Source organism: Martes martes, assembly GCF_963455335.1.
Source record: "Martes martes genome assembly, chromosome: 5".
In the NCBI taxonomy this organism is placed as follows: Eukaryota; Metazoa; Chordata; class Mammalia; order Carnivora; family Mustelidae; genus Martes; species Martes martes.
This window is the reverse complement of record NC_137892.1, coordinates 165,176,230-165,300,177: the sequence shown is the minus strand read 5'-3', so window position 1 is coordinate 165,300,177 and position 123,948 is coordinate 165,176,230. Positions and strand designations below refer to the sequence as shown.

At 60.9% G+C, this 123,948-nt stretch overlaps 2 protein-coding genes across 13 annotated transcripts; one reads left to right on the top strand and one right to left on the bottom strand.

The window, feature by feature from the left end:
- Positions 1-66,717: 66,717 nt before the first annotated feature.
- Positions 66,718-88,851, bottom strand: BRD9 (bromodomain containing 9). 12 transcript variants are annotated; one of them, XM_080803683.1, is made up of 17 exons: positions 88,682-88,851; positions 87,273-87,487; positions 86,887-87,019; positions 85,394-85,454; positions 84,867-85,011; positions 83,083-83,193; positions 82,244-82,419; positions 81,919-82,035; positions 81,066-81,198; positions 79,467-79,542; positions 78,502-78,597; positions 77,608-77,737; positions 75,295-75,406; positions 72,404-72,442; positions 69,326-69,425; positions 68,375-68,548; positions 66,718-67,560 (listed from the first exon to the last, which is right to left on the bottom strand). In XM_080803683.1, exons 1-17 carry the CDS (start codon positions 88,731-88,733, stop codon positions 67,460-67,462), a joined length of 1,971 nt encoding a protein of 656 aa, XP_080659809.1. In that variant the 5' UTR covers positions 88,734-88,851; the 3' UTR covers positions 66,718-67,459. The 12 variants fall into 12 exon arrangements, with proteins under 12 accessions (XP_080659809.1, XP_080659813.1, XP_080659816.1 ...); XM_080803687.1 differs by having other exon boundaries at positions 81,093-81,198; XM_080803690.1 differs by having other exon boundaries at positions 81,919-81,957.
- Positions 88,852-89,001: 150 nt separating this feature from the next.
- Positions 89,002-106,077, top strand: TRIP13 (thyroid hormone receptor interactor 13). Its single transcript, XM_080804460.1, has 13 exons — positions 89,002-89,142; positions 89,709-89,874; positions 91,309-91,438; positions 92,678-92,733; positions 93,466-93,556; positions 94,672-94,744; positions 97,446-97,509; positions 98,299-98,385; positions 98,627-98,733; positions 100,709-100,862; positions 103,553-103,665; positions 104,701-104,770; positions 105,144-106,077. Exons 1-13 carry the CDS (start codon positions 89,051-89,053, stop codon positions 105,237-105,239), a joined length of 1,299 nt encoding a protein of 432 aa, XP_080660586.1. The 5' UTR covers positions 89,002-89,050; the 3' UTR covers positions 105,240-106,077.
- Positions 106,078-123,948: the final 17,871 nt, after the last annotated feature.

Below are 123,948 nucleotides of genomic sequence, written 5' to 3'. Positions count from 1 at the left end.
AGCTTCAACCACCGGTGAGAAAAGCAGACGGGGCACCACCAGGAGGAGAGTCGTGCCCGCACACGTGCCTGTCCGTGTGGGGGCAGGGAGCACCAGCCCTCCCAGGGACCCAGGACAAAGGCGGTGACACCCAGCCGTCTCCAGTGTTATCGCTGACACCATTTCTCTGTCGGAAACAGGAGCTTCTTGGGGCTGAGGTGGGAGGGCTCACACCCTATGTGTTCTTTTCTACCCTTTGAAAAATCCATGTGCTATTTCGGAAACGAGGTAATGATGATAAAATTTGTTTTTAAAAAACCCGGGGGCTTCCGCAGAGGCGAGCTGGAATACGGAGCTGTCCAGAGAGGCCCTGCGGAACCCAGGACGGCAGCTTGTCCCCACGGGAAGGCCTTCCCTGCAGGCACGGACCTCCCCGCCAGCCCGGAGCCCGGGAGACCCGAATCGACCCACAGTGGGAGTGGAGGCCCATCCGCTGTGACCAGGGGTGACCAGGGACCATTCCGGCTGGCCGCAGACTGGGCAGTCCGAACGTCCTGCCCTCTCCCTCAGTGTAGTGAGTGCAGCAGCTCTAGAACACCCCGGGAGCTCCTGTGCCCACAACACCCCCTCCCTGTGGATTTCTGGAGTCTCTCTCTTTCCTGGGATGGGTATGAATTTGGGGGGATGGAGAAGGAGGAGGGAGTCAGCACAGAGCTGGGGTCCATAGTGCATAGACGCCAAGGGATGCGCCTGGAAAGCGCCCCAAGCATCGTCGGCATCAGGCCCGCAACAGGCCAGCTGAGCTCCCTTGGGCCCCCTCTGCTACTGGGCTCAGGGGTCCCAGGCAGCAGGGCAGGGGTAGCGGTAGGGGGTGAAGGGGGCCCTGCAGAAGAGCGGGAGCGGGGGCAGGAGGGGGAGGAAACCAGGGCGGCGCACTGTGGCTCCAGTGCGAGCAGCAGGGAGCTGAGGGAGCGCGCGCGAGGTGTGGGGACGGACTGTGTTACTGGATTTGCATTTTCGGAGAGGCCCTGCCAAGGTGGGGTTACAGAGCCGGCTGGGAGGAGGGCCGCCCCTGCCCACAGCCCCACACAGACCTCAACACGCCTGACCCCCGTGCCCACCAGACTTCAGGGTTATGCCCCGCCAGGAAAGGTTGTCTCTCAGACACCGTGTGTTCTCCCCAGCCCAAAACCCCTCCGGAGCCGTCTAGGCTCCCGAGAAGCCATGGGCCCCATGCCGAGGGCCCTACTTCCAAAATGAACTGGGTTCCATTTCAGAATGACTCTCCCTGGCAAGCTCCTTAAGACTGCACCACCACGTGATGCTGAACTTACAGAAAAGGTTATATAGAACAGACCCTGAAAAGCCACTATCAGCCACCACATGGACATCAGCACACAGAGCCCCAACCAGGAGCATTGGAAACCCCTGTTAGTGATATGCCTGCAACAGGGCCAGGTGTGCGTGTGAGCGGGGCCAGGTGTGCCTGTGAGCGGAGATCAGGTGTGCATGTGAGCGGGGCCAAGTGTGCGTGTGAGCGGGGCCAGGAGGTGTGCCTGTGAGCGGAGATCAGGTGTGCATGTGAGCGGGGCCAGGTGTGCGTGTGAGCGGGACCAGGTGTGCCTGTGAGCGGGGCCAGGGGTGCGTGTGAGCGGGACCAGGTGTGCCTGTGAGCGGAGATCAGGTGTGCATGTGAGCGGGGCCAAGTGTGCGTGTGAGCGGGGCCAGGAGGTGTGCCTGTGAGCGGAGATCAGGTGTGCATGTGAGCGGGGCCAGGTGTGCGTGTGAGCGGGACCAGGTGTGCCTGTGAGCGGGGCCAGGGGTGCGTGTGAGCGGGACCAGGTGTGCCTGTGAGCGGGGCCAGGTGTGCATGTGAGCGGGGCCAAGTGTGCGTGTGAGCGGGGCCAGGAGGTGTGCCTGTGAGCGGAGATCAGGTGTGCATGTGAGTGGGGCCAGGTGTGTGTGTAGCGGGGCCAGGTGTGCGTGTGAGCGGGACCAGGTGTGCCTGTGAGCAGCGACAAGTGTTTCTGTGAGCGGGGCCAGGTGTGCGTGTGAGCGGGGCCAGGTGTGCGTGTGAGCGGAGATCAGGTGTGCCTGTGAGCGGGACCAGGTGTGCATGTGAGCGGGGCCAGGTGTGTGTGTAGCGGGGCCAGGTGTGCGTGTGAGCGGGACCAGGTGTGCCTGTGAGCAGCGACAAGTGTTTCTGTGAGCGGGGCCAGGTGTGTGTGTGAGCGGAGATCAGGTGTGCCTGTGAGCGGGGCCAGGGGTGCGTGTGAGCGGGGCCAGGGGTGCCTGTGAGCGGGACCAGGGGTGCGTGTGAGCCGGGTCAGGGGTGCGTGTGAGCGGGCCCTGCAGGTAACCTGCACTTACCCTGGGAATGGGGCCCAGGGATGGCAGCAGACTGGGGCAAGGTGGAGGCCCGCAGGATGCACGTGTCCGGGAAGCTGGACAGGCCTCAGGGAGGCACAGAGCTCACCCAGGACCCCCGTCCCCTGCCCCCGACATAGCGCTGGCCCTGTCACCCTCCCTGGGCACTGCAGGAGCCCTCCTCTGACCCCTTCTCGCTGGGAACCTCTGGTGGTGGGTACAGTGGTACCAACCAGCCTCCCAGGGACCCTCTGGGGAAATGCCGGCCCCTCCTCCCTGCCCACCCTCCCCTGGCGCTGCTCTGAGGCCCCGGAGGCCCTGGGCACATTCCCGGCCCCACCCCCAGCCTGCACCTCCAGACCTCCGGAAACTCAGTACCCACTGAAGGGGCCACCGCTGCCCCCGTCACAGCCACGCAGCCTGTGATGTCTGCTGGCAGGACGAGCCCAGGTGGCAGAGACGGTGGGCGAGGGACAAGAACCAGTGTCCTTGGGAAATGCCCTGCGGTCACAGCACCTGGGTTCCACCAGGAACCCCAAAGAGGCCAAACGTTGTTTGCTCACTGGGCTGGGGTGTCCCTGGGACCTGTGCAGTTCCCGGGCGAATTCCCGACCAGCGTGGGGCACGGCAATCCAGAGGCCTGTGGGCCTGGGTGGGAGCTGCTCCCCCGAAAGCTCCCTGGTCGCGACCCGGCCCCCGCCCCGCCCCGGCAGCTGGACGGTTAACCTCTTCCACTCGAGGCAAAGCGCCAACCCCTCTGGGCGCCCGGGAGTCCGTGTGGGACGCGGTCTGCTGCAAGCTGAGTTGAGAAACAGGCTCCGGCTCCAGCAGACACCACAGGCCCTGCGCGGGGAGAGGACTCCCGGGGGTGGGAGCATCAGAAGGAAGCTTCCGGAAGCCACTCGGGCTCTCCCTGAGCTCCTGCTCAGGGGCCCTGATCTTCAGGCCCCCGGGGTCCATCCCCTCCATGACGCCCCAATCTTTACACCTGGGCCTGGCCCAGGGGAAGCAGTGGGTGCAGAAGCCCCAGACTATCACTGGGCCCGCTGACGGGACCCCGAGGCCCAGGGTCCTCACCGAGATCCCGTTTCTGTGCGAGAAACCTCGAAGGCCCCGGACACGCGCCATCCCGCGGACCGGAGAAAGCTGCCTCAGAGCGGCACAGGCGAGCGCCTGGGGACGGGCGGAGCGGAGGGCGCCCGTAGGAGGCTCTGGCTGCTGGAGGCCCCTTACTGGACGCCGCCAGATGCCCCGCGTTGCCTCCGAGGCCGTGAACAAAGTGGACAGACGGAAAGGAATGAGACCTGGAGGGGAGGAGTGTGTCCTCCCTGCTCCTGGAAGCTTCCCCGGCAGGCCGTGCGCGATGCCGGCGGGCGGGCCGCCAAGGCTCCGGGGACCGCGCGCTCCGGAACGTCCCACGGGGCTCGCCTCCCCGGTCCACCGCCTTCCACCGGCGCCCGGGCCCCAGCGTCGGGGTCTCGAGCTCTGTCTCCCCCAGTGCTGCCCTGAGGGGAATGGAGGCCAGCAGGGCCGCGGACCCGGCGGGAGGCCTGGTCCCGTCCCGGCGCCTGCGTCCGCGGCCCCACCTCTGAGCGTGCTTGGCACAACACGGCCCTTTGGCACCTGAGCACGCTTTCTTTCCTAAGGCGGCTGCCTGCTCCGTGGCTGCCTCGGACACTCGATGTGAATGACCACTCGTCCCAGCTGAGGGCCGTTCCAGGCGGTGAGAGCCTTCCCGGGGCCGACAAAGCAGCCTTTCTGAGCCGCACGCCCCCGCCGGCCGCCCCCGCCGGCCGCCCGGGACAGACAGGAATCCCACTGTGCACAGAGCGCGGCCCTGACACCCCGGCACGGCCCCTCTCAGCCCCAGTGCGGGAGCTGACCCCACCGGGGCTGTGCGAGCAGGACATACGCAGGCCCCAGGGCCCGTTGCCTCAGGCCACTGGTCCACAGAGGCCCCGAAGCCAGGCATCCCCGAGAGCCCCAGGCCGTGGCTGCCCTGAGGAGCAAAGCCCACGCCCTGCTGCTCCCCGTCCAGAGACCAGGAGTTGGGCGCCACGAGCCCAACATCTGAGGCCGTCCTGCAGCGGGGTCACTGGGGGACCCCCATCTTGGACCTGTGGAGCTGCTGTCCAGCTGGGGCGGCGGGGACCAGCTTAGGACGACCAGCACAAGGGGCCAGGCGACCGGGACAGGGGGCCAGGACCGGAGGTGCACTCTCCAAAAGACAGCCTTGGGGGGCAGGTACCTTTCCAGTAGGGGAAACTGAGGAAGGCCAGAGCTGCTGTGAGGCAAGGGCATTTCACCCCCACCCGCCCAGCCACAAGGGCCCCTGGGCCGCCTTTCCCTTCCCCATGATAGCAGGACATTCTCTGGCCACCGTCAAGTCAGGGGTTTGGGGGGGACCTGCTCAGGCAGAGCCCCCGTTTCCCTCAACAAGTTTTCCAGGGGATCCGAGAACACCAGTACTAGGGAGTGTGCACGTCCAGACAACGAAGCATGTGGGGGCGAAGAGAGAGCCCCCAGGGGAGACGCGGTTGGAGGGGCGCCGCAGCACACCCCGCTCCCGAGAGAGGGCCTCAGAGCCAGAGACAGCGAGCGGCAGGCTGGGCCCACCGCCCACCGGTTCGCGGCAGTGAGGTCCCCAGAGCTACCCCAGACCACTGCCCAGACCCGGATGAGAACTGACCCGATTCCCACGGCTCACCATCTGGGCTGTGCTTCCTCGAAAAGCTCTCCTACGATGCTCCCACAACAGGGCGCCCGGCACAAGGCCACGCCAGAACCGAGGACACGGGCCATGCTTCACACGCTGGCCTCAGTGCTTGGACTGAACCACTAGACAGGGGACTACCTGGCAGGAGGGAGGGCACTTCTGGCCGCTGAGGCCTCCGTCCATCCCCCAGCATGCCACCCGGCCAGCGCCTGTGGGACCCGGACGCCAGGTACGTTCCTGATGCAGAGGGCAAGCGTGGTGGGGTGAGTGGTGAGCCCCTGAAAGGCATGTCCACACCCCAGAGCCTGTGAGGGTGACCCTGTTTGCAGGGGTCAGGAGGCCAGAGACCTCCAGTTGGGGTCTGGACTCCCTGGGGGGTCCTGAGTCCAGCAACACATGTTCTTGGAGGAGGAGAGACAGACATGAGTCCACGTGATGGCTGAGCCACAGGCCCAGGGACGGACCTCTGCGCCCGGGGGGGCCAGAAGAGGAGGGAAGGACCCTCCCCTGGACCCCCTGGACGGAGCATAGCCCTGCCCACCTGGATCTCAGGCTTCTGGCCCCAGAACTGAGCCAGGATACGTGTCTGTGTCACAGCCGCCCCAGGGCCCTCACGCGGCCCAGCGGAGCAGAAGTGGCCCTCGCAGACAGCCGCCCTGGAGGAGAGGGGCCAGCGCTGGCGGCCTGCCCCAGGGCCCCCGGAGGCTGGGCCCCCAGTGGGGAACGGCCGTGGGACGCCGGCCCGCTGAGAGGCCCATCCCGGCCCCAAGCTGGAGGCCCCTGGGCAGAGGGGGGAGGTGGCAGCCCCCAAGCCTGTGGGTTTAGGGGAGGCTAACAGCGCGGCAGGGCCAGCCTGCACAGCCCTCCTGCAGGGGTGAGGCCGCCGCGGCCGGAGGGGCTGGGGGCCCGGAGTCCGCTCACACCCAGAGGCACACCCACAAAGCCGCAGATATAAAAACTTCTCTTCAAGATCCTGAACAAAACAGTAGCCAAATTAGCCAACGGATGCGCTCATCCAGCAGAAGGGTCCGCGCTCCACGGTCCAGCCGGGCCGGCGACCAGCTCCGGGGAGGACCCGCTTATCACGGGGCGAGGGTCGCCGCAGCGGCTCGGTGAGTGCAGGCGGGGCGGCCGGAGGCCTCAGCGTGGGCTTGCGGCGCAGGTCCCCGGCCAGAGGCAGCCGCGTGCGTCTGCGGTAAGGGGCGCCTGCGGGCGGCTGGACTCACGGCTGTCGGAGGAGCGCCCGAGAGCGTCCCTCGGGTCGGAGCCGGGCCGCATCCGCCAGGAAAACGCCAGGAGGAAAGGAAGCGGCCGCCCCGAGCCGGGACAGGACAGGCCGGGCCACCGCGGCTTCGGGACGCGCGGGGGGCGCACGGGGTCCGCTGCCCTCCACGTGGCCGCAGACGGGCCGTACAGCGCGTTGGGAAACGAGCCGGTTAAAATACGGCGAAGGAGTACCGGGTCCTAAAGGACGCGCAGGACGTGGCGGGACACGTTGCGGCGGGGCAGAGCGGAGGATCCGAGCGGCGGCTTCGAAAGGGGGCCCGGAACCCATCGCTAAGCTCGGCCACCATTTTCACTCAACCCAGATGCAAGATCCCACGATGCTCCCGCCAGGGCCTCCAGGCAAAGGGCCGGGGACACACGGGATCATGACACAAGAACGAGACGGCTCCGTGGGCGGCGAGACAGGAGGGAAAGCTCCGGGAATGAGGCCGGCGTCCTCCGGGGCGGGGCGGGGACTCGCCGACGGGACGGGGCCTGCGCACACGGGCCGGACCAGGTGGCCGAGCGGGACCCCAGGCTGGCGCCGGGTCAGTGAGGGGCGTGAAGGAAGGGCTGACGCGCTCGGAGACCACGCGCCAGGGCATTGGGTGGCCTCGGGGCGTGGGAAGGTCCGTCAGGGGCCACTCGGAGGTCCCTGCCCTTAGCAGAGAGGCTTGCGAACGCCACCAGCTTGAGACCAAGAACTGCGCTCATCCGCAAACATCACGGAGGGGGAGAAATAACGCGGGGCCGGAGCGGAGGCCGCAGCGGAGGCCGGCCAGGCGTAGCCAGCGCGGGCCTGTCTCCCGAAACTGTGAAGGACCCCCCAGCTCAGTAAGGAAAAGAAACGGGCCAGGCCCCGGACAGGCCCTTCCCGCGGGGGTGCTGCCAAGGAGGGAAAGTCCTGGGAAGAGCTGGCCAGCCAGGGACCAGTGGGCACCAACCACAGGGGCCTGCGGGCCGCAGCAACACCCAAGGCCGAGAGGCACAGGGTCAGAAGCAGGGACGGCACAGCTGGTCTCAGAAGCACCAAGAAATCATCTCCCACCCCCGAGCTCCCCGCCTCGAGCCAGGGGCACGTCCCTAGCTGCCAGCCCCACAGCACACAGCCACACGATGGAGATTTGGCTTTCCTGCTTCTCTCTTGGGGCAGGTGAACCTTCTGGAAAGATCCCACACAGAGACAGGCAGCCTGGCACTGGTGGTCCTGCCCGGCCAGCAGACCCCCAGCCACCATCGGGGAACGGAGGCCACCGTCCACGCCAAGTCCTGCAGGGTGGCAGATCTGGAGGCAAAGCGAACATGGTCCCTGTCTTAGCCCCCTGGTTTGGGGACAGTCCGTTGTCCGGCATTAAATGCCTATAGCGGGGTTGAGGGTCAGTGTGAGCCTCGAAGCACACACAGTCAGCAGCATGTACACCTGGACCGAGAAGTGGGCGTGAACGGGCTTTGCACAGACAGCTCGGATCCAGGGCCATAGGGTCAGCCTGGAGGGGTGCCCACGGTCATACCGACTCAGGGGCCACACCCACACCCCACGCCCCACAACCTGCCCGCCCGACTGACCCGTCCCAGATGCAGACGGGACAGTGGGGCGCATGAGGCCGCCGCGGGGTCATCGGAGGGCGCTGGAGGCTGTGTGGCCTCCCCGCTGCAGACGGTTTCCCAAGCGGAGGCAGCGTCTGCTCCCCTGACACCTGCCAGGTGCTCGGCAGCCATGCAGTCACGTGGGTGTGACAGGACGGGGTCTGGGGAAACGTGGCCCAGGGCAGGAAGTCACTCAGAGCCTGCAGGGAGCACTGCACTTATGCCAAAAAAATCAGAGACACAGGCACGCTGGGGACACGCTGGGGACATGCACAGACACATAGGACATACTGGGCACATGATAGGGACATGCTGGGGACACACGAGGACACATGGGGACCCACTATGGACATGCCAGGGACACATGGGAGACATGACGGGACATGCTGGGGACATACAAGAGACACATGGGGGACATGTGGGAATGTACAGAAACATGCTGGGGACATGCAGAGAGAGCTGGGGACAGACGGGGACACGTGAGAGTGCCGCAGCGCAGGAGCAGGAGGAGGAGAGGAAACGGCTCCAAGTGGTTTTAATGTCTAGGCTTGAAAAAAGCTAAAAACTTGTCTTTCCTCGCCATAAACCTAATTTAAAAAAAGAGAAAGTCGGTGGCAGGAGAGTGCTCCTGGGAGGACAGGCGCAGGCTCTGGGCGAGGGCAGGGAAGGCGAGTCAGAGCCTGTCACTTTTCACACTCTGTGGAAGGCCCTCCACTCTCCGGGGAAGAGGCTCCTGTTCGGACGGCAACTTCCAACCCACAGGAGCCGCCGTAGGGCCCCTCGCTCGGGGGGCAATGGGCACCTGCAACCAGACCAGCTTGGGTCGGGTGAGTCCTGGAGACAGCAGCCCGGCTCCCATGGGGAGCTGCCCTTCCCCATTCTGCCGGCCCCCGGGTAGGTGGCTCCGGTGGACGGTGGACGCGGCACTCAGTGCCAGACCCACTCAGCGCCAGACCGGGGCGCCAGGCCGGGCCAAGGAGGACCTGACGCTTCAAGGTGCAGCAGGGCCCCTTGCCCCACGGCCCCAAGATCCCCAGATGGCACCTCCCGCATGCTCCTCCTGCCTCCCTGGCCACATCACCGGCTATAAATAGGCCTGGCTCCCAGGCGGCACTGCCTCTCCCAGAGGAAGCTTTTAATTCTCAGCCTCTCCTGCCCGCAGCGCTCCGCTGCCCCGAGGACAGTCTGGCTGCTAAAAGCCTTCTCTTACACCTCAGCAGTGACGAATGATTTCAATTTCTGAAGAAACTCTCCCGTGATTTGCCCATTATCCACCCTGAGAATTATAACCTTGTAGACAGCCACACGTTATTTACTGCACGTTCGCGGCATCCAGGAGGATGAGAACAGGCCAGCGCCCCTTCCCCTGATGTCCGTCGCTCCGTTCTCCGGCCACGCAGAGCCCCGCCACGCAGTGGTACCCGAGTCACGCAGGCCCCTGGCCATCACCAGAGCCACAGGGCCTTTCCCCAGGAGCGCGCCCAGACCCTCGGCTTTCTGCAGACACGCCCAGGAAATTCGGCAGCAGCCCTGCCCCCCACCCGTCACCCCCCAGGGAGCCGTGTGATTTGGACCATGTGATGGGAGCAGCGGCTGGTACCAGAGCGGGGGTCATGGGATCCAGTTTAACGCCCCCCCCCCCCGTCAAGGCTGCTCACCGCCCGGCCCCACCCCGCTTCCGGCCGTTCCAAGCTCCCCCCACCCCATCAACCCACACCCTGTGGTCCCCGCTCTCGGGATTCGGTCAGCCTTTACCAATCACCTCCCAGGAGCCGGCGCTGGCCTGGCTGGTGCAGCCCCCCCCCCCGCCCCGCCGCCCCGCCGGGGGTCCGCCCTGAGAGCCTGGCCGAGGGGCGCGCGGGGAGGCTGCACAGTGTGACCTCGAGCTGGGTCCGGCCCCCGCCAGGTGAACGAGCCCGTGAGCGACGGCAGGGCCAGCGGGCCCAGAAAGGTGTCCGACGGCGCAGACGCAACGCGCCTGTCAAAATGCGCACGACCGGGGTGGGGGGCACGGATTTCCCTGCGCCCCCCCATTTCGGGGCTACGTTGCGTCGGTGAAGCCGCAGGATCAAGGGCTTCTCCGCCTGCCCCGGAGGCCGGCCCCGCTGCCCAGCGCCGCGGAGGCCTCGGTCGGTCGTGCCCGCGCCGGGAGCCCCTCCGCGAAGCGTCCGCGTTTGCGCAGCGCAGGCCCGACGCGCTCACCTGCGGCGCGGACCCCGCGGACCCCGCGGACGCGGGCGCCGACCCAACGACGGGCCCGGGTCTCCCCAGCTCGCGCCGCAGGACGGTGGCCCCTCCCGCCTCTCAGCCCCGAGTCCCCGCCCTGTCGCGGCCGGCAGACCCCGGGCCTGGGCAGCGGCCGACGCGGTCCCCGAAGCCGGGCGCGGAGGGCGCGGGCGGCGGCGGGGGGAAGGGGCTGCGAGGGGCGTCTTCGCCGCGCGAGCCGGACGCCGGGGGAGGCCGCGGCACCTGCGCCCGCCGCGCCGCCGCCCGCGCCCTCCGCGCCCCGGACCCACGCCCCCGCCGCAGCCCCGGGCGCACGCGCACCGCCGGGAAGCCCAGGGCCCGGGTCGCACGGACGCGCGGGGGCCGCAGCCGGGAGGGCGCGCGGCGGGCGCAGGTGGCAGGCGCGGCGGGGCGGCGGCCGGGGGGGGGGGGGTCCTGCGTCCGGCGCCCCGGACCGAGCCCTGCGGACCCTTACCTCGGAGACGCGGCCACTGCAGCGGGCGCCTCGCGACTCGGCCGCGCGCGACCGGGTGTCCGGCGTGTGCCCGCGCCCCCACCGCCCCCGCCGCCCCGCCCCGCGCGCCCATCGGCCCGCCCCCAGCCCGGCCCGCCCCGCGCGCTCATTGGCCCGCCCCGGCCCCTCGGGCTCCCGCCCCGCCCCGCCCCGCCCCGCCCCGCCCCTCCCGCCCCGGGGAGCGCGCGGAGGCCGGTTCGCGCGCCGCCTCTGCCTTACAAGGCCCGCGCGGCGCAGGGGCGTGGGAACCCCGGGGGGAGGCGGGCTGGGGGCGGGGGCGGGGGGCCGGGGGTGGCCGCCCCTGCCCCTCCCGGGAGCCCGGAGCCGGCCCTCCCTCCCGCGGCCCGCGGCGCGCGCGTGGACCGGCCTGCGGGTGGGGCTGCGGGCGCTGGCGCCTCCGCGGGGACTCTCGGCCGGGGGGCGGGGCGGGACCTCCCCGACCGCGCTCAGGTCGGGGCGCGCCGTGGGCCACGCCCTGGGGCTGGGGGGCAGCGGGAACGTGCGGCCCGCGCCTGGGTGGGGTCGCGCGGTGCCGAGCAGCCGGCGCCGGACACCGGGCGCCACCGAGCCGCCTTCCCCGCGCACGAGTCGCGGCCGCGTCCCCAGCCCGGCCTTGAGGCCTCGTGCTTCTCGGCTCGCGGTGGGCCCCGGCGGGTGAGCTCGGGGGCGGGGGCCGCCCTGAAACCCTCTTCCAGTTCCTCTTTCGCTTTCCCGGCCGACCCCTGCGCTCCTTCGCGGCCAGGCAGGCTCCGTCCAGTGGTCCAGTGACGGCAGGGGTGTCCCTGTCTGTGCCCCAGGGGACCCCCTCCAGCGCAGAAGCCCAGCCTGGGCGTGGGGGGTGACTTTTTTTTTTTTTTTAAGATTTTATTTATTTATTTGACAGACAGATCACAAGTAGGCAGAGAGGCAGGCAGAGAGAGAGGAGGAAGCAGGCTCCCCGCTGAGCAGAGAGCCCGATGCCGGGCTCGATCCCAAGACCCTGAGATCATGACCCGAGCCGAAGGCAGAGGCTTAACCCACTGAGCCACCCAGGTGACCCGTGGGGGGTGACTTTAAGGTCACTTCCAGCTTCATTGCTGAGCTACCCTCGGACCAGTCCAAGGGACCACTGCCCCAGCGTCTGCCCCCTCCTCCTGACGGCAGACCCCACCCTCGCTGGCACCCATTCCGGCTAGGCCCTCCCTCTCGCAGCTACAGAGACCCCCGCCCCGCCCCACAGGCTCTGCCTGACTCTCAAATGGGGGTTCAGAGCCCGTAGGAGTGCAGTTCTGGGTTTCAGCTCCCGTTCCGGCCAGGTCACAGCGCCTGCCAAGACAGCAGAGCAGACTGCTGCGCGGCACCGGAGAAGGGGTCCCATGGCTGCAGAGAAGGGGTGCTGGGGCTGGCTCTCCAGCAGACCACTAGCCCGTCGGGCAGGGGGGCACTTTGAGAGCTAGGGACGGGCAGTCCTTGGTGGCCCAGCCCCTTCCCAACCCCACAAATGTCCTGAGTCCCACATGCCTCCTCTCAACCCCTCTGGTTTCTACCGCTCCAAACTGCTGGAAGACAGGTCTGTCCAGGGGTCTGCTCCCCAAGACTCAGGGCTCTGTCCGTGCAGGCTGGGCTGGCCACACATCCGTGTCCCACTCAGCCCTCAGCACTGCCTTCCCCCGGCTGTCGTAACTCAAAGTGCAAGGGAAGGAGGGAAAAGCGGCACGGCCCCACGATCGTCATGTTAGCTACGGGCGCCTGCTGAGTCCACTGTGCGAGCCCAGCGCCCGCACCGACACAAACACAGTGCAGCTGGCCAGCGGAGGTGAGCTTCAGGCTTTAGGAGCAAAAATGCTGAAGGTTCATGTTCTTTGGGATGGAGAGGCGAAGTGTGGGGTGATGGGCAGGGCACTGGGGAACCCCCAGGAGCAGCCGGGCAGAGCCACAGCCCTGCCCCTATGTCCCAGGCTGGCCTGGCACCCTGCTTCTGGACCAGTCCGTGGCTGGAGCTGGGCTTGCAGTCTGTCCCATTCCCGGACTTTCGCTGGCGTCCGCAAATGGGACTTTTTTGAGCTCACAGGTGTGCTGCTCTCTGGAACCCGTGCAGCGCACCCTGACAAAATCACTGACAGGAGTGGCAGAGAAGGTCTTCACGAGCCGGGAGTTGCCCACCGCATAGAATTACACCCTGATCCAGGGGTCACCAGGTCCCTCCTCCAGCCGTGGCTGCTGGGCCAGTGCGCCCTTTGTCGGGGATGCTGCTGCCCTGGGCTCTGGCACACCAGTGACTCGGGCGGCCTCCGTCTGCCCTCCAGTTGTTAAAACCCGACTCACAGTCGGCAGGAAAGCGTTCGCGCCCCTGTGTGGTGGCCGCAGAGGCATAGCCCGCAGCCTGGAGTCATCTGCATTCGTGGGGTACTGTGCTTGTGCCCAGGGCTGCTGGAACAAAGGGCCATACACTGGCAGCCGAAATCCTCTCCATTCTGGGGCCAGAAGTCTAAAGTCCAGGTGTGGGCAGAGCCGTACCGCCCGCAGAAAGGGGCAAGGCCGTCCTGCTTCCTGCAGCTGCTGGAGCTCCTGGCCTCCCATCTCGGCCTCTGTCTTCACGTGGCCTCCTCCCTAATGGCTCATTGGCTTAGGGCCCGCCTGGATAACCCAGCGTGGTCTCGTGTCCAGGTCTCTAAATATATCTTCACGGGCCCTTCCTTTCTCTGGGGGAGATATGAGTTTCAAGGGGCTGTGATTTGCAGGGGCGACCTCCCCCCAGCACAGGGGTTCTTTCTGGCTCTCCTAGGGGTGGCCCAGCAGCCACAGCAGGTCCTCGGAGACTGGTTGTTCTGGATCCTCGGGGAGGTTTCGTGGCATGCGGTCAGGAGAACGAAGGACGGGACCGCGGCCCCCACGTGGGCAGGCTGGCCTGACACGGGCTCTGCTGGGCTGGTGTCCCCGCGCCTCAGCCACTGCAGTCCCTGTCTGGCTGTCATGGGCTCTGGGTCCTTGGTCTCTGCCCCTGAAGGAGGTCGAGGGCCGCTGTGTGCAGGGAGAGGGACATCACAGTGTTCCTTATTTCTGGAACCCGAGCACATCCTCTTGGTGGAAACGTACCCTCGGCTGCAGGCTTTCCGGGTCCCATCACTGCAGTCTCCCTGCTGTGGGGAGTTCGTGCGTGGAGTGCAGGCCGCACTCAGGTAGCAACGGGGGGAACTCATGGACCCCCAAACCACGGCGGGGATGCCGTGCGGCTCCCCCGCCCCGCAGGCCGCCGAGCGCTGTGGGAGCTCTCCCTCCCCGCCGGCTTCCCGGACCCGCTCGGAGCGCGCGCTCTCCCTGCACGAGCTTTGCCGGGCCTTCCCGGCCACGCCGCTCAATCGTCGGGGGCGGCCCTTAACCCAAATGAGACCAGATGGAGCCAAAATGACCCTGCATGGCCGAGGCAGCTGGCACCCAGGGGCTGGGGGACGACCCCTGGCCAGTTCTGGGCGTCTCGGGGCTGCCCACTGGGCCCCGCTCGGGCGGGGAGTCTTCCTCGCAGCCCCTCCGGCCCCGGCTGCGTCAGGCTCTGCTCCACATCCTGGGGACGGGCGTCCCGGTCAGGGCTGGCTGCACGTATGGGACCCTGTCAAAATTCAAATTCGGGCCCTCGTACAAAAATTAGTAAGGCTCTCAGGAGGGCAGCAGTGCAGTGTCCAGTAGGGCTCGGGGCCTTCCCGCTGTCAGCCGCTCCTGGGACTCAGAGAGGTTGAGGAGCTCACCCAGGGGTGCCCAGTGACACCGGGCAGGTACCCACAGCCGGTGTGTGACGCTTACCTCAGAAACTTGTTTTGGTTTAGGAATTTATCCTTACGATCATACAACTGGGGATAAAGTCTTATTTATCCCCTAATTTTTATTCAAATAAGATTTTATTTAAATATGATTTTCAGGACTTGAGGTCTGTCACCGATTTTGCTTGTAAGAAAACTCCAGAGGCGCCAGCCCGCCAAGCAGGGGTGAAGGCCCGCCGCGCCGCCTCGGGCTGGGGTTGCTTGAGTCTGAACTCCCCACCCCCACCCCTGCACTAGCCTGCAGAGCTAACCCGGCGATGGGGCCACGTGGGCGGTGACAGATGCTGAGGTCTTCCTGGGGGCGTGTGGTCACTGAGACTGGCCACATGTGGCCGCGTGCTGTGCCCTGTGTGTCCACCTGTGGCTGCCTTCTCTTCTCTCTCCCAGTCCTGCGGGCGGACGTTCCGGCCCCGAATGTGCCCAGCTCAAGCGCGGGCAGCCCCCGCAGGACAGTCCCGCCCCCCAGGTCACCGTGAGAGGCGGCTATAACGGGCGCGCCGAGGTGGCCGTGTGAAGGCGGCGGCTTTCTGTCAGGCCCCCCTGGGAGGTCGTGGGGTGCAGGAGCAAGGGGTGGAAACAGCCCGTTCACCCCCGTGGAGGCCCGAGCCCGCCGGGGGCTCCTCCATGCGCGTGTGAAAACCCGCGAGAAGGCGCCGGTGGCGGTGGCTGTGGCTCCCACCGACTCCAGGACCAAGAGGGGCCACAGGCTCCGGGATGCTGGCACCGGGGGCAGCTCCCACTTGGTCATCAAGTCCGTCCCCTAGTACAGCCCAGATCTTCCCCAAATTAATCTAAGCGAGCGTTCCGTGGACACGGCGATCCCCGTGCGGGCCCCTGGTCTGCGCAGGACCGTGGCTGCTGCGCCCCCAGTTCCGAACGCAGCTGTCCCCTCAGGAATGGTCATCACCTCCCCGCCGCTCGCAGGGCGGCGTTCCTCACGTGCTCCTCCACCATCTGGTGACTCAGCGGCTGAACCTCCGCAGGCCCAGTCCGCTCTGCTCCCGCAACTGCATTTCCAACCTTGGGCAGCAGCATGAACATGTCAGATTGTCACAGAACACATTTTTGTGTTGAGGTGAAGTGACAGGAGTTAGGGGCACCCTCTCACACGGAGCAAGGTTCGCACAACACTGGGCGTCAGGCAGCAAAGCCCAGGACCCTGAGGGGCAGGATCCCCACCAATCTCCTGGGTAGTGACCGAGCGCTGTGCGGGGAGGGGACCCAGGCGGAGCCTGGCAGTCGCCCCGGCTGAGCAGCAGAGTTGAGAGACTCTCTTTGTCTCTCCGGGAGAGAGAACTCACGGAACAGGGTCCAAAAGAGGACAGAACCCAGAGGTCTGTAGAAGCCCCACAGCCCCGCGAGGGTACAGCTGGGTCCAGTCAGTGCGCAGGTGGGGAGAGCCGTGAGGCTGGACGGGAGCCACACCCCTGCCCGGGGATGCGCCCGCGGTTACAGGGCATGCCTGTGGCCGCTGAGCAGAAGGCTCCGCCTCCGGGGGCCCTGGGTGAGGCCACAGGGGAAGGAGGTGGGCTCAAGGCCGGTCATTAGCCCCAGCCAAGGCGCAGAGATCAAACTTCTAAAATAGTTGCATCTCTGAATACATTTCAAGAGCACTGATGAGAAGGGAGAAAACTTCAGCGTCCCCAAAGGTGACTGTAACGATTCCTGGCACCCACCGAGAGCTATCAGGGCGCCAAGAAACAGGAAAATAAGACGCATGTGACAAGCGATCGGTCGTCTGGAACTGAGCCAGGCCTGCCCCAGGGCATTAGCACGACATCATAACTGCCTCCCACAGGGCCTGAAAGTTACACGGAGACATGGGAGTCGCAGCAGCACCCCAGACGGAGTCTGTAAGGTTGTGAACTCCAGCGTGTGAGATGGAAAATGCGCCAGTGGGCCAATGAACGGGAGGAAACAGCAGAGATTGTCCGGAGAGCAACAGGGAACAGAGACTGAACAATCCAGCCGTCAGTGTCTGTGGGAACAGCTTCCAGCAGCCCAACGTATGTTTAATGGGAGCCCCCAAAAGAGGAGAAGATACGGGGGGCAGGGCTCAGAAAAAGTGTTAGAAAAATAGTGGCTAAGACGTTTCCAAATTTGATGTAAACTCTAACCCACAGAGGCAGGAGGCTCGAGGAGCCTCAAGCACCAGGACCCCCGTGCAGACGGCAGCGGTAACGAGCGGGAAGACCGCAGCATCTGGGGGCCAGGCGCCATGTGCGAGGGATGGGGACGGGGCGCCGTGGGCGAGGGATGGGGACTGGGCGCAGTGGCAGGCCCGTGGGTGGCCGGGAGGTGGGATCTGCTGAGGCAGCATGGGGTGGCACACACAGTGTTACGGGAATAGGTCCACGTAACCGAGGACACCATGCATGTCCTAGAAGTGAGCCCAGGGCCCTGCAGACGTCCCACGAATCAGGCTTATTACTCGTCCAAATCTGTTTTCCCTCCGTGTAACCCGGCGGCCTCCTAGGAAGCGGGTGGGGGCAAGGGTGCGTTTTGCACTTCCTCCCCGTGGCTCCCGACCAGACGCTGCACGCACTTCCCTCCTCTCTTGCCCGGAGTCGCGGTGCCGCAGGCTTGTCGTCTGCAAACGCGGTTCTCGCTCTCGCGGGGCGCGGAGGTCCGGGAGGGCAGCTGCCGATTTCCCGCCCTTCCGTCCTTACCGCTGGGGAGTCCGCCGGCCGGCCGCCGTCCCCGCCGGGTGTCTTTCCTTCTGGTTGTATTTCAGGGCAAACCGCCGCAGGGGCGCTGCCTCCCCTACAGGACGGCGAGGTGGGTCTCTTACTCTGAGCTTCTGCTCCCTCGCATCCATGTCTCTGTGCGCTCTGGGCGGTCCTGGTACCAGAGTGTGTCCCTTCTCACGTTCCTCGTCCCCCGGACTCCAGCTGGACGCATCTGAGGTCGGTCCGTCGTGACGGGGACATGGGGGCAGAGGGCTTCCCGTGGGTCAGCTGCAGGGCACGTGGCCGTCTGGAGAGAGACCTCACAGGTGGGCGGTCCTGGGGAGCAGGTCGAGTTAGCACGGGGCACCTGTTGGAGGAACCGAGGTGTGGAAGGTGAAGGAGCGTGAGCCCGAGCACACCTCCTCCAGGAAGCCTGCCTGGGGTGGTGTGGCATGGGGCCCGCGGGTTCAGACTGGAGCCACAGCAAACTGCTCAGCGAAACAGGCGGCCGCCACGGGGCCCGCAGAGGGTCACCGCCATGGCGGACCTGGTTCTGCAGGCCCAGACCAGGCCTCATGCACACGGGCCTCGAGGGGCCAGCACCAGCCTGCTCAGGTTGGGGTGGGGGTTGCCACAAATCCTCCCCGTCCCCCCAAAAGGCCACCTGAAGCCCAAGAATGTAAAATTTACCAGGACTGACTTAAAGTTGATTGCCAATAAAATTAATTTCTATTATTTCCTATAATATAACTCCTAAATTCTGAAGAATATTCTTAAAAACTGCTTAAGTTCCTGACAGTCAAGTTTGCTCGTCAACCCAAGAGAAAACAGCACCCCAGGCCTGTTTCGAGTCCCGGCACAACCCGGGGGCTCGTTGGGGAAACCGTCACGGCCCTCGCCACGGGGCCGCCCCGCGCAGCCCGACGCAGGTCTCTGGGAAAGCTGCCCGGGGGCTCTGCTCCCCCTCCCTGCCCTCACTCCCTTCGCGCCCTCTGCGGGCAGCCGGGCCACGGGCTCCCCTGGGGTCTGCGTGGGCAGAGGATGTGCTGCTCTCTGAGTGCAGCAGTGAGCCCCTGCCAGGTCGCCAGGTGTCATGATCTCGGGCTTCCCCAGGGGGAGGCAGGGGGGACCCCAGCCTCTCCCTGAGCCACGGACAGGCCCTCAGCCGGACTGGATGGCGCGGTGTGGCCTCTGCCACCTCCGGTGTCCCCTCCAGAGACTGGCGATCCTGGAGATGGCATGGGCCCGCTCCCAGCTCGTCAGTGGACGTGGCAGCCATGCCACCCTGGGCCTGGGGGCTCCCTGGGCAGGCGTCCGCCCAGGACAGCAGGGTTTGGCCGCCGCACGGCAGCGAGTACGAGAGTATGGGGTTTTGCAGGTCTGACTCCCAGGCTAGGGTCTCGAACGAGGGGGGCTGCTGGGTAGAGCCGTCGGCCAGTGTGGGCCCTGTGTGGGCTCCTGCGTGGGCTCCAGGGTTCCTGCAGAGCAAAGGAAGCCAAGTGAACGCCAGGGGCAGGTGCGCAGAGGGCCCGCCCGGCCGGTGCAGCAGGGAGCAGGCAGCCCTTCGCCAGGACGGCCAAGGTGGGGCAGCCGGTGCAGCGAGTCCTGACCTCTCGCCGGGCGGGGCGGGGGGTGTTTGGGCTGCACGGGACCCCTGCACACAGAGCTCATGAGCACCCTCCTCCCCAGCGAGGCTCCCTCCTGCTTGCCCCCACCGCACGGTGAGGGGCTGCCGGGGCTGGGCAGGACTGCAGATGCCCACACAGGGCATCTTCCATGAGAAACATCCCACCTGTGGGACCGTGCGGAGCGCACAGATGCACATCCACGAGAATCCAAGACAAGGACCTCGTAGGCCAGGGGCCCCTGTGTGTCCCACAGACGAACATGCGGGCGGCTTTCTCTCCGTTCCCACAGGAGCCGGGTGCTCCCCTCCCCCAAGCCTGCCCTCGTCCCGTTGCTGCCTCGTGGGGGCGTCCCCAGAGGGCCTCCCGTGGGGGACATCTCGGCGGCGCGCACCAGCACCATCCCAGGCCGGGCCTCTGCATTCCTGGCAGGACCGACTCCCGCGCCCCTGACGGGACATCAGGCCACCAGGCGCGGTTGCAGCCGAAGTCCCCCGACGACGGGACAGCTGCACACCCTTCCTGTTTGCGGCTGCCGGGCCCTGTTCCGTGCGCTGCCCGTTCAGCGTTGGTCATTTGTTTTTCTCATGGGGTCGTTCTGGACACTAGTCCTGTGTCAGTTACGGACGCGACTTACGATCATGTCTCTGGCTTTGGGCCGACCCTTCACTTCCCGACGGCACCTGACTACCCAGAAGTCCCTCATTTCCACATGAACTTACGTCTTCCTGTGGGGTTGGTGCCTTCCAGAGTATCTCACGTAACAAACCCTCAGACACCAGGAGGACATCGAGCTACTCCCTGATACCATCTTCGTTTTCACAGCTGTCCCTCCCCACACACGTCTTCAGGTCACGTGAGATCCATTTGTGTCAACAGTATAGGAAGGGCTCCAACGCCGTCCCCACGTGGCACCAAACCTTCCAGCAGCATCTATCAGCGCCCCCGCCCCCCGCTCCTCCGGCCGCCTCTGCCAGGAGCTGAGCGTCCGCGCGGATGAGCTCGGAGGCCTCCACGCCGGCCCCGTGGGGCTCCCGGGACAGCGGTCAGGCCGGCTTTCATCAACAAGCTTCCCAGAAGCGGCGCAGCTCGCCGACCCGAACGGCCCTTCTTCTCGGGGCTCCTGGCGATGCTCGACCCCCGGCAATTCCGTACACACTCCGGCAGTGGCGTCTCCAGCGGGCGTCCGGCCCCGCCGCGTCCGCCTGCCTTCGGGCTCCTCCGAGGGTCCTAAGTCGTGCCCGTCTCTCTGCAAGCTTGCGTGTCTCCTGCTCGATCTAGTCCTGGGGACCTCCCTTCTGAAACACCGCTGAAAATGGCCCGTTCTCATCCCCTCGCACTCCTTCCTGATGTAGAAACGCCTACTCCCCCTTCGCCCCAAGATGCGCACCAGCTGGGAGGACAGCACCCCCCGCGGAGGCTTCCCTCTCCCCTGGAAGGGGCTCGGTCTTGAGTCACCGGAGGTTCGAAAACCCACCTTCTCTCTGCCTCTGGTGCTTGCTGGTTGACGGACGACCTACCTAGAAGATGACCTGCCGCCCCCGGGCTCGCCAGACTCCGAGAGCCGCACCTCCGGAAACACCTCCCCCCGCCCCGGACCCCAGTCACCGCGTGGACCCCAGCCCCGCCTTGCTCACGGTCGTCCGCGTTCTGCTCCTGCCTTGGTGTGCTGGGTGACCCCCAGCTGCGGGCTGAAGGTCACAGGTCCCGGCTGACGGACGCCGCGCCGCAGACCCTTGGCGAACGGGTGAGCCTCGGTGGCCTTCGGTGGCCCTCGGTGGCCCTGTTTACTTCCACTTGTTCTCAGATGTGCTCATCACTTAGATGACACTTTTCTCTTCTCTTCACGTGTTTCACTTTGCCTTTTGTCCCCAAAACAATGACCACGGTTACTTTGCGATTGGCCCCATGAGCCGGGCACCCTCATGTGTCTGGCTCTGCCGTGGCCTTGGCTTTCCCGAGGACACTGCCGTGTGCGGGGAGAAGGGCTCCGTTCTTCCTCGCTCCGGGCACTGGCAATGACAGGCCCAGAATCGCCCCAAGTGAACCCACAGCCTGAGGAGTCTGGGGGGAGTCTGTCCTTCTAAGCCATTGGCAGAGGATTTTCTCGGCTCCTCTCACCCCGAGGTCTGAGGTGGCTGATTACCCTGGCATCCCGCGGGGACGGAGAACGGGCTTCCTTCTGGCTCGCCGCCATGACGAGGCTGTAGCCATCGTCACGGCTAAGTTCTAGGCCTCCCGTTCTGGCTGTGCTCTGAGCGTGGTCATCTCTGTCCCTCCTGGAAAGCTGTGAAAATCAAGCCCCCCGGGGAAGTGGTGCCCACGGGGTGGTCTCTGGGTTTCTCTTTGCCTTTGTCCCTGGCCTGAGGACCCCTGGCCTGAGGACCCCCGGCCTCTCCGCTGTCCCCGAGCCCCCACACCCCGCCGTGCGGAGTGCACACCCCTCACAGTGTAGTCCGACCAGGAGCGGGACCTGCGGCCCAGGCCCCCGTCACACACAACACCTGTTTGTAATTCATGATCCTCAAGTCCAACTTGAGTCCCTCCGGAATCACATCGAGATCAAGCCTCTCGGCCTCCTGCTCTGGAAACAGGAGCTGCTGACCCGCCGCCACGGGCGTGGTGAAGGGCGGGTGGACCAAGCGTGGGGCTCGGAAGGGAGGCTCTGCCTGGGCGCGGGTTTCTTGGACGAGGAGACGCCATTTCGGGAGCACCGTGCAAGGATCCCACGTGTGAACGACGACACCCCCGGCAGACAGCGCGGGCGGCCGGGCTGGAGGCCTCCGCAGGTCGCGCCGGCCCTTCGGCTCCGACTGGCCGTGGGCCTCGCTCCGCGTGCCTGTTAGCAGACGGGCGGCCGCCGCTCCTCCGGGCCGCGGCTCAGACTGGCGGCCACATGTCCGCTGGGGCTCCGGCCCCATGGCGCGGCCTGCGGCCTTGCGGCACGCACGGCAGGTGGCAGGCGAGCGTGGGGCCCTGTCTGCAGACCCCCTCCGCGAGCTCAGGCTTGTCCTCTGTGTCGCTGACAACACAGCGTCCTGGCTCGTGACCCCGCCTCCCCCATTGCTGATTTCTCCCTTTTTTTCTTCCCGTGGGAAATCTTTAACTCTAGAGCATCGAACTGAGTAGATCCCAACACCCAGGCTGCGAGGTGTCTCACCTTCCTCTCGCTCAGGCGGCCTCGGGTCTCGCTGCAGACCCCTTGAGACCTGCGGAGAGAGGAGTGACAGGGCATAAGGATGCAGCTTTTGTCGCGCTGCCAGAGCTCTGCCCCAACGGACTCCGGGATGCGGCCCGTCGCCTCACCACCTGGGTCCGGAGCACTCGCTTCGGTGGGGGCTCCTGACCAGACCCTGTTGGGGGGGTCGGCTTCTCCCTCCACACGCACATCACAATGGAGACAAGTGGCGTCTGATGAGTGGGAAGGTCTCATGGGGGCTGAGGGGGCCCACCTGGACCCCCAGCATGAGGAAGGGGCGACAAGGACACAGCCCAGGCCACCCCTTGCCTGGCACCTTCCCCTCACAACTCTGATTGCTGGCGGCAAGTCCTGGTGGCCCAGGAGCCCCGAGCGTCTTCACATCACCTCCTGAAAACAGGAGGCAGATTTCTCGTCCTGGTGCCGCCAGGCTGGGCAAGAGGTGACTTATCACCCCATTCAGTGGACTGGCCTATAGGACGGGGGGAGCACGGGTCTCGCCAAGGGGCCAGGGACGGCGCTCATCCTAATGCTCGGGGCTGCATGTGGCAGGGACCAGGCACTGGGGCTCTGCACAATCTCCCCTTGGAAGTGTTGAAAGACCCCCAAGGACAGATGTTTCTGGGACACTTCTAAATTGGGAGTGTGCCTCCCCGAGCCAGCACTTGAGATTTACAGTCAAGATACAAACTGATGCTTGGATGAGTAAAGACACAGCTTTATAGGAAACAGAAGGGAAGCCCTTATAGATGAAGACCGACCATCCCTGAAGAGGAGGAAGCGAACGGGAACAGACTGCGGAACGCCGAGGTTTGAGGAGCTGTCAGGGAAGAGAGGCCCCCGGGATCCACCTAGAGGCAGTGATGAGGGCTGAGTGGGGGCAGGGCTCTGACGGGTCACTGGGGGCCCCACAGGCTAAGCAGCCAGGTGGGTGGCTGCTGCCATCAAACTTCCCAGTGCACAGGTGACAAGAGGGCATCCACCAAAGATGGCTGCAGAATGGGCAGCAACCCCGGTAGAGGAGGGGACAGGGATCAGGAAGCCAAGGTGATTGAGGTATTACCGAAAAATATAGGGATTGCACTATTGGTTTAAAATGAAAGCAAAACCAACACAGAGCTGGGCAGTGGGATGTCAAAGGGCTACAGGGTAGAGATTTGTGGGGAGCGTGGTGATGACTGTGTCGGTGCAAACATCGGCAGCCTTCACCTGAGAACACAGTGCTGGTGCAGGAAGCACAAGGGATCCAACCTCCTCGGAAGGAACCACGATGCTCAGGGGAGCCATCGGGGTCAACTCTTCCAGACTCTGGAACTGGACCAGAACTGTGACAACATGCAGCACCAGGGAAGGGATGCTACCCGTGCCTCCTAAGTGAGCGGTGTGTGCAAGCCATCAACCACCCACCCTCAGTCCTCCCGTGGCTGCTGGAGGACAGCCCTTGTTCCTGGAGCAGCTAATGTCTGGGGAGCCAGCAGGAACTCCATACTCCAAAACTTGGGCGTGGTGCCTTTTGGTTGGTCTCTTCATGTCCTTGGGGGCCAGCACAGGTGTTCTCTTGTCCTGGCCACCTTGGCAGCAGCAGCTCGCTTCAGGAGCATCTACTGGAACATTTATTCCCCCTATTTGCAGCCTGACATTTAAGGAAATTACTGGCTGACCACACAGATAATCAGAGAAACTTCACAACAGGCAATACAGACTTAGTAACATCACAATCTGATAATTCAAACACCTATAATCCCCAAGCAGTGGGAGAATCTGGTGTCTAGATTTGCCACATTATAATACTCAGGATATCTAGTTCTCAACAAAAAAATAATAAAACAGACAAAGAAATAGGAAAATATGGCTCATTCAAAGGACAAAAAGAATTTGACAGAATTTGCCAGACATTTAATAGTCAAGAATATTATATCATCTGTCTTAAACATGCTCAATGAGCCAAGGCAAAGAATGAAAGGAAATTGGGAAAATATTGAATAAACAAAAAGTATATCAATAAAGAGATAGGAACTACAAAAAGGAACCAAACAGAAATTCTACCACTGATAAGTGTGAAATTAAAAATTCACTAGTGGAGGGCGCCTAGGTGGCTCAGTGGGTTAAGCCTCTGCCTTCGACTCAGGTCATGATCCCAGAGTCCTGGGATGGAGCCCCGCATCGGGCTCTCTGCTCATCGGGGAGCCTGTTTCCCCCTCTCTCTCTGCCTGCCTCTCTGCCTACTTCTGATCTCTGTCTTTAAAATAAATAAATAAAATCTTAAAAAAAAATTCACTAGTGGAGATCACCACATTTAAGCAGAAGAAAGGATCAGTGAGCTCAAAGACAACTGTCTGGGGACCAGGGAGAGAATGGAATGAAGGAACATGAACAGTGCCTAGTTGATTTAAGGTCCCGAAGGAGAAGAGAAGGGGCAGACGGAAAAATATCTGAAGAAATGCTTGCTACACGCTTCCCAAATGTGATGGAAGGTATGGATCTACACATCCAAGATGCTCAACTAAGTCCAAGCAGGAAAAACTCATAAGGGTTTGTCCAGAGGAGGTGCAGCACTGCCAGACTCTCAGAAACCCAAGAGAGGACTCTGAAAGCAGAGAGAGAGAAATGGTTTGTCTTGTACAAGGAGCCTCGGTAAGGTCAATGGCTGTGTTCCCACCAGAAATCAGGGAAGCCAGAGGGCACATTTAAAGTCCTGTAAGGAAAATAAAATCTGCCAACCAAGAATTCTAAATATAACAAAATGATCTTTTGAGGATAAAGGAGAAATTAAAACATTCTTAGATAAACAAAAGCTGAGAAAAAACCCACAGACCTTCCCTATTAGAAATACTAAAAGGAGCTTTTGGGGCTAAAATGGAAGCTTTACACAGTAGAAGGGATAAAGAACTGGTAAAGGCAACCACGAGCCAGGATTGTTGTACTGGGAGTTTGTAGCTCCTCCTCTTCTCTACGTGATTTAAAAGACATATTCATCGGACAATAATTATAAATCTCTCCTAATAGGCACACAATGTGTAAAGATGTAATCTGTGACATTAGCAATACGGAGGGAAAGGGGTGGAGATGTACAGGACTGGAGTATTTGTATGGTATTGAAATTAAGTTGGTGTGATTCAACCTGGACTCTTATCAATTTAAGATGTTGATTATAATCCCCAAGATAACCAGTAAGAAGACAACTAAGAAATATAAGAAGGAAAGAAGACAGGAATAAAAATGAAACAGTATGCAAATTCAACTAAATACAAAAAAGGCAATAGTGAAAGCATTGTGGGATTAAAAAAAAATGAGGCATACAGAAAACAGATCGATGGGGAAAAGAGGGTCCACTCAATGTTTAGTGAACAGAGCTGGGATAACAGAAACCCACATGGAAGAGAGGAAGCTGGATCCCTACCTCACACCAACCATACCAGTGAACCATAGAGAACACACGTCTCAAAATTCAATGCTGAAAATTTGTAGTAGAAAGTACAGATGACTCTCTTAGATGCTTGGGTTAAAGGTCCATCAAGACCAGAAAGCGTCATCATAAAATATGTCTACGTGTGAGTATATTGAAAGCTATGGCTCTGGCTCATCAAACGTCTGGTTAAACTAAGCAAGGAGTCAAGTTGCTCTGTAACACTCTATCTGTAATGCACCCAGCTAATGAGGGGTTTGTATCAAGAATATATAAAGAATTCAAACAAATCTATAAGAAAAGCAGAAACGGCTGGACAGAAAACTGGGCCAAGGACAAGGAAACGCACATTCAGCACTGTCAGTCATGGGGTAAAGTCTGGGAGGGACCGGAAGCCACCAGCCGGCACCACTGGATTTGTGGCGCCAGGTGTTGAGGAGGATATGGACCGACTGGGTTTCATATACGCTTCTGTGGGCGTGCAGACTGTGCACCCTATTTAGAAAAGCCCCTGGCCTTATCACGCAGACTTGCTGCTGGTTACAGAGACCCAAGTAGGGGCGTCCATCCTGCATGCCCACAGCAGAGGGGATGAGTGAGTGTGGGGCGAGAAGCATCACAGAAGGAAGGCAAGTGGACCCAGCAGCACAGACACAGAACAACCACCTAGACTACTAAGCAGTGAATGAAAAGATGATTTCCCCAAATTCCAAACATCACAGACACACTGTGTCCCTTCTGTGAAGTAAAGAGTAGCCAATGAATTGCATGTGTGTGTTTTCTAGGAACAGGTGTGATCTCGAAATGCAGAAGTAAGGGGAAAACACAAGAACAAAGAGCGCGGCTGCGGCTATAGACCAACATCAGGCCCTGCCTCTTCTTGGCTGGTTGGTGCTTCATCTGACACCAAAGATAGAATACAGAGTAAATTTAGAAAGCAGGTCACGCATAGATCAGTGATGAGTCTGTGTCCCAGACGAGATCATGATTCATATGCACCAAGGTCTAAAGCAGGGCATTGGGGTGGGCTAGCGTTTACTGAGCACCAGTCCAGGCTGAACACCGGGCAGCAGTGCGCACTGCCCCTCACCGAGTCCTTGCACGTCTCGCTCTGGGAAGTGACAGCCAGACGTCCTAACCTCCTGGAGACCCAGGGACTCTGGGCGGGGTGGGGGGGAGAAACTTACTCTGGGGTGCGGAACCAGTAATGTCTCCATACCAGAAGGGCCCAAAGTCCAAGCTCACCTTAGGGGCCCATTCCTTTGTAAGCCCTCTGCTGAGAGCTACGGACATCGGGTCACCCACAGAGAGGTGGGCCTGGCATGAAGCAGGGCACACAGGGTGTCCGGATCAGATGTGAGTTCTGGACCAAGTCTGAGGTGAGGAGAAGGCCCCAGGCTGGACTGGGGTGTGGACTCAGTGACCATGCATGGCCATCTGAGGCGGGGGTCTGAGTTCCCTTGGTTGGGAGCGAGCTCGCTGAGCTCAAAGCCAAGGGTTCGAGAGCATTGTCCTGACCCTTGGGCCTCCCTGGCTGGGGGACAACACCCTTGGCGCCTTGGAGCACGAGTGCAGCCAGTCTTCAGAATACAATGCGGACCCCAGCTGTGGGGGTCCCAAGCCCTGCGGCGGGCTCTCACCCCTACATCTGAGCTGGGTCATCAGCAGCCCCGGGCTCACCTTCAGTGACAGGGCACTCCCGGGGCCGGCGGCGGCGGTGGTGGTGGCAGAGCTCACACCTGAGGACCTGGACAGCGACAGGAGCACCTTCCGCCGGGGTCTGCTAGGGCGGGACAGGAAGGAGAAACACGTCACCAAGGAGGCCTTCACCCTGTGGGTGAGCGCACGGGGTGAGCAGGACGTCCCCCTGCTAGGGTCCCCTCTTGTCTGTGGTCTCAAGAACAGGTAGAGCCTGGGAGGCTGTTGGAGGGCCTGGGGGAGTCGGGCCGGAGGCGCCCTACGCTTCCACCACCAGCAGAAAAGGAAAACCGAGTCCCTGCGTGAAAAGCCTTTAACACTGGACAGAAGGAGCTTTGTCCATGGGGCAGGTCCTCCTTACTCGTGTTCATTCTGTCCGGCCGGTTTCCACACAGTCCACGAACTGAGCATCCCCGACAGAGGAACAAACCTGCAAGTCCGTCAGACCATCAGGAGGAGACTCTGCACGACCTTCTACCAACACGTGCCCACGATGGGTGCCCCCCGAGGCCCTGGGTGGGCGTGTTCTCCACCGGCCTGGCCTCCAGCCCCGAGGCCACACCTGCTACGGCTGGTGAGGCCCAAGGAGCAGGGGCGGGGGTGGGGGGGTCTCCAGTGCCAACTGGTCTCCTGGATCCAAACTGTTAAGTCGCCACAGAAACATTCGGTGCAACAAGAAAGGACTAATAGTGTTCTAGTTGCCCCCGGAGCCAGGGCTGCCGGGTCGGGACACAGGAAGCCAGCTGGGTCCAGGATGACGCCGGGTGCCCTGACCATCCAGGGGGTCTCAGGGGCCCCAGGGGAACCTGGACCAGCTCCCCTGGGCACCATGTGTGGGTCTGTCTTCCGAGCAAGAGGGCAGCCTCCCTCACGTCCCCTCCAGTATCCTGTCCTCATCCCCGTCCGCGTCCCCAGCACGGCCCGATGACTACATCAGTACCGTGCCCTTCGTGGTCGCAGCAAGGCCCCCCCACAGGAGGCTGGGCCAGGGCCGTGGCAGCAGGGGTGTGGGAGAGCAGGGGGCGGTGCGGGGGGAGGGGCAGGGTGCTTCCCTGGGGGCCGCCTCTCCCACACCCTGCTCAGCAGGTGGGGGCCGGGCCTGGGTCGGGGGGGCCCAGAGCGAGGCCTGTGTGTCTCTGTGTTTGGTGGGTGAGAGTCAAGGAAATGCCTTGTCCTTTTTAATTTTATTTTAAATTGCATTCGATGGCGCTGGATGAAGGACGCCAGATCTCCATACCAGCCAGGACGGTGTTTCCCAGCACTGTCCCCTCAAGGCCAAAGGGAGCCCGCGCTCACGGTGGGCGCGGGTGAGTGGTGTGAAGAGACCCAGCCCTCGCTAACGGTTGCGGCGCGACCCTCTCCTGTTGCTTGATATTGCGGGGGAGGCAGCCGGTCCTGCTGCGGTCGGTCATGGGGACAGAAGTCCCCTGATCTCACCCTTTAAAATGTGTGCTGGAAACCAGGCCACGATCTGTCCAGGGCCACTTTCTGTGCTTGCAACACAGAGGGTCGGAAGGCCAGGTGCCCCCAGGGACCTGTGCGCGCAGCTGCGGGTGCCGACTTCTCAGCCCCGCAAAGACCAAGGGGCCAAAGGACAAGCCCTAGCTTGGCCCCGCGCCGCGGCAACACGGCAAGGGCCTGCGAGGACCCCACTGGGGCCTGCCACCAGCTCCCATCGCAGGGGACGATGCGAAGGAGCGCCGCCCTAACTCTCCATGTGAAGCCGGTGCGATGAGCGGCCCGAGAGGCTGTCCACGCCCGTGACCTCGGGGACACAGTGTTGTCCCCCAGTCCATGACCACGGCACCACGAGGTCTTCCTCGAGATTCTGTTTCCCCCAGGAATGGCGGGTCGGACGGGCACGCGGCCGTTTTTCAGTCGGAAGAAACCATCCGGGACGCTCGCACACTTACCCAAGGGCAGGGGACGTCAGCTTGCTCTCTGAGTCCTGTGAGGGTGTAAATGATAATTTGCGACATGAGGAACAGAGGAGTGCCTGACGCAGAGCTCACTCGCAACACCCAAGTCATCAGAAGCTCATTTTGGGTCCAGGGAAGGGGTCAGCACAGGAGAGCGCCTCCCTCCCCACCCTGGGCCCCCGCCTCACTCTGAGCCCTCCGGCTTCTCGCCCGGCGCCCCTGGGCACCCTGAGTGCGCCCACACTGGCGATGGGGTTCGTACGGAGGGTACATGTTAAGTGAGGTCACCAGGCGGCCCTGACCTTGGTGATGGGTCTGCGTGTGAGGCGACAGCGGCAGGGACGGAGGTGCGCAGAGAAGGGGCTCTTTGAGGACGCGGGTGGGGTGTGGAGGACAGAGGCGTCAGAAGGACCCGACCTTGACAACACCTGGGGCTCAGGCTTCCGACCTCCAGACTGGGAGATCTGGGGTTTGTCACTTAAGGCACCATCTGTGTCCGCGGCGACGGACGAGACTCTGTTGGTCAGCACTGACGGGCGCTGACAGCCTTGTGCCGCCGTCACTCTCGTCGGGGCGGGGCCCTCCTGCTGTGGCTGCACCTGCTTTCCCGCACCCGGAATGATGCTGAGCATCGTTTCACCTGCGTTTGTCCAACTCAAAGCCTTTGGACGAAGTCCAACGCGCCATGTTTCCTTTTCCTTCTTTGTAAATTTTAAAGCAATTTTAAATATTATTTCATGTATTTTCACTCTAAGAATCAGGTGAATATATTTAACCCTTTGCAAAATAGAGAAACCTAAAACTTACCCAGAGGTCCATCATCCGAACGCATTTCTCAGCATTTCCTGTCAATCTTTATTTCCCCATTTGCAGGATTTGTTTTTGTTTTATACAATTGTAAATTTGCCATAAGTGTTATTTGATACTGCTTTTCCCCACTTATTGTATCAAAAGCATTTAAACAGTGTTATTAAAGAGGCGCCTGGGGGGCTCTGTTGGTGAAGCCTCTGCCTTCGGCTCAGGTCATGATCTCAGGATCCTGGGTGGGGCTCCCGCCCAGCAGGGAGTCGGCTTGGTCCTCTTCCCCTCCCCCGTTGCGAGCTCTCTCTCTCTCTCTCTCTCTCTCTAAGTCAGCAATAAAATCTTTTGACGAGCTCATTACACAGTTTCCCCAGCCAGACTCTCCAGTGGCTGCATCGTCTTTCCAAGTCAGACATTCAGCCTATGCTGCTTAATGACTCACTTGATTTTGTATTTTTTGATTGTTACAGACTTTTTGTTATTATAAACAATGTGATCGTGAACACCTCTGCATAAAGCTTTGCCCACATTTATTTTTTTTATTAACTTATAATGTGTCATTTGTCCCAGGGGTACAGGTCTGTGATTCACCAGTCTTACACATTTCACAGCACTCGCTATAGCACACGCCCTCCTCAAATGTCCATCCCCCAGCCACCCCATCCCTACCCCCAGCCCCCAGCAACTCTCCGTTTGTTTCCTGAGATTAAGAGTCTCTTATGGTTTGTCTCTCTCTCTCGCTGGTTTCATCTTGTTCCATTTTCCCCTCCCTTCCCCTATGACCCTCTGTCTTCTCAAATTCCTTGTATCAGTGACACTTGTCTTTCTCTGATTGACTAATTTCACTCGGCCTAATACCCTCTAGTTCCATCCACATCGTTGCAAATGGCAAGATTTCATTTCTTTTGATGGCTGCATAGTATTCCATTGTGTATACATACAGCATCTTCTTTATCCATTCATCTGTTGATGGACATCTAGGTTCTTTCTATAGTTTGGCTATTGTGGTCACTGCTGCTATAAACATTCCGGTGCACGTGCCCCTTCGGATCACTAAGTTTGTATCTTTAGTGTAAATACCCAGTAGTGCAATGGCTGGGTGGTAGGGTAGCTCTATTTTCAGCTTTTTGAGGAACCTCCGTGCTGTTTTCCAGAGTGGTCGCACCAGCTCGCATTCCCACCAGCAGTGTAGGAGGGTTCCCCTCTCTCCGCATCCTCACCAGCATCTGTTGTTTCCTGACTGGTTAATTTTAGCCATTCTGACTGGTGTGAGGTGGGATCTCAGTGTGGATTTGATTTGTATTTCCCTGCTGCCGAGTGATGTGGAGCACTTTCTCATGTGTCTGTTGGCCATCTGGATGTCTTCTTTGCAGAAATGTCTGTTCATGTCCTCTGCCCATTTCTTGATTGGATTATTTGTTTTTGGGGTGTTGAGTTTGAGAAGTTCTTTATAGATTTTGGATACTAGCCCTTTATCTGATAAGTCGTTTGCAAATATCTTCTCCCATTCTGTCAGTTGTCTTTTGGTTTTGACTGTTTCCTTTGCTGTGCAAAACCTTTTGATCTTGATAAAGTCCCAATAGTTCATGTTTGTCCTTGCTTCCCTTGTCTTTGGCGATGTTTCTAGGAAGAAGTTGCTGTGGCTGAGGTCAAAGAGGTTGCTGCTTGTGTTCTCTTCAAGGATTTTGATGGATCCCTTTCTCACATTGAGGTCTTTCATCCATTTTGAGTTTATTTTTGTGTGTGGTATAAGGAAATGGCCTGGTTTCATTATTCCTTGCATGTGGCTGTCCAATTTTCCCAACACCATTTGTTGAAGAGACTGTCTTTTTTCCAATGGACATTTTTCCCTGCTTTGTCAAAGATTAGTTGACCATAGAATTGAGGGTCCATTTCTGGGCTCTCTATTCTGTTCCATTGATCTACGTGCCTGTTTTTGTGCCAGGACCATACTGTCTTGATGATGACAGCTTTGTAATAGAGCTTGAAGTCCGGAATTGTGATGCCACCAAATTTGCTTTTCTTTTTCAATATTTTTCTGGCTATTCAGGTCTTTTCTGGTTCCAAACAAATTTTAGGATTATTTGTTCCATTTCTGTGACAAAAGTTGATGGTACTTTGATAGGGATTGCATTAAATGTGTAGATCTCTCTAGGTAGCATAGACATTTTCTCAACATTTGTTCTTCCAATCCATAAGCACGGAATGTTTTTTCCATTTCTTTGTGTCTTCCTTGGTTTCTTTCATAAGAACATTATAGTTTTCTGAGTACAGATTCTTTGCCTCTTTGGTTAGGTTTATTCCTAGATATCTTATGGTTTTGGGTGTAATTGTAAATGGAATTGGCTCCTTAATTTCTCTTTCTTCTGTCTTGTTGTTGGTGTATAGAAATACAACTGATTTCTGTGCATTGATTTTATATCCTGACACTTTACTGAATTCCTGTATGAGTTCTAGCAGTTTTGGAGTGGAGTCTTTTGGGTTTTCCACAGAAAGTATCATATCATCTGCAAAGAGTGAGAGTTTGACTTCTTCTTTGCCAATTTGGATGCCTATTATTTCTTTTTGTTGTCTGATTGCTGAGGCTAGGACTTCTAGTACTGTGTTGAATAGCAGTGGTGATAACGGACATCCCTGCCATGTTCCTGACCTTAGGGGAAAAGCTATCAGTTTTTTCCCATTGAGAATGATATTTACGGTGGGTTTTTCATAGATGGCTTTGATGATATTGAGGTATGTACCCTCTATCCCTACACTATGAAGAGTTTTGATCAAGAAAGGATGCTGTACTTTGTCAGGTGCTTTTTCTGCATCTATTGAGAGTATCACATGGTTCTCGTTCTTTCTTTTATTAATGTATTGTATCACATTGATTTGTGGATGTTGAACCAACCTTTCAGCCCTGGAATAAATCCCGCTTGGTCATGTTGAATAATCCTTTTAATGTACTGTTGGATCCTATTGGCTAGTGTTTGGTGAGAATGTTTGCATCCATGTTCATCGGGGATATTGGTCTGTAATTCTCGTTTTTGATGGGGTCTTTGTCTGCTTTTGGGATCAGGGTAATGCTGGCCTCATAAAATGAGTTTGGAAGTTTTCCTTCCATTTCTATTTTTTCAAACAATTTCAGAAGAATAGGTATTAATTCTTCTTTAAATGTTTGGTAGAATTCCCCTGGGAAGCCATTTGGCCCTGGGCTCTTGTTTTTTGGGAGATTTCTCATTACTGCTTCAATCTCCTTGCTGGATCTGTTCAGGTTTTCTATTTCTTCCTGGTTCATTTTTGGTAGTTTATACATTTCTAGAAATGTATCCATTTCTTCCAAATTGTCTAATTTGTTGGCATATAGTTGCTTATAATATGTTCTTATAATTGTTTGTATTTCTTTGATGTTGGTTGTGATCTCTCCTCTTTCATTCATGATTTTATTACTTTCTCTTTTCTTTTGGATAAGTCTGGCCAGGGGTTTATCAACTTTATTAATTCTTTCAAAGAACCAGATCCTAGTTTCGTTGATTTGTTCTACTGTTTTTTTGGTTTCTATTTCATTGGTTTCTGCTCTGATCTTTATGATTTCTCTTCTCTCACTGGGTTTAGGCTTTCTTTGCTGCTTTTTTCTCCAGCTCCTTTAGGTGTAGGGTTAGGTTGTGTACTTGAGACCTTTCTTGTTTCTTGAGAAAGGCTTGTATCACTATATACTTTCCTCTCAGGACCATCTTTGTTGTGTCCCAAAGATTTTGAACCATTGTGTTTTCATTAACATTTGTTTCCATGAATTTTTTCAATTCTTCTTTAATTTCCTGCTTGACCCATTCATTCCTTAGTAGGATGCTCTTTAGCCTCCATGTATTTGGGTTCTTTCCAATGTTCCTCTTGTGATTGAGTTCAAGTTTCAAAGCATTGTGGTCCAAAAATATTCAGGGAATGGTTCCAGTCTTTTGGTACCAGTTGAGACCTGATTTGTGACCCAAGACGTGATCTGTTCTGGAGAATGTCCCATGTGCACTAGAGAAGAAGGTGTGTTCTGTTGCTTTGGGATGGAATGTTCTGAATAGATCTGTGATGTCCGTCTGGTCTGCTTTGCCCACATTTATAATTGACTCCTTCAGGTAATAATATTAAACAACTGAGTGGTTCCTAAGTTATCTTCATTTAATCCTTACAAAATCCTTATAGGGAGATAATTTTGTTGTCTCCTTTAGGGGAAGAAACCAGCACAGACAAATGAGGTTCCCTGCTTAAGGTTACGGGCAGAGCCAGGTTGAATCCAGGAAGCCTGCATTCTCAGGAGCACAATTCCTGGGTCAAAAGTTCATTAATAGATTTACCCGAAGGAAGACTTTTAAAAATAAGCCTATCATCATGTACATCATGGCAACTGCACATCAAATTTGCTAAGAGAGTAGATCTTAAGCATTCTCACACATACATACAGGAAAGGCAACTACGTGAGATGATGATGTGTTAATCTGACATTTCGCAATAATTACATATACCATATTTTTCTTTAGTAGATAGTGCTTTTGGTATCATATCAAAGAAAACTTTGTCTAACACAAAATCACAATTTATCATTTCTTCTAGAAGTGTTAAAGTTTTACCTCCTAAATTCAGGTGTATGATCAGTTTTGAATTACTTATATAGTTGAAGTATGGTATTAAGTTATTTTTATTTCAAGATGGCTATCCAGTTGTTTCAATACCATCTGTTGAAAGTATCATTTCTCCCTAATGAATTGTCTTGGCACCTTTGTTTAAAATCAATTGACCATAAATGTAAAGGCTTATTTCTAGAATTTTTATTCTATTCCACTGACTTGTCTACCCTTATGCTAGTACTATACTGTCCTGATTCCTGTAGGTTTTTAGTAAATTTTGAAGTCAGGTTGTACAATTCTTGCAATTTTGCTCTCTTTTCAAAATTGTTCTTGTTACTCCAGATCCTCTGAATTTCCATACACATTTCATGACCAACATGTTGGTTTCCTTTTTAAAAAATAGACCCTCTTGGGAATTCGATAGGGATGTACTAAGTCTACATATTAGTTTGGGGAAAAAATGCTATCTTAACAATATTGAGTGGTACAATCCATGAACATTGTATATCTCTCCATTTATTTTGAAGGTCTTCAATTTCTCTCAGCAATGATTTGTAACTTTCAGTGTACAGATTTCACTCCACTTTTGTTAAATTTATTACTTTTAATGTTACTGTTAATGGAATACTTAATATTACCTTCAATTTAATTTTTGCCAAATATAGAAATATCATTGAACTTGTTATTTTTTTAATAAGACAAAGTCAAAAGAGATTTTTTGGAGAAGGAGAGAGAGAACGAGAGAGAGGAGGGCAAAGGGAGAGGGAGAGAGAGAATCTTAATCAGGCTACACACCCAGTGAGGAGCCTGATACAGGGCTCAATCTGACAACCCTGAGATCATGACCTGAGCCAAAATTGAGGGCAGATGCTTAACAGACTGACCCACCCAGGCACCCCAAAAGAGATTTATTTTTTAACAACTGTTTCCATTCCAGAAAATGGTAAATTACCTACATTTCTAGGTCAACCAATGCAACTGAAAAATTTTGACTTTGACCACAGCTGAAATGATTTGCTGTAGAGATGGCTGGAGGCACACGGAGGTTCCTAGAGCCAGGTGGGGACAGTAACGGATTTCAGATGTGTTCTGAATAACACTGAAGATAAATGTCCCAGAGGTTACTGGAGAGCTCTTCAGCTGCTTCTTACAAAGCTATTTTATTACCAGTAGTTTCTTGCTTTGATTTGTTTTAGAACCACGTTGTCTGTGATTAACACAGTTTAACTTTCTATTTTTTATTCCTTTTTTCATTTTATTTCACTGGTTGGAACTTTAGTACAATGTTAAATAAAAGTAGTGAGTGTGGACATCCTTGCCTTGTTCCCAGTCATAAGAGGGATAGTATTCAGTCTTTCACCAGGAAGTGCATTGTATTTCATAGCTGTTCATTGTCAGAATGAAAATCTTTTCACTTCATTCCTAATTTGCTGAGAATAATTTTTTTTATCATGAATGAGAGTTTCTTTCTTTCTTTCTTTTTTTAGATTTTTATTTGTTTATTTGACAGAGAAGACACAGAGAGAGGGAACACAAGCAGGGAGAGTAGGAGAGGGAGAATCAGACTTCCCACCAAGCAGAGAGCCTGATGCGGGGCCGAGCCTAAGACCCTGGGATCATGACCTGAGCCAAAGGCAGACGCCTAATGACTGAGCCACACAGGTGCTCCTGAACGAGAGTTTCTTACTGGCAACTCCTTTTTATGAATTGACATCATTATATTATTATTGTCCTTCACTGTTAATATTTTGTATAAGATCTACTGGTCTTCACATAGCCATGGTATTTAACCATGTCGCTAGATCTGGTTTGCTAATATTTACTCAATGGTTTCTGTCTATATTTTCTTGAAGGATCTTGCTTCATTGTATTCTTTTGTGATGACACTGTCTTGTTTTGGTATCAGGTTGAAACTGGCCTCACAGAACAGGTTTCCCTTCCTCTGTTTTTGAGACAGCTTGTGTACAACTGTTATTATTTTTTAATTAGAATAAAAATTTAGAATTCAACAGTGTAGCCACCAGGACTGGGGATTCTCTATTTTTATTTGTTTAGGTTGCTAATCTGTACAAACTGACTGGAAAGGGAACTACCTTTCTTAAGTGAGAATGCATTTTTCAACTTTGGAAGATTTAGAATTAAGTGTACAAATGTTTAAGAGACCCAAGCCCATGCTGTCACTACTGTTGCATTAGAAAGCCCTATATGCATATTTGGTATTTACCTTCTTGGATGCCAAAGAGAATGTGTCCTCCTGGGTGTGAGGGGGTAGGGCTTGAGATATTGAGGTCTCAAAGCTCTGCCCACAGTTAGGAGGTGAGCCCAGCCTTATCCAATCTTTGGCATCAAAGTGGGAATGATGGTCTGTCTCAGATAATCTGCAAAGGGGTAAATGTGATGAGGGATGACAAGTGTTCAGCAGGGTGGCCGTAAATGGTCAGGGCTGACTTGGATTCCTGAGACAGGATGGGGATAAGGTGTCCCTGAGACTGCTCCACCATGCATTCTGGAGGGGAGCTCGAGAGCCAGACTTGGTAGAAGAGGGCTTGAGCACATTCGTCTGGACACACACTACAACTAGGTGGGACACACTGTCAGTACCTGCCTGGTCATTGTGACTTTGCTTCTTGAGCACTGTCCTTCCTGCCACTCAGAAGAAGCTGTGTGGCACCCACCACCCAAGAAGGGATGGTAGGATGGGGTGCCAATGGAACGGAACGGAGTGCCACCACGGTCTCCAAGTATGGCCGGAGGCTGAATGGGAGTGAGTGGCGGGGAGGGGTCGTGCCATATTGTGTGGGCCACGGTTTGAGCTGCGACTTGGCCAGTCAGTCATACGCAGTCCCTTCTGAAGACCGGCCTCCAGCATCTCCCACATGGAACTCTGAGTCCAGGCTGCTAACGAACAGAGTGGGCTGTGTATGTTGACCTGGGAGAGGAGCAGGGGAGCCCTCGCTGTGAGATAAGTGGATTGCTGGGATCCTGGGGGACAGGCCAGAAGTCTGCCAGGAGCTGGCTGTGGTGCTGGTTGCAGATGTCCACACACATCACCCAAGCACACGTGATGCTTCTGTTCCAGTCACACCCGTGTTTCTATCATGTTTCTCTGCTCAAACACGTGCCCCACAATTTAGAACTTTGGTGTCTTCACCATACTTCCCTCATACTCCCCTCCCACCACTGTCCCTGTCAGAGCTGCATCCCTAAGAACGCTGAAAATACTTTAAACCGGCCAACCCTGCCCTCCCCTCAGTTCTTGTGGGGAGGCTTAGACGCGCCGTTGGCTCTCCCTGCTGTATTTGAGGCTCATGCATGGCCGCCCCTCACCTACCGTTGGCCACGAGTTCTCTGGGAACACGGTACTGGACAGCTGATGGGAGAGCGTATCCGACAGCAGGAGCTCCTTGGACACCTCTCTGGTGAGATGGGGCAGGAGGAAGGGGAGACACACGTCAGCAAGAAAGGGAAGGCAGACGGCTGCTGACAGCCGCAGGCTGGGAGACCCCCCGCCCCCCGAGAGGAGGGGCTGCACCAGCAGCAGGGACTCTGAACGAGGACGGGCAGGTGGTGCTGTGTGCCCTGGACCTCCACCACCACACCGGGAGGATGTGGAATTACATAGGAGGGCCCGCCGTGGGGCCCCCGAGACACGAGGAAGAATGATTTGGAGACATCCAGCCCGGCACCATGACTTGCAGGCTGAAGGGGACAGTGCGAGAAGACACGGACTCTGTCAGTCCCAAGGGAGCCTGCAAGTGCATTCCTCCCCAGCACCTCCCGACATGAACGCAACCGCAGCCACACATTGACTGCTGTCCCGCGAGACGCAGGGCCCCAGGGTCACTGTCCCGGGCCTATGATGTGGAGCGGGCGACCGGAGCCCCCGCTCGGGCTCGCTGGCTGGGCGGCCACAGGACGGGCCCCGGTGAGGGCTGGCGGGGTGGAGGTCCCGCACGGTCCCGGAAGCTGAGCTTCCGATGTGTGGCCCCCTCCCCTCTTTATTTCTCCCTGTCGGGTCTTTCTGCGGGGCCGCCTGTGGAATGTGCTCCGGCAGGCACGTGGCCCAGAAGGAATTGTGCAATGAGACAGCCCGATGGCCACCCCCAGACAGGGAAGCTTCGGCAAGCCCGACCCCGAGCGTCCTCTAAAACGAGCCTACGATTAACACCGGTTATGGAGTTATGACTCCATAAGCACCCACAGCTGCTCACGCACAGCTCTGAGCATCAAGAGGTGTAGACAGCCCGGGTCTGCAGACGCGGGCTCTGGTCTGCGAAGCAGGCGTGCCCCGAAGGCTGCGGGGCACATCCAGGGCCCCGCCGGCCCCGCCCAGCACGAAGTCCCAGTTACCCTAGAAATGCTTCCCACCCCAGAGACGGCGGCCCGGTTGTGAGCGCCCACCGCCTTCAGGGGTCTGTAAGGCCACCTGTGCTCCCCTCCCCCAAGTTGCCCTGGCAGAGAGGCCAAACTGTGTCCTAAAGGAGAAGATCCCAGTGATGAGAAGCAGGGTACACCTTCAAGATGGGACAGTGAGTTCCGGGTGCTTTCTTTTAACATGACAAACCTCACAATACACGGAATTTTAAAGCAGGCCCCTAAAGAGGTAAACAACAGGGTTATAATTTCGTAAAAGAAAAAGTTATGTGTGTGATGCACACGGAGACACTCTATGTGGGAAACTTGAAAGACACCAGTCAAAACGCCAGCAGCGGACACTGGCGGGCAGAGGGGACGAAAGACGTCCGTCTGTACACTGGGCATATTTGTGAGTTCCAAATTTTCTATGATAAATACTCAATAATTTCAGCAAGCTGAAAAAATTTTAAGGTGGAAATTTATGATCCTGGTGCACTGATTTTCAATTATTCTTGCTGGAAAGGGACAAAATAGGAAATGTGGAGAGACAGAAGGAGAAAAGCGCCGTCCGCAAGCCAAGGAGAGAGCCCGACAGGCCCCTGACCCTGCCAACCCCATGATTTCAGGCTCCAGCCCCCAGAACAGTGAGACCACACAGTCTGGTGGCTTATGCCCCTGACTTTGTGGCCCTTTGGGGCAACAGCCCTGTGAACTAAGACACTCACTGGAATGGGAGCACATTTCCTGTGTCTCAGTGACTTTTCACAGCTGCACAGTCCCGTGTGCGGACAGTGCGTGTTCCACAGTGAGTAGCAGCCTCGACTGTGACCTTCACCACGGGCCGCTTTCTGCCTCTGCGATTTCGTGTGTGTGTGACGCGTGCGGTGCCCCAGGGCTCTCGGGAGCAACGTGAAACCAGGTAACATGAGCCGTCCTGAGGAGGCTCGGACTCAACTCCCCACGTGTTCTCTGACCGACACAATCAGTGAGCTCTGCCTTCCGCCTGTCAGTTCAGAAGTTAACAGTGTGGACGGACCGGAGAACAAGGTGGTGAATCCGGGTTAGTGTTGAGTGCGACGACGTTACACATTATTTAAAAATACCCCATCAGAGATGAATTACCTTCCAAAGTCATTTGAGTTACGAAGAGCAGGCAGCCCACATTCACACACATCAAACGACTCTGGCGAGTGTACAACGTACCTCTGTGTGGATGGGCTCTGGCTGCCGTCTGCGCGCTGCGAGAATGAAAATGAACAAAAGGGAGAACTTGTTGATACTCACGTTCTTCTTTCAGAAAATCCAGTCCATTTTTAGTCAGTGTGGAGTGACCCTGTCTCAGAGACTCAGGACGGGGTTCCCCAGAGGGACAGCACCGCTCCTCCCACACCCACCCCGTGAGCACAGGCAGCCACGATCCTCTTTGGTGAGAGCCCAGGAGCGGGACCGCTGGTCAAACGGTAAGAGCAGAGTCCAAGTTTTAAGAAACCGCCAAACTGCTTTCCGAGGTGGCATCACTTTCCGGTTCCCTTGTGGCTTCCAACTGCCGCCGTGCGGGCTTCGGTTTCTCAGCGTCCCACCGGCGCTCGGCACCGTCAGCCTTTCGCGCCGGGTCCTGCCAACTGTGGATTCGCATTTTCCGAATGGTAAATGACACGGAACTCCTTTTCGGGTGTTTACTTGCCACCCATATATCCTGTTTGGTGGAGTGTATTAAAATCTCTTCCCCAGGGGCACCTGGGTGGCTCAGTGGGTTAAAGCCTCTGCCTTCGGCTCAGGTCATGATCTCAGGGTCCTGGGATCGAGTCCCGCATCGGGCTCTCTGCTCAGCAGGGAGTCTGCTTCCTTCTCTCTCTCTGCCTGCCTCCCTGCCTACTTATGACCTCTGTCTGTCAAATAAATAAATAAAATCTTTTTTTAAAAAAGTTGAAAATAGAGCTATCTTCTGACCCAGCAATTGTACTACTGGGTACTTACCCCAAAGATACAAATGTAGTGATCCCAAGGGACACATGCACCTCAATGTTTATAGCAGCAACGTCTACAATAGCCAAACTATGGAAAGAGCCAAGATGTCCATCAACAGATGAATGGATAAAGAAGATGTGGTCTATATACACAATGGAATACTATGCAGCCATCAAAAGAAATGAAATCTTGCCATTTGCGATGATGTGGATGGAACTAGAGGGTATCAGGCTGAGTGAAATAAGTCAATCAGAGAAAGACAGTTATCATATGATCTCTCTGATATGAGGAATTTGAGAGGCAGGGCAGGATATTTGGGGTTAGGGAGGGAAAAAATAAAACAAGATGGGATGCGGAGACAAACCATAAGAGACTCTTAATCTCAGGAAACAAACTGAGGGTTGCTGAGGTTAGGGACAAGGTGGCTGGGTGATGGACATGGGGGACGTTATGTGCTATGGTGAGTGCTGTGAAGTGTGTAAGCCTGACAATTCACAGACCTGTACTCCTGGGGCAAATAATGCATTAGATGTCAATTTTAAAAATGGGGCTGTTTTCCTTACTAAATTTTGAGAGTTCTTTATATATACTCTGGATGTAAGTACATGGCTGGCAAATATTTATTCCAGCCTGTGACTTGTGTTTTCTGTTTTCGTAATGGTGACTTTCAAAGAGCAAGTGCTTTATTTTTTATGAAGTCCAATCTTTCATCTGTTTGCTGAGTCGCGTCTTGGTGTCCTGTTAGAGAAGACTCTGCCTCACTCGAGGTCACAAAGAGCTTACTCCGTTTTCTTCCCAAGTGTTAAAGTTTACCTCTTCAATTCAGGTCTAGGACTGATTTTGAGGTGTGTGTGTGTGTGTGTGTGTGGTATGAAATAGGGTATTGTGCTGTTTTTTTTTTTTGCATCTGGTTATCCAGTTGTCCCAGCACTGTTTATCAAAAATACTCTCATTTCTCCCACCATCGAATTGCCCTCCTCCCTCTGTTTAACATCTGCTGCTCAGGTTTTACTCTGGGAGTTTCTACTCTGTCCCACTGGTTCATGCATCTATCTCCATGCCAGTCCCACACTGTCCTGATTCCTATAGCTTGGTCATAGATTTTTTTTAATAAAATGTTCTTTTTTTTAAGATTCTATTTATTTAATTGACAGACAGAGATCACAAGTAGGCAGAGAGGCAGGCCGAGGGGGGGGGGAAGCAGACTCCCCGCTGAGCAGAGAGCCCAAAGTGGGGCTCGATCCCAGGACCCTGGGACCATGACCTGAGCTGAAGGCAGAGGTTTTAACCCGTTGAGCCACCCAGGCGCCCCTGGTGATAAATTTTTAAGGCAAGTTGTGTGAGTCCTCCGATTTGCTGCTTCTTTCTCCAAATGATTTTGGCCACTCTAGGTCCTCTGACTTTCAATATATATTTTAGGATTGGCTATTTCCTTAAAAAAAGTTTGCTAGAAATTCAGTAGGGATCACAGTAAATCTGTAGGTCAGTTTAGGGGAAATTTGCTCTCATGATAATGTTCTGTTCTCCAATCCATGAGTATTCTAAATCTTTCCGTTTATGTAGGTTGTGTTCCATCTCCCTCAATAGTTTGTAGCTCTAAGTATACAGATTTGGCCCTTGTTTTATTACCTTATTTTTATTATTTTCAATGCTATTTCAAATGGAATGGTTTTCTTATTATCATTTTCAGATTCTTCATTGCTAGTTTACAGAAATATAATTGAGATTTTTGTAACTATTTTGTATCTTACCACCTCATGGAGCTATCTTATTTCTTTCTTTTTTTTTTTTCATCTTCTTATTTCTACCAGACTTTTTTTTACAGATTTGTTAGAAGCACGTTCTAGGCAAATAAATATGGTTTCATTTTGAAATCTATGTCTTTAATTTATATTTCTTGCTGTGTTGTATTGGCTGGAACTTCAGTAAAACGTCAAATAGAAGTTTGAAGTGGACATTCTTGCTTTTGTCCCAATCTTAAGGGGAAAGTATTCAGAATGAATGAAGTGTGAATTAGTTACAAGATTCATTAGGCGCTCTTTACCAGATTACGGGCATTTCCCACGCCCCCAGGTGTGGAATTGTTTTTGTCATATATAGATGTGTTATCACGTCAAATAGATTTTTCTGGTTGACCAATATGCTCACATGTTTAATGTTCTTTGTTTTATTAATGTGCTTATTACATTTATTTATTTTCAGATGTTAAACCAGCCTTGCATTCCTGGAATAAACGATTAGTAATGGTGTATAATCCTACTTCTCTGTAACTACATTTGGTTTGATAATATTTAGTTAAAGATATTTGCCTCTATATTCACGAATGCTTCCAGCTCATGCTATTCCTCCTCTCCGGGATGACACTGTCTGGCATTGGTGTCACGCACTGACACCACAGAGTGAATTGGGAAGTGCTACTTCCTTCTCTGGTCCTGGTCCTGAAGGTCTGTGCATGACTGCTGATATTTTCTTCTTAAAATATCAGGTAGAATTTATCAATTTATTAGGACCTGGGATCTTCGTGAGAAACTTAAATTAATGGTTGTCTTTGTTACATGTCTATTCAAATTTTCTATTTCTTTTTGAATGTCAACTAAGTAGAGTGATAACTCCCTTTCTTAAGAGAGCATGTTTCAACCTTGGGATGTTTTAAGTATAGAAAAATTTAAGAGATCCAAGCCTATTATGTTACCGTTCGTGTAGTAAAAAGTCATTGTGCATATTTGATATTCTATGTTCTTGAATACTGACAAGAAATTGTCCTGCTAGGAGTGGGACAGAACAAGATACCGGCTCTCCAACTCTTAAATGTCTGTGTGCCTCTAGGAGGTGAGGTTGGCTTGATTCTATCTTGTTGGATGCCAAATAGAAATAAGGAAGCTGTGTCTGGGAGAATCCTTTGTGGGATTTAACGTAATGATCAATGGCAAGTGGCTGTCACCATGGCAGCCCCACGGTCAGGGCTGGAAGCCGGGGTCACATGGGACAGTCCCAGGCAAATCGGGACAGAGGGTCACCCTGGTTTTAATGGCAGCCAAGAAAAGTCTGTAGCCATCTGCTCATGGCTTGGAGTGAGGGTCACCTCTTAGTGGCTGAGTCCGGGGTGGGGGAGAAGCTGGGCACGTGACAGTTTCCACTAAATGTGTTTCCAAACTCCCAGCAGGTGAGCAACAAGGAAAGCGACCTTGTTGACAATATCATGTTGCTAGAGGTGGGTGTCAACAACGTCCTACTTCGAAATCATTACAAGGAGCCCTCCCTCTGACGCCCTGCGGGGACTGTGGGAGACAGAACTCCTCCCGCAGAGAATGTAAAGTCACCTGTGACCTACAAAAGTCAGCATAGTCACAAATCCTGTTTTAAAAGAACCCACCAGAAACTCCCAGACAGCTGTAGAAAGTGGATCCAAAAGGAGGCAGCCCTGCTGCCCCGATCCTGTGAAGAGCAGATGCCCCCCCACTCCTTACTTCACGTCTCTTTTCTACAGTGACTCCCTAACATTTTTTAATGAAAAATTTCAAAGATCTACAAAAGTTCAAAGGATTGTACAAGAATGCCCAAATACTCAACAGCTAGGTTCTACCACTGTTAAAGTTTTGCTGTATATTTTTTTTACCCTATGATTATCCATCCATCATTGTATGTCCCATGTGCTCCAAAGCCTGTCGAGTGCAGACAGCAGCACCTTCATTAAAGCGCAGTAGATAGCGCAGTTTCAGCAAACCCATTTTTGTACCGCGTTTCTCTCTCTCTCTCTCTCACACACATAACACACAATACAAGCCCCACACTTAAGAACATTTTCTGTCCTTTGCTTTTTCTTCTCCTCCCTCCCCACCTTTGCTCCCATGTGAGCTGCACCCCTGGGGACCAAGCAAATGCTTCAAATCAGTCGAACAAGCCATTCCAAGAACTTTGTGTCCTCATCCCCGGGGAAGCCAGGGACCCTCCTTTTGGCTCTCCTCCTTGATTCAGACCCCCTGCCCTGTGGCTCTGAGCTCACCTTTAGCATCAGGGAGCCCTCTGGGTGGACGGCAGCGGTGGAACAGGGACTCGGGCACTTCTGGAGGGGCCGGGGATCCTTGTGTTCCTCTCTGCAGGGATGAGGCAAAAGGAAGGAAAGACTCCTCTCAGCAAAGAAGGGCCCTGCGTTGGGCAGTGAGCTCAGAGAGCACCCCTGAGGCTGCCCAACGCCATTCACTCGCCATTATTGTGATGCCCTCGTCTGCAAAGCCTCTGAGCCAGCAGATCTTGGGAGGTTGTCTGTGTGCTCCGGGGTCGACTACACAATGTGAGGAACCGTGCAGCAGCTCCACTGGTAGAGGTCTATAAGCACTTCCCAGCGAGAGGCCACAGAGTCACTCCTCTTGCTGGGGTGTCCCACCCTGGACCCCTGTGTTCACGAGCCTGCGGGGGCAGCAGGGCTGAGTTACGAGTGGACAAAGGATGGACCTCGGAGCCCACAGCATTCCGGGCTCCTTTCTTGCAGCAGCTCTAGAAAACGAATGCAGGAGATGGTCCTTGGTTATCCAAGTATGTCCAATGCAATCTCACAAACCCTTACAATTTCGGAAATGAAGAGGAGGAGGAAGCCCAAGAGAGCTGAAGTATGAGAAGACCAGATCCCCGTTACCAACTAGAGACCGAGGGGCAATGTGAAAACTCTGGGAAAACAACAAATCTATCTGCATTCGAATCAGCCTAGAAGCAATTCTTCCCCGTTCCCTCCGGAAAGGAAAGCTGTCCTGGAGAACCGTGACGGCACTCCGAGAGGCACCAGGCATGGACCCCACTGCACTTGCCCAGGCACGTGATCCATGCACACCTGGAGATAATGAGCCTTGCTTCAAGCCACTAGATTTGTGGGAATTTGTCATGCAGCAAAGAACATTGATACAAACCACTTGATGGACATTAGCTGAGTGGAACACCTGAGAAATTAGTCAAGAGAGGTCTTTATACATATGATCCTACCTCCATAGCAGATAAACACTCCAGAAGAAATACTCCCCATAAATTAATCTGATAACGACTATTAGAGAAAAGCACTTGAGAGAGTCCTTCACAAAGTTCTGGAAGCCCCCAATACACCAGCGATCAACATCATGTCACCCGCCAGCGTTCTCTGAGTGAAGGTTTCACTTCTGGATTGGCATCGGGTCAAGGGATTTAAACACACTCCTTGATCTCCAGGAACTGACCCCCTGACACACTCCCGCAGGCTTTGTCTGGAATATAAGGCCGGGTGCGGCCGGGCAGGGACTCCTCGCGGTCAGGTTCCCCTAGGGACACTTCTGCGGTGGAGAAAGGCCGCTGCTCCACACTGCCCGGCGCCCACAGGTCGCCCGACCCTTCCGCAACAAGGGGCCTTGCGGCAGGAACCTCAGCTCCTTCTCCTGTCGGAGGGGACGACACTGGGTCTGGAATCAATACTCCAGGAACGAGCACTACGGTTCCTCCCAGTGACAGAGTAACTTCTATTCATAAAACCCGTGTTTCTTGTCCTTTTAACCATGGGGATGGTACACGGACTTTTTATAAAGGGCTTTTAAAGAGTCGCACCGTATGATTACGATTTACAAAGACAAATCAGTGTGCGCGTCACTCACGAAAATGTCACTCGGAAGACACTGCTCAGAGCGACCGCAGTGGCTGCAGCGCGCGGGGCGCGAGTAACTGCAGGTCCCCAGCCGGGCTCGCCGCACCCCGACTTCTGCGGGTCCCCGGGCCCCGCCCCGCCCGGACGCGAGCGCCTCCCCGCACCGGCTTCCGCGCACACCTCGGAGCGCGCGGCGGCACTTCCGGCCCGCTCCCCCGGGGGAGACCGACTTCCGGCCCGGGGCGCCGCGCTGTGACCCCGCGACCCCGGGGCCTCGCGCCTGCTCCCGTCCGGGGAACGCTTCGGGTAGCCCCACTTCGACCTCCGCGTGTCTCGGAAGCGCACGAAGCGGTTCTAAGGTTCGTGCGGGAAAGTAAAGCGGGAACGAGTCGTCCAAAGCCACGGAGAGCGAACGGCCGGGGGCGGGGGCGCGGCGGGCGGGGGTCGGGGAACGGCCGGAAGCGGGTCTCCCCGGGGGGGGGGCGGCCGGAAGCGGGTCTCGGGGGGGGGGGGCGGCCGGAAGCGGGTCTCCCCGGGGGGGGGCGGCCGGAAGCGGGTCTCGGGGGGGGGGCGGCCGGAAGCGGGTCTCCCGGGGGGGGGCGGCCGGAAGCGGGTCTCGGGGGGGGGGCGGCCGGAAGCGGGTCTCCCCGGGGGGCGGCCGGAAGCGGGTCTCCCAGGGGGGCGGCCGGAAGCGGGTCTCCCCGGGGGGGGGCGGCCGGAAGCGGGTCTCCCGGGGGGGGGGGGCGGCCGGAAGCGGGTCTCCCCGGGGGGGGCGGCCGGAAGCGGGTCTCCCGGGGGGGGGCGGCCGGAAGCGGGTCTCCCGGGGGGGGGCAGCCGGAAGCGGGTCTCCCCGGGGAGCGGGGCCGCCGCGGCCTCGCTCGGTGGTGAACCGGCGGCGCCCGCCCTCGGGAGCACCGACACGCAGCGAGGGTCGCGGGAGCTCAGCCGAGGGCGCGACTCAGCCCGGTGGAGACTCCGCCAGCGCGCGGAGGGCGTCGGTGGAGCTCGGAGGAAGGTGGTTTTCCAGCCGGTCGGACGGCCCCGGCGCCTGCGGGCTCACCTGCGTGCGGACGGACGCCGGCCGGCCTCTGCTCGCTGCGGGCGACAAACCACAGAGTGAACAAAACGGCGGGCGGAGCGGACGCTCGTAAGAATTCGAGTCGGTTACGAGTTAATTCTGAGCGGTGGGACCTCGGAGTCTCCTGGTCCTGGGAAGTGTCGCACTGGGGACGGCGCTCTCGTTACTCGAGGACGCGTGTTTTCACTTCTTTAGGTCAGAAACTGGGGGTGGGGTGGCCGACGTAAGCGGTAAGTGTGGGGCTGACTTTTTCAGAGAGATTCTCTTTGACCCAGAATGAGCCCAGGCAGGGGAGCCGCAGAGGGAGACGGAGAAGCAGGCTCCCCGCTGAGCAGGGAGCACCATGTGGGACTCGATCCCAGGACCCCTAGATCACGACGTGAGCCGAAGGCTGCTGCTTAATGGACGGAGCCACCCAGACACCCCTAGAGTCTACTTTTTAAGAAAATGATCAGCTGCTTCTCGGAGCGAGCTAATTGGACTCCCCACCAGCGATGTGTGATCTCTGCAGCCTCCCCGCCCTTGCTCCCCTTCGTCCTGGGCACAGCCAGTCCAGTGTTGTAATGGTCCCTGCGCACCGTCTTTTCGTGGGCTTATGTGCCACCCATGGGCCCTCCTCAGTGAAGAGTTGGTTCAGATCTTTTGCCCATTTAAAAAATTAAAACACTGGGTCATTAGCGAAAGTTTTTTTTACATTCTGGACACAGTTATATGATTTATAAGTATTTCACTTATGTCTGTGGCTTATATTTTCATTTTCTGAATGGTGACCTTTAGAAAAGCAAATGATTTTAATTTTTGTGAGAAGCAGGTGCAGAAATATGTGGGCCTCAAAGGAGTCAGCCCTGCTGGCTTGATTCTATAGATAGTGAATGTAGAGATGATATAACACACTCACGCGCCACACGCTGCACACACGCACGCATGCACACTGCATCACACGCCATGCGGACTCACATATACAGACACACACAGTCGGAGGGCTGTGCCAACACACAAACAAAGCACTGTGCTTGAGTCCCAGCCACAAGGTGACCGTGGGCGTTGTCCCAGGCCTACATAATCTGAGCGGTGAAGAAGAGGGGCACCTCGGTACCTGTGTGAGTCTCGTTCGGAAGGACAGCTCTTCCTTCTCTGCTGCAGCTCTGGGAGTCTGTTGCTGGCGGCCCTGTGTCATGTAGTCAAACGTGCTCAGTTTCTTGGCCACTAGAGAGGAGAGTGAAGGAAACAGACAGCTCTGATTACACAAGCAAGCAGAGTGGCCCACGTGCCACAACCTGGCCTTCCAGGGCTCCCCCAGGGTGCTGGGAGCTGCTGCTTAACCTGGAACACTGTGGGGGGGGGCTGCTGGATGGCCACTCCAGAGCTCGTCTGGCCTGTGGGCAGCAGACAGCAGCTCCTTACACCCCAAAGGCCTGGGGCCCCCCACCCCGGGAGCAGCTGCCCTGCCTCCCTCCCAGGCCTCCAAAGTCCATGTGGACTGACACTGAGGGCTGTGCCCAGAGCAGCTGGGCTGGGCCACTGGCTCCAGCATCGTGGCAGTGGCACCCCAGGTCGCTGAAAGAACATGTGAGAGCTCCCGGCAGCACGGTTCGTGAAATGGGCTCCGTGCCCCTTTCAGCCACGCCCCTCAGGGGAGGCGCCCCACTTCCCATTACTCTTTTCCTAAAACCAACAAACATGAGGACAGATGGTTTCTACTTATTTCTGAAAGTGAGAAAGGCCACCCACAGAAGCCTATTTGCAGCTCAAGGAGCAGACGGAGGGCGGGCCGCTCCCCACGCCCCGTGGAGCCCCCAGAGGCTGCTTCCCAGGTGGGGTGAGTGCGGGCAGAGCAGAGCCCGCCCCCTTCCCTGGTGGTTTGTGCACTTCTGCTTTTGTTTGCTTTGGCTTCTCTTTCTCAATTAACTCCGCCTGGCTCTTACTGCATTCTTCACACTCCCTCAGAACCTGTGTCGGTTTGACGGTACAGAACTGCACTTGGTTAGATGCTAATGAAAACTCTCGTCCCTTCGCCCGCATTTACCCAGCCACCATCACCGTTGGAGGGTAAGCACATGCTGTGTCTCCCCCAGAGCTCACACCCCTGAGTTTGTGGCACACTTTCATCTGGCAGTAACGAGAGGAGAGGCAGTCGAGGAAGCGAGGCAAGAGCGCAGTGTGCACCGAGTGTCCCTCATGTTCGCTCTGGCCTTACTAGGCTCTAGCATGGGAGCTCGGGGCCGCTGTCCTTCGGGATGCTCCCCCCCATCTGTGTGAAGGTGGCTTTCCCTAAGCCCTGCCGCTGGCACTCCCACATCTGCGTGTCTTTCCGGGACAGCTTGCCCTCACCAGCATTCGCACTCCTCCTCCTGTGCTGCAGACTCATCTGGGTGTCCTTTTCCCAAGCTTCAAAGTGGAGCATCTAGCTGCTGGCCCCTAGTCCCCCCACCTCAGGGCATTCATGTGGTCCCACCCTCTGGAGAGCAGGCTGACCCCAGTGCCTTGCAGAAGAGGTGACGGGGTGTCACTCCCATGACTGTGCTACAAAAGGCTGGCTCTGCCTTCTCCTTCTCTTGCCTGCTCCGGTGAAGCCCGCTGCCCTGTTGGACACTCTGTCGAGCTGGAGCATCCGCACAACAAGGAATGGCAGGAGGCACTGGCTACCAACTCACAAGGAGCCAAGGTCAGGAGCTGACCTGCCACTGCCCTGGTGATGACCCTAGAAGTGGATTGTGCCCTATCGGATGAGACCGCAGCCCCTTCTGGCACATGATGGAAGGGACAAGGGACCCACAGAAACTGCCAGGCACTGACACTGTTGTCTCAAGCGCCTACATTTTGGGGTAATTTTACTGTGACTAACAAGAGCTAATACCCCACTTTGTTCTGGAGGTCTGTTCTCTGCTGTCCAAATCCCCTATCCGCAACACCTTGAGCCCTAAGCTCAGTGTGCTTCTCCCTTCCAGGGGTCTCCTGTGCATGCCACCATAGTGAACATGGCGCCACGACGCTCCTGGGTGCCTGAGCTAGAGCCTGTTGGTCCCTGTCCCCAGATCGCGGGTGACCAGGAGCCATGTGGACTTGTCCTCCAGTCTTGCATCTGTCCATCCTGATTGGCTGCAGCAGGCTTCTGGACCTGCCCAACTAGCCGCCTGCTGGCTATCATGTATGCTGTGACTGGGACACTGTACCCAAATGCACCCCGTCCCCTTGGCCAGTGTGTGGAAGCTTTAAGAAGGGCCTGGGTTGATCTGGCCCTGGCTCCGCAGAGGACACAGGGATATTCCCTGCACCAGACCGGCTCCAGCAGCTGCACAGGGCCCACCAGTGCTGGTTTTTCCCACATCCAGGCCGCAGAGTGTCATCTATGTTCAAGGAAGGGCTTCATGGGGTGCAGACATCCTGTCCCCGTGCCAGGGAGTGATGGAGCCGCAGCATGCAGGGCCATGTGGACACCAGAAAACCACCTGTCTCCCTGCAGCGAGGTTGGCCAGCAGAGACTCTGGCCCTGGTTGGCTGTTTCTCATTGTTAGGATTTGGTGCTTTTCTAAATCCCCTGTTCTTTTTTCAGAGTGCCCTGTTCCTGCCTCAGATTCCACTCCTTTATCTCTGAACCTTTTAACTCAAGGTCTCTGCAGGTCTCAGAACACAACCAGCCCCGCCGTCCCTCGAGGGTGTCCCTTCTCATCTTGACTTCTCTTTTGGGCTCCTCTCCGGCAGTGGCCAGCTGAGCCGTCATCTGCTTTGGCACAGGCAGACGTAGGGGCTGGGACACGTACTTAGATACAGATGGAAGACAAGCAGGTGCCCCAGCAGCAGAAGGCTGATGACGTCCAACAGCAGCACCAACACCCCAATGCCCAGGACCACGGGGGTCTTCACCTTTACAGGGAAAAGGGGGAGGAACAGCAGCCAAGTGTCCTTGTTGGAGACCTCTGTGGAGGCAAGGGAGACAGGCACGGTGTCTGGCACCCAGGGCAAGGCTGCACCTCTCCTCAGGAGACTGATCGCGGCGGCAGGAGGAGGAAACCAGCCCCAGGGAGCCCCTCTTCCTCGCCCGGGTGTGTGCCCTGCCTTACCTAAGTGCCCTCGCAGCTCTCTGCAATCCCACTTTATGGGGCTGGAGGAGGGGGACGAAGTGTCCGGGTCCCGGAGCCTGGCCCCGTGCCCGGCCCCCACACCCAACCTGCCCATCAACCAGAGCCTCGTCAGTGCTTGCCAGACTGTCCCCACCCTTAACCAGCCAGGTTCGCTCTCCCAGAGACCCTGAAGGCCGCAGCCAGCACCTTGGGGCATTTCCAGAGTGTGGTTGTCTGCATTGCAAAATTAGGTGTAAGGAAAGCGCTGAGGAATCTGCAGGCAGGCCCCTGAGATGGAATTCTGGCTGAAATGCCCTGACTCCAGGCCCTTGTGTGGAGCCCCAAAAGGTGGCAGCCAGGCCCACTGTGCTGTGTCACTGCAGGCCTCGGGAGCTGCAGAACCATGTGCGTGGAGCTGGCCGACCCCACGCTTGTCCCCTCAGCTGGTGATGTTTCAGTGACTTCCCACCAATGACAGCAATGTGTCCCAGGGAACTGGCGGTTACGCAGCCCCGTGGAATCTTCCGGAACAGCACACCCACATCGTTGCCTCATTCGTCAGGCATTCTCACATGTAGCTGGTCCCATTGTAGTTCCAGAGCCAGCAAGTCGCAGAGAGAAGCCAGGGTCACTTGGCCTCCGTTCCCCTGCTGCGGCCACAGAGGCTGCCGGGCTCCGGCGGTCACCCCGCCCTCTGTCCTCACAGCTCACTGCAGCACGGCCCGGCTAATGCCCAGGACGGGAGGCCATAAGGAAACGCGCCAAGGTGCTGCTGGGGGCACTTGGCTGCACTGAGGTCGCCGCTCTCCAGGTGCGAGCCACGTTTCGGAGCGTGGAGAGACACTGAGCGACCCCGTGGTGAGCAGGGCCTTCACGGGGAACCCCCATGCCCAGCCTTGACTGCTCTGGAGGCTGCGCGTAGAGACTACCGGGAAGGATGGCAGGCGGGGGGCTCCAGCCGGCTGTGGACGGAGCCTGAGCAGCTGGTCTGCTGAGTGGGGCCCAGCCTCACTGAGGCCCCCGCTGCTCCGTCGTACCACAGAAAGGACCCAGATGCGTTTCCAGGCAGAGGCAGGTCAGACAGTCCATGCCACAAGGGCTCGGCTGTGCCAGGGGCTGTGTGGGCCTCGGGGCGAGGGTGCACGGGGCACAGGGCCCCCAGGAAGACGCGCAGGGCAGCCGGGCTCTGGGCTGGACGGCAGCGGGAGCCCTCCAACGGCACAGGCTCTGGAGAGGGGAGATGTGGGGTCATCACTGGCCCCGTGGGCTGGCTGGCCGCTCACTTCCCTGGGAGGAGGGCGCCGTCCAGACCCGCTCCCGAGCCCGAGGCTGGGCCTTGCAGAGGTGCTCGAGCCTGGGCAGAGTGGGGGGGTCCTGGCGTGTTCTGAGCTGAGTGACAAGGTTCTCCGTCCTGCTCTACGTGCTGGGCCGTGATGCGTTCTGGAGAAAGGCCTGGGCTGAGACGGGCAGACTTGGTCTGCGCCCTAAGGGCTTAGGTCCCCCGACACTCCAGACAGACACAGGTGACCCACTGGGAGGCCCCCCGTATCAGTATCCGGGCCGCTGTGGCCCGTGGCCACACACTGGCCAGGTGAAACAGCAGAGATGCTGTGTGGAGGTCAGGGTGTGGTGGGTCCCAGCACCCTCCAAGGCTGTGGGGACGATCTGTCCTGAACCCTCCAGCTCCTGGGGCTCCAGGCACCCCTGCGCTGTGGCTGTGTCCCTCCAGTCTCCTAAAGATGTTCTCAACAGACCCAGCACCCCTCTGCACACACTCCTGGGTACTCCGTGATCATTTCAAGATCCTTTCCCCAAGTAAGGTCACAGTCACGGGTCCGGGGGTGAGATCACGGACGTATCTTTGAGGCCACATCCAGTCTCACATCTGTTCCTAAGGCTGGGCTCCTGCCCCCACTTAGCAGAGACCTGCAGCCACATATCACCCAGAACCTGTCCCTGGGAAGCCCTGCCCTCCCCAACCCTAACCTGCTCCCCACCCAGACCAAGTGCAGGGCAGCAGGGAGGAGGGCTCCCCTCCAATGCCTGGGGCGACCTGGGAGCACGGCCCCCGAGCAGCCGGCACCCGCGGGTCCCGCACCTCCTCCTGGTGCCGGGGGCCGCTGCCCTCCTACCCGGCCACGCCGCTCACCCCGCTGGGGGCAGGCCGGGCTGGCGCCCCCCGGAAGGAAGGCTTTTACCCCAAAGACGGCTGGAGGTACAAGCTAACACTTGCGAGCGACCCAAGAGGGAGCAACGTCGCAGAGGAGGTGCTGTGTACTTTTGTAGCAGGGGTGCGTGCGGAGCTCCGCTGGGTCCATGAAGAACTGGACGGAGACGTAGAGCAGGACGGCCGCGAGGCAGAGCAGCCCGGCCGAGGCGGAGGCCACGGAGAGGAAGAAGCACCTGCGGGAGGGGCGGGGTCAGTGCCGGGCTCAGGGCCGGGGGACCCGCAGCCAGGAAGCACGGCGAGCGGTGCGGGCTGGCCTGGCCCTGAACCCGGGACCCTGCCTCCTTCCGCCTCCTGCCCCTGAGCCTCGTGGGAGCTCTCCGGGGGACACCGCCGGTGTGCGGCCGTCCTGACGGCACCTCCGTTTCCTGTGCCTTGGGATCCTCACACGTGCCCCCTTGAACCCCCGCAAGGCAGAGAGAGGAGGGGCCACCTGGCTTACGGCAGGGACACAGAGGCTCTGGGCCCGGTGGGGCGGGCACCGGATCCCACCACAGCACGGCTGCCACTCCCGGCAGTCACAGAACCGCGGAAAGTGAGCCTCGTGGCCGCAGCCTGGAGTTGGGGTCGCGACAGTTGCTGCTGAACGGAACTGGGTGTGGACACACGGTGGGGTCCTAGCGCTGTCCTCCATCAAGGCCATCGAAGCCGCGTTGGTTCGGGAGGCTGGGGGCGGGGGGGCGGTGACAGGTGCCTGGCCGGGTCTGGGTCGTGGTGGCTGAGCTCCTCACGCCCTCCCTGGGCCTGGCTTTGTGCTTTGCCATCAGACTGAAATCACTCCTGCCCCCTTGCCTGTGCTCAAAAGACCCCGAGAACGATCTGTCCATCCAGAAAATAAACTGTGGTCGGCATTCTTGGAATTTGCTCCCACAGTCTTCCCGAGGGCTTTCTGCTCTCGTGACCTCAAAGAAAAACACCCCTTCAACGTTTTCAGCCTCAATGTTTTCTTCAGCTGAAATTCCGTTGATCCCATGATGCTTTTCCAGAACTTCCGGAGGGCTTTTTACACACGTCTTCAGGTGGAGCGCTAAAACGTGAGCCCTCCCACAGGGTCGGGTAGATGTGGAGCATGGTCCAGGGGTCCAGGGGAGATGCCGTCGCATTGTGGCCCCTCACTAAGTTCCCTGAGGGGCGTCTCCTGTGCAGTCCCACACAGGCCCAGCCTCCTGGGTGTCCCTAAGCTGCAGGGGACACAGGCCCGGCCCCATACCTGTTTCTGGTCTCCAGGGAGCCCCGGCAGGCGGTGGGTTTGCCCCACACAGGAAGCCCCTGGGCCGTCCTATTGGGCCGTCAGCTGGCAAGCTGGGGCTGGGGGCCAGAGCCCGTCCCGCCAGCGTTCGGGACACGACACACGGCTTCCTTGCCTGACTCCCGCGTCTGCAGCGCCCCGGCCCCCAACCCAGCACTTTCTCCATGAGGACCTGCTTTGCTGGTTTGTTATGCTTTGCCCTCTTTTTTTTGACAAACCAAGGGATAGGAGGGACTCTGGGGCAGAGGCAGATGGACAGTGGCCCCGTGCTCCCCCCACCTCTCCCCTCACCGCCACGCTCCTTCGCCGGGAGGCAGCCTCTCCTTGTTGTGCGCTGGGCACCCGCTCGCCCTCCACCCCAGGCCAACACTGTCCGCTCCGCAGCTCCCCCGTGGCCAAGGGGCTTCTCGCCCCATGGGGAACCCCCTCAGCCTGTCGCACCCGGGCCCTGTCAGGACCTCTGAGCCCCAGCCTGTGTGCTGTGGGGCCTGGCCCCCTCGGTCCTCCTCCGTGGCAGGGCCTCCCCTCTCCCGACGGCCGAAACTCAAGGGGACCAGCTCACGGCCGCAAGGCCTTAAGGACGTGTGTCCAGGGCAAGAAGAGAGCCCTGCTAGTGTGAGCAGGGCGCCTGCCCTACCCTGGAGGGCCCGGGGCTCCTCCTCTGCAGGGAGGAGGCGGGACGGGGGCTCCCAGGCACCCCTAGTCACCGAATGCTGATTGGGCTTCTCTAATTAGGAGAGCTCTACAGTTCCGTCTGCTCAAAGCAGCAGTGCTCTTCCGGCCTGAGCCAGCCGCGCACTTCTCACGTGGTCTTCCCGCCCCGGGACGGGTGCGCATGGCCCGTCGGCAGGGGGGATGGTGGGTGCGCAGGGGACCCCCTCGGCGGCTGCATCACCAGCCAGCACAGGGCAGTGTGCGAGGGGCGCCGCTCCTCTCCTGGCCCCGCAGAGCCCAGGCTCCAGCCGCGGGCTCCTGCTGACGCTCACAGGCCCCGGCCCTGAGCCCGCCCCGGCCCCGAGCCCGCCCCGGCCTGGACGCTTGCTCCCAGGGTAGCCCGGTCCCGTGCTCTGTGCTCGGACGGACTCCCTGGGAGGAGGCAGCCGCGCCCAGGCCAGCAGCTCGAAACCCCACAGCTCCGCCCCTGCCCCTCCGCAGGGCTGGGACCTCTCACGTGCCCCAGTGGGGGACAGAGGGGCAGCCCGTGAGCCCCTGCGGCCTGCAGCCCGCGTGCTCGCCCCGTGAGGCCCCCCAGCCTGCAGGAGGGCTTTCCTGGGGCCCCGCCCGCCCCCCGCAAGCCCCCGCGGCTGCTCACCAGTAGTTCCTGCCCCCGACACAGTTGTTGAGCCACTTGCAGTGGTGGTCGAAGCCCGAGACGCACTTGTTGCACGCGCTGCAGTGCTTGGCCTTCGGGCTCCTGAGAGGGGGAAGGCGGGAGCATCAGCCTGCGGGAGGAAGGTGGGGTCCACGCCCCGTCCGCCTGCAGGGGAGAGGCAGGGAGCACGGAGGACCGGGCCCCAGAGGGGTGGCGTCCCCTGGCCACACCTGCTACAGGTGCCAGGACTCGAGCTTGGAGGTTGGTTTCGGACCCCACCGTGAGCCACGGGCCTCCCACCCAGGCTGCCCACGGAAGCCACGACTAGCCCGGGCAGAGATCTGATCGGCGAGGGGCCCCACGCGTCTGAGAGCCACTGCTCCTCGTTCAAGGACAGCAGCGCCGGCCAGCAGCCTGGGAACAGGCGTGTCCTCCGCAGGCCGGCCGCCGCGCTGGGCAGGCGACCCTCGGCCCCGCCCGCGCCCACACCCGGGCACGCACACGGTGACCTCACACAGGTGGCAGTACTGGTCCTGGATCACATGTGCGTGTTTGGACCGGTCGAAGGTCGGCACGCGCTCCGAGTAGTTCTTCTTGCGCCGGACGTTGGGCTCGGCCGGGTCGATGGAAACCGCGAGCAGGTGGACGGAGAAGTGCAGAAGGAAGAGCCCGCCGGTCGCCTGGGGCAGGGGCGTCAAGGAACGCGCGGCCGGGCCTGGTCCCCACCCAGGGCAGCCACTGGCCAGCGCCGCGGGAGCCGGGTGCCGGGCTGAGGGCCGGGTGCCGGCGCCGGCTCAGCTCACACCCCCGCGGTCGACGGAGCCCCCGTTCCTTCCTCCACGACGGACGCCCGCACCGGAGAGCGGCTTTCCGGCAGAAGCGGGCCCTGGGGGTACCCCCCCTCCACCGTGACATGAACGTGCAACGCAGCGGGGGGTGGGGGGGGCATGCTGGGTGAGGAGGCTTTTCAGGCAGCTGGGAGAGCACCCAGAAACAAGGGTGGGGAGGGAGGGCTCCCACACCCAGTCCCCGTGGGGCGCGGGGCTGCCCTGTCCGCCTCCGTCTGCTCTCGGCTTCCCCGCCCAGCCCCTCGGGCTCTCCAGCGCCCACTCCCTCCATGGCGCCCAGGGTGAAACCAGGCCCGGGATCTCCTCCTCTCCTCCTCCTCCACCTCGGGACCAACACACTGTCCCCATGGAAACCAAACAGAAGCGGGGGAGGCCGCCTCCCTGTCCGCCCTGCCCTGCTTCCCTGGCCGGCGCTGGGCTCAGGGCTCCAGGCCGGGCTCCAAGGTGTGGTGCGGGAAATGGCCGGCCGTGGGCACCCGGCTCTGCCGTGATTTGGAGGGGAGGAGCGGGGGCTCTGGGCAGGGGGCTGAGGTCATAGCTCTGTCCTGCGGGAAGCCCCCGTGGGCTCCTTCTCAGGCTCTGCCCCTCTTGTGATCTGGGGTCGGCCACCCAGCTGGCAACGGCGCTCGGCCTGCGTGGGCCTGCGTCCGTGAAGGCCGCTGCACCGCAACCGCGGGCGGGAGGCTGCTTCTGGCCAGACCTGCTCATTGCCCCTTTTCTTCTAGCCTCAGCACCAGTGTAGACATAGGACTTGGTGCCCGCTGTGGACACGGGGGCGAAGGGGAGCCAGGCCTGCTGGGCGAGCATCGCTGTCAGGAGGATGGGTAAGGACGAGCGGAGGGCGACGGTCAGACCAGGAAGCTAGTTCCCAGGCCGGGGGCAGGTAGAGGGGCGACTGAGAACTTCCCCCAGTAGGGAAGGGACTGACCAGATCCCTCAGGGCCGTGGAGAGGAGGCAGTGACACTGGGACACTTCATGTAGCCACCAGACCCTGCAGGGCTGGCTAGGGCGTGGGCCTCCCCTGCTCCAAGGCTGAGCCGACCACGGCCTGTTCCGTGCAGGGCGTGAATCAGCGCGGGCGGGGGTTGCGGGGGCGGTGGCGGGGCCGGACTTCACGGTCACAGCTGGAGACAATAGCACGGTGCTGGCGGGCCTGCCCCTGCCCCTGCCCCCTGAAGCCCGAGGCGCTGGCCGGACCCTGGGCATGTTCGTGGGGTCACCAGGGCAACAGGGGGCTGTCCGGAGCAGCGGGCGCAGGGCAGTCCGACGCTGCAGGGGCGTCCAGCTGCTGGCCCAGGTGCGGGCCCCTTCCTCCGCCTGCCCCAGAAACGGGCGGGCAAGGTCCCGGGGAGGGAGCGCAGGAGGGCAGCAGGCAAGGCCAGGGCTGGGATGTGTGCTCAGAGTCCTTTGCCCCCACAGCTACACAGGGCTCGCACGAGACCACCGCCGGGGACACAGCGTGGGGACAGCACGGCTCGTACTCGGACCCTCAAAGTGCAGGTGCCCGAGGCCCCTGACCCGAGCCACTGGGCCAGCCCCACGGAGCTGCCTGCCGCCGATTCCCCCAGATGTCCCAACCCCGCAGGTGCCCCCAGAAGGTGTCCACCGGGAGCCAGGAGGTGCGGCTTCCAGCCCCCCCTTGCGGTAGGCCAAGTCCCCCCAACAGCCCCCTGAGCACGAGGCTTTCCAAGCAAGAACACAGCCCACCAGCTTGTCTGACCTACTGCCGCCCAGCGCTCAAGCCGGTGACCCCGGGTAAGTCACGGGAACGACGCGGACCAGCAGAAGGCGACCCCACTCTGCCTGGCCACTGGCTGGGTCAGCTCCTCACTCCCGGTGTCAGCGAGCACGGGCTGAGCACCGAGAGTGTCACGGGCAGTGCCACGCCAAGCCGCCACGCTCACTTTCAAGTGCCATCGCCTGAGTGTCTGGGGCTCCCCTGAGTGACAGGACATGAGAGTGGGGTAGGAGGTCCCACTGTTGGCGAGCGGGAGGCCCTGGCCCGGAGGCCTCAGTCCCCTAGCAACAGTCTGTGTTTGGTAAAGCGGTGGCGGCGCCAGCCCGGACACACGCCCTCCCGTCCTTCCGGTTCTGCTGCAGGAAGTGAGGCGCACCCCTGAGCCCCCGCTGCCCCAGGCACGTCCGCCTCACGCCGGCACTGGACTCAGAGCGGGATGTCACGGCAGGGTCCCCGGCCACGACACAGGCCCCCGGACCGCGTCGAGTGCCCTCCAACGCCGCGCCCTCTGCACAGCGGACCCTACGGGTGGCGCTGCTTCCCTCCGCGGTGTGGGGGCAGCTCAGACCCCCAGGGTCAGCCAAGGCCCGCTGCGGGCCGGGCCGTCTTCCGGAAGCCGCGACCCCGCCCAGCCTCCGCCGTGGGGCCCGGCCCGTCCCTGCAGACACGAAGGACCGCGGCGCCCCCCGGTGGCCAGAGCGCAGGCCCTACTGCAGGCCTGGGGTGGGGCCCGTGTTCCCCGCTCCGCTCCTGTGGACCAGACACGCTGGGGGCCCCGCAGGCGGAGGTCAGCCCGGTCAGGGCCCCCGACACGGAGACACGGGCGGCACTGGGATCCGCAGACCACTGAGCGAGGTGTGAGGAGGGGTCAAGGCCAATGATGCTGGTGGCCGGGGGTGGTGGCGGGGGGTAGGGAGAGCACAGCACTGGCAGCTCCCAGACTCTCCCCCGCAGCGCCTGTGTGACAGCCCCGTGTGCGTCCACGTCCCCAGCGTCTGCCCACCCAGCCCGGAGCAGCTCTGGTGACACATCGGCAGCCTCCTCTCAGGGCCGCCATGGGACTGGCGGCCTCCACCGTGGCCTGTGTGGTGGGTCCTAGCGGCCGGCAGCCTCCCTGTCTGCGGGTCCGGCCACCGCCCACCGCCAGGCTCTTAGGCCACAAGAAGTGGCCAAACAAGAAAGCAGGGGGACAAGCAGCTGAAGACGAACCACTGTCACCATGAGTGTCCCCCGAAAACACCCCCTTGGGTCCCCGGCGTGCCTCTCCCACCCAGCCGCCGGGATCCAGCCCACAGGGGACATGCGGACGTCCCCGGGAGACAGGCTTCGGTCCCCGAGCCAGGTGGGCGGCTCGAATGCGAGAGAAAGCCTTCTCCCCAAGCATCTGCTTGTGCGACCCCACCCGTGGCTGACACGGGACCGCGCCCATTTGTGTTTGCACGTCTGTCCTGGCCGTGTGACTCCTTCCTGTCCTCAGGGCTCTCCGCCCCACTCCAGGGTCCCTCTGCCCCTCGCCGCCAGGAGCATTCTCCCTGAACAGACGGCGGGCAAGTCTTGCTTTTAGCTGGGACCCCGCTCCCGCGAGCCACACAGGAACACACGTAGGGATCCGTCGGTGCTGTGGCCGTGGGGGCTATCTGGGGTGAGGCGGGGCGGGGTCAGAGGGCAAGATGCTGCACCTGTGGGTGACTGGGTGCAGACGACGGAGTTGCAGGGAGGCCCGGAGGGCGTGTGTGGCCCGAGCCCGCTCTGGTGGAGGGCCCCAGGAGCCCCCCTGGGACACAGTAAAGGATACACCGTAGGCGACGTACTTCCAGTCCCGCGGCAGGAAGGGGATGAAGACGCCGAAGCTGGCGATGGCCATGACGAGGATCGTGACCCAGGCCACCACCTGGAAGGAGTGCAGGGGCCTCGACCAGCCATTCACTCGGGACCGTTGGGGGGGCAAGGGCCGCTTGCCCCCTGCTTCCGGGACGACCCGTCTCCAGCTCCTGCCACACAAATCCATCTACGAGATGGGAGGAGGGACAGACAGGCGTGCATGGGCTCCTCCCGCAGCTGCATGGCAAGGGGGCCCCGGGTGGCCCACCTCTGGGGGCAGGAGGCGTGTGGAGGACCCTCCAGGGTCCCAGGGGAATCCTGCGTCCGTCCAGCCCACAGTAGAGACACAACTGCACCAACACTCTTGAGCGTGCACAGCCCACACGGCAGAGGACCCAGGAGAGGCATCCGTCCCGACCCCAGCGTGGCTGTGGCCGTGGCCGCCTCCAGGGATGGGCACGGGCTTTGTTTACAGATGGACGCGGACTCAGGAGGAGACCCATCCCAGGCAGGAAGGAGACCCCCACCAGGAGGCCCTCACTGCCGGGGAAACACAGGAAAAGTCTGCAGGAAAAGCAGACCTTTGCTGCGGTGACCAGGTGACGCTTTTATGTGCCCGAAATCCTCCGAGAATCTTTCTACAATTTTCTCTTAAGGACGGAACAAGATCCCACATTCCCAGAGAACCGCTCTGCTCTCGCTGCAGGGTGACGACCTGTGGGCCGCGGGCTTCCGGGGCCTCCAGGCGCTCCGGGCCACCGGGGTTGAGGGGAGGGGCTGGGAGGGAGCAGCGGCCGCTTCTGGCCAGGCGGTGGGTGGAGGGAATGGGCGAGAGACGGATCACAGCCTCGGGAGGCGGAGCCCTGAGGGTCCTGGGAACTTTGCCGCACGAGGGCAGATTTCAGATGCTCTCCACAGGCTGGCCGCTCCTTTCTCAGGATGCGGGGGGCCAGGAGGGGCTTCCCTGGTAAGTGAGACCCCCGGGGGCCCACAGAGAGCATTCCCCATGGACAGCAAGACCAGCACACCGGGACTGGGGCAGGGACCTGCGCTGCCACGTGATTCCCAGATCGTCCCCAAAGCGACACTCAGATGCAAGCGAGAACCAACAGAAGGGGGGGGTGGTTCAGATCGAGGGCAGGCGCGGACCTTCGGACGGGGAGGCGAACCAGTGACACGAAGGAAGAAATCCTAAGAGATGGGACCACAGAGGTAGAGAACCTATCTCGTGGAAGGAGCAAGACATGAGGACGGGGGTCAGTCCCAGGGCCACCTGCACTGGCCAGGGCGGAGCACAGCCCCCACCCTGCAGGGGTTCCCAGGACGGAAATGTCACCATGACCATGTGGGGAAGCCCCAAATTCAACAGCCATCGGAATTTGTGAAACGTAAACAAGCGACTCTCGAGGTTCTGAGAGAAGTCTGAACCTAAACAGATCCAGCCAAGGGTCTCGAGAGTGCGGGGGCCGAGCGCGAGGCCTGCAGGGACACTGGGTCCCTGCTCCTCAAAGGGCTCCGGGAAGCTCCCCGCATCACGCCCGCAAGTGCCCCAGAGAAGCCGGGAGGCGCCAAGGGCCGAACCCCCCGGCGGGCACGTGCATCCGGGTTACGGCACAGGCGTGAGGACGGGGTGCGTGGAGCATCACTCCCGGGCCCTGCGCGGGGCACCCACTTCCCCACAGTCACAGGAGCCGCGGGGCAGGCGGGGCGGGTGAGGGTCCCGGGGAGAGACCACGTGGGGGCCGCGGGGCAGCTTCGCCCCGGCCCCTCCCCTGGCAGGCCTTGGCTCACACACCCCCGTTCGCGGACCCCGCGTGTTCCCTCCCCCGCTCTGCAGTGCGCGCAGGAGGCGAGTGCGAACCTTCTCAGCTCCTGGGGGTCTCATCAGTTCAAACCCGCAACCAAACCCAGGCTCCCGGCAAACGTGGCGCTTCCCGTGTCCTGGGGCGGAACGGGCACGGTTCACGCGGGCTCCGCATGTGCAGACACCACCGTGCCCTGACACGCACACGCCACACGTGACGCCACGCGCGACCCCGCAGCACGCACAGACGTGTGCACCCCACAGCGCAGCCCGCAGGCACACGGGGGGTCTGGACTTCGCATTCTCAGCCTTCCTTGGGCTCTTCCCTGGGCTTGGAGCCGCGTCCCCTACCCCCAATAGCACCCCTTTCTTGCCTTCTGCACCTGTCCCAGTGTCACTCTCAGGGTGACCTCCCTAACGCCCCCGTCCAGTCTGAGCCGGGCCCTCACTGACTCCTGTGAATGCCATTAACAAGCCCCTCGCCTTGGTCTGCAGGAAGCGAACGCCGTCCTCCCCTACTGCGCAGACGTGGTCGTGGGCTCAGGCAGGGCCTGGGTTCCCTTTCAGTCCCAATTGGGTCCCTGGCGTTTGTTTTGGGTCATGCCTAAGGGTTCTAGCCCGTGTTTCGGTGCAAGACGTGTGGGTGCCTCGATGCTCCTGGACGCCGTGGCCACCGCTATGTGTCCAGCACAAGCAGGGCCGACCTGTAGGAGCTTCACGCAGGCGCCGCTACCCCAGACAACGGAGGCAGGAGGCAGGCGCTGGAACCACTGTCCCTCCACGTCCCGCCTGTCCCCCCGCGCTCCCTAGAACACAGAGTCCTGGGTGCCCCCTCCTGGGCACACGTGACCCCCTGAACCCCGTCACCCGACACAGGTCCTCACAGCTCCCCCGTCATTGTTTTGCTCTCCCACTTGGGATGTGCCGAGGTTATGCCTGTGGGTTCCCTGGTCACAGCACAAGCGGGAGGCACCTACCTCCCCGGGGGCCAGAACCTGCTCTGCTGCCCGCCTCGACCACTGGCCCAGGCCACACAGAAAAGCACGGCCCCCTCTCTTGGCTCAGACCCTCGTGAGGACCCCTGGTCGCCACGGCACCAATGGAACCCACGAAGGTGCTCATAAAGCTAAGGCTGGCCTCCCAGAGCCCCGCTGCCTGCTGGGAGGAGGGGAGGGGTGCAGAGCAGGCACAGGGGCCCCCAGCAGGCCAGGCCACCAGCCAGGAGTCCGTCTACGTGGTCCCAAGCTCTGACCACACTGCCACCCAAGGCAGGCCCTCGGTAGCCAGCGGAAGGCTCCTGGCCCCCAACCTCCTGCTTTAGTGGCCGGGCCATCAATCTCACAGGTCCTCGTGACACCTGACCTGCTGGCCTGTCTGCTCCGGGGACCCCGGCTGGCACGCTCCGTCCAGGTCGGGAAGGATGGCAGCATCCAGAGTCTGCCCCTCAGTGGCCGGAGGACCAGAGTGGAAGGCGAGGAGCGGGTGAGGGGCACGTGGACAGGGTGCCGGAGGGGATCTCTTCCGAGGATGGCTCAGCACCCCCCTTCCCTGCCTCTCCCTCAGGGTCTCAACGGTCCAGCGCAGGAGATCTCCAGGCCCATTTGGGTCCAAGGACCCCCACGTGGCCTTCTCAGATCCCGATACCCTCCTTGGTTGGGGGAACAGCAGAGGCTCCCCTGTCCCCAGAATCACACGCCTCCCTGGGGAAGCCACCCCAGCAGGATGGGCTGAGCCGCCTCCCACGTGCACCGTGCATGGCACCTGCGGTGGCCGGGCTGTGCCTCCCACGGGGCAGCTGGGCCAGGCCCAAGAGAAACCAGTGGGCAGGAACTGGGGGCCGGTTCGGAGGGAAGCTTGACCGCATAACACGCAGCCAGGAGAGCCCTCCCAGGGAGCCTGGGGACCTCTCTGCGGGGCAGGGAGCTGGGCCACGAGGCTGGCGCCGAGGCTACTTCTGGTCTGGGTCGGTCCTGCTCACCTGTCCCTCCAGCCCAACACGCCCCAGATCTCAAGGAGCAAAGCCTCCATGGGGGTGGCAGGGGCGCTGGTCCTGGCAGCCTCGTCTGACCACAGGAGCACCAGAGGCGATGGGGCCCGACACGGGGGCCCCGCGGAGTGAGGGGGCCAGAGGCCGGGTCGCCAGCAGTGGGAAGTGTGTCGGCAACGAGGCCGCAGTCCTGCTCCTGGTGTGTCGCTCAAGCCACCGCGAGGTACGGTCTTACACCTTTTTGGGAAATGATGATGAGCGACCTCTCTGCCTCCCGCCCAGAACTCGCTTCTCCAGACACCCCTGGGTACAGGCTGCCCCGTGGTGGGGGCCTGTGTGCCCCCCAGCTCAGCAGACCCCGAACCAGGCTGCTGCGGGGCGGGGCCGGGAGGTGCTAGCCCAGGGCACCCCGAGTTTAGACAGCGGGGACCTCCTGGTCAACCCAGAGCCGTGACTACCACAGCCACTCACATCTCTGAGAAATGACCTTCCCTCAGAGACCCCTCTGCTCCGCGAAAATAACTTCAGAACCTGCAAACGTCAGACAAAACCAGAGCCTGCGCAGCCACAGCCCCCTGCCCGGGGCCACCAGGACCTGCCCCCCACACAATGGTGCGTCCAGAAAGTCAGACAGGACACATGTGCCACGGGGGCTTCCCGAAGCCTGCCCGTGATCCCGCGTGCACACGTAGGAGACGCCCACCTCCTGGAAGGCCAGGCCCGCGAGTGAGGCGGAGTGCAGGACAGGTGTGCTCATGCATGCGCACACGTGCTGACACACACGTGCACACACACTGACATAAATGTGCTCATGCCCACAGGAGGACCCGCGTGCGTGAACACGAAGGTGCGCAGCGCCACACGAGCACACCCTGACACGTGCGTGCACTCTCCCCGTCGCTGGTCTGAGTGTAGCTTTCAGCAGAGAAAGAGCAGGACGACAAACTCCAGCATCCGGCGCCGTCCCCACAGACCGCCTCTCCCCGGCGTGGCAACAGTGTGGGTGAGCGCCGGGGTCCTGCAATCTGTGGCCGACGCCTGGCCGGTGTGGCTCTCGGGGACGCTCCCGCTACCCTGGGCATCTGCTCGGGATCCTGACCTCCGAGCGCATCCGTGGTTCTGACTGGGATCCCGCTGGCTTCCTGGAGCAGAGGGCTCAGTGACGGGACCCAAGCCCCAGCACCCCTTTCGTGGCTTTGACATAGCCAGCAGCAGCCTGAGCCCAGGCGGGGTCGATGGCAAGGGCAGGGGTCCCTGGGCCCATAATGACACACTCCGCATACAAGAACTTCAAAACGGCTGTGCCGCGGGGAGGCGGCCACGGAGCGGGAGAGCCCACCACGAGGGGTTCCGGGCAGGAAGTTCACTAGAAACAGAAGCGCAGCGTTTACTGGGGGTTGCTGGGGGCTGCTCTCGGGGACAGGCTTTGCTTTCGGGCCGACAGAAACACTCCCAAGTTAACAGAAGCGTCAGCTGCACACCACCATGAAGGCATCAAACCGCTCGGGTGCACACTTGAAGGCGGTTGGTGGCTAATTTTACGTCACGTGAAGTTTCCTGAGATCATGGGCCAGAGGGCCCTCCTGTCCTGAGACGCCGCCCTGGTCCTCCCTCCCGCGGGCACGTCTTCTGAGTGGCAGCCCCTAGCTCTCCAGAGGCCGTGCCCAGGGTGCAGGCGTCCCCCAGCCTCCCGGGCCCAACTGCCCGTCTGCGGCTCCTGCCTGCGGGCAGGAGGCGGCGGCATCTCCGGCTGCGGGCACAACTGCTGAGGCCCTCGAGGCAGAGAGCCCTCCCTTCAAGTGGCTCTGGGCCTCCTCTTGTCTCGGCAGGTCCTGTAAACAGGTGCCATGTCCACGTCGGAGACATGGTCGGGAACCGCAGCGGAGGGCCGCGGAGAGGCAGGGGCTCAGCAGGGCAAGTCCAGCCCCAGAAATTGGGGCCACGCCCTGCCCACAACCTCGCCTTGGGAGTCCACGCCAAGGTGGGGAAGAGAGATCCCCCTCCTGACGTCCTGGCAGCCGGGGCGCTGAGGGCAGGCCTGCAGCCTGTAGGGGTGTGGGCTCCGTCCTCCCTCTCTCCTTGGCCAGCACCCCGCCACGGCTGCTGCCTGACACCTCGCTTGTGCGACATTGGGCTCCCTCCCACCGACGGCCACGAGGGGCCCTGCTCACCCAGCAGGCAGCGGTGCCCGTGGGCTGGGGCACGTCTCAGGCACACACACACCCTCTCTCCCAGGACGGACTCTGCCCCAGAACGGAACAGAGCCCCCAGTCTGGTTTTCAAAAAAGGGACACAAGCAGAAATACTGCGGGGTGGGTGAGGTCAGACGTTGTTGCGGGGGCAGTCCTGGGGCCAGACGCAGAGGAAAGGGGGGGGCGTCAGCATCACAAGTGGACACGGTCGAACTCTTGTGACAAAGGCTTTGCTACAAGGCCACCCAGAGACGATACTCAGGGCGCTACTGGCAATTACACGCAAACCCTCGGTCCTTTACTGAGTTCTCCACGTTCTGCAAATGTAAACACGCATCCAGTAAACACAACCAGAATAAAAAGGTCTCCGGACACAGCCCGTGGCCGTGGCTGGGAGGCAGTGTGGCCTTCCAGCAGAAGGCAGGCCTTGCCCAGCACAGGAACCAGCAGCACAGGGCCTGTCCCGGGCCAGGAGGGCGCTGCCCTCCACGACCTCCTCCAGAGACGCAGCGGTGGGGGGGGCGGGGCAGAGAACACGCAGGAGCCCTGCCACAGGCACGGCCCTTCCCAAGGGGCTTCTGGGAAGGGCGCTGGGGCAGAAAGGTGCCCCATGGGCGGACTGACAGCTCAAAGCTCGGACACACGGGCTCGGCCCCACCTGGCCGCGCACCGTGTGATCTCCCGTTCAGGACTCACAGGGCGACGCAGACACGCTGGGTCCGTGCGAGGCCGACATGATACCGGAGATGACCCCCCACACGCCAAAAGGGACAAAATCAAAGTCTTTGTCTCAAGACAAAAACTCAGTTACACGCAAATACAAAAATTTAAAGAACGGAAGACTATCGTCGAGGCTAGCTCTTCGCGGAAGCCGCAGCTTCTGGAGACTGAAGGAATTCGTACGGGTCGTGGGTCACCTCCGGCTGCTCTCCGACACTGAGGCGAGACGGACTTCCTGCAAGGGCGGCAAAGACAGGGCACTCACACGAGGGGTCCGCACACACGCTGTGCTTCAGACGCGGCCGAAAACATGTCCTTGCGACTGCGGTTGGCCCGAGCCGCCTCCTCCCAGGGTCCGGGCCACCCCCTCACCTCCCCAGCCCGTCAGCTACGTCTGTAGCTGATAAGCATCCCCTAACCGCCCAAAGTCAAGAGGTGCTCTGCATAGTCAGTGCCCGAATCAGAACACTGGAACCGTAGCACAGGCTGCTCACTGAGCAAATCCAAAACGTCAGGGAGCAACACCTGGTCCCCCTCCTGGAGGGGCCGAAATCCCGCAGGGTCCACGCACCGACCACCCTGTCACCCATGGAAGAGAAAAAGCCCCAGGCCAGGGAAGGTCACCTGCTCTCCCCAAATCAGGGTCCTAGAAGAACAAAACACTTCTCAACACCCCATTTTAGGACTAAAAATGGGAGCAGCAGGAAAAAACAAACATCCCCAAACTTGAATCCAACATGCCTGGCAGCATCGTTCTGCCCCAAGGGCCTTGGGATGTGGCAAGCTGGGGCGGCTCCTGACACGGGGACGGCCAGCATCTTATGGCTAAAACCCGCAACACCTAACACAGAGTGACCCCCATGCAGCCGCTGACGAGGGAGAGGTTATTTCAGAACCCCAGGGGGCAGGGGGCATCCTGGAGAGGGAGCAGGGCCCACAGAGTCCTGGGGGCTGGACACGCAGCCCGCGTCAGCTCGGAAGTGCCAGGATTGCGGCGGACCGCCCTTTTCCCAGGTGCCGCCAGATGCTGGGGCCTGGGGCTACCTTACCCAGGTGGTGCTGGTCTCTGTCGGAGGGGGAGGTGTTGGACAGGGAGCTGAGGTTGGAGGACGGCCGGGAGCCCCCGCGCTCTGCCTGTGCCTCGTGGAGATCCTGCAGAAGCTTCGCTGTCTCATCCAAGTTCAAGTGGCCGTCGTCGGCATCCAGCTCCTTCTTCACCTTCCCTGCCAAACAGGGCAAACGGACGTCAGGCACCCACCGGCCCGGCCAGCGCCGCACGCCAGCCCGGTCTCTCCCTCACTGCTCTGCACGTGCAGGAGGAGAGACGACATGCGCAAAGATGGGGAACACAAGGAAGCTTGGAGGACAGGGCAAGACGGCCGGAGTGGACAAGAATCCAGGGAGCGGTTTCACAGAGCTGTCGTCCCACCGGCGTAAACAAGCAGGGAGCAGGACGGTGTGTGCTCGAGGCCAGGACAGGGCACAGGCCAGAGCCAGGGGGGACCGGGCTGTGGCAGGCTGAGAGCTGGTGAAGATGGCCTGCCCGGCGAGCTCCCAGGTCCAGGCCGAGACGGACCCGTGTGTAGACGGTGGGGCACAACCCGGCCAGGGAATTCACACGTCTGCAACAATCCGCGGGCTAAGTCTGCAGGAAGCTGTGGCCCGGTGGGGAGACTATGTCCCCCCGCACTGCATGTGGCTCGGGACCACCTTAAGAACACTCAAGCAGAACACGGACAGGGTCCGATGGCTCCATGTTGCTGACAGGGTGTCAGACGACACCCAGCACGCTCCAAGGCGTGCGAGCCAACACCGTGCGGACGGCTGAGCTCCTGTCTGGGGGAGGGGGGGGCGTCCCGAGGACGGCGGCCAGGCTCCTGGAAGCAAGGACATCAGCCCCGTGCCCCCGGGGACCGCCCGGCAGACCAGGGTAGCACCAGGGACAAGAACACAGGGTGCGCTTCCTCCCGCCCGACGTGAGCACGCCCAACACAACGTACCCAGGGAGCCGAGCGCGGAGATGTCCAGAGAGGCGTCCGAGTAGGACTTCATCGACATGAAGTCCAGGACAGAGCCGCCATCACCCAGCGAGTCCCCAGCCTGCGGGAGACAGGTGGAGACCAAGCAGAAGAGGAGAGACGTCACCGAGCGGGAGTTAACACCAGCCACAGAGCCCGCAGGAGCGCCTGGAGCACCCGTGTCTGCAGCCAAGGGTGGGAGAGGCCTGCTCTGCCGTGTCCACGCCAGGTGGCCAGCCAGACCACGCTGTCCAGTCCACACTGCAGCCCACGACCACTGGGGGTGAGCTCAGGACTGGGTGCCGCTGAGGGACCATGCAGCAGGCCCCTGCAACAGGGAGACGTGTGGGATCTGAGGCGCCCGCGGCTACTTCTTGGGACCGCACCTGACGGCATGGTGGCCGCCCAGCCAGCATGTCCTTTGTCCTCCTGCGGCCGCCCCAGGCCCTCCCGACCCCGTCCTGGGTCGAGTCCCTGCTCTGCACCATCACAGAAACAGCGCATGCTGCCCAAGACCTACTCCCCAGCACGTGCAGACCATCCGTGCCCGTCTGCTGCTCAAGATACTGGGACGTGACAGCCACCATATGGCTGCGTTTAAAATAAACGCAGAGGGGCCGACTCTGGTATTTTAAGGGAGACAGACCACCTAAGACCGCAAGGACTTCGGCGTCTGCCAAGTCACACTCTGACCTTGGTGCCGGATCCTGTCACTGCTGGAAAGTTACTGTGCAGCGACAGCATGCTCCCCGCCACAGCCTGGGGGACAGTCTCTTCACCACACGGTTACAGAGCGGGAAGCCCGCATCACGGCAGAGGCAGACGTCTGCGGGCCTGGCTCGTGCAGGCCCATTTCCCACGCCCCCACTCCCCCTCCACTCCCCAGAACTTGGAAGGCTCTCAGAGGGTCCCCACCAGCCTGGACAGCAGGGACAGGTGTCCACCTCCACCCAGTGCCTCACAGGGACACGGGGAAGGAGAAAGCTGCGGCTCTTGCTACTGACCAAGGGGTCACCAGGCCTGTGAGCCCTCTCCCGTCAGACTACCTTCTCTGGGCATGAGCCCTCTGGGCATGAGCCCTCTCCCGTCAGACTATCTGGGGCTGGTGTGAGCCCCAGACTGCCTTCTCTGGGCCTGAGCCCTCTGGGCATGAGCCCTCTCCCGTCAAACTATCTAGGGCTGGTGTGAGCCCTCTCCCGTCAGACTATCTGGGGCTGGTGTGAGCCCTCTCCCGTCAGACTATCTGCGGCTGGTGTGAGCCCTCTCCCGTCAGACTGCCTTCTCTGGGCATGAGCACCCCCTTCTGCTGGGCTGTCTTGTCCGGGTGACCTGATAATTCGCTACTTTCACAAGAGCCACTCTCTCTGTGCTCTGACACTAACTTCTCTCACCAGGAAGCGTTACAGTGACGACTCTGGGCACCGACACAGAGCACGGCAGCGGCCGGACACCCGCCATCACGCTGGTCCCACCACCGTCCCACCGTCACCCCCTGCTCCGCAAGCACACACAGGGGCCTGGCGCTGTCTGCCCTCCTGCTCAGGGCCCAGCACACGGCCCTTGTTCCTTCCATGGTGAGGACAATCACCCCACAGCTACGACTTTCCAGGTTACCACAGGATGACCTGATGACCCTAAAACACAAGGCAACTTGGAACTTTAAAAAACAATCTGGAAAAAGCTGGTTTGCTCACAACTTACTTCTCTAGAAACCATACAAAGCCACAGCCCCCCACACAGCCCAAGAGGCATGCCACAGGCCAGAGGCCCGTGGGTGCCCCGCAGGAAATACCCGGCGCCCAGCTCCCCATCGGCGGGCTCTGCGTCCTGGTTACGTGCGGAGGTCTGCGCTCCGAGGTGGCGTCAGAAAGGACGTCAGCGCTAGACTCGGTCTCCGCGCAGAAGTGTCAGCGGGGAGAGCAGCACACGGGCGCACTCGCAGAGCCGTCCGGGGCCCCGCGGGGACGGCAGCACGCTGCCGCAGGTGCCGTGAGGGCCGCGGGCGTCGGGGGAGCGCAGGGAGATGAGGCAGAGGCCGCCCGCCAACGGGAGAGCCACCCAACAGCGGGCTGCTACCCGAGGCGTGGCGAGGGGGGACCGGGGCTTGGAGCTCCCGGCACAAGGGACAGCCTCGGGGGCGGGAGGCCCCTGTGAATGCTCCCGGGCTTGCGTGCACGGAGGCGCCGCTGGGACGACAGAGGCAGGCAGTGCGGGGCTCCCGGCTCAGGACGGCCTAGAGCACAGACGCCAGGCGGGACCCGGGCTCCCAGCTGCGGCACGTCTGCCTGACCCACAGACCCTGAGCGGGGAGCTCTGCTGCCCCTCAGGTATGGCCACACTGAGGGACGCACCCGCAGGGGAGACACCACGCCACCCTCACTGCTCTGTCACTGAATGAGCCCCGCCTGCTGGGCACCTGCCGCACCTCCCGAGAGCGGGCCCTCCGTCCCCCAGGCCAGGTAGCCTCTGTGACCCAGACCCCACAGCCCGTCCAGAGGCCCGGCGCGTCGGCTCTGACACAGGGGCTGCGTTCAGAGCCCACTGTCAACAGGCTCGCTCCCAGTCACTCCCAAAGGAGAGGCAAAAGGGGGAAACCAAGGCCGGACCACGACGAACTTCCCTCAGATCCTCGAGTCCTGGGGGCGCCCTGAGGACACGCATCTGCCAGGCCGGCCTCACTGCCGAGTGTGCAGAGCACCGGCACCCGGCTGACAGCGCCCAGGACCTGCCGGGAGGCCCGCCAGGACCCGCCGCACCAGAAACGAAGCCTGCTGCTCGCGCGACAGGCCCAGCAGGCCCCCCGCCCCGGTGAAGACAGAGCCCTCAGCACGGCCACAGCTCCGCGGCTACTGTGTGTGGCCTGGAGGAGAAGTGCTGTGGCTTTCCACCTGTCACCCGAGCCATTAAGAATTGAGGGCAGAGGAGACCACCACCTAAGAGTTTCTCAGGAAACGCCGCGCGCCCCTCTTCTCGGACGTCCCCCCATGTCAGGGGCTGAATGTGACCGCTGCCCAGAGTTGCTCACACTTGGGTTCTCACTCACACGTCCGTACAACCTACCTTCACTTCATCTGGAGGCTTCGCCGGAACGTTCCGCCTCTGTAAATCAAAACAGGTTAGAAGTCAGTTTTCCCAAGACGTTTTACAAGGAACAATTCGTTTGTGTCACATACACACGAGTGAACCACAAACAGTTTATTCGCTACTGCTGGGGATGTCCCCGTGATGCTCCTGCCGTGCCGTGAATCAGAGCTGGGCCATGCCCGCGTCCACGGAGCAGAGACGGAGTGAGGCAGCCAACCTGCTCCGTGGGGGGCCGATGCACACAGCCCCCGCTGAGACCCCCGGCGGGCTGAGGGCCCCGGGCGTACCCTGCACGGACGGAGAGCAAGGGAGAGCGCACCCCACCTACTCCTGTGGTGCTGGACGGCTTCCAACAGTCAAATCCAACACCGTGCCCTGTGTCTCCGGGGCAACACGGGAGAAAGGGCAGGCCTGGCGGTCTGAGCAGTACCACCTCCGACGGCCGGGCTACGGGGCCACGCACCCTTCTCCTCAGGTGCACAACGCCGGGAGGCTGACGCTTGAACCCAACTGTGTGACCACAGCCCGAGCGGGACCCAAAGTCACCTGGGGCCACAACCATGGGGCCACATTCTGTGGGGGACACCCAGCCACATGTGACCCCGTGGGGCAAGCACAAGCCCGACCTCACTGTCCTACAATCCGGCAGGAGCATCACCTTCTAAACATCCTGGCTGCGTGTGCCGGCTAAGCAAGCGCTCGGCGGGCGGACTTCCGCATCTGAGATCTCTGCTTTGTGCCGATGCTTTGGAAATTCAGGGGCACTGCGATATTTCCGAACTTAAGGAGAACAGTAAGTATCGCCACTATCTGAGTGTCCCACTCCAAGCAGCACAGAGCACAAAGACAGCTCAGACACCGTGCCCAGGGCCAGCCCCGGGACCAGCTTCCAGACCGCGGTGCCGGACAGCCCCCGAGCACTGCGGCCGCACCGCGGTGAAGAGCGAGCGTTCACAGGCCGGCGGGGCCGAGTCTGGGGGGGGGGGGGACGCCGCTCCTAGCAGGAGCTCCACAAATCCAGAGGGGATAAACCCAACTGGCCGTAACCCGTGCACAGGCAGACAGGACCCTGTGGGGCCGGGCACGCATGGGGACACACGGCCCAACTCTACCCGCCAGAACAAAGCCCTCACTGAAGCCGGGGGAGACCCCAGAAGGGCCTTTCCTTAGCACCAGGGCCAAACTCACCCAACATCAAGGCCACCTAAACCCACCCTGACAAAGCTTAAAAACAAACCCCAAGAGACGAGGTGACTCACAAGGACGCTGCCAAAATGAGCGCCGATGGTCGTTAAAGGAACACGACAAAGACAGCACCAGCCTTGCCCAGTGGCAATAGGACATGATCACAGGCCGAAGCTTAACCTTCTGCAGCCAACGAAAATCAACGTCAGCGCACAACTAACGGTAACGTATTTCACACCAAAAACAATTTTTACTTTAACGTATAATCCGAGTAAACCAACTAAGTACTTTCACGTTTCATTTTTCGTACCGGCCGCTACAGTTCTGTTTGTAGCTCACATTCCCAGCACATCTGAGTTCCGACGAGCCGCAGTAAGGTCTGCACCAGCTGCTCGGTGGGCACAGTCCCCACGGCACGTTCAACAGTGCGGCAGCCGGGACCCAACCGCCGCCTGCAAGCAGGAGGGAAATGTGCTGCCGGTGAACGCAGAAGTGACAGAGGGGAGAGCGGACGACTTTAGAGGCTGCCGTGGGAAGTATTAGAAATCGGTCCAAAGACTGAGAGGAGATCAGGAGCACAGAGCGAAGCGCGGAGGCAAGAAAGTCCCAGGCAGAGCGAAGACGAACGCAGGCCCGGAATGAGAGGTTCCGGGGCAAGAGCAGATGTGGACGTGGCGCTGACCACGTCACGTGACTGGAGCCACGGCTCCAGAACCTAACTCCAAGGGGGGGAGAAAAGAGTGACAAGGAACAGAGTGTTCCAGACGCAGAAGGGGTCGGGGTCACTAGCACCTGCGTGCAAGTCCTGGGCAAATGACGGACATGGGCTGTGGGCAGAAACGGCGTCTGAGGAAATAACGGACAAACGTCTCCCAATCTGACGGAAACCGCACGCGGACGGGCGCGAGAAGCTGGGCAGCCGGTGGGCGGAGTGCACGGAACGGCACGAGCCACGAGCCGCCACACGGGGCTACAAGGGCTCCAGTCGAGAAGCATCCACGGCGGGGCCCCGTCAACTTCCCCCAGAGGCCCGAAGAACAAACATGCAGGGCCTCGCGGGCCACGTAAGGTCTGTGGCACACCCCTCTCTTCCTTGCTTACAGCCTTTAAGGAAAGTAGAACACGCGTGGCTCACGGGCCCACGTCTGCCGACCCCCGATGGGCCCAGAGGATGGGGGCCAAGCGGAGCGCACAGATGAGAAAGCCACAGACACTTCGGAGCCTGCGCTGAGGCACCTTCTCAAGGGGCCGGGAAGACGCCCCCCGTGATGCCAGACCCAGGGAAGACGGACTCCAAAGACAACGGACAAGTAAAAACGTTGTCCGGACAAAAAGAAGCGGATTCACTGTCAGCCAAGCCTACAGCAGGAGACACGTCACTCAAGAAGGTTCTTCAGAACGAAGGACAAGGACGGCGGACGGAGGGAAGAGGGCGCACGAGGTCCTCACAGCCGCCAGAGGCAGCGGGTGCGCGGGCGGCAGAGACGACGTCCCTTGTTTTCAAGGTTTTCTGGAAGAAAGTTGGGTGCTGACAGCAAGAACCACGGAAACAGGGAATCAGCAGAGAATCAGCAAGGGCAGGAGAGCGTCAGTCCGGACGGGCTCCCGCAACGGGAGCGGGGCCAGGGCGAGCGCCAGGGGCACGAGCGCGCCCAGCAAGCGGGCCGGCGCGGCGCACGCACCTGCGTCAGCTGGAAGAGCAGCCGCGAGTGGTCCCCGCCGGTGACCTGGTCCAGCAGGTCGTCCACCAGCCTCCTGCTGTAGCCCCCAGCATCCTTCACGAACTCCTGCAGGCTGGAAGGGCGGGGAGAGGACACCGTCACTCGGGCGCCGCGTGCGGCAGCCTTCCTGCGCCTCTCGCCGGCGCCGGCGGTCCTGGGCCCGGCGCCCGCCCCCGCGGCCCGGCCCTCAGACGCGGCCCCACGGGCGGGCCTTCCTGGGAGCGGCACACCTCCCAGACACAGTGTCGGGGAAGGGTCGGGAGTCTCCGTCAGACCTTTAAAGTGGCCCATGACCCAAAAAGGTTAAAAACATCTCAGAAGAAGATTATTTCTGAACACAGCGAACAACAGCGTACACGCATCCGGCGGACCCTTCACCACGCAGGACGCGGGGCACGGGCCCCACAGCTGAACTCTGCGCAGTAACTCCTGAGCCCCGGGTTACCCGGAGCAGCCGACTGCAGACGCCGACACGGACGGACACGGATTCCGGCCTCCTGTGCGCTGCGCCCACGCTCCCACGACGAAGCAAGCCAAGGGCCGCGAGAGCAGAACGACTAGAGAGAAAGCGGCTGAAGGTGCCGCACCAGGGTAACGGGAGGAAACACCCCGCACGGAAGCGAACTCGCACAACTGAGAGCCGCTCAAGGGTCAACCAGATGCCTTGCGCTATCTCCGTGGAAGGAGCATAACTTTATCTTTTTTTTGGTTTGGATTTAAAAACCTAAGTCGATTGAGGAGAGGTGCTCGCAGCGGGGAAGGAGGACAGGTGTGGGAGCAAGTCCCTGCCCGTACAGCCTGGAGCTCGTTTTGATGTTTCGGTCACGTGAATGCTGAAGGAAATAAATAAATAAAACCAAAATGTTTCAAAAGGAGGCAGAGAACAAAAGCCGAATTCTTAGCATCCAAGCCTGGGCAAAGGCTCCGCAAGGCTCCGAGCTGCCTGAGCGTCCTGCCGCCTGAGTCTCCACCAGCAGCGTTTTAGAAGGAACCACCGAGCCGAGGTGTGCAGGGGGCAGGGCGCAGCCCTCAGGTGTGGTCTGCACGTGCCCAGGAACAGCGCACGGGGCGGGGGGGAGGCGACGTGGGGACGCCAGCAGGAGTGCGGTCTGCCCGCCTCCCCGCGCTGCCCACATGACTGTGACTGTTGCCATCCGGCACCCAGAGTCCAGATGTGTTCCGGGAGCAGGCACTAGAGAAGGCCACCACGGTCTGGGCACCCTGTGCCACCCGAACGGAAGGCGGCTGTCGTCCCCAGAGGGCTGTGACAGGGCAGTGGCGTGAAGGAGAGGATCACCACTCAGGACACTGTCCTCGACTACAACACACGCCCTCCTGGGTTTTCCACTTCTACTCTGATCTCACAAAAACCTAGTCAGGCACTCCCTGTCGTGACAACCAACGATTTTTAAAATAGACTCTGTATTCTGTTTCAGACCAAACAAAGATCTAATATGGGAAAAGCCCATCTCTTAGAAGTCAGCAGAACTTTACTTTCCTCCTGGACAATCATGAAAATTCTGTAAGCATAACCTCCACCTGGCACACAAAGCAGCCAGTGCACACGAGAACGGTCCTACGAAAGAAACACAGTCCTGTGTCTCTGGTCTGAAAAGCACGTCTCAACCACCGTGAGGGACCGACTGTGGCCCATTCTCCTTACGCTGGACTCTGGCCCCAGGATCTCAGAACGTGACTGTGTCCGGACACAGCGCCTTGAGGAGATGATAAGTCAGAGTGAGGCCTTCAAGGAGGGCCTTGACCGGTTCTGACTGGTGTCTTTAAAGGAAGCGGACAGGAGGACACAGACTCACCTGGAAGGATGGCCACACGAGGACGCAGGAAACCATGGCGTCCACACACCAAGGACAGACCTTAGGAGAACCCAGCCTGCCCACGCCTGGCTCTCAGACCGCCAGTGCCCAGGGCCACCACACGGTAGTGCCTGGCCCTCCAGCCATCAGACCCGAGGGGCTTTGTTCTGGTGGCCCAAGCAGAGCCGCGCGGCACGAAGCTGCGTCGTAACAAAGTCACGAAATCCACGTGATAAGCGCAGCACGAGTCACACGGACTCTCATCCTCCTCTACGCTACAGCCCCAACCGTCATCTGAGCTGCAAGGTCGGTCTGCCACCCCCCCCCCCGGGTTTATGGGAGACCACTTGGAGAGCTCGGCCGCTCAGACCTACTGCTGGCAGCCGTGACCCCCCACGCGCAGAGAGATACCGCCCCCCGGGCACTGGGGCACCGCCCCCGCCACGCCAGCCCTGCTCACCTCAGCGCACACTGCACGCCCGTCTCGTCTCCGTAGGCAGAGTAAAGCAGCTCGGTTTCATCCGATTTCAAGTCGCCGAATACTGAATTGTGCGTCGACAGTGCGGTGGTGGCGCTGGACAAAAACGTCACTGAGAGCACAAGGGGGGGGGGGGCACAGGCCGTGAGATGCCCCCAGCACGAGGCGCCCCAAGGCTGTGCACCCCCTGCCCTGCCGTCCCGTGCTGCCTCCTGTGCGCGGCTGCCAAGCCCTGCCACACCTTCGCTTCACAGCGCAGGAAGCCGTCTGCGTTCTGCAGGGGCCTGGGCACCGAGCTCCCGTGCCACCACAGACAGCGCTGGGGACAGAGCCTGCAGAAGAACGCAGGCGCCCACCGAGGGCACGTCAAAGGGGTCAGAAGGTCCGCGTGCCCTGAGGGAGGCATCGCTGGCACCCCATGTGAAGTTAGGGCTCGAGAGGGGTGCTGTGGGGGAGCACTCCAGGCCTCTCCCCACTCAGGGCCAGGAGGACCACAGCATGACCAGGAACACCCCAGACACGGCTGGCTGTCCCCTGGGAACGAAACGGCTGCTTGCCCCGACGCACCCCAACCAGCGAGCTGGCCACCACCGTCTGCCAGACAGAGGGAGACGCCTGCACGCCAGTGCCACGTCCCTCCCCAACTGTGCCCCCACCATGCCCACCGTCGTTCCCCACACGCCCCCGCGGGCCCCTACCCAGCGCCAGCACGGCAGCCACCCACTCGTTTCCACTCCCCTCTCTTTAGATGACCTGAACTTCGCCGCTCCTTCAGAGCCGGCGTGCGGCCCTAAGCACAGTGGAGTAGGAAGGTCTCGGGGGACGACTCAGGGTACACACCCCTGCCCCCTACCCCTACCTGCCCGCCTCACTCACCTTTGCCCCTTCTCTCATCTTTGAAGCCCAGCGTGGTGAAGCCGGGGAGCAGCTTGCTGGAGAGCGAGCTCAGGTCCACAGGGTGGGTCTCCTCCTCTGCAAAGGGGACCGGGCCGTGAACGGGCGGCTCAGGGCAGCTCCCGGCCCCCGAAGCGCCACACGAGGGCACGTGGCAGGGAGCACGGGGACTCTCCACAAAGACCCACTAAAATCAAAATTACAGAAGCCACTACAAGTCTCAAACCTTCACTTCCTCTCTCTAAGCTACGAGTGACCGGCCCGTCTGTCCTCTTACAAAGAATAATGGCACTCACGTCAGCCAGAGGCGGCAGGCGGCCAGCGGACACACGGGGTACCCGTCGGAGACGGCTAAGTGAACCGGCCTCCCCAGCGCCGCATGAAAGAACGCTGCCAGGCGCCCCAGGTCGGGGGAGAGGTCCCACGCCCAGGAGGCTGGGAACAATGGAGACTACTTCGTTCTCCTTTGTGTGTGAAAAAACGTATCCCCGTGCAAGTGACCTTGGCTTTTCTTCAAAGCACAAGTCTTCGAGGCACCTCTCTGAGACGGAAGAGTGTGTGAGCGCGGCTTGGAACGCACACAGAGGACCGCACAGCTGAAGAGGTCCACCTGCGTCTCCTTCAAGGTCTGCCTTAACACGATTACCAAACAGGCTATTTCTTCCAAAGCTCCCTCATGCCGGGGACCGTCGGGCAGAAGAGCTCCGACCAGGACTTCTGCCCCCACGGACGATGGCCTGCTGATCGTCTATCACGCACAGGTCGCGTCAAGGGGCACGGACAGGAGCGTGAAACCAGACGGGGCCCGTTCTCGCGCTTTACCACCGGGGCCACGCTCTGCCGGGAAGATGCTCAGACAGGCCACGAGGCTCTAAAACCCCCGGCAGCGCAGAGACCAAGAGCAGCGCGCGGCTCGGAGACGCCCAGCCCCGCGGGGGACCACGCACCGTCGGCGTCCGGCTCGGCCGCGTTGACCACGCTGTAGAGCAGGCCGCCGTCCCCGCTCTTCCTCAGGAAGCCCATCTGCAAGGAAGCGCAGCTGAGCGCCCGCGGCTGTGGCTGCCACGGAGACGCCAACCAAGTGAAGGCCTTCCGGCCCGACCCAATGGGGGGTGTCTGGAGGCTGCGAAGGTCCCGGCCTCCCCGCGGAAAGGCTCCCGAGGCCCGTATCCTCCCACCGGGACGTCCTGTCAGACCCGACCCGCGCAGGATGAACTCAGGCTCCCTGGGACCCTTCTAAGGGCGCCTCTGCAACCAGAGATTGGACCCAGAGACAAGGGCTTTACGGGACATCACAACCGGAACCAGAGGAGCGGGAACGAGACCCTGGTCACCCAGGTCGCCAAGGGCCATGTCAGGGCACAGCCTGGAGGCTCTAAACCACGAGGGGCTCGGCTCCACTTCAAGTCCGTGCGGGGAACGAGGGGAGGGCAGCCTTCAGGCCGGCGAGGGCGCAGGGCTGGGAGGGGAGGGGAGGCGGGACAGGGGTCCAGCGCCACTGACCAAGTAACTGGCCAGGTTTCTCGCTGTGCCATTCCAACGGTGAAAGGGAGAAGAGTGAGGTGGACGCAGTGCCTGGGGCACCGACGCTGTGGCTATGGACACACGCTTCTGGCCAGTACACACAGATCAGCACGGGGTCTTCCCGACCCCACGGAGGGCCCCGCCCGGTGCCCAGGGCTTCCTGGAGATCCCAGGGCTTCCTGGAGATCCCAGGGCTTCCTGGAGACCCCAGGGCTTCCTGGAGACCCCAGGGCTGGGCACTACAGGGGTGCAGACCGGCGGGCCCAGCAGCACACCACCATGAGCTACACACGGAACTCCAACCTCCACACCAGAAAGGCTTAAAAGCAGTACAGGAAAACTGACCTCAACACGTCTTATGTACCGTCAGCGCTCCGAGTTCTTTGTGTAGCACTCAACGTGCATTTTAAAAACTTTGCATGGGAAAAGGACGTGCACTCCTAACGGTTTTTCACCTATGATACGTGCTGACATAAGACTGGACGTGCTGGGTCAAGAGGCACCAGGATTAACATCCCCCCTCTGCCCTTGCTATCGCAACTACCCAGTTTGAAACTTCACGCAGCACCGTCGCCGTCTCTACGGGGCATGCTGGTCTATTTCTGCAGCACAGGGTGCTCAGAGGATGGTGGGACCCTGCCCTGAGGCCCAGCAGCTGCTGGGATGGCACCCACAGCCCACGCCTGGGGCACAGGGAAGACCTGGGCACTGCAGCGATGTGGAGACGGGAGCACACCGGGAGGAGGTCCCCGCGGCAGCGCTGAAGCCCGGTGGGCCCGGCTTCAACCAGCGGCGATCATCCCACCAAAGGGTGAGGCTGCCCACGGATGTCCACACACGGAACCCGGCTTCTGGGAGGGTCCTGCCTTCGAGGTGCCCCTGGAGGCCCCCACCCCCCAGGACATGAAGCCAGGGATGGGAGCCGACACGACCCTGTGACGCCCACCGCATCCCCAGGACGCAGCCCCGCCCGGCCCCCCTGCCGCTACCCAGGCCCGCGCCGCCCCCCCCCCCCCCGCTACCTTGGCCCCCGGGAGGAGCCGGCTGACCCTGTCCCGAGCCTCGTCGGCCGCGTGTTCCACCAAGGCCAGCACGTGCTCCTCCGCTGTGCTGTCGGTCAGGCTGCAGGCGTTTCCTTCCGGCTCGAACATGCAGCTACGAGGCAGGGACAGCGCACAAGTCCCCAGGAGGCCAGGGCACGCACTGCTCCCACCTCCCTGGGGCCAGTCCCTCAGCCTCGGGGCCACCAGGGGCACGAAGCACGCCAGACACGTCTGCTACGAGCACGACGAACCCAAATGGTCACCTGTAGTCACTCCAGGAGCTACCTGATGGGAGTCTGACTACCTGCCCGGAAGCTCACAGACCTACAGTGTCACTTGAGGCACCGTCAGAAAAAGGGGCAGGACCGTGTGGAGGACACAGCACCCACACCCAGTGTGAGCGAGGGACACAGGCCATGAGGCCCCAGGGAGATCCCAAGCCACCAGCAAATGGCCACGAGCCCCACGTGAGGGAGTTCTGTGCTTCAGTCAAGAATTGCTGGGTGTAGCACACAAGAGAGTGGCCTCTCCGGTGGAAGGTTCTAGAAGCAAATGGAGAGATCCCTTCTGTGGTGCTGTGGGAGCAAACCCTGCCTGGGGACCCGAAGCCTACAAGAAGGCCCTCCCTCTGGCCCGGGTGTACAGCTGCAGAAACAGAGGGCAGGGGGGTACGATGAGAAAGCGGCTCCAATGCCACACACACAGCCTGCCCAATGCAGCACGGTTAAGTCCCAAGCCAGGGACAGCCAGGCCAGGCCACCAGCATGCATCCTGCACGGGAGGGAGCCTCTTGGGAGTGAAGGGTGAACAGTTATTCACAAATGACACGCACGTGGGAAGAGCTGTGGCCCGACAGGCTCCGGTGACACACCTAGGACAGAGACCGTGTTGGGCGGCAGGGCCATCCGGCCTCTGGCATGTTATTTCCACCAGCCTGACAGTGACTCTCCTGCAGGACAAGTCCAAGCTGGTCCAGGTTGCCTACCGACCACCTGGGATCACCTGAGGCGAGAGCCGGCCCCAGGCCCCGGGGGGACCGTGCGCGTCCCCAGAGGCCGCGCCCGCTGCTCCGAGGCCAGAGGCTCCGGCACGGGCCGCCCCTCGCCTGCCGGCCCGAGGCACGTGTCCCCGCACCTCGCAGACACGCTTCTCTTTACCTGACGGCTTCTCTACTCGGCCTTTTGGATTTCCTGGCGGTTTCTACTTGTACGGGTGCCACTTCGGGAACAGGCTCCTCGACGGCTGGGTCTTCGCTGCCCAGAAGAGCTGCCTGCTGAGAAAAATCCATGTCCTGCATAAACGACATGCTGCGCTTCAAAGCTAGCAGCCGCTCCTGGAATCAGAAAGGACAGAGCGGCAGGCCTTTAGCTCCGCCTGCCGGCCAGGGCGCTACGACGATGGGCGGGGTGGGGGGGCCGCAGCCTCACCTGGCCTGACAGCTGACTCCGCCGCGCTACGGTGGGGGGTGGGGGGGGCAGGGCCACACCACAGGTGCAGCCGACTGGCTGGGAGCGCCTGAGGCTGGCCAAGGGGACAGGCCTGAGGGCACAGGGGCCGCACCTCACCTATAGGCTCGTCAGGCACAAGGCACTGGTCCTAGACGCGTGACGCATGCAACCTGGCTGGTGGGACAGATCTGGGAAGCCACACCGGACGGCCAACGTCCTGTCTGGGTTCAGCGGGCAGCCACGTGAAACAAATCACGGGCTGGCCGCAATCCAGCGAGACGAGACGCCCAGGCTCAGATCGACAGATCCAGAACTTTCCACCAACCCTACAGGAGAGCTTACAGCTGGATCGTGAGCAGGAGCAGGGGGAGAGGGCCTGGAGGGGAGGGTGGCCTGGGACGTCTATGCTAAAGCAGAGGGGTCCACACCGCGGCCAGGGACGGACGGATGGAAGTGGGTTGTTCACTGGGGGTGAGATTCTGTTCAGGCATAAGAACACAGAGGAGAACGCTCGTTTCTGTGGCTCCTCGCCTCCAAGAGCTTCTTACTTTGCTCATCATCTTAAAGCCCGCGTGAAGGATCTTCTTGGCTAACTTGTAGTACACAGTATCGGGTCTGTTGTAGGTCATGGCATTGTCACACATCAGCTTAAAATCTGCCTGAAAGAGGAAAAAAAAATCATATCCATCCAATTCAAAACGCCACCAAGACATAAACTGGATTCCTGTCAAGAGGCTAAAAGTGAGGGCACCTGGGGGGCTCGGGGGTTAAGCCTCTGCCTTCGGCTCAGGTCGTGATCTCAGGGTCCTGGGATCGAGCCCCGTGTCAGGCTCCCTGCTCAGGGAGCCTGCTTCCCCCCCTCTCTCTGCCTGCCTCTCTGCCTCCTTGTCAGCTCTGTCAAGTAAATAAATAAAATCTTAAAAAAAAAAAGAAAAGAGAGACTAAAAATGAGTGAGAAACAACTAGATTAGGCTCTTCAGTTTAACAAATGGTTTCTACACCTTCAAAAACACGTTCCTAATTGTTCACTGGTCTTTCCCCGAAAACAGTGAGGAGCCAGCCAAGCCCCGCACCCTCCTGAGCGTGACACACACGTGCTGTGAAGACAGGGTGGCTCCCGCTCTCCCACTTTGGGAGGAACGCGGGTGCAAACGGGAGCGAGAACTGGCAGCCAGGTTCTTCCAGTGAAGGCCCAGGGACGAGCTGAGACCCGAGCACAGTCTGTCCTCCATCTCTGGGAGTTGTGCGCGGAGTCCGGCATCTTTGCCTCCGGGAACTGTTCCAGAGGCGCCCAAGCAAATACTTCCGCCCCAACGAGGTGACTCTTACTGAACACCTGATACTAGAAATGAAATCTGGGAACTTCAGTGTTTTGTCACCAAACTACATTCGGCATACACCTGTCACAGATGAGTCAACCGTCGGGCGATACGGTGCGAACTCTCCTGGCACTTCCCGATCCCCAGCACCAGCCCCACGCCAAGGTCTCCAGGGCTGGGCCTGAGGCCGTGAAGCCCCCGTCCTTCGCTGGCCCCGAGGTACCAGTCAAGAGGACACAGGGGAGGGAGGGGGATGCTGCTCACATCCAGGACGGTCACTGGGCAGCAGACCGAACCGGCACCCGGGTTAGGAAAGGAGGGGGCTTGTGGGCTGCTGCAAGCCATCTGCCCTGGGGGCAGCGCCGGGCACTCTGGAGGAAACCCCCACCGCACACAATACCCTTGTGTGTGGGCCTGCTGCCACAGCTCGGCAAACCCTGTCACGACACCAAGACATGAACGTAAAAGAGCCAAGCCTTCCAAATTTAACCAAAACTCGGAAACCTGATGCCCTTTCCTAGATGACGATTGCCAAAGCTGTCAAGCGCTCACGTTAACCACCCCCTCCGCCAAAGGGGTTTCAAAGCCAAGACGCATTTCTACATCAGATGTGGTAGCAAGAAACAGATTTAAGAGCTACATACTCAGCTACGTACTCAACTGTTGTAAGAATTTATTATTCAAAAACAAATAAAATTCCCAGCTGCTGCAAAATAAAACTAAAAATTAGGAAAACTGCATTTCTAGAAATGCCCGCTCTGAACCAGACCAAATCAACACACTCCGGCCTGACCCAGCGTGTCCCTGTGGCCACATACAGTCGGGCTTCCAGAAAACACACAGAGGACATTTCAGCCAGCCCATTCCCCCAGTGCTATGCGGGTGACCTCAGCCCAAATGCGCCAGTGCCTGCAGCACCTCCAACGGGCGAGCAGCTAAGGCGGACAGAGTGTTTGCTGGGCACTGGCACACACAGCCTCACAGCAGCGGTTTCAGGAACCGAGACTGTTTACCTTAAATTCTGTGACCGACTTGTATTCGTTGGCTACAATCTTATCCTTCATCGTGCCGAAATCCATGGGGTGTTTTATTATCATGGAGTAACCAGGAGCAATTGCATCCGTGACGGGAAAGGCAAAAAATCCATGAGGATCTTTCCTGAAAACAAACACAGCTTTATTTTAATTGGGAAAACCATAAATCTCGATTTCCAAGAGATACAAAACCCCGCACTACAGAAACGTTATACACCCCTCTGAATTTTAAGGTGCTATCTTAAAAATAAAAAACAAAACCTACGCACTCTAGAGCTGCGGTATCTTGGAGGACTGACACCTCCCCAGCGACCCTCGTGCCTGCAGCCATGACACCTGTATTGTGGCGGCCTTGATCCACCCGCGCTGACCGGCCACCGGGGCTCTCCCTGCGCACCTCCCGCGCGTGCCTGCCCACCCACCCCCCCCACTGGGCGAGTGTCCGCTACACAGGTGCGGGGGCAGAAGCACAGCTCAGGGGAAGACGCCCTCGAGCGACGCTTTACCTCTGGAGCTGGCGGAGGAAATGCTCTAGCAGCTGCTGGATAGGCGTGCTCTCGTGCTCAGCTGGCGATGCAAAAATAGAGAAAGACGAGTCGGGAGACTGCGGTGTCACGTCACTGGAGAGCTCCACCCCCACGGTGTGTCTCCAGCGGCTCCACGTCTCACAGTGTTTCAAGTTCCAACAACAACAGGCAACAAGGACCGACCAGACCCAGGCCCAGACCCAGGAAGCCCAGCGGGGTGGGAAAGGACCTCCTCGTCAGCACCAGTCCCAGAAACCCCTCGGAGCACCAGCACCGTCAGCACGACAACTGGGGACGACTGCTCATCGGCCTGGACCGTCCCGGTCACCGCCGGGCCCGGCACGTTCCAGACACGGCACAAAGACGAGAACTAAGCTTGGGACACAGGTGGAGCTTCACCCATTATCCCCTGAAGAGTCCTAACACTCTGGTCACGCCGGCTGCTCACCTGTGAACCAGGCACAGCAGCACACACGGCCCTGGGGTTCCCGGAAGCGCGGCTGCTAACTGCGCTGCTGGGCCCACCGGGTAAAAACGCGGATTCCAATGAACGTAGTGAGCCCCGATGCCTGCGTAGGTCTTGTTCTCTCAGCTGGGGCTACGCGTGGGATCTTTTTGCCTGCCACCCACTGAGGGCCACACCCCGCCCCCAGACCCTGAGAGCCAGGGTGCTCGAAGGAACCAGGGCTCCTTGGGGAGACGGCTGGTCCCAGGCCTGAAGTACAGAACTCAAGTGGGTCCTCGACGATGACAGTGACCAGGACAGATAGGAACATCCGCTCTTCAGGCACGTGGGAGGGAAGCACTGCACGTGACCTCAAACGAGCGGTCGCTCAGACTAAGCTCACGGAGGCCAGCGACTGTCCACATCCTGCAGACGCGTTCATCCAGCGAACGGTTTCACGCCTGACCTTCTCTGTGCCCCACCATGCCTAGCGGCCCCGAGTCCACCACGGCAATGACCTACACAGGGGACGGGGCTTGCCAGAACACAACAGCCCCCAAAATGACTGCAGCACACGCCCCCTCCCAAATCCTAGGTAGTCGACCCCAAGGTCAAAGAAAGAAATGCTTCGGAAACTACCTCCCATCAGCACTTCGGGACTATGTGGGAGCCCGAGAGAAGTGACCGCACAGACCAGAGGGTCCCAAGCATTTTGGACCCCTTCCTTTGGTGGAGCTGCCACAGCCCTCGCGACTTCTGACCCCCATGAGCGCCAGTGTCCTCCCCTCCACACTGAGCTCGGGACTTTAAAGAGGAGCAGAACGGGGAGCGGGAGCTGGAGCAGGCCAGGCCCTGCTCCAGGAGCTCGAAGGGAACAGTGAGAACGCAGGCCCAGCCCCGCTTCATGCCGGACACACAGTGTCCCCCCCCCACCCCGTGCCCCTCCTGAGAGGCCGCACACCAGCACCAACCCCGCGGCAAAGAGATAAGCGGAGGCTCCGGACAGCCTCCCCAGCGCCACACTCACCGGCCTGGGTCCGGCAGGCGCGCACGGGCCTGTCGGGGGGCGGCTCCACCTCCACCCTCTTCCCAGGGTCGAAGTCGTCGGCCTCGGCCCCGGCGTCCCCGAGCTCCTTCTCCCGCTTCCGCTTCTTCTCCTCCTGTGAGGCGGAGGCAGGAGCGAGAGCCGCGCAAGCGGTGTTAGATGGACCCCCTCACGGGGGGGGGGGGGGGGGGGGGGGGGAAACGCCCTCCAGGCGCTCTTCTTACTTCAGGCTCCGCCTTCGGCGGCCACCCCCAGGGCTCAGGCCCGAAAGGAGGCCCAGAGCACGGGCAGCAAAGCCCCGCGCGCAGCACTTGCCGCCTACCCTCCAGGGGCCCGGGGCCCGCACGAGCCCGCGACCCCCACCCCACCTTTCTCTTCCTTCTCTCTTCGTCGTCGAGGTGCTTCTCCTTCTCTGCTTTCTTCTTCTTCTTCTTCTTCTTTTCTCTGTGCCGCTCGCGCTCGTGGTCTGACCTGTCGTCGTAGTAACTGGAGTCGTGCCCAGACCCCGAGAGCTCGGTCACCTCACTTCCTCCGACCTTGAGGACCAGCTTCAGGGGCTTCTCCAGGGGCTTGTCTGTGTAATCTGCAGACAGAGGCGGCGGGCGTCCCTGTGTGCTCGGACCGCGCACAGCCACCCGCGACCTCCACCCAGCGCAGCTGTGACCAGGAGAAGGCCCAGGCCAGGGGAGGTGGAGGGACTGGCGGGGCTAAGGCAGCAGGCAGGGGGAGGGCAGAACCCTCCAGGAGAGAGGAGGGGAGGACAACCCCGCAGGGCTAAGTGCTCTCCCCACTTCACTCGGCATCAGCCTCAGGGAGGCCTAGAGCAAAGCAGTTTGCCTCGCTGTGGCGGGAAGGACCACAGCGGGCCTGGGACCCAGGAGCCCGATGCCCCATCCCTAAGCTCCCGGCTGGGCTCACCCTGCAGCAGCCGCAGGCGTCGCCCCCCATGAGCCCGCGGCTGCAGGGGCGCGCGGGCCGCCGGCGCGCAGAGAGGCCACTACCAAACCCTCCAAGACCCGACAAGCCGCGGAGCTGCTCGGCTCCTTCCTTCCGGACACAAGACACAGCGGACGCCGGAGCGCTGCAGCCCTGTCTGGGGCCCCAGCGGCGGATCTCGGCGCCCTGGTGCCCGGGGCCCCCGCCCGCGAGCCCGGGCCCCTCCCCCGGGACCCCCGCCCGCGAGACCGGAGGCGGGATCCTGCCCGGGCCCACCGCCCCCGAGCCGCATCCCCGCCCGCGAGCCCGGGCCCTCCCCCGGGACCCCCGCCCGCGAGACCGGAGGCGGGATCCTGCCCGGGCCCACCGCCCCCGAGCCGCATCCCCGCCCGCGAGCCCGGGCCCTCCCCCGGGACCCCCGCCCGTGAGACCGGAGGCGGGATCCTGCCCGGGCCCACCGCCCCCGAGCCGCATCCCCGCCCGCGAGCCCGGGCCCTCCCCCGGGACCCCCGCCCGCGAGACCGGAGGCGGGATCCTGCCCGGGCCCACCGCCCCCGAGCCGCATCCCCGCCCGCGAGCCCGGGCCCTCCCCCGGGCCCCCCGCCCGCGAGACCGGAGGCGGGATCCTGCCCGGGCCCACCGCCCCCGAGCCGCATCCCCGCCCGCGAGCCCGGGCCCTCCCCCGGGACCCCCGCCCGCGAGACCGGAGGCGGGATCCTGCCCGGGCCCACCGCCCCCGAGCCGCATCCCCGCCCGCGAGCCCGCCCCCCCCGGGCCCCGCCCGCCGCGAACGCCCGCCCGCCGGCCGGCCTGGCGTCACAAAGCGCGCGCGCCGCCTCACCCTCGTAGGACGAGCGCCACTCGGTCTTGTGCTTCTTGTGCTTCTTGCCCATGGCGGCGCGGGGCCGGGGCCGGGGCCGGGGCGCGGGGCCGAGGGCAGCCGCGAGCCGGGCCGGAGCGTGGCCGCCACCCCCGCGGCCCTGGCTCGCCGCCCGCCTCGCCCGGCGGAGGTCGCCGCGCCGCGCCGGAAGCAGGCGCCGCGGCCGGAAGTCGCCCCGCCCGGAAGTCGCCTCGCCCCGCCGCGCCGGCGCGCAGCGCTTCCGGGTCAGGGGGCGGCGCGCGGCACTTTCGAGCGCGGGCGGGCGAGCGGGAGGCGGGAGCGGGAGGCGGGAGCGGCCCGGGCGGCGGCGGCGGCGGCGGCGGCGGCGGCATGGACGAGGCCGTGGGCGACCTGAAGCAGGCGCTGCCGTGCGTGGCCGAGGCGCCGACCGTGCACGTGGAGGTGCACCAGCGCGGCGGCAGGTGAGCGCCGGGGCGGGGGCCGGGGGCCGCGGCGGCTCGCCACGCCCGACGGGAGCCGCGGGGGGAGACCCTCCCGGAGCTGCCTGCCCCCGGGGCGCGGTCCGGGGCGCCGAGGGTCGCAGTGAGGAGGGAGCCGGGGTCCCAGGGCCAGCGGGAGTCCTGGAAGCCTCCGTGCCGCCCTGAGAGCCTCAGGGTTTCCCCAGGAGCGTCCCAGGCCTCGGGCTCCTAAGCCAGGACGTCCCGGGCTCTCGGGGGGTTTGTCCTCAGGGTCGTCAGATTCCGAGTGGCGGCCCACCGTCCCCGCCCGGCCCCCGCCCGGTCCCGAGCCACTGTCCGTGCCTGGCCCTGAGTGCCCGCCTGCCGTCGGCACCGGGTCCGGGCACCATGGGTGTGCGACTCACCCTCCAGGCCTGGTCCGGGGCACTGGGAGTGCTGACCCACCTTCTGGTCAGCTGGTGGAGCCGGAGCCATTGCTGCCTTGCGGTCTCGGCCAGCGTGAGTCGGAGCACTTCGGGCTCCAGTCCCGCGCCGAGCTGAGCGTTGGTCTTCCTGCCCACTGTCCCCAGCACCGCGAAGAAGGAAGACATAAAGCAGAGCGTCAGGAAGCTGCTCAACAGACATAACATCGTGTTTGGAGACTACACGTGGACCGAGTTCGATGAGCCTTTTCTGACCAGAAACGTGCAGTCCGTGGCCATCGTTGACACGGAGTTGAAGGCGAAAGATCCACAGGTACCTGGTCCACTGTGCGGAGGGCTCCTGGCTGGCTCCATCCGTGGTGTGTGCGGTCTTGGTCTCGGGTTCCTGGGTGCGTTCAGGCCGCACGTTGGGAGCAGACTTTCCCTCTGAGAAAGCACGAAAACAAAGACGTATCTCGAATGTGTACTTGCTGCTTTGCCGGTCTGTTGTCAGAAACCGGCTGATTTATCTGTCGGCTCGTCAGACGAGCACCGGCTCTGGGAAAGGCCAGGTGCTGGGAGTAGATGCACCCCCGCGTCAGGGCGCCCACGGCACAGTCGGGGGACCGATGGAAGCAGAGGCCAGCTGCAGGCAGTGGGGTGGTGGGCTCTGCTGCCGAGACCCCCCCCACCTCCGCCAGCTCCCTGTACTTGAGGTCAGCGACTGTCTGGCATGCTCCGGGAGCGTAGGGCCATAGGAGGCACGGAGCTACAGCTGCAGAGAGAGGGGCTTTCCTTCTAGAAGTCTTCCTCTGGCCCACCCTGTGGACTGCCTCGCCACCAGCTCTGTGACAGGGTGGGTACGTCGGGGTGTTTCTGTCCCTTTGAGAACAACCCCAGTATCTGTCTCAGGAAGATGCATCACCGGTATCTCCGTGGTTCGTGTCTCGTAAAGAGTGCGTTTGGAAGAATTGCTTTGGCACTGAAATTGTGCATGCGAGGTGGGCCTCTCCGTTCATGCACTGGGACTAACGCTGGTGGCTTAGTCAGCTTTGTCCGTCCCCGTTTTGGCCAGCCTGAAGGGAGCAGAAGAGCTTTCCGCAGACGGAGGAAGCACGGGTTAACCAGAACCATTAGACATCTTAACGCTTTCAGTTTGGACTCTGTGGGTTCACCTAGGAGAATCTTAACAGCAATTGTGTAATTTTATAAAGATAACATGAGTCGTGTTTTACATATATCATTAATGGAAGCTGGTGGTTTGGAGTATCTTGGTTATCCATCAGTCAGACTTTGGCTAAGGGAGTGCTCCGTCCACCCCATGCGGCAGGGCTGTGGGAAAGCACGCGCTAGGTCCCTGTCTGCGGGCAGAAAACGTTTCCGAGCCCTACTGACGGGACGGCGCACTCGGAGACCTCTGCGGGCCAATACGGGTGGTAACGTCCTAGACCAAAATGTGGGTGAGGTTGAACGTGGGGGCTTTGGTGTTCTTCGTTCCGTATTTTTTGTATTTTTCAACAAGCACGTGACTTTCATGATTACAAATAACGATAAAGTCCTTTCTTGGATAGAGAGGGGGAGTATTTAAGAAAGACTAATACTAAATCTGAGCACCAGAGATTTTTGTACCTGATCTAGGAACTGGTTTCTGACGTTGTGCGTGTTTGATCTTTGTTTTTGGACGTTACCATCTAAGTTGGATGGCTAGAATCAGGGGCGAGTTGTTTGCAGTTTGTGGGGATTTATTTGGTGTCCCTTCTCGCCATAGCCCATCGACCTGGGCGCCTGCACAGTCGCGCTCCACGTCTTCCAGCTGAACGAGGGCGGCCCCAGCAGTGAGACTCTGGAGGAGGAGACGGAGAACATCCCTGCGGCCAGCCACTGGGTCCTGCCTGCAGGTGTGTGACAGTGAGGGCGGGCGGGCCACACCCGAGACACGAGGGCAGACGTCGGCGTGCGGCCTGGGCTCTCCAAGCCCGTTAGCTAAGGACTTTGTGTTGGTCCATCTGTTTTGGAGGCTTTCGGCACGTCTCATTTCTTGTGAGATGGAAAGCGTATCGCAAAAGAGGAACGTGGAGATCTCCACTGTAAGACTGTTCCTTCAGGCAGGGCCCTCTAAGACGGTGCTAACTGAGAAAAAGAAGAAAGTGTTCTTTTCCTGCCCAGCCGATCGCCTGCCGGGCCACTCCTTCCTCCTGCCTTCCCTTTGCTTCCCCAAGGGTTTTGCCATGTTCTAGCAGGTGGAGTCCTGGGGTGAAGCCAGTCCTTGGGGCTGTGTCTGAGGTCCTGACAGCTGGTCTCGACCTTTCGCTGCCCTGCCCAAGTACTGGCTGGCGGGGAGAGTGGTGGGTCTGGGTCTGTGCTCATGGCAGAAGCGTGGGTCCCCAGAGGTAATTATGTGTGGTAACGTGAGTGGAAACTGTCTCTGTTCTCCATTTAATTATCTGTCAAAAGTTATGTGACTGGTAATTACTTAGCGTCTTTAATTTTAAGAAGAACTCAAATACAGGATGCCTGGGTGGCTCAGTGGGTTAAGCCTCTGCCTTCGGCCCAGGTCATGGTCTCAGGGTCTTGGGATCGAGCCCCGCATCGGGCTCCCTGCTCAGAAGGGAGCCTGCTTCCCCCTCTGCCCCTCCCCCCTCATGCTCGGCCTTTCTCTTTCATTCTTTTGCTCAAATAAGTGAGTAAAATCTTAAAAAGTAATAATTAAAAGAATACAGAAAGGTATTCAGCATTATGAGGCATCAGAGAAATGCAAATTAAAACCACAATTATAGGGGCACCTGGGTGGCTCAGTGGGTTAAGCCTCTGCCTTCGGCTCGGGTCATGATCCCAGGGTCCTGGGATCGAGTCCCGCATCGGGCTCTCTGCTCAGCGGGGAGCCTGCTTTCCCCCTCTCTCTCTGCCTGCCTCTCTGCCTACGTGTGATCTCTGTTTGTCAAATAAATTTAAAAATCTTAAAAAAAAAAAAAAACTCCAATATTAAGAAAAAATTTAAAAATTTAATTTGCCTGTAACGAGAGTCTGAGCCGGCCACGTGTGGAGCAGTGGAGGGTGTCAGTGGCTCAGAGCAGACCTCTGGGGCCAGTGCAATGCCTGTTTTCCTAAAACCAGGTTTGTGTTTTATTCTCTCCCAGCTGAATTCCACGGGCTTTGGGACAGCCTGGTATATGATGTGGAAGTCAAATCTCATGTAAGTCGTTTGTGCCGTTTCCTAAGAGGGCTGCTTGTTGGAGGTGGGACCCGCACTGTCTTCTCCAGCATCTTGGCACCCTCTGACTCAAATAGGCTCTGGGAACTCGGGCCCAGCAGCAGCCCGTGTCCTGCATACCTGTCCTCTAGGGTTGCTCCCCAGCAGAGCTGGTCCCTGTGGGGAGAAAGGTGCCTGGTGTGAGACAAGTGTGATCGGACTGTGCTCTTAGGACCCCATCATGCCTGGAGAGGAAGGGCCAGGGGGCAGAGGGAGCAGGCGGGCTGTCTGAGCACCAGCTCGTCGGAGCCCCCTCAAGGGGAAGGGTCCTGCGTGCTGCGGGGGACCCTGGAGGTCCATCCCGCAGCCCCCCCAGGCTGCGAGAACAGTCGTGGCCGCTGTCCAGGGCCCCAGTGCTGCCACTTGCCCCCTGCTGTGTTGTCCCCGAGGCACGAGACATTAGCACGTGCCAAGTCTCGTCATTTTGTACGATCTTGACGCTTTTAGGGAGAGTGGCCCTCGTGTCGCCCTTTATTTTTAATTAAACGGTAGTAGCAGCCAGCCTGTTCTCACGTCGTGAGTTTCTTAGGAGGCGTCTGCCCGCCGTGCTGCGGGCAGCTTCTGAGGGGCGGCCCAGTGCCAATGCCCCTCCTCGGGCACAGGCTCCAGCAGCGTCTCCGCTGGGGGCCTCTGCCCCGTCAGCACCGGCAACTGCATCCACCCGTCTTCACGCAGCTCCTGGATTACGTGATGACAACTTTGCTGTTCTCAGACAAGAACGTCGACAGCAACCTCATCGCCTGGAACCGGGTGGTGCTGCTGCACGGTAAAGCGCGGGGGGGTTGTTCCTTAAACAAGACAGATGTGATCGGGGGCCTCTGTGCATGTCCCGCCGGCCTTTGAGGAGTCACCGTTGTGTTCTGATGCAGCCGGAGCTGTCCTAGAGTGTCCCTCCCTGGGAAGCCAGAACAGCTCCCCTTGCTCTCGAGCCTTCACTTGGCCGCCCCCCGTCGCCGCCTTGTGACTTCTCTACGGTATCTTCCAACGTGTCAAGTAACTGCCTAATGCACAAGGGTTCCTACAAGCCTTGAGGCCGACATCGCCTCGCGCTTCTTTGTAGCATCTTTGGAGCTTTATGGCCACAAAGCGTGACAACCATGCTCTATTGAATCCTCTCCAAAGAAAACCTGGGTTTGTCCTTAATGTCGCTGGTTAGAAGGCAGTCGAGAGAGCCCCGCAGTGAAGCGGGGGTGCGAAGTAGCTAGCTCCTTCCCCGGTTCCGCTGCAGGCCGCCGTGCCCCCTGCTCCGCACGCTGTCTTCCTCCGTTCTGAGCAGGCGACCAGTAGTATTCAACCGGCGGGATAGCACGTTTTCTCCTCCGCCGTGGTTACGTGTTGTCGTTGTTTTAATTATCGAGAGTGTGCGCAGAAAATCGGAGCGAAGGTGCCTGCGTGTCCAGTCAGCCACCGCCAGACTCTGCCACGTGGCCCACGGGGCAGGGGCCCCCACCCGCTGCCGTTCTGGTGTAGCGTGGGCCCGGGGGAAGTGACTATTGTGAGAGGCGTTGGACCTCTCACAAGGTCTCAGTGGGTTTTTTAGAGGACACGTGGGGACGGCGAGGGTGTCGGTGACGCTGCCGACCAGGAGATAGAGTGCTCGCTCGGGATGCCGAGGGGACCTCTGTGCCAGGAGGCGATGCTGTGTCGGGGGCGTGGGAGCTGAGACCAGACTAGGAGGAAAAGGGAAAGACCTGCGAAGCGTGTTGCTCGTGTCGGCCGGCGTTCACGCCGCGGGGGTACTTCGTGAGTCCGCAGCGCTCGGGGACCAGCGTCTGTAGCGCCGAGTCCTGCTGCCTGCCGTGTGTGCCGGCCGGAGCGTGGCGGCCTGTCCGAAGACACCTGTTACCACGCAGGCTTAACACGTTCTCGGTTCTGTTGCAGGTCCTCCGGGAACTGGAAAGACCTCCCTGTGTAAAGCCTTAGCCCAGAAGCTGACCATTAGGCTCTCGAGCAGGTAACGTCTGATAATCCGAGGAAGGAGAGCGGCAGGACTGATGGCTTCTCGTTTGTGGCCCAGAGGTGTTTTACTTTTTCGCGATTTCCCTTGGCTCTGTACGGAGTCGCTGTCCTCCGAGTCAGGTGAAGTGCCGGCTCTGTGCCCGGCAGTGCCGAGTTAGGGGCTCAGGCTTCTTGAGCTGGGGGCGCTTGCTTTACGGCGAGCACGTGGTCTTTCTGGTGACGCGTTTCTGCTCTCAGGGACGGGACGCTGGGATGCCGCTTGGGATGCTCGCTGCTCTTGCTGACGGTCCTTGCTGTGTCGCCTGGGAAAGGAGGGCCTGAGCCTCTCAGGGTGGGTCTGTCTCTTCCGGAGCTCGGGCTGGCTCCTCGCGCTAGACGCCACGTGGCTGGTGCTTCAGCCCCCGCCCCCGCTTCCTCGGGACCCGTTTACGTGCGTGTTCAATCGCCTGATGTTCCCCAGGCCACTGATTGTGGGTTTTGGTCTTTTCAGGTCTAGAACCTGAATTCTAAAAATTTTTTGTTCCATTTTGAGCCATTTTCCGAAATATCTAATCTTTTTTTTTTAAAGATTTTATTTATTTGGCAGAGGGACACAGCGAGAGAGAGAGAACGTGAGCAGGGAGGATGGGGGAGGGAGGAGCAGGCTCCCCACCGAGCAGGGAGCCCCGTGTAGGGCTTGATCCCAGGACCATGACTTGAGCCCAAGGCGGACGCCCAACGACTGAGCCACCCAGGCGCCCCTCTGATCCGCTTTTAATTCTGTCCGGCAACACCTGTCCACTTCTGAAGGTCCCGCTCGCTTCCTTGTATACTTTCCCATTCTCCGACGCCTTGCGCTTGCCGAAGCGTTCGAGCGGGCGAGCAGCGGTGGTGTCGCCTCTTCCGTGCTAGTCCCGTCGCTGTCGGTTCCGAGTCTCTGCTGTCGGTGGCTCTCCTGCCTCGGGGTCCGTCTCAGCTTCTCGTCCGGTCAGCGAAGCTCCAGTTGAATGCAGACCTTGGTTCTGTTGGCTTGCGTCCTGCTGGGCATTCCGGCGACCCGGTGCGTTTTTAAGCCGGAGGGGGCTCTACGCTGAAGGCGGAAGTGAGGCCCTTCCGGGACCTCCATGAGCGCCCCAGTCAGAGCGGGTCCCGTCCACTTTGGCCCTTGGGAACGGGAGCTTCCCAGCTGCGAACACCAGGAACCGTGCAGCTCACGGCTCTCCAGCCTCATGGGATTTCCGTTTTGTCACGTGCCTGAGTGTTCAGCCAAGACCCGGAAGGGCCCCGAGGCGGTTGCTGGAGTTTTCTTCCTGCGTCTCTGCGTCCCCTCGAGCTTACCTGCAACCTCCACGGCCTCAGGCTCCTTGCACTCGGGCCTCTGGGTCCACACGTTGGCGCAGTGGCTGCACACGTGTCGGGAGTTGTGGTCGGAAGGGACCGCAGGCAGAGAGCCCAAGCAGCTGCAGGGCTCCGTCACGTCCCGTGTGGGGTGACAGTCGTCCGTGCCTGCCAGCCGGTCCCTTCCAAACACCGTTGTGATTTTTGTCTCATTTTCTGGTTGATGCGGAGGGTTGCTCGGCGCTTGTTGCTCAGTGTGACTTCAGAGGAGAGACTCAGTGAGGCACATGTTACTCTATCACGCTGCTTTTCGGACGCGTCCCCTGGAGGCTTTTGCGTTGGAAACTGCTCTGTGTCTACGCTTGTGCTTCCGTGCCCTAGTCTGTGCTTGGCAGCTGGGCTTGTCCGGACCTCCTGAAATGCACCGCGTTTTAAAGATCTCTTGGGGCGGTTTCTCAAGACAGCAGAGGCTGAGCGTGTTACTACAAGAAGCACCACTCTCTAAAGCACATCTGAAAACGCGCATTTAGTTTTTGGCTTAGAAACTGAAAAGAAACCTTAGCGAGCCTTCGATGCTCCTCTCGTCAAAAGGCTTTAGAATCAAACGGTAATATTCGACCCGATCTTGATTTCGTTAGGTTGTCTCTCCCCTTCCCTCTTTTGGAAAAAGAATTAGCAAACGGAAAGCCAACTGTGATGGTTTGAGAATGATGATTTTCCTCGTGTGGACTTCCGTTGTGCCGAGGACCTGGCTCAGCTTCCCTTCTGCCCCGGCCTCCCTTCTGCCCCGGCCTCCCTTCGTGCCCCGGCTTCCCTTCTGCCCCGGCCTCCCTTCGTGCCCCGGCTTCCCTTCTGCCCCGGCCTCCCTTCGTGCGCGCGTTTCCGACCGCATGTGCTGAGCCTGCCTCGGGGCGTCTGGGCACCCCCAGGCTCAGGACGTCATTGTGTGCTGGGAAACGGATTGTCCGGCTCGTGGCGGTTTTAGAGAAGAAGGAGAGAGCACGTGCGGCTCCATCCAAAAGACTCACGACGACTACGATTTGTTTTGCCTGCCTGGTTGCTGCTGTTGGTTCTTCTCACCGCGTTAGGGCTGTGGATTACGGGTAGGTTAGAAGTGAGAGGGTTTACTCGCGCTCTGGTTCAAATGAAGGTGTTACTCAGAAGCCTGCGTTCGCTTCGCTCCGGACCACCGGCTGCACGCCAGTAGATTTTCATAATTACTTGAGCCCTCGCGTTGTCTTGAGGTCACTCACCATTACCTGGAGCCCCGCTAGGTAGCGCGACCTAACCAGTGAGCGGGCCGTGCTGAAGAAGGAGCGGTTGCCCCGGGGGTACCCGATTTGTGAACCGACCGTCTTAACTCTGTTTTCTCCTCCCAGGTACCGGTACGGCCAGCTAATTGAAATAAACAGCCATAGTCTCTTTTCCAAGTGGTTCTCGGAAGTAAGTACCGGCGTGATTTCTGCTTTGCAGGCTCGCCAGCCATGCGGGTGGACGGGGCCCCCTGTACGGGCCAACTTTCCTCTGAGAACGTGGGAAATAGGTCCCACGTGACAGTGTGGCTGACTTCAGGGTCAGGGGGAAGTTCCGGAACTAAGCGGTCCCCTGGGAATAGTGTGAGGCCTGAGAGGGTCCTCTGCTGGTCACAGCCGTACTTTCGGGTAGGACAGACACTCAGCTTTCCCTCGGGGAGGGAACCCTCACTCTAGCAAGGGCCGCAGCCTCAGCTGAGCACGCCCTCGGGGCCCTGAGCCACCTTGCTGTCTTAGAATCGTGCCGTTTGGCCCAGGTGACGTTGTAGGTGCCCCTCGGCGTGGAACGTCACCCGGGCCGCTGTGTCAGGAGATCCGTCTGGTGGGCGGTGAGCCAGGACAGGGAGCACTCGTAAGGCACATGCCTGCTGGCTGTGTGTTTGCGTCTGACCCGTCTTGTTCCTGGTCATGGGACGGCGGGGAAGGAGGAAGTACGCCAAGTGGGAGACGCCTGTGCGAAGCGGCCTGGAGCTAAGCTGGTGCGGGTTCAGGCGCGCTGTCCCTGCGCGTGGAACAGGGCAAGGCGGCGTGTGGCTTGGCCTCCTCCCGTGCGGCCCTGGCTTCCTGGGTTCAGGGTTTCTCCTGGGGCCGTCCGGAGACAGTGGGCCCAGACCGTGGCTGGGTGGGGACCACGGGTGCGTGTGAGCACCAGGCAGCCTGACGAGTGCAAGCCGCCACTAGAGGGGTGTTCTGCTTCCAGAGCGGCAAGCTGGTAACGAAGATGTTCCAGAAGATTCAGGACTTGATCGACGACAAGGACGCCCTGGTGTTTGTGCTGATTGACGAGGTATGTGCATCTGGCCATCACGCCTCTGGCTGAAGCAAATCCCAGCCCTGGCTGAGCCCGGCCTCTGCCCAGCACCCCATCCCGCCACGCGCTCGCCCTCGGCCTCCCGCCCGACCGGCTTCTGGCACCGCGGGCTCAAGCACACCCCGTCGTTTGCTCCCCGCAAGCTTGGTCGGTGCGGCTGCCGGCGGCCCGTGGGGCCAGGCGCTGCCCTGTCCCACCTGTTGTCCCACCCCCACAGGTGGAGAGCCTCACGGCTGCCCGCAACGCCTGCAGGGCCGGTACCGAGCCTTCGGACGCCATACGTGTGGTCAATGCCGTCCTGACCCAGATCGATCAGATCAAGAGGTAATGCTGACCCGGGGGCCTCGCGTGAGAAGCTGCGCGAGGGTGGGAGGCGCTTGCACACGAGACCTTCTTTCCGGCTCCTCTGACTGGAAGCTCGGCTGCCGCCAAGTCTGCTCTGCCTCGGCCCGCCTGAGACGGTGTGTGTGCCCGCTGCGACCCGTAGCAGTTCAGGACTTTGAACTACTGAAATCGTAGCACAGAACTTGCTTGTGCCAGAAACTCGCGTGCCGCAGAGAAGCACGGGACAGGGAGTGAAACTCGCCCCGCGCAAGCTTGTTGGCGCTGAAGGGCTGCGATGGGCAGGTGGGCGTCACCTGCACGCCCTTCGTGGGCCCGGACTCCCTGTGGCACAGCCCAGCCTTGCAGGTCCGGAGCCTGTGGTCGGTGTGGCCTCGGCTGGCCCCGCTTTGAGGCGTGACTCCTAGTAAGCTGACTCACAAGGAAGCGGTGTCCAAACCAGAGCCCCTCTGCGTCCTCTGCAGCGTTTCGCCGGCCGCTCCACTGCTCGCAGCTCTCACAGTTAGTCCTGGGGTGCCGTCCTGCATCGAGGGTGCCGGACCCCAGCGCAGCGCTTGGAAGTGAGCTCGCTGCATGCGGACTCACAGGGAACTGAACTTGCTAAGGGCCGTTCCCCCAGGCCTTTGGTGTAGTTTCACCACCGAGAGGCTCCGATGTCCCCGGACGCGGCTCTCGGGGTGGCCGCGGGGGCCACTTGCTCCCGCTCCGCTGCCGCCCAGCCCCGCCTCCGCTGCCGGCGCCGCCCGTGCTCCTCCTCCGGGTTCCTGCTCCTGCGCCTCCTTCGCCGGCGGGCCGCGCTCTCGCCGGAGGTTCCTATGGCGTCTGACCCCTGGCAGTCGCTCCCCTGCCTCCACTCCCAGACCACCTCAGTGTCTGCCAGCGGCCGCTCCTCTCATCTCTTCGGGCGGCCTGGGCGGCCCGTGCCTGGCCTTCTCCCCTCCTCTGTTGCTCACCCGTCCGAGGCCTGCGGGGCCAACCGGACCAGGTGTCCGGCACACCCCCAGGGCAGTCGTTCAGCTCCGAAGCCCCCATTTCCAGGGTTCCTGCTGCAGTGACGGCCTCGTCATGCACCCCCTGCTCGAGCCCAGCCCCTCCCTGTTGCCAGCCCCTGTGGGCTCAGGAGGGGAGGGAGACACGTGGGCCTCTGGTTTCCCTCGTACTTTCCTGTCCCCCTTCACGCTGCCTGTCCAGCCTCCTCAAGATGGCCTTTCCAGGCCTGCCTCTGTGTGGCTGGGACGCCCTGGACTCCTAAGACCCCTGCACTCCCCAATCCTCCTTGGCTCACTCCTGCTCACCCTGTGCTGTGCACCTGTTGCCAGACACTGGGTAAAACCTGGCCCTTCTGGGGGCTCCCCCCAGCCAGGTAGCTTCCTGCGGCCTGTGTGTGCGCCCACCACGGGCCCCACGGGAGCCCTGCTGCATCCCCGCCCCTGAGCCCCCTGGGCTGGGAAGCGTGCTCCCCAGGGTGCCTTGGGCCTGCTCTGTGCTGGTGCACGTCAGTGAGCAGACGAGGTAGCCGCGCGCTCTCGCCCAGAGCTTAGAAGCTAAAGGGGAAAGCCGCTGGTGACCGGGATCAGCAGTTCAGCTCCGCAGCGCAGGGGGCGCGAGAGCCGCGTGCAGAGCGGTCACCAGGGCCGCCCCGGCAGTCTGATGCGGCCATCGGGACTCTGCACGCGAGTCAGAGTTACACCACGGTTGAGGGAGGGGAGGGAACAAGGAAGTGGGAGTCTAGGAGAACTTTCTGGAAGGCTGAGGAGCACAGGGCCTGCTTGGTGCACTGTGTTGCAGCCAGGAGAGCCTGGTGGGAGTTGGGGATCCCACAGACACTCAGGTGCGAGCCTCGGAAGACCTTGTAGCCGGCTAGGACGCTGGCCGAACGCCGGAAGCTTCACGGGACAGAGCGCGCGAGGGAGTCACGGAGGCGGTTGGGGGCTGACCCACGCTCTTCTACCCTTAGGCACAGCAACGTGGTGATTCTGACCACTTCCAACATCACGGAGAGGATCGACGTGGCCTTCGTGGACAGGGCCGACATCAGGCAGTACATCGGACCGCCCTCTGCGGCAGCCATCTTCAAAATCTACCTCTCCTGCTTGGAAGAACTGATGAAGGTGCTGGGTGTCTCCTCACTCCTCTCGCTGCCGTTTTCCTGGTTTTGCCCTCCCTGACGCAGCTGAGAATGGCTCACTGCGACGTAGAGGGGCCCCCGCGCGTGGCGCTGCGGTCTCTGGCCGAAAGCTGCGGCTCTTCCTGGCGGGCGGAGCTGTTAAGTTGAAACTCTGGCCGCCGACTCAGTATTCATGTTCTTTTGGCACAAAACGATAATTATGACCATTTGGTCTACCGGTCTGCAAGGGATGAGTGGGGGGCGGGGGTACGGCTGCAGCAGCCTGCCGGCATGTGCTGGTCCACAGGGAGACCTGACTGGAGGTCGTAGCTCACAGGGAGGGAGGTCATCCAGGCTGGAGGTCGTAGCTCACAGGGAGGGAGGTCATCCGGGCTGGAGGTCGTAGCTCACAGGGAGGTCATCCGGGCTGGAGGTCATAGCTCACAGGGAGGGAGGTCATCCGGGCTGGAGGTCGTAGCTCACAGGGAGGTCATCCGGGCTGGAGATCATAGCTCACAGGGAGGGAGGTCATCCGGGCTGGAGGTCGTAGCTCACAGGGAGGTCATCCGGGCTGGAGGTCATAGCTCACAGGGAGGGAGGTCATCCGGGCTGGAGGTCATAGCTCACAGGGAGGTCATCCGGGCTGGAGGTCGTAGCTCACAGGGAGGTCATCCGGGCTGGAGATCATAGCTCACAGGGAGGTCATCCAGGCTGGAGGTTGTAGCTCACACGGAGGGAGGTCATCCAGGCTAGAGGTCATAGCTCACAGGGAGGTCATCCGGGCTGGAGGTCATAGCTCACAGGGAGGGAGGTCATCCAGGCTAGAGGTCGTAGCTCACAGGGAGGTCATCCAGGCTGGAGGTTGTAGCTCACAGGGAGGGAGGTCATCCGGGCTGGAGGTCGTAGCTCACAGGGAGGTCATCCGGGCTGGAGGTCATAGCTCACAGGGAGGTCATCCGGGCTGGAGGTCGTAGCTCACAGGAATACCTGACTGGGGGTCATAGTTCACAAGGAGGTCATCCGGGCTGGAGGTCATAGCTCACAGGGAGGTCATCCGGGCTGGAGGTCGTAGCTTACAGGGAGGTCATCCAGGCTGGAGGTCATAGCTCACAGGGAGGTCATCCGGGCTGGAGGTCCTAGTTGCTAGGAAGTTCATCCTGAGGAGGTGGTCATTTACAGGCTGTCATTGGGTGCAGTGTTAATGTGCCTTTGGTCCTGTTTTCTGACAGCAGCTGTGAGCACAATAACACTCACAGTCGGTCTCGTGTGAACGACTTCAGCAGGGATGGGCCATGTGCCCGGGCGCTAAGAGCTCTGGCACTGGGCACAGCGGGCTCAAGGCAGAAGGTACCTGCTGTGGGGTTCACGCTGCTCACACCGTGGAGTCCGGGAATTATGCAGGGAGCGAGCTGGCCGGCAGGCGGGACGTACGTGGTGGTGGTGCTGGTGTCTCTCTAACCAGGAGGTGAGGGTGGGCTTGACCGCTGCCTGGCCTCGTGGAGCTGGGGCCCTGATGTCCTCCGCGCAGATGACACAGCTTGTGACGGGGGTGGGAGAGCTGGTCGTGGCAGCTGCGTCCCATCCCACTGTTTGGTGGCGTGGAGAAAGGGAGGGGCCCCGTGGAGCTTTGATTCGGGGTCCCGAGAGAACTCCCGAAAGCATGACTGCCGAGAAGTTAGCGTGATGGGATCCTGCCAGCGGTCGTGCTCGCACTGGGCCTTGCATCCAGGAGACGTTCTCATGTTTAGCCAAACGTAACAGACTCTTTGTGGGAGCTCAGCGTGTGGGGTGGGTGTTGTTTCTTAGGTGGTTTACAGGAAATTCAGATGTCCGATGACGTAGTGCAGATTTGGCCAGTCCTGACAGCTGTCGCTCGTGACTGGCCCACTCTCTGTCAGGACCTGGCAGTTCTGGTGTGCGCCTGGGTGGCCTGTGTCGCTGGGAAGGGTGGGGGGCAGTCGCAGGGAGTCTGAGGGAGTCTGAGGCAGTGTCACTAGAAAACTGAGAGTTCTCCCACACAAACCTTGTCTTTTAAAGTTACCCACAGCCTTCACCAAACCTCCAGAATGTACAGAGAAAGCCATTTGTTCTTTGTGTCCTTTCCTGGTTTCTGAGTCGAAAGAGTTCATGTTCGAGGTCATTTGGTAGCGGTCACTGAGCACCCTGACCTGTGAACATGGCCCCTTGGCAGAGTGTCCCACATGCAGACACGTGGCCTGGGCAGGAACTCGGGGCCCAGATCCAGCCTTGGGCTGTGCCGTTGCCCCACACAACAGTCTGATCTTAAAAACATCAAGCGGCGACTGTCCTTGAAACGCAGGCGGAGTCCTGGTTCCTGGGCCCGACTCTGCTCCACGGGCTGTACTGAATCACTGAAACCCATTACCTGGCCGGCCTCAGCCCCTCCACGGCCCTCCTTTTCCTGACACGTGAAGACACATCTTGACCGAGAACACGGAGAGGCTGGGTCGCCACCCGTCTCTGAGATGTGTTTTGTCATTTGCCTCCTTATCTGCGTTGGAGGGAGCGGGGGCGCGTGTATGAGCGAGAGGGAGCGGCCTGTGTCCGGGCCTTCTGTGCCTGTGTTTCTGTGAGAGGGGACATGGCTGCCTGCTCTCTGGGGACTGTCCCCGTGGCTGACGGTGTGCACTCTGCCCGGCGGGCCCGGCCCTGACACCGTGTCTCTGTCCCCAGTGTCAGATCATATACCCCCGCCAGCAGCTGCTGACCCTCCGGGAGCTGGAGATGATCGGCTTCATCGAAAACAACGTGTCAAAGTTGAGTCTCCTTTTGAGTGAAATTTCAAGGTGTGAATTGACTTCGTGTCTGTACCTGGAGAAGCGCGTCTGTCGCGGTGGCGGGCGGTTGTAGCTGACCGGAGCAGCCTGGGCTAGCGGTGCGGGGTCGCAGGACAGGGAATTGGTGCCGGAGGCATGTGTCCCATACGTGCCGGGAGGGCTTCGAGAGCCCTCCACCACCCCGGCCCCGGGTTCCTGGCCAGAGGGTGGGGGGCAGCTGCCCTCCCAGAGGCGGCTTTAGAAAACAGAAAACGGTGCTGCGCTTCTCTCTGAAAAGAGAAGACATTTGCGTTGAGGCTGTCTTGACACACTGGTGATTCCTTAAATGGTCCTTATTCAAGTTGTACAAACGTGCAGGAAGAAAAGAGCGGAAGCTTCTGTCTCGGTGCTGACCTCAGAGCACTACGCTTGGGGCTCCGGGGAGTAACGGAGAGCCCAGGGCCCCCGGCACCCTGGGTACGGCCGCTGGCGTGCAGGGGCCACAGCCGGCGGCACTGTTGCCTCTCAGATGGCGTGGGTGCCCAGGAGCGTGAGGAGGGAGGTGTGGAGATGGAACAGAGTCTCCAAGGTCAGAATTTGGATAAATGGGAGAGAGACGGGGAGCGCCACGGTGCCGTGTGTGCGGGGGTCCCCGGCCGGGTCTTACCGCAGAGACCAGCGGGTGGCAGGCGGCCTCCAGGCGGCGTTCTGACCAGAGGCTTTGAACGTCATTCTGCGGCTGTGAGGCTCGTGGAAGGTCTTGAACCTTCCGGATAGCCTGAAGAACAGATTATTTTTGGGATCATCTGTTGAAGAGATTTAAACTGGTTGGGATGGGCAGGGAGGGCAGTTCAGACACTGACACGGAAACTGATGCGGGCCAGCCTGGTCCCTGGGGGAGCCACGCTGCTGGCCACGTGCCCGCCGTGTCGTGCGTGCGCTCTGAGGCTGGGGGCGCACTAGGACAGCCACTGAAGACTGGGAGAGACCAGCCGTAGGGGAAGGGACATTCAGAGATGAGGGAAACTGGCCTGAAACTGTCCCCAAACACGGCTCCGTTCACAGGAAGAGTGAGGGTCTCAGCGGCCGCGTCCTAAGAAAACTCCCTTTCCTGGCTCACGCACTGTTCATCCAGGTGAGTCCCCGCAGCCTTCCCCACTTCCCGCACTCCACTGTCCCCACCACTGCTCTGTGGGACAGGCTGTGTCCTCACTGGGAGCCGCACAGAATGTGGGTGGGAACCCAATTTGTCTCCGTGCCTAAGTGGTGGGCTCCTGGGTAGGAGGAGGACTCGGCCTGCTGGGGCCTCACACAGCCCCTGGGGCTCGCGGAGAGCCCTCCCCGGGCCCTCCCTGGCCCCCCCGAGGCTGCTCGCACACAGCGGCCCCTCAGCGGCGCCCCGCTTGCCCTGTGCTGGGCCCGTGCCCCTGCTGCTGTCTGCGCACGGGGGGTGCCGCCAGCGGCCCCACCGGAGCCAGGACAGCCCACGTGCCCGTGTCTCATTCCAGGCCCCCACCGTCACCATCGAGGGCTTCCTGCAGGCCCTGTCCCTGGCGGTGGACAAGCAGTTTGAAGAAAGGAAGAAGCTCTCGTCTTGCATTTGAGCTGAGCTCTCCGCCCGTGGCTTTCTGAGCGCGACCAGCAAGTGACGTGTCCACTCAGAGCAGCAGCTGCCGGGAGTCTCCAGCATCCGGCCGCAGTCTACGGGCCAGAAGCCCGCGAGGCTAAGTGGTGTTCCAAGAAGTGTGCTGTATTTACCTGTTTTTAAGACCAGCAGCCTGTCACTTCCATGGTTGGGAAGGATGGTAATTTGCGTTTTGCCCTCCTGTAAAGAACTGTCCCGATGTGCTCATTCCATCCTGTGTCTGGTCCGTTGGGTAGAAAATGCTGATAAATGCTTGAAAAGGGCAATTACCGTAGATAATTAAGAAACAAAAGGGAAACCTTATCGCCTTAAATAATAACGTAACCCTGGCATTAAGAACGTCGGCCTCGCTGAAGACAGAAGGCAGCTTTCTGACCTGACCTTGTCTTGCGTCCGGTACACGTTTCAGAGGCTAATGAGTAAAGAAACCCTGTTCCTATGTTTTAGAAATTGAGAAAAAAATTCCAGGTAGAACACTTTTCCTGATAATCAGTCGTGGTGCTATTTGTGAGAAAGGGGCAGCCTCGGCGTCCGGGTGACCGCGGGCCACCGCCCTGGCATCTGCCACACGCCACAGCACGTGGCACTTCTGCCTGTCGTTTTGTACGTTCAGCGAGGTTCCCGCGGTGCGAGTTTGGGGTCACGGTAGCCGTGTACACTGGCTGATCGATGTGTCTCGTGGGTGGTTGTATTTGGGGTTGTCTGTTGCTAAGCTTTGATGTTCGTGGTTTATATACGTTTTTCAGGAACATGTTATCTTTTGTTACAGAACTTAAGTATTAAAACTTTTCCCCGAGAATTTTCTCGTTCTGATTTTCTTATCCCTCCCCAGTGCCCTGAATTTTATTGAAACGTTCTCCGCACGATTATTTAGCTTTCAGCCTGTTCCGTGCTCTCGGGTGTAAGAAGGGACCGTCCCATTGTGTGGGACGCCAAGAGCTGGGTTCGGACCCTGGCCCCACTCCTGTTGGAGACCAGAGCCTGAGTCTGTGATTTCCATGAAACCCTGCAGTGGGGGTAGAAGTGGAGTCTGCAGGCACCACGGTCGGGAGAAGACACTCTGGGACTGGGGGAGCCTGAGACAATGTCATCTCGTGAGTTTGCTACTGAAACGCCTGATATCCAGGTGCCCAGATGGAAGGAAGGGGCAGGGACCAGGCTGGTGCCGACGGGTGGAGAAACAGGGTGAGGGAGACAGGCAGGGGGAGGAGAAGCCTAGAGGGACAGACTAGGTGGGGGTGCGGCCCTAGAGCCAGGCCCTGCGGGTGGAGGACGAGCTCTAAGGGTGGGGAAGTCCACGGGACCAAGACCCATTTCCCAGGAAGTGGGGTTGCTTGGGTGGCTCTGCTGCGTCTGCCCGTGGGCCCCTAGAGGGCAGCACTGTCCCGTGCGGTGGGCCAGGCGGGGCCCCCGGGGCCTACCTAGTGCTTAGCAGAGGCCGTCAACCCTGCCAGGCCTGGTGGCCCCCTCCCTCGACCTCTGCGTGCGCCACGTGTGTCCAGGGGCATGTCTGTGCCTCGGGCTGTGTGTGGGGAGGGGGCCACGGGAGCACGGGTGCCTGTCGTGCCTCCTTGGGGCCTAGTTCACTCGGCGCACGTAAGGAGAAGGGCTGTGGGCCCTCCCACCCACCTGGCCATCCCGAGGGGCCTGCTGGAGATGGGTGGCCAGGGTGTGAGGAGGGGGTCACACCTGGGCCCCTGACAGGGGACACAGGCCCTGGGCTCCTCCCCAGCACAGGCTGTCGTGGGCATTTTGTGGGCGGTGGCCAACCCCCCTCCCCCCAGGATGCTTCTCACTGAGCGTGGCTAGGTGCCCCCGTGGGCGTGGGTGCAGGCTGGGAGAGGGGCTGTCCTGTGGCAGGCAGCCCACTCCTCACTGGTGAAACAGGCCGAGTGCTGTCCCCAGGAGCCCACGGGGGCCGTGAGATTGAACGTGGGAGAGGGAGCACCACACCGGCAAGGCAGCGTGTGTGTGACCACCTTCTGGAGCCTCTCCGGAGTCCTCCAAGTCAGGGGACATGAGCCGTGGACCTGAGGCACCACAGACCGCTGTAGGCATGACGCCATGCCTGACACAGCTGTGGGGACCAGGCCAGCGCGTCCCTTGGCCAAGCCCGAGGGAGTCCACAGACCCCGCGGGTTCTGGCCTTCAAAGGACCAGGCAGTGAATGGACAGAGCGGACGGTCGCTCCGCTGTGCCCTTCCCTACCGCATGCTGTTGGTTTCAGTAAGCTGTCGGGGTGGGGGTCAGTTCCGAGGTTTTCTCCGGCTCTCCCGCCACGCAGGGGCCCCACGTAGAACGTGCTGTTTCATTCCCAACGACACACACAGCTGGGAGATGCCGGCGGCCCCTATGAGTGCCCGGCCCCTCCCGGCACAGGCCGGCGCCCACCCACCCCTTCCTTGGCTGCCGTGGCTCTACGTGGTCCCACTGGGCTTCTCCAGGCCTCTAAGGGCTCCAACGCGGTGGGTTTGCTCATCCCTTGGCTCTTTGCTGGGAGATCCAGCCCCGGGTCCCGAGGACACACCGGAAGTCCTGAGTCACAGACCTGTTCTTGCCTCTGGCCCCCCGGTGACATCCCGGAGTCCGTCCACGGCTCCCTCGGCAGCTCTGTCTCGTGGGTCCTCGGGTGTGATGTCTGCCCTCCCCCGGGGGCCCGGCAGGTCTCCAGCTGGCTTGTGCCGTTTCACCCTAGTTCCGGGGCCACTGCTGCTGGCTCAGAAGGCCCGACGAGCCTGGGGAGTTTCAGTCGGGGCCGTTCACGCAGATGCTCTGTCCTGGGTCGCGGTCTGGGATCCCCCCAGGGCCCCGAACGTTGGTGTCTCAACAGAACACTCGGCTGTGTTGAGTCCAGCTGCTTGACCACAGAATTCTCTGCTCTGCCGCACGAGCTGTGCTTTCCTGAGTGTCCGGACACTCTCTGGGCCTCAGGCTCCTTCGCGGTTGCTGTCGGCACTCTCAGCTCTCCCTTCTGCATGCAGTAATGACCCTCCCCTGCCTCTGTCCTTGCGTTTGTCATTCCTCCAAGCACTTCACAGACGGTTCCGGCCAGTGCATCCCACGGCTCAAGTGCAGGTGACACTCAGCCTCCTCTGTCCCTGCCGGCCGAGCGCCGTCCCCCGCAGGCAGGGGCACACCCACCGGGGAGGAAGCAGGACTGGGCATGGGAGCCTTCACATGCCAAGAAGACTGGATGGTTTGGGCTTTGTCAGCCAACGGGGCCACTGGAGCAAAGATGGCCCATTGGCAGAGTCCCTGTCAGGAGAAAGGACTGGTCCCTCCTCCGGGGTCAGTTAAGAGCAAACACGTTTCGTGGATGCTGGCGGGAAACTCAAGACTCCCGGGTGGGAGAGGGAGGTCTCCGGCTCTCGAGGCACAGCAGGCAGCCCGAGTGCCGTGCTCCCTCGTCCCGCTTGTCCCCGCAGACCACAGGGCCGAGACCTACAACTTACCACAGATGTGACCTTCTCTCTCCTGTGAGTTCTCATTTAGGGCCAGAAACCTTCTCTGTCAAGTGAGGTCCCATTCGTGATTGGAAACCTGTGTTCTCTGTCATGTGCCACCATCGTTTGGCCAGGATTCTTCCGTCCCTCCACGAGTCGCCCGTGAGCGGACAGCTCTGTCGCCGTAGGCCGTCACTTAGGGCAGCCGGCCTCCCGCTCCCGTCTCCCAAGTTCGCCCGGACCTACGACCCGCGACGGGAGACCGTGGCCGATCACGTGAGCTGCCGCTTCTCCTGGAGCCTTTCTTCAGCCTCGCCCTTGCCGCCACTTGGGTCTGGAGAGCCCTCTGTGACCCTTCGTTGTCACCTTCCGGGGAATTCTTTCTTCCCTGCCCCCGACTGTCGTTCCCGAGGAGCTCCGCTGCCGTTTCCCCTCGGGTCTCTCCCCTCGGTGGCAGTTGGTGACTGAAACCTTCTCTCCCGTCTCCACCGATGACTGGACGCTCCTTCCTTACCAGCTTACCGAATGTTCATTTCTGGAAACTTTTTTTCCCTATTTTCCAGAGTTGTCATTTTTGGCTGAACATGTCCCCTCGGGATGGCTGGGTCAAGTCCACGACTGGCTCCTTTCTGTCTCTACCCCCTGCCTTATCCCCCGTGGTCAGATGCCCTCCGTCCTCCGTGATTTCTCATTTGTGTCCGGGAACCTTCCTTCTCTGACAGCTCCATGAGGCCAGGTCACTTGGCCACGCTGCGGAGTCCCCTGGTTCCCGGAGCGCAGACTCGGTCTGCCCGCGACCCTAAAAAAAAGGAGGCTCTCTCTCAGCCCCTCGGGTCAGGGTTCGCCAGTGGCCCGGCACAGTTGGTGTTTTGTTTGCTCTTCGAGATTTTCGGAGACTCGGGCCGTTTCCTGGTTGTCGGCAGTTTGCTGGGTGGCGGTGCCCACAGCTGGCTCCGGCCGCTCCAGCTGGCCTGGGTCCTGGCACGTGTGAGCCCCGCGCTTTCCCGGTGCCAGGGGCAGGGGGACAGGAGCCCAGCCTCGCGTGCGCCCCATGGCCAGGCTGCCTGCTCCCGGAGAGGCTGTGTCAGTCCTCGTAGGGACAGAGACGCACGATCGTAACTCCACGGACCCCTGGGGCTGATCCCTCTGCTCCCAGTTGCCCAGAGCAGCAGAGCGGCCCTGAGAATGGCCAACCAGTCTGCTGGCCCCTTTACGCTGGATTTAGTTCCCTAAGACGGCGGTGGGCTGTGCCCTTCGCCTAGCTGTAGGGTCGCCTGTGTGCCCAGCTGCTGAGGGCCAGGGACGGGACGCACCTGAGCCCATGCTGCCCCCACGGACCTTTGCTGCTGCACGGGACACCAGGACTAGGAGTGACGAGGGTGAGGACGTTTGGACGGGGCGCCAGCCACTGGTCCTACAGCCATGTACTCCCTCCCAGCCCTCCCCCTGGGCACCTCACAGAGCCTGGGGAACCTGGGACGGCAGATCTTCAGGCACAGAGACCCCCTCCCTGGAGCATAGGTGGTGCTGCCAGCGTCTGTCCCTCCCCCACTTCTGTCCCCGCCGTGTCCCCTACCCCAGGTTCCTTTCCCAGGTGGCTGGAATGGGTTCATTTCTCTTGGGTCTGGGCTGGGTTAGCTGTCATTGGCGAGTCTAACAGAATGTTATGTTATAATGATTTGTGAGCTTTAAAGACCCCAGCTTAAGACGGGCACCTGCTGTGTCTCAGTTTCTCCCGCCTCAGCCGCCTGGACCCGTGTCGCGTACACCCCCAGTACACAGGACCAGCTGCGTCTGGGGCCGAAGAGAGAGGACCAGCCTGTGAGAGTGGTGTGCTGGGTCCCTCTCTGTGTGACGTCTGAGGTGGTGGTCTTTCCAGCCACAGACGTTACCTTCATTGAGCCTGTGCCAGCCTAGAGTTTGCATGTCAGACTTCCTGCAGGCGCCCAGGGAGCGGACGCCACGAACCTTCCCCCTGGCTGCACGTTCCCCTGGGAGCTCGTTCCCCCGGGAGCACCTTCCCCTGTGATGGGGAAGAACCACAGTTTGAGTTGTTAAGGCAAAGTGAGCTGGAGCAGAGCACCTGGCAGGCTTATTTTACTCTGCTTTGGGGACTTGCTGCTAACACTGGGTACGTCAGGGGATGATGGGGGGTGACCTAGCCGGACGGTCCCCCTTTCCGGGTGTGCTGGGCAGAGCTGAGTGCCGGCGGGACCCGGCCACCCCCAGTCAATAGCGGGTTGTTGTATTTTCTGCCGGGCAGACAGCTCCTTCTATTTCCTGTTTGGAGAACACCTGGCAGACGCTCTGGTTGGTTTTTATCGAGCTTTTGGAACAAAAGGGAAGGACGACCTGTTGCTTAAGTCAGACGCGCAGATGGGGAGACTGCCCACATCCTGACTGAGAAGGCCGGCTTCCAGCAGGAACAGTGACACAGGACAACGGGTTAGCCCCGCTCCTTGTTCTGAAATCAACCCGGAGCCAGTTTCCTGCTCTGGGGCACGAATGCCTGCCCGTTTGCTTGGTGAAGTGTGGTCACCGGAGCGTCACCTTCCAGTGAGCAGGGGACGCGCCGTCGGCTTAAAATGGGCAAAGGCTTTGATCTCCGGACGTGTGCGGGTAACGGCCACACAGACCCTGGGCTCGTCTCGGCGAGAAACGGAGCTGACGCCTGGTTTGCTCAGCACAAGCCTGTTAGTCACCAAGACCCTCAAGCAGCCGGGGCTCCCAGACCCTCAGGGACAGACCAGGGGTCCTGGGGTCAGCTCACATCCCCACAGGCAAGCCTCGTCTGACTCCCATCTGGGCCCCATTGACCCACATCTGCCCCCCGTGTGGCCCCTCTGACCTCTGACCCCCCCATGTGGCCCCCATCTGACCTCATCTGACCCGTGTCTGACCCCCAACTGACTCCTGTCTGACCTCTGACCCCCACCTGGCCCCTGTCTGACCTCGTCTGACCCCCCTTTGGCCTCAGTCTGACCCCGTCCGCCTGGCCTGGCAGGTGCCCTGTTTTGTCTCCGCCCAGGCGCCTCATCCAAACAAGAGGACAGTGGCCTTGAGGGTTGTCCCCACGGCCTGTTGGAGGAAGCATGTTCCACTGTGCCCGAGCCACCCAGGCGCCCCAGTATCGTAACTTCTTAAAAGCCTGTTAATTCAGGGCAGCACGCAGGGCGCCTGGGTGGCCGAGCAGCTCCAGCCTCTGACTCCTGACTTCGGCTCAGGTCAGGATCTCAGGTTGTGGGATCGAGCCCCGCGTCGGGCTCAGCCCTCAGCGGTGGGGTCTGCGTGAGACGCGCTCTCCCTCGCTCCCTGCCCCTGCCCGCGCCCCCCCCCCCACCCCCCGTGCACAGCGTGCTCTCTCTGTCGCTCTCAAATAGACTTTTTAAACCTTTAAAGTAAATAGTGCATTATTTTCAAATATTAGAACCAGCCTTGCATTTCCAAAATCCCACGTGGCCATGGTACATGTTTTTTAAATATTTCTGGATTTCACTTCCCAATATTTTATTGAGAATTTTTGTGTCTCTAGTAATAAGGGACAGCCGGTTTCTTTTCTTGTGAAGTTACGTCTCGATAGTGTTGGTTGAATGTCATGATCTGTGAACTATTCCCTGTTCTTCTATTTTCTATAAAAGCTTAGTTAAGCCGATCTACATTTTTCCCTAAAGGTGACCTAGAATTCAGCAATGAGACCATCTGTGCCCGGGGATTCATTCTTTAGAAGGGTTCGGACAGTCCGTTCTGTTGCTTTAGCAGCTGGACTCGTCTCTGGGTTGTCCCCTGGGGCGAGCCAGGGCGGACGGTGGTTTCGCGAACTCGCTCGGCAGAGGGCGGCTCGCGGGGCTTCCTCCGTCCCGCCTCGGTCTGGGTAGTGGCCGTTCTCTCTTCTCCCCCCCTTTTTGGTCAGTCTTGACTGACGTTTATTCCTTTCACTGACCTTTCAGGTAACTTTCATTTCATTCACTTTGCTTTTTCAGTCTCTTCTTCCTGCCGTCGTGCTCCGTCCCCCCTGCCCCCCAGTTCTTCAGGAAGGAGCTGACGTTGTCCACGATCCTCCCGCCGTTCGCCGCACGCTCGGTCCGGCCCGGTCGCGTCCCACAAGCTTTGGCTTCGGCGCCCGTCGCTTCACCTCGCCCTTCGAGGCGTCCCTTTGGGCTCCGCGGATCACCTCCCGCCGGCTCGCTTCTGGGAGCCTGGAGCCTTCCCGCTCCCGGGCCCTCGTCTCAGCCGCCGAGGTCAGAGCACGCGCGCACGGGCCATCTGTGCCCCGGGGGTAGGCTCTGTTTTCCAGCTCGGGGTGCCCCCTACCCTGGGGAACGTTCCCGGGGCCGAGACCCGTGTTACAGAGACGCCCCTTCTCCCCGGGGGTTGGTGATGCCGTTCGATTCTTTCTATCTTTGCTGGTCTTCCTGCTGCTGCTGCCAGTTTTGGGGAGAGGAGCATCGAGGTCTCCAGCCGCAGCCGCGGGTGGTCTGTTTCTGTGGCCAGATGCCCTCTGGATCCTGGGTCCTGGGTCCTGGATCCTGGGTCCTCGGTCCTGGGTCTCGCTTGTTCCGCTTGTCACAGCTCCTTGGTGAACTCACTCCTATCCTCTGTGCAGTCTCGCAGCATATCGGTTTTCTCGGCGGTTTCCTTTGTTCTGACCTTAACCGCCACTTCAGCCTTTATTAGTTTGCGTTGTGTGTTCCGTCCCCGGGAAACTGGCCGCACTGCTCCTGTGTCTGCAAGCGTGTCACGCCTGCGCCCTGCCCCGTGCCCTCTTCGCCACGCCTCCGTCTCCGTCCGCAGGCCCCGTACCCGACCGCCCCCAGAGCCGCACGGCGACTTGGCCGTTGGCTTGTGGTGCTGGGAAGTGGCTCTTGGGGATGGGCCCCCGAGTGTTTGCGTGCTGCCCCTCTGCCTTCATTCTTGTGACCTCGCGTCGCGTGTCCGGCAAGTTTCGCAGCCTCTCGCCAGGTCCCACGCAGAAGCTGGCGGGGGCCGCCCAGGGGGGCCAGGCCCGTGGGTCCTCGCGGGCACGAGTTCGCCAGCGGCCCGTCTCACGCCGGTCGGCACTGGCCGTCCCGCCTGGAAGCTGGTCTGTGTGAGCGTCTCCGTGAAGCTCTAACATCGCACGGTCCGGGGGCCCACTCGTCCCTCGTCAGGGCCGCGCAGGTTTCCGCGCGTGTTCTGGGGCACAGCATGCCGCTGACCTGGGGGCTGTGCTTGCCTCCAACGCGCCTGCCGCCTGTCACGACTTCATGACGCGCGTGCGCGCTGTTCCGGGTTCCCACGTTCTCCTTCACGTCTTTGTCGTATCTTCGGGATTTTGTTCATTCTCCCCCGGTTTCTACGACGCCGTGTTTGAATAATCTGCTTTCCCTTTTTCCTTCCAATCCTTACCCCTCATCTCTCCCTCTTCCTCTGTCTCTGTCTCTGCCCGTCTCTGGCTATCTGCCTCCACCTCTCTCCGTCTGTCTCTCTGTCCGCCCCTGTCTCTCCCGCGAACGACAGGGCGGCTGTTCCGTCTCCCACAATGTTGAAGAGATGGGGTGTGGGAGGCGTTCTCTCCGGCTCCGGCCCCGGGGACGTTTTCTGCTTCACGGTTTGGTGTGGTAACTGCTGAAGGCTTTCGAACAAGCCTCGTGTTCAGTCAAGGAAACGCCTTTCTCTTCTGGGTTTGCCGCGAATGCTCCCACGGACGGATGCTGCCCGTTCTCGGACGTCCTTCCCTCCAGCAGTCCCAGGCTGGTTCTTCTCTCCCGCGTCAGCACGGGCTCCGGGAAATGGGGGTTTGCCGCGTCTTTCGGCGGCTGCGCGCCCCGAGCCGGGTGCCACTTACGGCGCACCTCAGTCCCCTGGACCTCCAGTGCTCTGGGCCTCCCCTCGGGACAGGGGGTCCATCCGGTGACCTGGGTGTCTGGGAGGGTCCGCGGCCCCGCAGGATGGTCTGGCTGGGCCCAGGCTGGAGACAGTGGCCAGAGGTCGGGGCAGCGGGCAGCGGGAGCCACTGGGGGGCCAAGGGGACAGTCTTTGCCTCAGTCCCGCTGTCCTGGCTCAGGACACGTCCAGAAGGTGGGGCCTCAAACCCGAGAAGCAGCCTTCGGCAGGAGGGGGCCAGCAGGCTTTTCAGACTGGCCCGTGGAGCCCCAGGGCCCTTGGGGCAACCGCACCTGAGCCCCTTGGCAGCCGAGCCCAGGCCCCTGAGGGCTGAGACTCTGCGTGGAGGACACGGGAGGGCCAGCTCCCAGGGGGTCGGGCGGCTTTCTCTGAGCCGGCAACACACCCGGCTCACAGCCCACCCCGGTTCTCTCCCCTCACTGGCACCCCGTGAGGAAGCACATGTCCCTGGGACTCCCGCAAACCAAGACACGCGGGGCTGGGAGCTGCGGTCCTGGGATGTCCTCTGGCTGCTGGGCTAGGGGGGCCCCTGGGCTCCCTGGTAGCCCCTCGCGATGGCCGCGTCTTCACAACACTTGAGAAGAGGCTGGGAAGTCCCTGATGACTGGAGGGCCTGCACTGTGATGTGGGGACCCGAGGACCCCACAGCCACACGGGCGCCCCCACCCCGGGTCCAGAGCCGTGACCAGGCCTTGTGGTCGGGTGCCACCACTTCCTGCGCGGCTGTGCCCGCCGTGGCCTGCCGTGGCCCGCCACACCCCAGCTCCCCGTGCCCCGGGAGGCCCCCGTGCTGCATCCGACAAGGCCCGGGGCAGGAGTGGCTCTGACGCCTCGACAGTGTCCCACAGCGTCACCACGTGGCTCGACCTCAGCCCCCATCCACGGATGGCGTCCACGGCAGGTGGCTTCCAGGAGGCCCAGCGCAGGGCCCCCCACAGCAGCCCCCAGAGCCCCCTTGGCCACGGGGACGCCTGCGCTTAACCGCGCTAGGAGGTGGAGGACGCCCCGGGGCCGGTCACTCTCACGGGCCCAGGGGCGGCAACCCCACGTGGGGCAGCCAGCCGGACCGGATGACAGGCTTCCTCGCCCTCGTCAGAGAGTAACAGGCAACGACCCAGTCGGTTTCTCCAGGGGTTCAAGGTCGGAGATTCTGTCTGTTAACAGAAGAAGGAGAAGCACACGCGCGCTCCGGCAGGTGTTTACAGGAAGCATTCTGGAGAGGTCGGCGCCCCGGGGACAGACCTGCCGGCCGGCGGGACAGAGCGTGGGCGGCGCGGGCACCCACCATGGGGGCCGGCAGCCGGGGTCCAGCTGGGGCCCGAGCGAGGAAAAGCAGTGGACACGGCAGAACCGGCGCTCCCAGGGGGCAGGAGAGAGGATCCGCTCGGGCCTCACTTACCAGACTGGCAGGTGCACCGGGCAAGGTCACGGGCACAGGGTCAGGATGAGAATCCCACCTCTGTGTCCAGCAGAAAGGCGTGCATGTTTCCAAACACCGTGTTTTTAGCGGTGTGGCTGCGGGGTTAGACCCCACTGAACCTCCGTGTTCGACCTCGATGTGGAACGTCCCGAGCCTCGCGGGGCCTGGTGGCTCAGCCGGTGAAGCGGCAGACTCGAGCTCAGCTCAGGTCTTGATCTCACGGTTGTGAGTTCGAGCCCCACGCTGGGCTCTGCACCGGGCGTAGAGTCTTTATTTTGAAAAGAGAAGAAAATCCCGAGCCTGCAGGGGCGTGATCTAAGCAAACAGACTCTGATGGGAACACCCGAGACGCCGGCGCGGGCTTCCGGGTCCCCGGGGGGGTTCCACGTTCTGGAGATGGTCCTTCCTCAAGGAGGCCGTCGGGGGTGGAGGCCGCCGGGGAAGGCGGCTCCGGAGAAGAGGGTGGAGAGGAGTGGCCGGCTGGGCGACGACCTCGGGCTCATGGTCCTTCAGGGACCCGGGATGCAGCTTCCAGGACAGAGAGGAGAGAGACAGGGTGGCAGAGCCCTGCCCGCTAGGAAGGACAGCTGGGGCACCGTGCCAGTTGGGTCCTGTTCTCCCTGGACTGCAGCGTCTCTGGGCCCCATCAGTGCCCATGGGACCACTCCCCACGCATGTCCCAGGGCCCCCTGCGCTTCGCAGCCCCCCTGCCTGGCTCTCACAGCCCGCAGAGGCCAACCAGAGTGGTGACACCCACGTAGCTTCCCTCGTGCCTGCCCCCTGGGGCCGGTGACGTCTGCCATCTGGCTGCTCCGCGAGGCGCCGGGGTCTGTGTGGGCTCCAGCAGGCGGCCACACGCCCCTGAGCACACGGTCCTGGTGCTTCAGTCGGGACCCAGAGGACAGCCGCACCCCCTTGCGGGCTTAGTGTGGCTGCTGCCCACCCGCCCTCCCCGTGATGGCTCCAGACCCCTCTTGCAGTTTCCTCGGTCGGCCCCATGGGCAGCACCCGGGGCGATGCGCCAGGCAAGCAGACGGACAACCTCTGAGCTCCCGTCCGTCCCGGAGCTCGGGGTCGGCAGGGGGGCACACGCTTCTGTGGGAGGGCCTGGTCTCCTGGCGGGAGCCTGCCCCGCACACGGCCCCACGGCTGGCCGAGCTCCCCCCATGAGAACCTTGACCTCCAGACACCTCACAGCCAAACATCCCAGCGCCCTCGCCAGCGGTACCCCAGGCTGTGTCCCCACCGGTGTCCGTGCCACGCACGGACTGAAGCTATCTCCCGTTCCGTCCACGGGAAGCTGTGAACACAGGCTCGTCCATTCCTGCTCCCACATCAGCTGCCCCCCAGAGCACACGAGAGGTGCAGGGTCCACGCCCAGGATCTGACACCCCATAAGTGCGCCCTGTGGGAGGGGGCACTGCCTCTTGGTCCCCCTACGAATGTCCCCTTTGGGTCAGGGAGCGTTTGTCACTTGGCATCACATCGTGTTCTCAGGACTTGGCTGGTGCCGAGGGGTGTCAGTTCCTACCTGGTTGGCCGCGAGCTCCAGGCAACCCTGGCCCTAGCTCACCTGGGGAGGCCCTCCCGGTGGGGGGCTCCGGGAATGCACAGGCCCCAACGTCTGCACCCTCAGGGGTGCTGGAGGGACGGGCGGATGGACAGGATGGAGGCGGGCGTGGAGGGGCGGCAGGGGCCTTGCCAGCCACTCCCATCCACAGCCGCCTCAGGTTAGGGTTAGGGTTCGGGTTAGCGTCCTACCGTGCCGGGGCCCCATCGCCGAGCCCTGTGCCAACAAAGAAGAACTTCCCGACAGGGCTGACCAGTGAGGACAGAGTCCCCAGAGAGACCGCCGTCCCCTGAGACACGCGGAGGGCGTTGGGCGCAGCTCCAGGCCAGGGCACGGGTGCTCAGCAGCTCCCATTTGCACGGGTGTGCGCGTGGCGTGTGGGAGGGGCAGCGGGCCGGGGGCAGAGACGCCACCACCCCTGTGGTTCTGGTTCAGGTGCGTGGCAGCGCCCGGCGCCGGGGCTGACCCCATCCCCCACAGGATAGTCGGTCGACGCTCCTGTTTTCGGTTTCCAAAGGCATTTGGGAGAAACTTTGTTGATAGCAAAGCCTTAAGCTGAGGTTTCTAGAAAATCCCAAATGCAGAAGCTGATTTCTCTAAAGAGGGATGTTAGAGCAGTTTCAACACCATTTGGCAAATTGGGGGAAGCTCTCAGCAGGGACCCTACGTTCCCGCGTGAGCTTGTCTGCCGACCCCGCGGCCCTTCCCTCGCGAGAGCAGGTCGGTCCCCGCGCCCCAGGCTCCGCGGGCGCGGGAGGAGGGACGAGGGCGCACACAGCCTCCCCCCGGAGGTGAAGCGTGGGCTGCTGGGGTTCCGGGTCTCAGCCGGCAGCACGTTCGTTTATTGATGAAGTTCGCCTGCTTCTTGGGCCTCGAAGTTTATCCACCGTCGTTAAATTGCACGGATGATTTCTGAAGTCGGTCCCGTCGTCCGTGGCTGGGAGGCCGAGTGAGGAGCGCGCCGGGCCGTGGCTGCTGCTCCTACGGCAGGACGGCGCTCGGGCTGTGGCAGACGTACAGGCCGCGGCTTAGAACGAATTCTAACCTCCCCTCGAAGCTGGAATTCAAACGTCACTCACGGCGAGGAGAGTGTTCACTCCGCAATTTGAAACAAGATCCTGGATCTTGTGCGCAGCCCGATGTTATTTCCACGTGCGGGAGCGGAGCCGGACGGGGCCGGACGGCGCTGGACGAAGCAGCCCGAAGAGACTCTGCCCAGCGCGGTGCTGCCCGGGGCTCGGCTCTGGGGCTGCCTCCCAAGCCCAGTGACGGCGCTCCGGGGCCCGCGCCCTCCTCTGCTGAGACCCAGCCAGGCAGACCTCGCCCTCTGGGTCCCTGGAAACCTGCCCGGGGGCCGATGCTAAAGGCCCCGAGTGCGGGGGCTGCTGGAGGGTGCTTGGTGTCCCCTCTGTCCTCCATCCGAGTGCACGCCCCGGGGCCACAGACGACAGCTGCTCCTGCTCCAAGACATCCTTTGTCTGCTTTCTGCAACACCTGCTGGGGGAGGGGCGGGGCTCCAACAGGGAGGTGAAGCCCCCTCAGGGGGACCTGTCCTCAGAGGCCCTCGCGATGTCTCCTCGGCCCACGGGGTTGCCCCCCACGCAGACCCCAGGACAGGCTTTCACACACAGGCACGGGTCTGGGAGGTGGCCCAGGAAGCAGGCGTGGTCCGCATCGCCCCAGCCACAGGCAGGAGGGCTGGGGTGCTGTCCCCCTCCCTGCCCCGAGGCTCTCTCTCCAGGGAGAGAGCTGTGGCTGACTGGCGGGAAGCCAGCGTGTCCCGTAGCCACCCGGCGGCGGCGGAGGCAGCGCCAGGGACGAGACGTGGCATCCGCAGGGTCATTTCAGCATTTTTTGTGGGAGGAGGGGAGTGGAGGCCACAGCGCGAAGTCAGAGGCCACGGCCTTTCTCCGGCTCCGTGCACGTTGGCATCACAGGGCTGCTTTTAAAACCCGCGATGTCCCGGCTCTGCCTCAGATCGATAAAATCAGTCTCCAGGGCTGGGGCCGGACACCAGTCTGCTTTGACGGCCCTCGGACCATCCCACGGGCAGCTCGAGGACCAGCCAGGTGGGCGTGTGGACCGCAGCGCACGTCCGCTGCAGCTGTGAGTCAGCTGCTCGGGGCAGCCGGGAACCGGGTCCACCGCAGACGTCAGCCCTGCCCGTCACAGGCCCAACCAGGGAAGAGCCGTGCGTGTCCGTGTTTGCACATGCTCTGGAGACCGCCGTGTGTGTGTGTGTGTGTGTGTGTGTGTGTGTGTGTGCGCGCTCGCGCACGCCGAGGGGCACCTCCATCAGAGCGGCCGGGGGCACGGGGTGCACAGACAGGGAGTGACTGAAGAGGACCAGAGCAGAGACGAGCCGCGCGCCGGCCCGGGAGTCGCACGCGCCCCGCAGCGGAGTCCGGTCGGGGGCGCAGGCAGACGGCGGGGGAGCCCCGGAGCGTCCGGGCGAAGCAGGTGCGCACTCTCGTCCGCGCTCTCTCACGTGGCTTGGACCGCGGTGTTGGAGCTGAAGTGGGGATCGGCGTCGGGTTCCCCGTGTAGAAACCGCTGTCTCCTCACAGCGGGGCTGGAGGGTTGATCCTGAGGACAGCGGGGCCCGAGCCCCAGCGCCTGCCGCCGACTTGCCCGCGACGCTCGTGTCCCCGCGCTCCCGGAGCTCCCGGGGAAAGCCGCCCTTTCTTCTCAGGACTCTCCTGGTTATGACCGAACTCCCTTTTCCAACGAACCTGAGAACTGGTTTTTGACAGGTTTCCCCAAAGCTGCCGTGGGGATGTAAATTGTGGGCTGATCTGAAGCGTGTACAGCCGCGCACGGACCCCTGGCACGGTGACGCGCGCCTGCGTCCCACACGCGCTCGGTGGGGCCTCGTCCTCCGGGTGTGCCGCCGAGTGTGTCGGGAGGATGGCCGGGAACAAGGCCTTCCTTCCGCCGCGTTTCTGACAAGTCGCGTTCCCCGCGGAGCCCCCTGGCAGGCTCTCGGAGAGCGGCGGGCGCGGCCGGGCTGGGCCGGCTGGGGAAGGGACGGGCCTGCCTTCCAGAAACACCCGCGGCCGTGCTCACCACAGCTCACCCGGCGCTGCTGTCTGAGGACCGCACGTCCCCTCGGACCCTGTCCTGTCTGCGGCACCCCCGGCACCAAGGATAAGAAGGGACCCCTGTGCTGTCCCGAGGGTCCTGCCGGGGGCCTGGGTCAGGATGAGAGACAGTCAGATTCAGGAACAAGGAGCCACATCCCCACCCCTGGGAAGCAGCGTCTCCTCAAAGACGCTCGGTGCTTGGGGAGAATCACGGGGACCGAGCACAGCCGTGGAGGGGCGGCCCCCAGGGTCTCCAGCGGGATCGGGACCAGCGGCCGTCCCCACACCAGTTTCAGGCCACACGAAAGGTGGGTCCAGCTGTGGGCCCTCCTGCCGCGTCTGACCTGCCCGTGGGGCCCCCAGGGGATGGCGGCTCAGAGGGTCCTGTGGCTGCTCCGTGGGCCAGAAGCCCTTTATGCCTTCACTTGGATCTCCTGTTCTCACGCGTTTGTCCCCGGCCGCCGAGGCTCCTCCCAGCCACGCAGAGTCCGACCAGAGCCCTTCCCGGACCTCCCTCCGCCCCCTGGCCGGCCGGCAGCTCGAAACCCCGATGCCGCGGCCCGGACGTCCCGCGTGGGCTTTGCTTCCACGCGCTGCCCGCGGCGCTGCAGAAAGTCCTCGCGCGACCGCGTCCAGCAGGAGCCGGGCAGACACGTTCTCTTCTGCTCGGTCGGCTTCCCTCCCTTGCACGTGAGTGGAAACCGTCTCTTAGGACCGCGACCGATCGTTCATAAACACCATCGCGGGGGGGACGGCAGCAGCTCGCGGAGGGGCCGAGAGGCCAACGCGAGCTGGTGAGGAGAACGCCGGCGCCGGCTGCAGAAACGCCGCGTGCGGGACTCTCGGAAACGCAGACCCCATCGCGCCTCACTCGTTTCCCTTGTCCCAACCCGGCTGGCGCGTCTCATCAAACACTTTCCTGGAAACAATGTGTTCTTCTTCCCAAGAGCGTCTCAGACAGACCAGCGACTCAGAAGGGCCGTGTGCGCAGCCTGGTGTGCAGGGGTGTGGCTGGCACGGCCCGGGGCTCCCCTGCTGTGCCTCCCGCCACCCGACTCCTCCTTCTGGAGCTCGGTCAGGGTCTGGGCCGCACACCAGGGTGGGGTGGGCCCGCCAGGTAGCGGGCCGCTCCTCCACTCACCCCTGTGCTGGGGCGGGATGTGTGGGCGGAGAAGGCGGCCTGGCTCCCGCCAGCAGGTGCCCCCACGCCCCGGCCCGGGCTCACTGCAAATGTGCAGAGGGGGGTCGCCTTCGCCAAGTGCGGGGCCTGCAGGGTATCTGCGTGGGAGAGAGAGATGGACCTTGACCCATAAGTCACATCGAAGCCAAAAATAAAAGGGAGCATGGAGCTCAGGAGGGGGGGCGGGGCTGAGAGCCCACCCTCACCTGTGCGCCCGCCTGGCACAGACCAGCACCTGATGGGCCCCCAAGAGACACTGCGTCCTGGTCCCCAGACCCGTGAGCCGCCACATGAGGCCACGTGGCCCTGGCGTGGACTCTCGGGGGGCTCGTGTCACCAAAGGGGTCCTCGGAGGTGGTCGGGGGCACAGAGACACGCAGTGCAGGCCGGCTCTGAGAGAGGGCGTCACACCCCCAGTGGCCAGGGGTCCCGAGAAGCTGGGGAAGGCAGAGAGTGTCCCTGGCAGCCCCCAGGAGGCCCAGCCCTGTGCACATCCAGGCCGAGCCCCATCAGACACCGCAGACACGTAGCCTCCCGGGCTGGGGGGCACAGCGGCCGTGCGAAGCTCACCCCGGGAGCACCCACAGTTCCTGGGGCTCCTTCCACACAGAGGCCTGGAGAGGCAGGGGTGGGGTGTGGAATGTGGCCACTGCTCTTCCATCAGGACCAGGGCCCTGTCCCCAGAAGGCAGGAGTCTTGGTCAGCAGAGACAGCCTAGCCCACCCCTGGAGGGGCCGGTAGCAAGTGGTTCTCCCCGACAACCCACTGCGGTCAACCTGTTTACGCCTCTCCCTGCGTGGCCCTGTGTCTCACACACGTCCACTCTGCTGTCCTGGGTATTCTGTCGCTGGCCCCTGCGAGGGGCTGTGCTGGCCGTCGCGAGAAGCAGTCCCTCGGGCCTGTCCTCTCAGACCAGAGACCTACACCTCTCCAGCGTGGCCTGCTCGCCACGTGACTCCGCCAGCAGGCATGTGTGCGTGTGTGTGCATGTGTCGCATGTGCACGAGTGTGGGACATTGTGTGCGCGTGTGTGTGCACACGTGTGTGCTGACCTGCTGAGCCGTGCCGTGCACTTGCTCCTGGCCGCCCTGCCCTAGGACCCCCAGGCCTGCTGCTCCGTCGGGTCCCCTTCAGCCTAGGCGGGAGCCAGACAACCAACCAACGACATTTCCCCCCAGAAGGGCGGGGAGCTAGAAAGGCAGGGCGGGCACACGCCAGGAGGCCATGGGTGGTGGTACATGGGGGAGGGAACAGCGGGTGCGAGAGGCCCAGGGACAGCCGGTGCAGAAGGCTGGGGGCGGCACAGCTCAGCGGGAGCTCAGGGACAGCCCTGAGAGGCCGGCTGAACGCAGCAGACAGGAGGCACAGAAGCCAGCAGTTCTGGGGGCCTGGCGGGGGTGGGACGTGCTGGCGGCAGCACGGGGGCAGGGGTGCGGTGGGCTGCAAGGAGGGCAGGGTCCTGGGGCAGCCGAGGGGCAAGTGAGCCTGAGCTCGTGCACACCGCTCAGCTCCTGGGGTCCCCCGGCGGCAGTGACCCTGCAGAAGGCGGCGTCACAGCGGGGTGCCCTTCCTCGGCTGGTCTTCCTGGAGGCCACCCTCCTCATCACAAGGGTCGGCTCCCTCCTGGCCATGCCGAGCACCCGCGGAGTCCAGCGCCAGCCCACAGCCCAAGCCGTTGCTACACATGTTAGCTCACGCTAGCCCTGGGCTCAACACGGTCCCCCACAGACGCCAACGGTCCCCAGAGCCGGGCAGAGGCTGTGGGGCTTCTGGAAGGCCGTCCCCTCTCTGCCTCTGCCCTGGCACCAAACGAGTCTCGATGAATGTGGCGTCCCGGTGCTGGCCCCCAACAGCAACATCACAGACAGAATCAGACTCAGTCCAGCCTCTGTCCTAAGTGGCGGGCTCCCATGTCACCCCCACAGCGCGCCGACAGTCCCAGGAGCCCACAGGGCGGACTTTCCCGGCCCCGGCTGCACGAAGGGTCAGGGACCCCATGAGCACGGCGTCCGTGGTGGCCAGCGCCGCAGCATCGGGGGCGGGGCCTGGACCTCGAGGACCCGCCAGCCGGGGCCACAGCTCAAGCGGA

Excerpts from the sequence above, each read along its gene's own strand:
- BRD9 (XM_080803683.1), bottom strand. The coding sequence starts at position 88,733 with ATGGGCAAGAAGCACAAGAAGCACAAGACCGAGTGGCGCTCGTCCTAC. Across the intron at positions 87,488-88,681 it reads GTGGCGCTCGTCCTACGAGG|ATTACACAGACAAGCCCCTG; the intron begins GTGAGGCGGCGC and ends CTCTGTCTGCAG. Across the intron at positions 69,426-72,403 it reads AGCCTCCAGATGAAGTGAAG|GCTGGGGACTCGCTGGGTGA; the intron begins GTAGGTTGTACG and ends TGTCTCCCGCAG.
- TRIP13 (XM_080804460.1), top strand. The coding sequence starts at position 89,051 with ATGGACGAGGCCGTGGGCGACCTGAAGCAGGCGCTGCCGTGCGTGGCC. Across the intron at positions 93,557-94,671 it reads CCGGGTGGTGCTGCTGCACG|GTCCTCCGGGAACTGGAAAG; the intron begins GTAAAGCGCGGG and ends GTTCTGTTGCAG. Across the intron at positions 98,734-100,708 it reads CAGATCGATCAGATCAAGAG|GCACAGCAACGTGGTGATTC; the intron begins GTAATGCTGACC and ends TTCTACCCTTAG.